This window comes from Motacilla alba, chromosome 3 (assembly GCF_015832195.1).
Source record: "Motacilla alba alba isolate MOTALB_02 chromosome 3, Motacilla_alba_V1.0_pri, whole genome shotgun sequence".
Taxonomy (NCBI): Eukaryota; Metazoa; Chordata; class Aves; order Passeriformes; family Motacillidae; genus Motacilla; species Motacilla alba.
In genome coordinates this window covers 20,206,235-20,350,413 of record NC_052018.1, presented here as the reverse complement: position 1 = coordinate 20,350,413, position 144,179 = coordinate 20,206,235, and the positions used below count along the sequence as shown (strand labels likewise).

Below are 144,179 nucleotides of genomic sequence, written 5' to 3'. Positions count from 1 at the left end.
ATCTCATTAGGAATTAGGGACTCACAGATTCTTGTCAACATTAATATCACAAAGGGAGAAGTAGCCTCTCCACAAAAAGCAGAAGAAATTACTGCAAAAGAAATATTTGAGGCCAAACTCTGCACCTAGTTACTCTTTGGTAATGTTATTGCAGATTCATGCTGAGGAATGATATGTGGAAAATGGCTCATCTTGGTTAAATAACAGTGGCCTGATTTTCAAGGCTGTGCAGTGGTTTTCAGCTACAGGAGTTTAATACTTCTGCAAAGGAATGCCCCAGTTCTCCATAGTATCCTTTCATTTGGAGTTGTATTTCTTTTCTTGTACATTTTCCCCCCAAATTATCTTTTCCTTTGAAGTTTTTTACATGGAAAAAAATAAAGCTGCTTAATGAAATTTTTCGTATGATATTGCCATTTGCATGGTGAATTTGGGACTGAAAGAATAATCGAATCTGTCAGTGTTGCAATCAGGTGTAAAGGCACTACATTGCTGTGTCTTTGATCCCAGATCATCTGCAGTCTCACAGTGGCATGGCTGACTTTGCCTATAAAAAGGCACTTAAGATTTGAGGATTTGTGAAGTGAAGCTGCAGCACTGGAAGGGCCACATGGTGAAACAGAGGAAAGGCAACAGTTGTAAGGGATAAGGTGTGGGGGCTTGCTTGAGGTTTGATAATTTTTTTAAATTATGGACTATATATAACACTCTAGTTTTTGCACAGTGTTTTGAAGTGGTGATTTAGTAAGGCCTTAGTAATATGGATGTCAAATTGAAAAGAAAAGCAGCCACTATAGATAGAAGCAACTGTAGTTAAGATCAATTTCCTTTGGATTGAAATATTTTTCTCTTTAAATATAGAGGTGGTGTCAAGTTATTATGAGATTTGTGGTGAAATGTGAAAACATTTTAAATTTACATTTATTTGACGTCATTAAAATTCAGAATCATAATTACTAGACTTGCAAGAGACTGGAGGAGGTCATCTAGTCTATCTACCTCTCCCCATGGATATTTCTGTCAAGCCACCTCTAATCATGCAGGCTTCACAAACCTCCACACAATCAGTCCTTCACTACTGTGATGATTAAGAAAAGAAATTCCTAATGGTAAATGTAATTTTTTCTTGCTACCTCTTCAGCACATTATAGAGTCATAAGCTCATATAATGGTTTGTGTTGGAAGGACCTTAAAGACCATCCAGCTCTGACCCCTCTGCCATGAGCAGGGACACCTTCCAGCAGATCAAGTTGCTCAAAGCCCCATCCAACCTGGCCTGGTGCACATCTAGGGATGGGGCATCCGTAACTACTCTGGGCAACCATTCAAGGGCCTCACCACCCTCACAGTAAAAAAATTCTCTCCAATATCTAGTCTAAACCTGCCTTCATTCACTTTGAAGCCATTCATTACATGCCCTTGTGAAAAGTCTCTCTCCAGCTCTCTTGTACCCTCTCTCCAGTACCCTTTGATACTGGAAGGTCCTCTAAGGTCTTCCCAGAGTCTTCTCCTTTCCAGGCTGAACAACCCCAAGTGTCTCAGCCTGTCTGCACAGGAGAGGTGCTCCAGCTCTGTGATCAACTTTAAAAACCTCCTCTGGTCTTTCTCTAACAGGTCCACATTATTTTATCATCTTCTGTGTTAGGGACCCCAAAGCTGGATGCAGTGCTCCAGGTGGGGTTTCACGAGAGCAGAGTAGAGGGACAGAATCACCTCCTTTGACCTAATGATTATGATTCTTCTTTACAATAATTTTTTGCATCTTCTTATCTCAAGTAGTCTATTTTTTTTTCACAGGGCAGAAGTTTCCATGATTTTTATCATTCTCATTGTTTTTCTCTCAACCATCTCCATTGAAGGCATATCTCCAAGTGCAGCAGTCAAAATTCTAGATGGGGCCTTAATGATTTTTTGGAGGTGAGTCCTTTGTTCAAACAGGAGTTTGAGCAGTTCTCCTGCAATAGCAAGACACCCCTGTCTCAGCCTGTGAGCTGCTGTACACCCTGTTCTGCTTTTTCTGGACTGCTGCACATTGCCCCATTTGTAGAGCTGGTTATTTCTGCCTCAGCTGAGGACCTAAAATTTGTCTTCAGGACTTACACAAACACTTTTCAGATGGTACAAGTCCCCAGGGTTGGATGCTTAGTTCACAGGTAGCATTATGCCCAAAGCCATAGAAATTTGGAAATTAGTTTTTGAAAAATGCTTATTGAATTTGTTGGTGAAGGGCAGAAGGGAGGCAATGCCAAAATGTGTAACAATAAGAGTTGTGTTTTTCCTTTATTCAGCTGAAATGTCAAAATTCCTCCTTGAAATACGACTTGTGTCCAGCAGTACCTCCTCCTCCTTGGTGGGTTTTCACACACACCACAGCACAGGGTATGTGGTATTTCACCTCGCTCTGACCATGCTTAAAGTGAAGTGTTTACTTTGATGTAAGGTAGGAAATAATGCTTGTGCTAAAATAAGGCAACATGGGCAGTACTTTGGCTTGTATGGGCAACCACTGCAAGCACCCTCTGCCATCGCTGCTTTTGTAAGCATGATGGGAAATGAGATGCCGCAGGAACTCCAAAAGTCAGAGGCCAAAATGACACAGGGCTTTCTGTGAGCAAACAGCCAGAAAACCAGTCTGTTTGCTGTATAGGTAAGAGCTACAATTTCCCCCATGTTGTGCTCATTTACTTTATCATTTTCACTTACATTTCATAGATTATGATAATTTTATATTGGTGTTCAAGATAAGGAAAAGTAGCTGACTTCATAGCTGTGCTCATGTGATTATTCTTATTTGCAGGTGCTAAAATACCATAAAGTTTCCTGAGACAAGGTTTTCTCTTCTAATAACACCCTATTAAAATAGCCCTTAATTTTGTAGATTTCTTTTCTTCTTTTTATGCTTCCTTTCATTAAATAACTATACAAAAACTGAATGCATCAATTTTTAATCAGTATATTATGTATGTTTTTAATGCCACAACTCTGCTGCATTGCTCACTATTTTTTCATTGCAACACCTATTTAAATACTAAATACAATTTTCTTAATGTACAACCAGGAAAACTTTTGGGATAAAATACTTGAATCATTTCATCCTGAATTATGTCCAGGAGATAAAAGTGTAAGACAGAATGAAAGAGCAAGGTGTGAACTTGTTCAATGTTTCAAAATAAGAACACTTTTTGATTAGTAAGTAGAAGACTGGGGAGTTCTGGGGAGGAGAAGAAACCCTCCAGCTGTCTTCAGGTGTCTTTGACTACCTGTTGCCAGAGTGACAACTGCAAATGCCTGGTGATCTTTTCAAACCACTCTCCAGGAGCTGGCAACAAAAAGTTGGTGAGTGCATCTCAGGCTTTTCACATAATCCCATTTTTACACTGGGTACACACAAATACTTTCCAGTAATCTCCCTCATTAACACAAATGTGCGTGTTGTTTGTTGGATGCACGTGTGTTGGAGACTTGAGAATTTCACTTCTCTGCTCTGGAATCTTTCATGACTGCCCAAACTCACAACTCAGGTCTTTTCATGTCTCCTGGGAATATATAGATGTTGAAATCAGTACAGCCCAACCCACACACTCCCCTGCATATGCATTCCACCATCTTCTCCCTCAGTGATTGGTAACTCAGCTTCCATATCAATCAGGCCCATAACTCTGGCTTTCTTTGACTACTTTGGATCCATGCATTCATACTGATTTTGTCCCTGAATTCTTGTGAGTCTGTCTGCATCTGTTAAGATAGAGCTTTTCTGTCCATCCAGCCAGACAAGATTTTCATTCAGGTTCCTACTGTCTTTTAGCAACTGCAACGTTGTCATCTCTAATGCATTAGTGACATGTTTCCATAGCCTTCCTCACTCAGCCAAAAATTATAGTCTTAATTATCTGCTCTTTGTATTTTAAACACTTTCTTTCTCCTGTGATGCCAGCAGAGCCCACCATATCAGGATTCCCTAGAAATACCCTCAAACATTCCCTGTTGCTCATTAAACACCTCCTGAGTGTTGCCCCAGGGACAAGCGGGTGACCTGCCAGTGTTACCAGCAGCAGAACATGCAGCTGTGGGGCTGACACCTTGAAGGCTTCAAAGGTTATTGGGTGAAACTGGCATTTTTTTCCTCTGTTTATAGAGCACTTAGAGCAGCTGGGTCCACTTTTGTGGTTGAGTTCTTATTTCTATTACAGCACAAAAAGTCACTACTATTATTAATTACAGTGTCCGAAGGTAATGGTGGCACAAGAGCTGTAGACCAGAGTCATGCTTTGTATATACTCTTGCAATATTTGTTGTTTACAGTAAATCTATGATGTTTACAGTAAATCCACACATATGGAAATGAGTAGCTTTGATTTCCTATGGTTCACCCCATGCCTGCTTCTTCCCACACATCTACTGTATTGTTTTGTTTCCATTTGATACATAAATAATACAAGAACTATATTAAATTGCTCTAGTTTTGTCTACCTAGACTTAAATTTGTCAGAGAAGAAGTAAAAGTTTTGCTCCAGGAGTGCTAAATAAGCACAAGCAATAATAGATAAATAAGCAATAGCTGAATTACCAGTGAAGGATAAGGAAGACAAGTTAAAAGGGAGCCAAACTTGTGCCATTCCAATAGACTGAACAGATCACTGAAGTAGTCAAGACAGTAACAGTTCAGGAATGAGTTAATGTATTCTGCAGAAAGTTCCCAGATTTCCTAACCTTGAAAATAAATCTTGAGATGCAGGTGTTTTTCTGGCAGAGAAGGCAGTGCTGGTGTAGCAGCAATAGCAGCACTTACCTGGATTTACTGGTGGAGCATGTTTGTGGTTTACAGCCTCTCTTCTGTAAGCACAAATCCTCTGAGACCTTTTTTGTTGTTGCTTTTCTTTCTTACTTCTTTCTTACTTTGTTCTCACTTTCATTTTTATATTGAACCTCTTTTCCATTTGGGAGGGCTTTAAAAGATTCCAAGTATTTTTCATTTTCATAGGGAAAAAGCAAGTTGACTAATACAGTCCATGCCAAAAAAGATCCCTCCTTTTAGTCTGTTTAGGGAGTCCAAGGAAACACTAGACACCAATGTGTAGATGATACCAGTTTTTATACAGCACAGTTTATATTATTGCACTATAAAGGCAGATGATCAAAATGGTGACCTGTCACATCTGCCTTTGAAAATCATCCCCACAGGCCTTCTGTTTGGCAAAGGCAGCATCTTAGCTGAAGCTCTTAGCTCATGCTGTGAGGGCAGTGCTCTGCTTTCTTCTAGGCCCTCTTTAGGTACTGGTAGGTGCCCTAAGGCCTCCTGGAACCTTCCCTTCTCCAGGCAAACCCTCCCAGCTCTCCCAGCCAGTCCTCACAGGGAATGCTGTATTATAGTGGTGGTATCATCAGGCAGCCATGGCACTGGAGCGGCTGTGCTGGTCTCACCTGGACTGGTTTCAGAAGGTAAGAACAGACCAGTTCCCACAGTCACCACCCCAAGAAACTTAGACAAAAGTCAGACTAGATTTAAAACTGGGCACAGCTGCTGGGCTGGTGGTCCTGGCTGCTGCTGCACCCTGTGCCCAGCCCTAGGGACTCCTATAGCACCAAGTGCCTTGGAGAAAGTAAAGAAGGGCATGAGGCAGGCAAGTTTCCGTGGAAAAGTAATTTCATACAAGAAATAGAAACTGAGAAATTTTCAGAGGGACTAAAGGAAAAGGAATTTTCCCTGTTAGTGGAGGAGCTGCTGGATGGGCCCTAAGTCACCTCCAAAGGGGGACACCAACCACCTGGCAGGTCTGATGGAGCTCTGGAGCAAACCTATTACTGGTGCCTGAGCAGCTCATTATGCTCCAAGTTTCCTAATTTTCAGTATGGAAAAATTTCACCTCTGAAATTGAAGGACTGAATGTATAAACACATTTTTGAAAGCCATAATTTTCTAGCTAGCAGAAATACACCATGTCTTTAGCATGAGGACTTGCCTGCTGTAAAATGTCTTGGTTTATATTTAAACCAGCCCTGGTGTTCAGTGACATCTAGGGACTGCCTTCGAGAATTGCATTGCCTGGGAACGACAGCATCCATGTGTCTCCTTCCGACTGCAGCTGGGAGTTTGAACCCTAGACCATCACCTCCAGCTGCAGTGGTCATTGCTCAAGTCTGCAGACAGACATTTCCATCTTCACAGTGACTGAGAAATGCAATAATCATAACCTGTGGAAACAGATAAATATGTCGGCTCTAGCCATGCTGAGGCACAACTTTATATTTTCAGTGAAACATTCTGAACTGCTTAAATATTGCAGGTTTTCATCTGAATATAAAGTTTGTGCTCACCCCTCCACTAGGCCCCATGACCAGCAGGAGATTTGTTTACTTAAAACACAGTAAATATAAGGGGGTGCCAGCAGTGTGTTCTTGGTCACATTTTAAAGTATCTAAGTTATGAACTGTTACAGTATTATTTGTTAAGAAACAAGATTCCTGTTGAATTTTTTTCCTATTTAACAACTGTAAGTAAATAAACATCAGTTAATTCATAAGCAGCATCCCTCTTCTTTCAATCCCACTTTTGAGAGTCAGGAAAGCTACTTTTAATTCAATTTACTTTTCAAGTTCTTGCTGTTGATATTTCTAGGCATTAGCCATGTGGGAAGCAACTGCTGACTTGGAGGAACAGGGTGCCATCTGTGCTTGGCATGGGAGTGCAGGAGCATCAGGGCATGGGCACCACAGGTTCTGGGGGCTGTCAGTGCCTTCCTGAAACAGGCTGCTGAGGGGGACAACAGGAACAGGGCACAGTATGTTCCAAACTAAAGCAAGTCTACTAAAAATTCCTCCCTTTCTTCCACCAAATCTCTTTGGGATTACAGAAAAAAAAACCCAGATACCAAAGGAGTCACACTGTTCTGCACAAAAAATACTCTGGAGGTTTAGTTCTCATGACAGGATTCATTCAAAATCAGGATCACTTTGTTAAGAAGCCAGTTGGTCTGTAAAGGCAAACAAGTCCATGCTTTTTGGACTGAACAGCAGCATGAGCCATTGTGGAATCATGGGACTTCACACTGTCACTGCAATTGTGCTGGCAGCACCTGCAAACCCTGGTAACAAACCCAAGGCTGTTCCTGCTAGGAAGTCTGCTAGTTAAATAGAGAGAAAGGCACAATAGGACCTTGTAGTCTAGGGTCCCAGAGCAGGCTCTGTGTAAGAGCACTAAGCCTGTTCTGGCTATTCCCCTTCCCAATTTATTGAGGAATGTCAGAGTATTCCAGTGGTTCTCAGCTACCTCAGCTGTGGAAGAGTCTCCTCCAGGATGTGACTTGGATGTGTTGTGGATGGTCTTTCCTCTGGTTGTCAAAGGAGCTCAGCTGAGATGATGTGTACGCTGGTACTTTGGGCTCCAAAAAAATGGGGGTGAACTTTGACCTACATTTCTGGTGTGGCAACCTCAATCAGTTCTGCTGAAAGTTCATTTCTCAGTAAGACACGCACTGAGGAGTGGTGGAGTGTGACATGCTTACTTGTTTATTTGCTTTATTTTTAAACTCAGATGTGTTTTTTTTTGATATTGTCTGTAACATTACGCTGTTGGGAGGGATCCCAGTGCCTTTCATTCCTTGAGGTTTTTGGATCTGTGATTACTCTGCTGGTTGCTGGAAAGCATTTACTGCACTTGCTTATGACAAGAAAGCAATTTGTGCTGTTACAAACATACTGCTAATGAAATAACCCTGTTGTGTTTTGAATTTCGTGTCGCACATCTTCACAGGAATGTCCCTGGTTTGAGTGTGCGCCAGGCAGACCTGGCAATGCTGCCCAGCCCTGAGCAGGGCTTACACCACAGGTCCATGTGTTGTCACCCCCTTTGTTGTCCTCCTGCTCCACTGACAGCCTCACTGAGACAGTGGCTCTCACACCAGCCCACGTTCCACACAGTCATGGCTCCTGCACCTTCCTGAGGGAAGCAGCATTTTCCTGATTGACCTTGGAATGGGGGGGGGAAGGGCATGAGGCTGCAGACACCAGTCCACGTGCCCTTGTCCTGCTGTTTGGTGGTCACTTGAGGTTCCATCTCTTCACCTTTCTGCCATCTGTTTCATATAGGCTTTTCTCATATTAATTACTAACCTACTTATTTGCTTATGAATAGGATAAATTAAGTTTCTCCCTGGAGAAATCAAATGCTTCCAATCTGTGGTTCCTTCAGAGAGGAACTTGTGCCCGGGCTCAACAGAAATAATTGCCTTTGCCCCAGCGTAATGACAAAGAGATAAGCAATCTCTGTGGCCCAGCAGTTTAGTGGATCCATCTTCCCTTCCTAACAGCTGGATTAGAGGCTTTGTGCTCCCAGGCTCTGCAATAGTTTCCATCTCTCAGAGAATACAAATAATTGCTAAGAACAAACCATGCTATCACAGTTGTCATATATTTCTTGGTTGAGTTATCAGCAAGAACTTATCTATTATCCAGGGCTTATTGTTTTGGCACCTTTGGGAGACTTACATGAAACACAATGAATATAAATCACATTGCATTTTGACAGTATCTTAAGATTTATGGAGAAACTAAAGAGAAAACAGAATCATTTTGTATGTGGAAAAGATGGGAAAATTGTTGATTCAAAACGCAGTTAGAATGGTTTCAGTCTGGTAGAACAATGAGAGATAAGTTTACCTTCAGATGCATGGAATACTGGCAGTCAGCTGAAAGTAGTAAAGGATTTTTAAGCAGCTTCACTGAAGTCAATGGGGGGGCAGGGATAGAAGCATTTTTTTACCTCCAAAGTCATGGGTAGACTCACAGAGAATGCTTTCGAAAATCCTGCCAATAATTTGTACTCTTCGTAAGAAGTTAACAGTCACAAGGATGTCTTTTCTGTTTGATTTTTGAGGAAAAATGTTTGCCACCATAACAGCAGGAACATATGAAATACAGGGCAGCCTTATTACAAGCACAAACCTCTGTTTGACCCAGAGAACCTGATGCTATAACACCACTGACATTTTCCATGAAAAATCCTTGATCTCTAATCTCTCTCGTATAGATTCTTCATGCCCTCCTAGGTTCTGTAATATGCCAATAACCATCAAGGTGATTCTCAGAGCATGGAAGTGAGTGACCTAAGCTTATAACTTTATTCAGCCCACCTGAGTCCTAGGCAAATCTTTCACCTTCAAATCAGATGGGAAATGCCTTGTGGCAGAAGATTCTACTTCTGTTGTCCCAACAGAAAAAGAACAAGTTGGCTGTCAGTCTTGCCCCTGGCTGCTCTCTCAGCTCCAGATGCTGGTCTCAGGAAAACCATCTCTGATGGCAGCACAAATCTGCACTCTCAGGAAGACACATCTTGTTCTTACATTGTTACTCCAGTAAGATGTCACCTAGAATACCAGGTTGATGCATTCTGATGAATTCAAATTTGATTCCCACTGAAAAAATGCCACTGTGATAAAACCTAGTTTGAAACAAATTGAATTGCCATGAGCTGGATTAATGCCTGGTTTGATCAAAATTGCCCTTAAAATAAAATGAAAATATTTCCGCCTCAAAATAGGTAATTTTATTAGGTCAGCCATAAACTTTCATTAACCCAAATTTTAGAGGTCAGCCACTAAACCAAGTTATTAATTATACATGTAGAAATAATTCCTAATTTTTAAAATAGTGGCAAAATAGAGTTCAATGTGAAAAGCAGAATGAACAGAGACTGATTAGGAAATTACTAGAAAAACAAAATCATTAGAAACAAATGTCTTAAAGAGGTGATTGTCACAGAAAAACACAGTGAAAAATGACAGGTCCCAAAGAAAGAAATGATACTGATAAAATTTTAAACATATATACTTTTATTTTCTGTCTTCAAGAATACTGATGATCAGCAATAGAAAAGGCAGCATTAGGGATTTCTGACTGAGCACACATGGAAGCACAGGCAGTACCAAGTACAGGACTTCAAGCCCCACTACAACAACTTGCTCAGAGGATTTTGTGCTGTGTGAAGCAAGTACTTTAGAAACACAAGACAAAAGTTCCTTCAAGAAGAGATGGCGACTGATGGTTCATTTAGTGTGCTATGCAACCAGATCTTTGATCATCATTAACAGAAGGCCTCTAAAGGATAGATTTGAACATCAAATATCACTTTGCCTACTTAATGGCAGTTCTATTTACAAGATTATTTCCATTATTTTCACTATTTTAAAATCTTAAGGTGTTATAGGAACTAAGATCTAGGCTTCTAGGCTTCCTTTTTCATGAAAGATGGGAAGATGGGACCAGATGAACTTTCAAGGTCTTTTCCAGCCTGGGCTGTTCTGTGATTCTGCTATTCTGTGAAAATATTTCTCTCTCTTTTTTTTTTTTTTTTTTTTTTTTTTTTTTTTTTTTTTTGGAGGTTCAGTTTATAGGTACTATTAAAATAATTAAATTCTTCCAAAATGATGTAAAGATCCTGGCTGTGTGTCTGCACAGGTGAAATCAACTTAGCATATGGGATAAATAACCCTTCTTTGTGTCTGAGGTAGAAGAAGCAAATGTGAAGTTAAGAAAGATCAACAAACTCAGATAGGCTGAGAACAGAACAACAGCTCTGAGTTTAATTTAATTTTTTAATGAATGAGACTATTTGAAAAAAAGGAGTAGAGTGGTAAAGGATTTAGAAGAGGACAGAGATCATTAGTCCTAGTGTAATAAAGAGAAAGACATTTGTGGAAGAGAAGATTAAGATGAAGTGTTTCTATTGTCTACAAAGCAAGTGGAATGCTGAATTTTAAAGTTCAGTTTTTAAAGGGGAACAGAGTTCAAAGCTCAAACTTTATGAAAAATATTCTCCCAATGCTAACCTGATCTTGATGTATTTTAGTGAGGATGTGTGCACACTGTTGAATGCAGCTTGGTTAGTTGTGTCCTGATAGCACTATTCTCCACTCGATGCCTGGGTGAGGCATAGTGCATTGAGAAGAGGACCAGTGAACTCTCTATCTCCTCCTTAGCTCTGTTGGCAAGGGACACTTACTGTGATGGCTGCAGAGTGGTGTTGACTTCAGATTTCAGCACTTAACAGGAATCATTTTGCATCTCAAAATACAGCATATTTTCCTACGGTTTTTGTCCTTCTCATGTCTCCAGTCTGCTAGGGCTGTAACAATACACAAAAAAAATCCCCTGAAACAAGCAAACAAACAAATCTCTTATCAACCAACCAAAACAACCAAATTATAGTAAGATCTTTAATGTTTTATCTTAAAGACAGTAAATGCAAATATTCAGATACAGCCACCAACTTCTGGTTCTTCTCAGGCACAATGAAATGTGATTTCTCCTATGTATGAGACTTCTTTAGCTTCTGGCACAGTTACATGAAATTTTGAGAGTTTTCTGGCGAGCTTTGCAGCTTTAAATGTGGGTACATGACCTTCTCCTCATAAATAACTTACATTTTTAGCAGCAGCAGAAGCCCAAGTGAGAAACTTGCTCTCAGAGGCTGCCACACTGTGCTGGTGGTCACTAAAGCTCTGCAAGATGTTTCAGCTGTGGTACAGTGGGGTAAAAACTGCTTCTTGCTTTGTGCTGACCTTCTGAAAAAAAATATTTTTGCTGTTTAGATCCATCTGATAGTCTTGTCTGGTGGAATCTACTGTGCACCATCTCTACTAAAGGCAATGATAGGCATCAATGTCTGAAAAGTGCCTGTGGTAAATACCTCTCATAGTCAGCCCTCACATCTTAAACTGAGGTCATTACACATTTCACCCCACAGATGTAGCTCCAGCTTTATGTGCTCCCTTTTCCTCTGCCCCTCACTGCACAAAGAGCTCAGGCACATGTGGGAATGTTGCCCTGGCAGGCAGGCACTGTTGTTACCCTGCATTGTCCCTGCAGCCCCAGTGCTGGAGAGTTGGCCTCAGGTGAGCATCTCCAGGCATTCAATCCCTCCTGTTCTTCACCCAAGTCAGCGTAGCCTTAGGCACCTTGGAGAAAAGGAAATGGATGTCAACCTTTGGCAGGTGTTGTCAGGATCATCAGCATCTCACTACATCGTTGAGGCATTGCAAAGAGGACACAGAAGGAACTTGGTTCTATCCTGACACATTTGGCTTGTGCCTAGAGAATAAAATAATTAAATTCCTTAAAAACAAACCTTAATCTAAGACACTCGTATGCATTTTTTTTAAGAGGAAAAGCATATTTCTAACCCTTTTTATTAACAGTGTTAGCTACAATGACTTCATGGCCATTTGTTAAACTCAGTGTAACTTATGCATCCTATAGAGACTGGGCACCTGTTTAAATAACCAAATCTTTCTTCTTTTCCACTACACAGCACTAAACACGATCTATGTAAAATTTGAGAGAAATAGAAACCAAAATTAAAACTTTTATTTTATTTTTAAAAGAAGAGTTTCTCAGAGGGCAAAAAACTCAATCAAACTTAAGTAACATGTTTTCAGGGTGAGCTATGCACTTCTGGGACAAACACAGCCCATTTGTTCATCACATCAGAAAATCTTCCTTGTGGTACAAACACCATAAATTTTAAGAAGCTGATGCCTTTTATTTACCCATGCCTACACTAAAGAGTTTTTTCAGTATTTTTCACACATTTACCTACATTAAACTGTGGTCGCAACTAATTCTCCTTAATTTTAGGGTATCAACTGAGTTAAGAACCTAATGGCTTAAGGTGCTGTGAGACCACTAAAACTGTTCTCTAGATATGTTCATTTCCTTGTGAGGCCATGGAGGGGTCAGACACAAGCACAAGCAAAGCTGGAGAGCTTTGGTTCAGTGTTGAAGCTTCCTTGGAGGAAGGGACGGGGGTTGAATGTTTTTGCTCTTCTACAATAAAGTTTTCCTTTGAGACTCCTGATTAACTCAGTCATTGACAGCAGAGAGTGTTTTCCTTCTTTTGCTGATTGGAGCAATCAATTTCATGTGGCCCTGGAGGAACAACCAATACATAAATATTTGTTTTCCTTCTTTACCTCCCTAAGAACCGGACTTCTCATATCTGCTGGAAAGGAATATGGAATGGGGAGAAAGGGGGGAAATTCAAGTGTATGCAGTATTCTAAAGATTTGTTATGTTCCTTGTAACTTGACTCTCTTCAGATTAAATAAAAGGCTACAATCTTTTGTTGAATGTGGTGCATACCAGCCTGGAAACTTGTAACCTTTATTCAGGCTATGAATCAGATTGCGAAAGCTGATGTTCACATAACTAAACATTTTCCAAGACAAATGCCATCCGTGGCTGCTGCCTGCCTCAGCTTGCTGTGCTGGAGGTGATATTCATAGCACTGAGCCCAGGAGGGGCTTGGAGGAAACATACTTCCCAGCAGCTGAGGATAGCAATAAGAGTATTTCATGTCATAAGCTGTAGTGTTGGAGCCTTAGCCCTCTAAAAGAAGGGAACTGTGGAGAATTTATGTGATATTTGGTCCACTACCTTCTTTCTCTGTGGCCTGCATTTCCTTCCAGTTATAAAAATTACCCAAGAATGGAATAGCAGTGGAGCATTACCAGAGCTTTCCATCTGGTGTGGGGAGGTTTGGGTCTCCTTGTCGACAGTCTCGTGTTCTGGGAGCAGTGTAAACTGTGCCTCAGGAGCTGTCGGCAAAGCCTCTCCAGATATATCTGTGATTCAGGCATGTGATACAAGATTGCAAATGCAGTCCTGATGCTTTGGTGCTTCTCTGTGTCCATCGTTCCTGCCTATTCCCAGATACTGGGACGCTCGTTCTTCACATTCCTTATTCTTGTTGAGGGGGCAGGATGCAAGTACTTGGGGTGCAGTTGTCTGCCTGAACCATGCTTTAAACTGAGGTCATTTGAGTTAGAGCTAGGTAAATAAACTGGCTGAGGCTGCTAAAATGTCCTTTAAATATTTGTTTACTTACTGCATTCCAGTGGTGTGGCTTACACACTATCACATCTACTTTTGTCAGTACAGGAAGAAAAGAAAACCATTCTTCTCTGCACTTAGAGTTTGGAAGCCAAGTATCTGTCTGGAACCATCTTGAGTGGCCGATTTATAGACATCCAGAAATACACATTTATAAAGAAGAGGCAGAAAGTCCCAACAACACACATTAAATTGGGGATTGCTGCAGTGCCTTAAAAAGCAGATACACAACACAAAACAAAATAATCTAGAAGATGTTAATAGTAAGTTTTTTATCTGTTCTCTTAGAAGTAATTGTTTTCCTTAACTAAAAAAGGGTAAGGACGATCCAGTATCTTACTAGGTATCAAGTTTACCTGTTTGAACACTATTTTTATGGTATTTATGTTAGAGTTTACATATCCTTCCAAGTACAACTATTTTTCTCCCAAAAATGCAGTCTTTTGGCAGCCATCTCACACAACTTCATGAGATGGTGTACGTGAACATAAATTCTACTCTTAAAATGAAGTGGCTCATCATCTTTCAATGGGAAGTTATGGTAGAAAACAGTAAGAACTGACCTATGGATATGAACATTACTGACTGCAAGATGGCAGACAGTCTTAAATAGTTCACCACAGTTCAGCCAGAGGCATTAGATGATCCCAGAACACTGAGAGAACTGGCACACGGAGCTAAAAGTCTGGTAGGAACCATTATAAATACACCCATCACATTGACTGTGGTAGCTTTTGACTAGAGAATAATAAACTTCCAAGCTATATTTAATGAAAGAAAAACATAAGTCAGGCATCTAAGGATCCATTTGTCAGTGTTGATGATTTCTGAACAATTTTGAAGAAAAACATAAGTAGAGATGTGGAAGAAATGCAACAATACTTACCAAATATGGATTCTGCAAGGCTTATCTGACAACTTTTGTGCTCAGCTATTCCTGGGTAAGGGGGGTGAACCAGACCCAAACCATTCGGACTTGTCTGAAGCACGCCTTTGGTCGTGGCCCACATGAGAACTGAACTGGGATGGAGAAGATGGGAAAAATGGAAAGCAATCATCAGGAAATACTTCATCAGGAAAAAATGAGGTGTTGCTTCAAGCGGGTATCCATGGAGTGGAAAAGTGTTTTTTTTCTTTTACAGAGGTTGTTGTGAGATGGGGCTAATTTAATATTTTAGTTGATAAGTCTTCCCACACCAAATGGGTACTCACAAAAATAGCTAAAACCAGCAGGGAGTAAAGGTAGAAGTGTTTTCAGAAGTAGCATGCTATAAGGATTAGGCACTGAGAGGTCCCCAGGGTTCTGATGGTAAAGTATATGACTTCGAAAAGTCCAAATGCATGTTTTCTTTCATGCCAAACTGTGCTTAAAAATGTAGTTTTGCTGAATGAATTTGAGTTCTATTATACATTTACCTGCTGTTCTGCTTTCCTTCTTCAGCACTGAGTTTTTCTCTTTTTCAGTTTCTGAGTGTTTTGAAGTGATTCTCTTGAAAATCATTGGAAAGGAAGACAAAAAAAACCACCCCAAAACCATAAAGAAATAAGAGGAAAAGCTCTTGTTTTAAGATAGCAGCAAAACCAGGTAACTGACTCATTGACTCTTCCTTTGCATTTTGGCAGGATTATGCAAACTGTTTTTAAGATTTAAGGCAGATTCATTCTGGAAAAGGTAGCTCCTACACAGGGTTTCAGACAGCTTGACAGGATAATGTATTTTCACTGATGCATTGCAAAAAAACCCTCAACATGGATCATTAGCCGAGTTTTGCAGGGTAAGGGCGCCAGCGAGCTCTGCTGCACACTTCCAGCTTGCACATGGGCTTAGCAGCAGCTTGTGCTTAATGGGAGCTTGCAGGGGGAGTGCTGCCACATCGTCCAGCTCTCATGGAACACAGTTCCTGGACCTCAGTTGTGGGAAAACCAGTTTTTGGGGGTACCCACAGGCAGTCAGGAGGATTACACTAATCAGTGCCAGTGCAGGGGACAAGATCTGAGTCTCTTATTGAAGAACGTGCCCGGGAAGAATCAAGGGGGTGTGTTTCCTGACGGGGATTTTTTTAAGGGCAACTCGCCAAGCATTTCAGCAGCTAATTATATTGGGAGTTTATTTTTTGAAGTGTTTATAAGTGATCCAAAAAGAGGGAGGTTTGATTCTTCCACTTGACATGTGCCAAATATAATTGGAATGATCACACACTGGTCAGTCTGTGAACAAATTGGATTTGCAATTTTGGCAATCACCCGTCTTTTGAAAAGCACTCTGGAAATCAAGATGGTTTGTTTCACGCAATGCTGACAGTTTGTGGACAAAAAAAAAAAAAAAAAAAGAGTAGAAAAATAAGCACTTTCTTGCTAAACAAATAAGATAGATCTAGGATGAAATTTGAATCTTTTGAAGTTGATGGCAAAATTCCCATTGGCCACAATTTCACCCCACATCTTTTAGCAGTGAACATAGTAGTTCCTAGATCTGAAAAAAAAAAAAAACAAAAAAAAAAAACTATGAAAAGTAATCTGGTAAGTTAGCTTCTCTCCTTGCAATGATTACCAACTGTGTATTATCAAACTGACATTGTTCTTCTATAAAACCTCTCATTACAGAAATTAGGAATTGAGGGGAGGGAAGTCAATATTTTCTTTAGGTCAATAACATAATGGCAAGGGAAATGTCTAAAAGTGCTTAAAACAAAGGCTGAGGACTTTTTCTGTTATATCTTCAATATTCTTGGCCATCTGGTCCCTTCACTTTGTCAGTCTGTCATTCTGAAAATCTGGTTTAAGGTCATTTTTTTCTAGCAATTTCCTTACTTTTATTCCTTGTATACTCTCCTAAATCATCTTTATGATTCCTTTTTAAAGTCTGTGGAGATTGCTATTTAAAAAACTAAGAGGAGAAATGAAGAAATAAGAAACAATTTCTTGTTTTAAATATTGATATTTTATTTGTTGCACTTATTTATGATTGAAATTAATATATTTTAATTTTTTATTATTTTAAATTTGATGATTCTTAAAATATATTAATTAGAAATTAAAAATTACAAGATTAAAAACTGGGGGGCGGATTAAACTATTTATTTTGGCCCCTAATTCAGCAAAGAAACCTAATTCCCCATTAAGCGTAAACTTTCATTGAAGCCCAATGTGACTTTAACCTCTTATATGTATTTCTCAATAAAAATTGAATATATCTATAGATTTTTCACCTGTAGAGCATCAGACTGTGAATTTTAAGATTGCCACTGCCCCTATCAAGTAACATTTACTCTAGGTTTTTCTGCTATCACCTCAGCTCTTTTGACTTTAGTGGCAGCAAAATAAATTGCTTTAGTTACTTCTCTCTGTGTTGGATTATTTTCTAATTCAGACTTTCAGTTTCAATGAGTATAAGAGTTTTTTTCAATGTGAAAGTGGATTAAAATTGCTTTCAAAACAGTTTATTAACCCAACTGGCTAAGCAGAACCTCCATCTATCAAAAGCCAAGTTTGCTTGCGATTGCTTGGTTGCTGCCACTGGCGAAGTTTAGCCCATCCGAGAGCAGGAATCCCACTGAAATGGACTGAGCCATCAGAGCTCTGCATTTTTGAAAGTCAGCCAAACTATACTCAAAATGTACTTCTTTCATGAATACTCTCCCTACTGTATATTATTTCCTCAGTAAATTTTATTCCATAATATGAGGTACAGATGCTCACTTAATGATCAGATAAACATAAAAATGTAGAAGCAGATTAAAATCTGTGGAACTCATACTAATAGTAGCATTTTAACATTTTATGAACTTGCAGAAAGGGCCGCCAGGTCATATAAATAAATGACTTATGTTGAATTTCTGTAGTCATAGAATCACCTGAGATGTCAAGATACTCTCTGCTTCTTTGCAAAAAAAAATCTGGGTAGCTTGGTGCAGCCCCTGTATCACAGTAGCGATGTGCACACAAATATCTAAGAACAAAAGTATTGATGACCATCTTTGTCCCCTTCTTGTCTGTACGCTGGATTTTGTATTGAGCTAAAAAGTGTATTTTTCTTTGATTCTGCTGAGTTGATGCCCAAAATCAAGGGGGAAAACAAACATTCCTGGACAGCAAATGAAAAGAAATAGGTGTTTTTACTTGCTTCTGGTGGATTTCAGAAATCACATGCATTGGGGATAGGTGTGCAGGGGCCAAAAGAAGAGCTGCTCCACTGAGTTTTGCATGGTCAATTGCTGCTCACTGCTGAATGCTTCTGACTGCTGCTGCCGCCATTCCTGCTGCACACTCACCCTGCCCAGCACTCGGGGTGGCTCTTAACAATCCACAGGAAGGAAAGAAAGTTCTTCTATCAAAAATCACAAACTGTTTTGCCTATGACAGCATTTTTCTTGAGAGGGCTTTCAATTTTTAACCATTTTTTCTGGCTTCACAGAACACCACAGGTTTCTGTGTGGGGGGCCTTGTCAATATTTGTGCTGTGCCAATTATAGGCTTAACTCAAAAGAACAACAGACATCTATTCCATTAATCCTTAGTTTATGGTAGCAAATGGATTATTCAGTTCTTCTGCCATCTTCCTCCAAAGTTGCTAAAGCTGACTCCCAAAATAAAATGAGGCTGACGCATGAACCACAAAACATTTCAATTAGTTAATTGGTGGTACCAGTATTCTGATATAAACATTTTTACACTCTCTATTCTACATCTTCTTCCCAAGGTCATGCCTTCCCTTAACTTGTCTAACCTCTCATTTTCTCACACGTTCTAGTGTTGTCTGGCAGTGCCACTGAAGCAGACTGATGGGACCATGTTAACTTGTTAGATGTTATTAACCCTCTTTATTTATCTGGAATCACAAGATCTTCTTCCAAGAGTGACTTATCCCTTATTCCTTTCTCTGTGTCTGGCAAAACCTGGGCTTTGACTCTTCCTGCTCTATGTGCATGAGAAACTGTCAGGGCAGTAATGTCTTTTATGTCTCACAGACACTTCCAAAGAAGCCTTGCTCAGCTTCTCATACTGCCCCAAGGACATTTATTTCATTTTGAATGTACACAGTTTTAGGAAAAAAAAAACAAAAAAACAAACAAAAACCCAAACATAAGAGGATGGTAAACACAGATCCCCTTGAGCTAGTACAGAGCCCATTGATACTCCTGCTGATATCAATGGTTTCTTTTAATCTGTGATTTTCTTGGGGCTGTGGCTGCTGTAAGCCTATGGCTGTTGACACATTAGCCAGTAGCTCTGTAATTCAAATATCCTTTACTTTATCCTAAACTCTTCAAATACATTCAATGAGGCAGCTAATTTCTTAACAGAAGAATGTCCCTAGGCATTCAATATAAAGCTCTCTAAAGTTAATTCCTATTGATTTCAAGAGCAATTGGATCAAACCTTTTTAGCATATAAGGTGTTTTAATATAGGTTTCTTTTTGGGTTGTTTTCATTTTAGTGTTTACTGAAGGACAACATTAAAAGCAGCAAAAATGAGACCTTTTTTATTGCCTTTTCTTTCTCTTGCCTTTTTTTTTTTCTGTTGGCAATGAGAACCTTCGATTTGGTATTTATTATTCATGTGATACTTCTTTCCACAGATGTTTCAAATTAGATAGGATAGGATATCTGTGTGTTCTCATCAGCAAACAGGCAGCACCCAAACTTGCCAAACGAGAAAGTGCATTTGCTTGGCCTGGTCTCCTGCTGGCTTTGCACCTAGTAAGAACAAACTGTGGCCATTTTTTAATGCCTCTAAGAGAGACCCATTTGCTGCCTGTTTGCTTTAGTGTAAGTCAGGCAGGTGCTTAGGCAACAGTGCCTTTCTGAAAAAAAAATGGCATGAAGGCAACAGAACCTTGCACAGAATTCTGCTCTGATGTGAAGGAGAGCTGCTGCTTTTACCACTCTTCCCCCACCATGTTCCCACAGAAAGGATGCTATTTTTTAACCTTTTTTTCCCCTTTCCCACGTTCTTACTGTTTTTTGATAACATACGTATAATTGTGAAAATATAAAGGGGTCAAAGGTTTGCTTTTGGAGTGGTAGATGCCCAGGACAGCTGGGGTTCATCCAAGACAGCAAGCTTTAGGATACAGCTTCAGTTATTGTGTGGGCACAAACCAATATAACAAATAATTTTCTTTGACTTTCTTTAATGCCATGGAGACCACAGGGAGCTCAGCTTGTCACCGTGCTGTCCCTTTAAGGAAGGCACCAGCCCAAACCCACTGCTCATAAGCGGTAAGCTGAGCAGGCTGCCAAGATACCAACACAGAGAGTCTAACAGGAGTGGCTAATAAATAGGTTTCCTTCTCTCAAACATGCCCATGTGCAATTCCTTCCATTTATTAGTCCTTGCAGTGTTTTGAACACGGGGTGTTCCTCACCTTGCACATGGGGAAAAGTGAGTGGCAAGGCTAGCTCAGCCAAGAAATTGTATCCAGCAAGTGGCAGACTGGGGAGCTGGATGGACACAAATGCGCAGCTTCTTTTCTCTCTGTCTGTTGCTTTGCCATTTTCCCAGCCTGGCAGCCTGGTCCTTGATAACTTATGTTTGCAAAAATGTGAGATCAAAACTTCATCTTCCTTTTTAATGAGATGGTGCTTGATTCCATGTTACATCTCTAATATGAAAGCTGCATAAAACATCTGAATTTGGGATCATAAAAGACAAGGTTTTCAGACTTAGAGAACAAACTTACCTCTGCGTAGAGAAGGCATAATTTTAATAGGGGTTACTTACATTTCTGCATTGACCTTAGAAAATCACTTTATTCTTACTCATGGGGAGAATTTTTCTCTGCTGGTTCACTCCTTGGCCTCCTTCTGAGTACACAAATCTGGAAATTTGTTACGGGTACAAAATATACTTTTACAATAGAAAGCAACATTATTTGGTTCGGTTCAGTTTTGGTCTTATGGGGTAACACCGGTGAAGGAAATATACCCAGGCACCCAAGTTAAATCAGTCCTACATCATATCTATACCCTGAGTTATATTTGGCAATGTACAAATATGTTAAAAGTCATGGGAAGTGAACAGACCTTGAAAAAATATGGACCCTCCAAATGTTGATATCATTGCTGTAAACTTTTTCATTGCTCTGGTATTTGGAGTACTCTACACTGTTTAATTTGAGCTATTAACATTCCAAATGAAAGTAGCAAGAACTCCACCATGAGTTTATCTTTCTTTGACTAATCTTAACATGCGCCCAAGTCTCTGTCTCGCTTTCCAAGAACCACATGGTACGGTTATATTTCAGAAGCATGTTATCTGTGCTGTCTGCTTTAGCTGTTTTACTGACACTGCCCAAGTGGCTCCCCTGGAAGCACTTACCTCTCTCCAGTGACTATGGAGTGAGTTTGCTCTTCTAATTTTTCTCTTCTGAATCAGAGCAAAATTAGATCTTACAGTAGACTAAACGAAAATATGCCTATAAGTCCACCAGTGTCAAGTTATAGTTTTGATCCTTTAAATCTTATTCATGCAAGAAAATCAGCTGTGCTGTTTGTAGAGTGGAAGAGTAGCAAAGCTGTGTTCTTAAAGGTCACAAGACCAGGGCTTTAGAACTTCTATGGCTTTTGCTCCACTCAGCCTTAAAATTCCCATGCTCAGCCCCCTCCCTCCATTGCTGTATTTAGCCAATTTTTAAGTAATATTCCCAGCACAATATAATCCTAAACTTCAAAGAGGGCTTTTTTTTTTTTTTTTTTACAGCTGTAGTAAAAGCACAGTTATGAAAATAAATGTCAGCTAATAATATAATGATGATGGAAAGGGCAAGACACAATATAATCCAATCAAAGAGGTTCACTCTGGCGTTACTTCTTCACCAAAGACCACATATGGATACACACACGTGCAGAGGCACTCACTGAACCTCTGCACAGGATCTACCCCTAGCTTACCCAGTCCCTCCACTTTATTACTGACTGATACAGTAAAGCCTTTTGGCATTAACCTAAAAAACTGCAGCAAGTATTTACGAAAAGATACTGAAGAACAGGATTTGAAAGAATCTTCTTTCTCTGCAACCACAGTTCCAGGTGGCTTCCATGTGTTTTCCTTTAACATTAAAATCTGACATGTCAGTGCATTTTCTTTACTACAGACAATTACTAGGCTGATGTATTGTTAGTGTTAGAAGAAATAATGCCAGGTGAAGAAAAAAGGGAAGTACTGTGATTATAGAGCACCCATTTACAGCTTATGGTATCTCTGCTGCACAATTATTCTTCAAGGATTTCTATCCCTTCTTATTACAATAGCTTGAAATAAGTTTGTTTTCTGTGAAAGGCCATGAAATCCACAAACACAAACATAAGGGAAATATGTATGAAAATTACAGATACACTGCAGGGTGAAAAACCATGGGGGACAGTAGAAGAAAAGTCTCAGGGGGCTGGAACACCTGAACAATACTTGAAGAAGAATTTTTTTTGTCAATCTAAACAGTTCCTATTTCAAAGACTTTTAAAAATGGGCAATTCTTGTGGAAGGGAGTGTTTTGTGGAAAAATTCCATTCTGTTGAAAAAATTACTTTTGGCAAAAACAAAATCCACAGCTGTGATTTAAAGAAGCAGAGGATACCACATATGAAGAAGAACAGCATTCCCCTTTCAGCACCCAGAAACTGGGACATTGGCCTCCATACACTTCTCAATATTATGCAAGGACAGTCCCTTGCTGTCATCATTTCATTTATGTAGGTTTGCACATGGTATGTGATAGCTGATTGTCTGGGGTGCTGCTCAGTAAAATGTCACACAGGGAAAGTTTTGCACCTCTGGAAGCATGTGTGGGGTGAAGACACATCTAGCTCAGGTACTCAGAGTGTCTGCTGGCCTCACCTGTTGAACTAAAAAACTGTTTAAAATATACCATCATTTCAAATAAAGTTAATTCTGACCCAAAAGAAAAATATGTAATATTCTCATAATATTTTATAATATTTTATAATATTTATTTATAATTCATTGATCTCAGAAGAAGTTGGTCATCAAATTCGTCTTAGCAGTAGAAAGTAGTGGGATGCTCACAGTATTTTACACAGTTAAGCAAATTGAAAGGTTTTGTAGTGAGAAAAAGATAAAGACAACTCTAGACAACTTTACAGAGTTAAGTACAAGTACTAGGTTTTAAAGGGAAGATGCCTTTTTTCAGGATGGCAGCCATGTTATACAGGTGTTTCCCCAAAATAAGAACACAAGGCTCAAGAGGACTGTACAAAATGCCCTGGGGAAGGTTGAAGTGAATGCTTCATGGCTGCTTGAGAGGACATGGGAAGTGCAGTGAAAGAAAGGACAAAGGAAAAAGAAAAACTGTAGCCAGGCAATCCGACAAGCACACAGACAGCACTACAGACAGGCTTTGCAGGACATACAAACAGAGAATAAAGATTCAGGTAGGAGAGAGGAATAAATATTTCTTGATTTTTTTAACCATTCACTGCATGTATCTCTGATAAGGGACTTGAAGAAAGTCAATTTTGCATGACTGGTCATAGGTTCTTGGATGAAGGGATATTTCTTTGTGTAAAATACATCTGAATTTATCTTGCCAAGTCATCTGGAAGAACCCATGGGATTCAGTTCATTAATTCATATTAAAATGTGATGATATTCTTTGCTAGGAAAGGGTGAGAATTCAGATTCACCATGGAACCCTGGTTGCTTTCAAAAGCTTTCATTTATCATGCATTGTTTCCTTTGATTTTTAGGTTTCAAGTAACACTCCAGAGGAAGAATTCCCTTTTCTTTCCTTCTTCCAAAAATTACTAAGGGATGTAATATCTATTGAGAAGCCAAGGCACCAGGAGGGATTAACCATGTTTTTCATGCTTTCTGTTGATTCTACTTATTGCACCATGTAAATTAGTATAAATAAGGGTCTGAAGGAATGATTCTATCATGAAAGGTAGGATCTATACTCAGTTCCCCATGCACAAAGAAAATACTTTAATTTTTAAACTTTAATAATAGGAAAAGATCTTGGCTGTTCAGTAAAGAGTGAAGTTCTCTAGTTTTTGAGCAGTGCACAGCACCATTACAGAAAGCAGGCAGGCACCCCTGATGAACTGTTTCCAGGAGGAAGTGTAGAAAATGGTCTTGAGAAGGACCTGGAAATTTCACTGTCTTCCAGGAAATCTGTTGGGAAAATCTTCAACAATTTTGGAAATAAATTCTGATGTGTTGCCCCGTCCAAAATCACCTCTGCATTAAAGACAGTGGCAATGCTCCTCTGGATGTCAGGGGCTATCAGGTAAAGGTGTGACTGTTGATACTGAAGATAGTGCTACATGATTAATTTTGTGCTAAGACAGGTCAGAGCAGATTTGTTAAGATGTTTTAATTGCTCAGCTGCCATTGAACTAAGTAGGGGCAGACAATGCAGTAATTCTCTTCTGAAATATCTGCATCAGATTAGTTGATCCTAAAGCTATTCTATAAATCCTGGTGATCAACTAATACTTTTGATCCCTTAAACTGATCATGTTTCTGTGTTTAATTGAAGCAGCAGCCTCTAACACACAATGATTTTTTCATCCAAGGTTACATGTTTGTCATCTGCTAACATTTGTGATTTTTGGTTTAACTTTTGCTACCTGCAGAAAACTTTTAAAAACAAGCATGCAGAATCTATGGAAATTATGCATTTATTTAGACATTTCAGAAATTCAAGGCTTATTACTCTGCTGACTCCATTAACCTTTACTTACTTCACAGACTACACAGTTCAGACACCTATTCTGGTTTTCAGGGCAGCTTATAAGATACTTTCACTAAAATCCAGAAGGGAACTCTCCATCTATCTTGGAGGTGCATGACTTGCTTTAAAAGCTGCCTGGGATTTGCAAGGGAAGAATGACTTTTTTATCTCTGTGACAGAAATCCCAGCTGACAGCCCTGTTTACGCTACAGAAAATAATGACTTCTGACAGCCTCAAGGACCACCCGGTGGGTTATTTACATTTGAAACATTTGAAATCAACTCTGTTTAGATAATGTTTCAGTTTTGAATCTGGCTTGCCTGCACATGTTGCTTGTAGGCTTTATTAAAGCTAGTACATCTCATTGGAACTGTAATCAATAATGTCCCAGTTTCATACTGCCAGCCAGGATCTATTAGTGTGGAACTGCTGAGTTACATGGTAAACAATTTGTTCATTTGGATTTCAGAGCCCAGTTGTTAAGGGCAAACTCTTCATGTTTAAGAAAACTGGCATTTTTAAAATATAAAAGAATTAATCTTTTTATTCTAACATCATCCTCAGGAGAAGTATATAAATACAATTTTTTTATGTTATAACATGTAAAAATAAAGATATTCCAGATTACCTGAGTTTCTTAGGCTTGGACTTTACACTGTTTTTAGATACCATCAACAAGTAATATTATTAAATTAAGATAACCTATTTAACAATATATGATTTAAACAGGTTTAATAAATAACAACTTTTCATGAGATGTGTATTTTCTTCAGTTTAGGAAGTTCTCTTTCCAGCTCTTTGTTTTGCCAAGAATATTTCAAAACTGATCAAAAAAGAATAACTTGAAGGGTGTTAAATTACTCTAACCCAGTTCTCTGAATACAAAGTTAGATAGATACATATTTTTAACCAGCATTTGTCTTAGTACCTAAAAAGGCAATGATGAAATAATCAGATAGCTTGAGTGTGCCAAAATGATCACATAAGATTAATGTCCCATATTAATTCATATTAACAAAGTAGATATGAACTTATATTGCTGTTAATTATATCTTTCCCTTTCTGAGATTTTTCATTCCTCATTCGCAGTATCAGTGATCCATAGCTTCAGTTCACATTCCAGTTTGCAAACATTGGTTAATAGGATATGAAATTGTGTCTCCTTCCTTAATTTAGCAGGTCATGGAGAAAAAATCGTACTTATTTTTAAAATGCAAGTATAAAGGATTTATAAACAGAGTTCATCCTGAGGGATTCACTACAAAATGACATTAGGAGGGCAGTCTCACGAAACAAGTTAATCTTCTGTGCTGCAGACTGCAGAAAGCACTCTAGAAGGCACTTCATTCAACCTACCTCTTTTAACTGACTGCTTTGGAAAAACAGACATCCAACCTGGGAGGACTCCTGAACATTTGTGAACAGGTACCTGGAAGCCAATGGCACAAACCTAGGTGTATGTTCAAAAAACAAAATTGCTCTTTGAATGATGTGTTGGTTGGTGCTGAATATGCTTTCCTTCTACTTCAGGGCTAAGTGCAAGATGCTGCACCTGGATCAGGGAAATTCCAAGCACAAGTACAGGTTGGGCAAAGAATGGCCTGAGAGCAGCCGCAGGGAAGAGGATTTGGGGGGTTGAGTAAAAAGCTCATTGTGGCCAAGCAATGTCACTAGCAGCCCAGGGAGACACAGGCATCCTGAGTTCATTCAAAAGCAGCATGGCCAGCAGTTTTTGAGAGGTGGTTCTACCCCTTTACTTGGCTCTTGTGAGACCCCACCTGGAGTCTGTGCCCACCTCTGGGGCCCCAACATATGAAAGACATGGATCTGCTGGAGTAAGTCCAAAGGAGGGCCGATAAAATTATCAGGGCTGGAGAATCTCTCCTAGAAAGACAGGCTTTGAGAGAGTTGGGGTTGTTCAGCCTGGAGAAGGCTCCAGGGAGATCTCAGAGCAGCTTCCAGTGCCGGCTCAAGGGAGCCTGCAAGAGAACTGGAGAGGAGCTTTTTACATGGGCACGCAGTGATAGAACGAAGAATAAGCTGAAGGAGAGTAGGTTTAAATTAGGTATTAGCAATAAATTCTTCACTGTGAGTGTGGCAAGGCACTGGAACAGGTTGCCCAGAGGAGTTTGGCTGCCGCATCCCTAGAAGTGTTCTAAGACAGATTGGATGGAGCTTTGAGCAACCTGGTCTAGTGGACAGTATCCCACCCTATGGCAGGGGTTTGGAACTAGATGATCTTCAAGGTCCCTTCCAACCCAACCCATTATATGATTCCACTTTTGTTTTTTAGAATTTATCATTCCACTTTTGTTTTATAGCATTTATAGCATGCAATGAATGCCATGCTATAGAAGGGTACCTCTGTCCATCAGAAGGTGAAGCCCTGCTACAAGAGGAAATTCTTCATGTCATGAAATACTCCAATTTAAGCTAAGGTAATGTTCCAAACCTTAAGAAGGCAAAGCAAGAAGTTAGCCGTAGAATTTTACTTTTTATATAGTAAATTTTTTTTTTTTTCTGCAATCAAAAGAGCAACTGTGACTGGAAATCTTGCAAATGAAACACAGTTTCCTTTGACTGCCATAATTATGACTAGACTCTAAGGGATCTATAGGAAAAGATGCTGCCACTCTGAGCAGGAAACTGCCAAGCTCAGGGCTGCTTCAGAGCTTAGGTTGTAACAGGCTTTAAATACGTGAGATTACTTTTTAAAGGACAGAAGCAACTGACCAGAAAAACACATAGATGGTACATAGCAAAAAACTCTTAGCATGGAATGATGCAAAGCAAGTATCCTTTCTGGTAAGAATGTGAGCTACTGGAAACCTACATAAAGAGAACGTATTGCTTGGGAGTGTGATGGCCACAGAGAAAACACTGATTGGATTGTTTTCAGAGGCTTATAAATAAAATTATAACAGAGATTATCAATAATCTCTGTTTTACACTGTAATTTGATCAGCAGTATGACTCCTAGTGAAGCCAGGAGAGTAATGTAGATTTTAAGTAAATGTAGCACCATTTAACATTTAGTATACCTCAAGCTACCAAAAGAATCCCACTGATGTAAAATCAGCTGGAACAGGCCCAAGTATTTTCAGCATTCCCAGAAGGAAATAAGGGAAATAAGTCTGAAAAGCATGAAATCAGATATGCAGAAGGAGTGATCCAAAACACATCAAATACAATCTTCAGCTGCAAAATCTTAAAACAGCTTGGCCTTGTTCACATTTGTAAGAATCTGATGGCTGACACGAAACCAATTACAATGAGAGATTGATGTTTTGAATTTCTGGCTTAACTGTGGCCTTAATTTTGACATCAGATATGACAGAAGGAAATTGGGAAAATTAAAATACAAGACACACTAAAGGGAATACAAGACTGAGAGCAAGTAATAGCCTGAGACAGGTTTTAGAAGGTAACGGGCAGATCTAGTTTCTACAAAAAATGAGAGCCACAGAAAGTTTGAGACAAATTGGACCCAGTATTTTAACAGACATCACCTCTGTTTCAAAATAGTTCATTTTGACCCAGATTTCTGCAGTTGATAAAATATTACACAATGGCACCTATTTAACTGACTTGATACTTTAGTAATCAAAAATGTCTCCCAACGAGCTGGAACTGTCAATCTGTGATAATACTTTTGCATCCAGGTGCTTTATTTATTTCCATCAAGAGCACCATCTAAATTTATTGTGAGGCATAAACTCACATTTAGTTGGCATGAAATTAGAATCTAAAAAATTTTAAACTCTTGGAGAAAATTATTTGGTTAGCATTTGCATTTGGAAAATAAAATTAAAATGTCTGAAAGCAGAAAAGGCACTGCAATATTGTGAAAACAGAATGTTCAGAAACTCAGAAGTCTAATAATGTTTGTTGTGGACCATATATCTGTTTTGACAGAACAACCATTTTCATTTACAGGAATGATGTGAGAATTCAGGCTGCTAAAACCAGGTAACTAGCCCTTTTTTTTTTTTTTCCTCCCAAATTGTCAGTGTGGTACCATGGTTAGCATTACTCAGATGCTTAGAGGGAGGCCGCAGAAAGGTTACATTTCATTTCCTTGGAAACTGTCAAACACAGTCCTCAGGCATTCAGCAGGTCAGATAGTAATTGGCCACACATAGCACAGGAATAGCACAAGACTGGAGAAGGATACACAGGTGGAAAAGAAGGAAGGAGAAGAAACTCTTTGCTTCAAAATGTCTTAAACCATAAAATTACTTTATTGCTTTTGTGAATGGAATTAATTGTATTCAGGTAGTCCATGGAAACACTTCATTTGGCTAGAACACCCTTCATGCTCATATTACCACTGCAGACAGTGTCCTCAGGCTGGACAAGCAAAGCAGCTCCTCAGTCTCCAGCAAGGCAGGTCTTCATGTGGCATTTGGCTCCCCCAGGCTCTGCCCAGGCTGCTTTCTGTGCTTGTAAGAGACACTCCTGTATAAAACAAATTCTCAAGCCAAAGGCTAGAAATGGGCATATAAGCATGTTAGGAGTATTTGCCTCTTTCAGAATGTCAAATGGAATGTGAATCTTCTCAGGTAAAAAGCTCAAGACCCGCTGGAGAGAACTCCAAAGTGGTGCTACCTACAAGATTTATAAAGGCAGATGCAAAGGCTCATCTTAGCAATGCAGATATCAGAATTCCTCTGCAGTCTGCAATTATCAGAATTTTTATTTTTACTGTCAAAAACCAGACACAGGTAAAGAATTACAGAATGGAAAGCCGATACAGAATATGTGAATATCAATCTAGCACAAGCATTACCACACATTAGTTTATACACTCCTGACATTTCAGGAACTATTTGCACTTAATATTGGATTAAATTAACTAAAAATCTTTTCCAAAGAATGAAGCTTACAATTTCTTTTTATTTGTTTTTCTTACATTAGTTATGGCATGGGAAAAGCCCAAGAGGTTTTCTTTGTAGTATTTCTAATTCAATTAAGAGCAAGAACCAATTAAAAAGTCAAATGATTTCCCATGAACTTTTAGACTGAAGTGTTGGATAAATTTAGATCCTCAATGAAACCTAATTTGATTTCAAAATGTTCTGGCCAAGTATTTCAGAAATGGATGCTTATAGGTAGGATGCTGTGTCTATGTTTTTAGGTAATAAAGAAGAAAGATGCAACTTTCAAAAGTTCTCTGCATCTAAGTACCCTTAATAAATCAACATGAACAGGTCACGTTTAGCTCCCTTTGCATCAGACAATGATTTTAAAGATAAATTGCAAACATAAACAACTTTTTTGTCTTTCTTATGATCCTAGGCACAGGCTATGTATAGAATTAACAGAAATGTATGCAGAATGGACTTGAGTCTCTGAAACTTGATTTGATCTGTAAAAATCTGACTTCATAATTTAACACAGCTCCAAAATAACCATCCTGTGTGGGGAAGCGGGGGGTGGGGATGTGGGTGTGTGGGTGTGCATACAGAAAGAGTGAAACAGAACACTTAATCAGGAAAGACCAGCTGAGAAGTTTTTCTGAAAGGTTCAGTAAAGAGGAGTGTTTGGCCTGATATGAGAAGGGAGATTGATTACATGTTCACTTGTTGCTGAAGACCTGGAGATATTAGCCATGATGGAACTTTACAGCTGCACATAACAGAAATATTTCTAGGTCTGCAATGGCCTCCAAGAAAAAAAACACAACAAATGGAGGTGAAAAGCTTTTCAATTATACTTATTATCAAAGTAACTTTTAAAATAATGAGTTAAAGTACTACTAAAAGAACAGTTTTTTGTTTGTTTTTTTTATTTTATGTATCATAAAGAATAGAATCTGAACACTGTCTGTGGTTTTGGCCACATATTTAAAGTATCACAAACAAACATAAAGGGATAAAATTACATAAGCTGCCAAAGGTATGTTAGGGATCACAGAATCTCAGACGGTCAGGTAGGAAGGAACCACAGTGAGTCCTCTGTTCAGTCTGGAAAACAGCAGACTGAGGGGAGACCTCACTAAAGTCTATGACTTCCTGATGAGGGGAAGAGGAGATCCTGATCTCTTCTCTGTGGTGACCAGTGACAGGACCCAAGGGAATGGCCTGAAGCTGTGTCAGGGAAGTTTGGGTTGAATATTAGAGATTCTTCACCCAGAGGGTGTTTGGGCACTGGAACAGCCTCCCCAGGGAATTGTTCACAACACCAAGCCTCACAGAGCTCAAGAAGCTTGAACAGAGTTTGGACACTGCTCTTGGGCAGTCTTGGGGATGGCGCTGTGCAGGCACAGGAGTTATTCTCGATGATCTTTGTGGGTCCCTTCCAACTAAACTGATTCTGTGATTCTGTGATCTGGCCCAAGTTCCCTTTTCAAGCAGGGTCATCCTAGAGCATATTACACAGGATTCCACAGCCTCTCTGGACAATCTGATCCAGTGCTCAGTCACCTGCACAGTAAAGAAATTCTTTCTGATGTTCAGGTGGAACTTCCTGTGCATCAGTTTCTGTCTCTTGTCCTATTGCTTGGCACCACTGAGCAGAGCCTGGAAACATCCTCTGAGACCCTCCCTTCAGATACTGACAGACATTGATGAGGTCCCCTCTCAGTCATCTCTTCTAGAGGCTGAACAGGCCCAGCTCCCTCAGCCTTTCCTCATAAAAGAGATGTTCCAGTCCCTTAATCATCTTTGTAGCCCTCCATTGGACCCGCTCCAGGTGCTCCATGTGTCTCTTGCCCTGAGGAGCCCAGAACTGGACACAGCATTCCAGATGTGCCTCACCAGGGCTGAGTAGAAGGACAGCATCACCTCCTGTGACTTGCTGGCAAAGCTCTTCCCAATGCACCCCAGGATACATTTGGCCTTCTTGGCCACACGGACACATTGCTGCTTCGTGAGCAGCTTGCTGTCCACCAGGACCCCCAGGTCCTTCTCCACGGAGCTGCTTCGAGCAGACCAGCCCCCAGCCTTGATGGTGCATGGGGTTGTTTCTCCCCAGCTAAAGAACCCTGCACTTGCCTTTGTTGAATTTCACAGTTCTCTCCAACCCATCAAGGTCCTTCTGAAGGGCTGCACAGCCCTCTGGGGTTCCAGCCACTCCTCACAGATTTGTGTTGTCAGTGATTTTGCTGAGGATGCATCTGCCCCTTCATCCAAGTCAGTAACAAATAAATTTTGGTAAATTAAAAAATTCTGAGCTCAGTATTGAAGCTTGGGGAACACCACTCATGACAGGCCTCCAACTAGTGGTGGCTCCAACTAGTGGTGGCTCCCCATGGCACTCATTACAACCCTTTGGGATTTGCTGTTTAGCCAGTTCTCAGTAAACTGAAAAAGACTTTAAAACAATTTTTTTAAATCTCTGAAACCATAAATACTATTTTAGATAGTTAATTAAAGTGGATGCAATAATTAAAATGGATGTGGAAGAAAGATCTTTTGATAATAGTTGCATAAAGTTTTTGTGTTGAACACAGAGCACATAGTCCAAACTATGACACTTCAGGAATCACCTTGCTCAAAATAAAGTCCATGAGGACTGACAGGAAACTGAGCTGCCATATATAAATATAATCACAAAATAAATATGGAAAGTACTTGTACTGTATGTAGAGAAATTACTGTTGTCTGATTAACTGTTTCAACAATAAAAATAGTTGTTTTAAATCCTGAAGGTAACTGCTTATAAAACTGCTTATCTAACCTGCTCAACACGCAGCAGAAGTGCTTCCCCTGCAATCTCTACCTTTTACTAAGTATTCTCTTGAGGGAATCCAATGGCTCCATAATTGATTTTTTCTCTTTCAGTACAGATTCCCATTGATTTGGTGCTGCAGACATCTATCCTCCCTACCCCCACTAACAGCTGAATACCAGGCACCTCATAACTCATTCAATACATTGTGCCAGATGCACCATCTTCTTCACTATCTATCTTCTGGATCTGGTCAGGCATCCTGTAGCAAAGAAACACAGACATGGATTTTCATTGATGGAAACCTCTCTTACCAGAACATGTGTCTCATGGGCGACTCTGTGTATCTCTAGGTTTTTGTTCCCAGACCTACTTGCAGAGAACATGAGATACAACCACTGTTCCTTACAGAGCTCTTCGTTTACAGAAATGTGCAGACTGCCTTTTACTGTAAAGAGTTTTTACTGGAAAAGCACTTTTGGAATTAGCCTGAGCCCACTGATATGAACTGATCCAGCCTGTGTCAATGACATTTGGAATCAGGCAGTAGAGTTCTGTAGTGATTCAAGGTCTGTTTTTGACAACCAATGACTTTTCTTGCATTAGGCTAATTTGCTGAATCTTCTCTTTCCTACGTTACATTTAAATGAAGTAAGACACATTCCAGTCATAAGATATCCTTTCCATTTAATATTTCCCCTTCAAATGCAGCTTGGATTTAGTAATTAATCAGTGATATCCTTCAGAGTCTACAGACTATCATGAACACTGAGATTAGACAATCCTCATTTTTCCCCAAACTCAGCTAAGACATCCAAGAAACTGAATTTACATAAACAATAGAAAGATTTTGCTGTGCAAGTTCATAAATTCTGACAGTTTCATGAAAGAAGACACTTGAGATGAGTTAAGAAGCTTTAACAACTCTACATAAAGGCAAGTATACTGGCTGAAAAAGCAGCCAGCATTCTGGAAATGACTAATGAAGTATTACAGCAAAATTCTGCTAGTGGATGCTTGAGCTTATGCTGTATAACTAAAGTGCAGCAACAGGATATCATGAACGCAGAAGTTATTCTTTGTGAATATGTGACAATATCTAGCTTCTGGGACTATCACACTATTATAAATCCTGATCACTGAGTCCTGATGGTGGCTTATTTGGTGTTTTCTGGCTTAAGAAGCAATAGATACTGTGGTTGTGGTATTTTATGAAAATCCCTTTGCTAGGATTTTCTTCTCCTGAGAAGCTGAAGGGCCTCAGCTTCAAGTGTAAACAATTTGTTATCTGCTGCTGTGGAATGCAGCAGGTGCTTCCTCGATTGGTCAATGTGGGATGTTTCTACTTGGTGGCCAATCGAGGAGGCAGCAGCTCTCGGACTCTCTGGGAGTCACAGCACTTTGTTATTCATTCCTTTCTATTCCTGTCTCGCCTTCTGATGAATCTCTCTCTCTGTTCTTTGTAGTATAGTTATAGTGTGGTCTTTTTTAATATAATATATATCATAATATAATAAACCAGCCTTCTGAAATGGAGTCAAGATCTCTCCTTCCCTTCACCAAGTCCTAACTGCCCAGAAGACCCATGGTAATAAATGGTGACCCCAGATGTGGCAATAAGATACAGTCTGTCAAAGACAGGTAAGCAGAGAACCTACTTTCTCACCTGAAATTGGCAGATGCTACAACAGTCCTTCTAAAGGCGTATATTAGCAGCATATATTTCCACTGCAGCTTTATGAGGCTGCATAACTCTTTCCCACTAGCTGGAAAATATTTACTAAAAAAACACATGCATGCAAGCAGTATGGATGTGTTTGGTGGTGGTATCTATTTGAAGACAGATTTCTGCCTAAATTATGAAGCAAAGCACTGAAAGGTTGGAAACACATTTGATTATGGTTTCAGTCTCTTCTGTGTCATTTTGAGGTTTTTTTATCAAAATGTCTTTTGGCCCAGTCTGAAAGAAATCCAGAAACTGTTGTCAATGAGTAGAAATAAAGAATGCCAAGTCTTCATCTACACTAGGCTTAGCCTTACCATTCTGATGGGACAACTTAAAGGTAAAGATTACCGGATAGCTTAGTGGATCATAACAGAGCAACTATAACTTGGTTGCTGGAAAGGTCACACATACTAAATTTCTGGTCCTCATAGAAGAAACAAGGACATTTTCAAGTGGGGAAAAGCTGAGACCGATGGAGGATAATTATCATCTTTCGTAATAACTCCAAATAAGAGGCAAATCCAGCAGATTCAGCATTGGGAAGGGAACTAATCTGGTTCTAAAAAACATAAAGTCTCCTTCTCACCTCTGCTCTGATTTGTCACATCAACTTTAAAGGCAGCATCTGTATCTTAAAATGAAGTTGATTTACAAATATATTCAAAACAAATTTGAAATCTGAGAATCATACTATCTCATTATATGAGGTACATAGTATAGTGCTATACATTACTATCACATCTATCCTTCTTAAATATCTTCCCTATCTTATTATTATAATTATACTCTAATTACTCTGTAGTTTAGTTTATGATGCTCTTTTCTTAAAGATTAAACATTCAAAAAGTTTTAAATTGGAAGAAGCAGGAAGAATTGAAGCTCACCTGTGAACAAGAAATTTCTCTATCTTGTGGAGAGAGAGATCTGTGGAACAAGTTCCTACAGGAATCAAGGATAAGCCTCTATGTTTTCTGAGGTACTAATCATGCATTTTACCAAACAAACTTTTAGAAGTGCTTAAATTCTCCAAAGGTGATGGCAATATAGGACAAGCTATCAGAGAAGCTGAACTGCTTAACTGTCACAGAGTTGTTTTCAAAAAGGTCTTTGTGTGTCTCACAATAAGAAAAATTACAGACCAGACCTAAAGTAGCTACTAAAAAACTGCAATATCTAGAGTGACTTTTAAAACCAAGTAGGAAGACGCTTTTAACTGCTGTACCTGTGGAAAAACATCTGTATTTACTAAGTAAAGAACTCAGACCTGGTTTGAAGCAAAGTTAAGAGCATTTATTAAGGAAAGAGACCATAAATTACAATTTAATAGAAATAAACTTCTTTTTTTTCAGTATATATAATTCTAAACTGTTTCAAATTTTTTTCCTCATGTAAAAAATTAATCCATATAGCAAGACAGAATTGAAATTATACACAAATTGGATTACTTTTTGGGGCAACTTGCTCAAAAATAAAACTCTCATAAATTGAGTATCACCTACTGTTTACTTAAGAAATAAATGTAGGGGAAAGTTATGGTCATACAAAGCACTTACTCTTTTTTGTTAGAATAGTATTGATCTAAAATCTCATTTTAATAAAATATGAAAAGTTAAAATATATTTTTCAGTGTAAATATATTACTGCCTCAACATTTTATTCTGTACAAATTTAGTTGTTACTTATGGCAACATAATTGGCTGGAAAGATGCCAGTTTTTCCTCCTATTCTTCCTTCCCACCAATCAAACTGGGAATTTGTTTTAGTTGTCACTGTGATTCTGTCTCCAGCTTTGAAAGTCAAGTCACCTGGCTGTTGTCCTTCAAATGAATAAAGTGCTGTCACTTCAACTGGATCACTCCGAGAGTCATCTGAAATTCAAGAAATTAAATAAAAAGGAAATTACTAAAAGGAGATTCCTAGTGTCAGCACACACACTAAGTTCTTAAATAGAATATTCTTAGATGACAGTAGAAAAGGGTGACAAAAACACTAAAATAATCTATATGGGCATATTAACCACTGATGAAAATCCCCTCCGTTTCCACTATAATCTTAGGTAAATGAAATTTGAATTCCATCCTATCAGTGCAGTCTATTTAATAAAATAATACTCTATACAAAGTAAAGATCAGCCAGTTTTCTGTATGTCTCATATGGTCAAAGACAGTGGGAACAAAGGTGATGTATTGAGGAAAGCACAAACATTTCCTGAATGGCTGCTATCAGAGCCACTGCTCAGGTTTGAGTTTTGGTTTGTGTTCTCTGCAACAGCTTCTTCATGGGAACTGCAAAACTCAAAGGAAAAAATTTGATTTTTTAATCAAAACTCAGGATATAGGATGGCAAAATACAAAATATCCACAGCACTTCCCCTCTTGTTCCATAGGTTTTGCAGTGCCTGGAATTTTGGTGTATCTCAGATGTTAAACAGAACACACAGAATGTGCCAGTGGAATGAACTGATTATGGTTTGATGTACTGGAAGTGACTTGGTTTGTATAGGGGTATTTTTGCCCACATATACAAATGGCTTTTATTCACTTTGCACCAGTCTCTTACATAACTCTTTCAGTCCTCAGCTGGGGTTGGAATCATGCCATGAGGCTTCTAAACTAATTTTAAAACTATCAAAATCTTGGATACTATTATCCACCCTCCATTCCTGTAGAAAATTTTTAGCCAATATTTATTATTTAGCCAATGTTTATTACCACTGAACTTTAAATCTGAGTATCTTCAATTTAACAATAATTATGTTTTCTCTCAATTCCTTTTACTGTCTGAGCTATAGGAGGTAGTTGCTTTAGATTAATGTTGATTTAGAAAACACTTAAATCTCTCACAAGAGTGAATCTAAAATTGAAAAATGGAAGCTGCAATGGAAAATTAGTTAAGAGGAAGTAATGTTTACACAGTCAGGTAGAGAGATTTCAGGATATATTGCTCATATGGACATGATGGCTGCATAAAGGTTCAAGCATGTTAGATTAAAGGCTTTTAGAATTAGCTGCACCTTCTTGCTGTCAAAACTGTTGCAAAAGGGGAAACCCAACCTCTCACTAGTTTACACAATGCAAGCAGAGAGCTAGAAAGTGTGGTGAGAGAAGCACTGATACAACTTTTTTTTGTTGTTTTTTTTGCAGTCTGTCTTCAGCAACTGGTCCCCACAGATTTTTTCCTTCTGGTTGCTTTTATAATTTCAAAAGGAAGAGGAAAAATTTTTTTCCCTAAGGCTCACAAACACAAACTGTAGCTGAACAGGACAGAGAAGAACAATGGACCACAAATGTATGCGTAAAGAGCACAGGGTTTTTCCCCCACATCTGTCAATATTCTGTTCATTCTACAGGTGAGTGCTTTCTCTTCATGATCTGCAGTTTTAGCAATCACAAAAGACTAATAGAAAATTATTTGTCCATGATCTGGGAGAGATTTGATTGCAGAGAAGTGTTTCTTGATCACACAGTATCTCTCTCCTGATATGTAAAGTCATGATTGAAAGTCATAAAACACTATTTCTTTTACTGTGAAAATAAACCCAAATTTATCGGGTTCATATCTCCACCAGTTACTCCTACCAAAAAGGCAGATTTCAGCTTTTCTAAATAGCTCTTTTACTGTCACATCTGAAACCCTGACAGACTGAATATTCAGCAATCACAAAATTTTCCTCCAAGAATTCAAGCATTTGATGCAGTTGGGAAGATATGATGGGCCCTCATGCACAGTGTAGTTAGAAGCCAGATACTTTTATTGAGGAAATCATAGAAAAAGTATGAAGTAAAACATCAATTTTTTACTCCTAGCGTTAACTGAAGAATAGTCAGAAAATACTGTGGCCCAGGACTCTTTAGGTGCTATGGCATGAAAACAGTTATGACTTAGTTCCATATAAAAAGGGGGAAGGGGTGTATTTTACCCCTGTAAAATACACATTCAGGGAGCACATATGGGTTAACTGCATTTATATGCTACAGTGAAGGCAAAAATTTCCTATGCTTTGAGTTCTTAAGCCTATGTGTTTTTATCATGTAAATGAATAATCATTCAAAGAGAATTGGAGTTTTTATATATTTAAAACTGCCCAAAATATATATGGAAAAAGTAGGTATTTGACAGAGCAAAAGAAGAGATTGAAAATGCTAAAAGTAAGGTGAGAGATTATTTTCATTCCATTCAAAAAAGAGCTGTCAAGACCACTATGATATGCTGAACTCATCACAATAGTAAGTTACCACCTCCATGGCTGAACCTGCATTAAGACTATAATTCCTCTTACACAAACTGCTGAGTATTCTGAAACTGGCTGTGTAAAAGTAGGAGGAAAAATGAAAGGAAACATGACACAAATTAGAGCTTGAAAAGGTGGAAAAAACCATCCATATGTGAGATATCAAAGGGTAGGAGTGTATTCAATGCACCACAACCATGCCTCCAATTATTGATTGCTCTCTCATATGAACAAAACTGTTTTATGCGTTTCTCTTCTCATTTTTGTCCCTATACATCTTGTCCCTTTTGTCCCTATGCATCTTTCCAAACATAAAGAGAACTCAATGCACTACAGATGAATATGTACACTCAGTTCTGTGTCCTTGCCCCTTTAGCTACCTGCAATCATTTAAAAGCATTTTGTAGCTTTATTCCTGTCAGCTCTTTCATAGCCATTTCTACTTAATTTTCCCTAGCAGCCTTTTCCCATACTATAGTTCTGTTTCATCTTATTTCTCATAAAAATTCCAATTCAGTAGTTTTGTAGCACAATGCAGACAGAATGCATATTTCTTGCCTCCAGAGAAATATGAGTTCAGCATCCCTTCATATTTATATGGATCATCCTAACAATAAGGTACCTTAAATGAATGCACTGTTACAAATCTACTACACAGATTATAAGGAGGATCTATTCTGTGTTCTTATTTCCCAATTTCAGTTTTCATAGAAGGATTTTAAATAAAATTGTTATATTCCACATGAAGATCACTGAATGCATAGAAAGAAATGACATTTGCAGCTCACACAAGATGGTGCTACAGTGCTACATACAGCATATGATACTAAGATCACTGAGATTCGTGAGTATGCACACTGCAAGAAAAACAAACTACATTGTGGAAAATCCTTATTTGTTATTGCTATTTGAATACACACTTCCACAAACACAGTGGTCAAAACAGAAATAGAGAAATTTTGGTTGAGGCCAATTATTACAGTAGCCAGCATTCAATACGCCAGCATACACAGGTATGGCATGTGTTTGATTATAAACGTCTCTGACCACAATATCCTTCCAGTTTATTTATCTTTACATGCCATAATGATTTGAAGATTTTGTGAAGGACCACTGCTACGGATAAAAGACTTAGTGGGGTATTAACTAGAGTGAATTTATTGCCTCTTGGGTATGCTACATTACAGCCCCACAGTGAATGTAAAAGCAATAAAACTATTTTTAATTATGGCACATTTATCGTGTAATAAAAGCATTTTATATGAAGCTGCTGTGGAACAGATACATTGCCTACACTTCTGTGACTCAGTTAAGGGTGCCAGTTTTTGGCTACAAGGCCTGCTGGCACAGACTGGCCACAGACATACCAGCAAACACTGACCAGAGAGATGAGCCACATGCAAACTGTCTGCTGGTTCCTATACTGGAGTAACAACTAAACCACATCTTGGAATTATTTGGGAAAGTGCAAGGTGAGAATAATGCCAAGGCATTTTCCAACAACACCACCACATAAGTAAATGAGCTACAGGGCTTGGGCCCATGCCTTCACGCTGTTTAATTTACTAGTAGATACAGTAGCCAGTAGTTTCACATTCTAATGTGAGCTTATAAAATATTAGTAAAGCCATAGGCTGTTTCTAACTCTTGTTTTTAGAGAAGAACAGGCATTTGTCATAATTTTGGTCTGAGCTTATGATACTTTCAAAACCCAGCTCTAAGTTGGAACACAGAATAGTTGGAACACAGTTCAGCTGTGGGCCCCAGATTTAATTTTACTGGCACAGATGCATATATCACCCAGCCATCAGCCTGATGCTGAATATCTTGCAGAAGATGTGCTGCTTTTGGCCATGGACACAGCAATAAAACCGAAATAAGTTTCATGTACTTGAGGTTAGTGGTGAGATTGCTAAACATCCACTTATCAAATTGCACTAATTGTCAGTAATTTGAGAGTAATTTGTCAATAATTTCACTCTCTGCCCCCTCAGTAGGATGTGAAAGAAAAAACTGTAGGGCTAAAAGTAAGAAAACTCATGGACTCACAAGTTGGGATAAAAACATTAAAATAATTTAAATAAAATAATATGTTAAATTAAAATGTAAGGAAAAGGAAAATAACAAGAAGAGAGAGAAATAAAACCCAAGAAAAGCAGGCGATGCAAATGAGCAGCAATTGCTCACCACTACCCAAATTATGCTCAGCCTGTTCCCAAGCAGTGGCCCCCTAGGCAGCTTTCCCCCAGTTTTATATACTGAGTGTCACTCTGTGGGATATCCCTTTACCCAGTTGAGGTCAGCTGTCCAAGCTGTAATAGAATTGTTATTGCTTAAATGGAGACCTAGAAAACTAAGCAACCACATGGACCTTGTTTGTGCAGAAGTAAGATAAAACCAACAAACAGACCAAATGATGGAAAACAACTAACAGATTAGGCAGATGCAAAAATCTATGCTTTTGAAAACAAACATATCAAGTATCAGAAAGGTTTAGTATACTAGTCCACTGTTCAGAGGCATTGAAAGGATCAGGCACTGCTCATAGGTTTAGTATGAGAGATGTAACAGTGAATAGAAAAATATTATTTCTTTACCCATTATGTGCTTTTGCTTGGAAAGGGTTAGTATTGAGTTTATAATCAGAGTACAGGAAAGAATCCAAAGTAGGATAAAGAACTACGTCAATTACTGGGCCCATTGCAAATCTGAGTAAAAAACGATAGTTAGTGCCATTAACAATGAAAACTTAACAGGAAATTTTAATGCCAACCTTAGAAAATGGTCTGAAAAATACCACCTGGTAAGACACCACTGTGAGTGTAAATACTATGTGGATCCATTTACTGGTTACACTAAAATAACTGGAAGGATGTTTGCCCCAAATATCATATTAAAAAGGAAGACTATTATCAGGCCCCAACCAAACACGTTAAAGTGGAAGACAACCATTGGTATAATTCAACAGCTATAGCTGAGCCTATGGAAAGAAGGCAAACTGTATCCTAAGCTGCATTAGGCAAAGTACTGACAACAGATCAAGGGAGATGATCTCCTTTATTCAGCAATGGCATGGGCCACACCTGGGGTGCAGTCTAATTCTGAGCTTCTCAGTACAAGAGAAACATGGACATGCAGGAGACAATCCAGCAAAGGGCCATATGGAAGCTGCTATTGGAGCATCTCTCCTATGCAGAAAGGCTGAGAGAGCCTAGGGAAGAAAAGGCTTATCAGTGTCTATAGATATCTGAAGGGACAGTAAAAACAGGGTGGAGCCAGGCTCTTGCCAGTGATGCCCAGAGACATGGGCAATGGGCATGTACTGAAACACAGGGAAGTGCTGACTGAACATCAGGAAACACTTTTTTACCCTAAGGGTGACTGAACAGATTTCCCAGAGAGGTGATGGAGTTTCATCCTTGGAGGTATTCAAAAGACATGGACCTGATCCTGCTTGAGCAAGGAGATTGGACCAGATGACATCTAGAGGCCCTTTTTAACCTCATCCATTACACAATTTGGTGAAAAACTTCAAAGAGACTTTTGAAATAAAGTTATCTGTAAGTATAAAAGCAGCATGAAAATTTGTAATTGTAGGGAGTTTGGACTGAAACTGCTGTAATCAAAACCCAATTTGATACTAATGAAACTCACACTGTTAGCATCATCTGATGATCAGGCCTGACAGAGCAGACTTCTTAACAGACACTGACTAGCCTGTATCCAGCCAGGGGAGTGCCAGCATGGAGCACACCTAGTAGAGACTCCCATCTCTCTGAGTATGTGACCCTGCAGAGCTTTCTTGTCAACATATGGATCAGTGTGTTGTAAGGAGCTGCAATGGCACACAAACAAATCAGTTTAGCCTAGAACTGACAGAGCAACTCCTAAATCAGAGTTTAGTAAAATAAAGGGCTGAAGAGAAAGATTCATTGGTGCATGAGCAATATGAGAAATGCGATGAGGCAGTAAAGGACAAGAGTAAGTATTATCTTATACAGGTATGCCAGCATTTGCTGTGTTCCTCAACTGACAGAGCTAGATGTAAAAACTAAAAGGTAACATCGGCTCCGTGGAGGACAAGTGAAGAACATAAAAGAGAAAAAATTACCTTATGGCTTATTCTGACCCATGTGAGTCACTGCATTACAGTCAAAGCCAGCTTTAAGGGAAGAACTAAACTCACAGTATTGTATCCAGAAAGTAATAGCTATTCAGCTTCTGCACTCACTGTTTCTAGAGGTCTTACAGTCTCTTCCTCCTTTATAATGCCTTCAATAAACCTTGAAATGAAGGGGGGATCTGTCAGGGAGTGCTTTTGGGTCTGTTTGAGCTCAACAAGCCTCAAGGTTTATTGAGTTTTATTTCAGGAAGGATTTGGGTAGGGACTACAAAACCCAGAGAGATACATTTTATGCTGGATGCAGCATATTATACATTAGAATAAGAAATGCAAGGGGTTGGCAAAGGAAATGGCATGCAGTACATGCTGAAGGCATCAGCGTAACTACTAATGACAAGGAGAGCTTTCTCAAGCAGTGTGAGGGCTCATGATAGGAGAAACTAAAGATCTAAATTTCTGACTTGAGAAATGCAGCAGCATTGTGCCCTGATGATGACTAAAGGCAGGCAAAGAAATGCTTAAAGTTCAACTTTGAAGTAGGTAGGTAAATCACTAAGTTAAATCTGTGATACTAACAAGATTGAGAGGAAAGCTAGATCTGTCGGAGGGTGCTTTAGGTTCTGTCTGAGCTCAAAGACATACTTAACATGAGAGCCAGTGGGGGAATGTAAAAGATGGACAAAATTATAGGGCAGGAAATTAACTTTGAAGCAAGAACTGAATCTAGATGAGAGCAAAGAAATATTGAATTTACAAAGGTCAGACAGAAGGATGTTGCAACAATTGAATCATAATTGGACAAAAACATGGACAAAAGCGGAGACAGAAAGAAAAGGTTGCTTCTCTAAAGTGGTATCCAGAGAACATCTAGAGGTCTCATTGCTCCTATAGTGAAAGTGGGAACTTCTAAAAAAATTCAAGTTGAAGAACACATGAGCTCTGCAGTGATCACCAAGACAAAGTTTAAGATTCTATTTGACAATTTCATCTTGAATTCTTAATTAGTTAACAAAAGAATATCTGAGTAAAGGAGAAACGGAAATAGTTCTTTGCAGAAAATATTATCTAGCAAATTAAAAGCAGCAAAGAACAGCTAGCTGGGAAAACTTAGCAGAAAAAGAGAGGGCTGAATAAGGAAGACTTCTCAGTGAGACACCCAAAATATAAATGTAAAGGTGATTACAGACATAGCCCAGCAACAGAATTCAGGGATCTCAAGTATTACCAAAGGAAACAGAAGATGAATATTAATCTATCAGAAGGATGGAATGCAATTTCTAAAAGGTGGTCGTACACAGGTCAGCAGAGACTTGGAAGTAACACTTACATTTACATCAGTGAATGGTTCCTTGCCATGTTATTGAACTTGATGACTGCAAATCAGAGTCCAGGTTCCAATGCCCAATCACACTGGCATTATTGATGCTGATAAATTAGCAAAGACTAATTTATCAGCATAGATAGAGCCAATGGCTTGAACAGGGAGCAAGAGAAACTCTTTTAAAGAAGGTGAAGCACACTACTGAAGAAGCCCAAAACAAGAAAAAAGAAGATTAGATAACAGCAATATGATCAACCTTGGACTTCATAAGATGAAGGATGAGAAAATACTGCAGAGAGATATTGTGAGCTGGAGGGTTAAAAAGAAGCAACTAGGGACAGAGATAGAGAGAGGGGAAATAAAACAGTAAGAATCTTCTACATCTGTGAGAGCTCTCAAGTTTAGAGAAGGTATGAACTGAGAATGAGTGAAACTATCATATCTGCATCAGTATCCTCCTGAAAGTAAACAGTATGAACTAGTAAAAGAAGACAGACACTGGCTAGGACCTGAAGCATGGTCTCGTAATGCAAGGCCTCCATACAGGTGAGACCAGCAGCTCATAAATGAAGCACATTCTCCGAGACCTAGGTCAGAGTCTGGTATGTTGCCAGACAATATACCACTTTTTTTGCCGCTTCTCTTTTTACCCCATTAGTTATCTGGGAAGATTATTTCACAGTGTATTTCCCTGGTTCCTAAGATAACTTTCTTAATGTCTAGCTCCAAGTGATTCAGTACTGGCATACTTTTTTTTTCCCCATCTTTTTGTTCAACATTGGCCTTTGGCTGAAACCTTTCTTGACAATTATATGCTTGACTTATGCTTTTATAGTCAAAACCCATTTTTTCACACCTTCAGACTGTTACACTAAAAATAAGATAGCTACCGCATCTCAGGGACTCCTTACTCCACTCATTCACTCATTGAACTTCTTTTCCACATCTATTCAGATTAACCTATTTCTTCTTGGAGATGAATAAATAGAATATTATCATTAGGTAAAGGGCCTGTAGTAACTGACCTTTCACATTACCATTAAAAAAAGAATTGTTTAAATGGAAGGTTGAAGGAACAGAAGGAACAGAGAACTTTGTGGAGATCATGGATTTATATATGAATGTGAAAACTGTAATTAGAAAAAAAAATTGTGATGAATCAGCACATGAGACTGTCAGAACAGTTTTTTCTAATGAGGAGATAACCATGAATGAAGAAATCAGCAAATGAAAAATAGAAGGGAAAGGAGAGCAGAGAACACTGGAGGAACTGGAAGCCACAGAAAGGTGAAGTACAAGAACAGAAGCAGTACTAGTGATGTAGCAAAGCCACTCTTGTAGCTGAAGGCTGAGCTAAGAGTAAAATATGTGATAAAGCTAGACAACACAGAGCTAAGGGGTCAAATCCATTCAGAAGAATCTTAGTGGAGCTACAGAAATTAATAACAAAGATCATGAAATCAAGGGAATGTGTACATAATTTAAAGAAACTTAAATATATAGAGATATTTTGAAAATTAATGGATGTATTCCATATCCCAGAACTCTAAACCCAGAGTAAAATTAGAATTCAACATAATACAGTACTGAATACAGATAATACCAACTAGTTTGACAATCATCAATTGAACAAAAAGTCATTGGTTCCATAAACTGCTTTAATATTAGTGGGTTTTCAAAGGAAAGAAGTCTATTTGTGCAATAATGGAATCTATTTTAAGGTTAAAAAAAAAGGAAAAAAAACCCCAAAACAAAACAAACAAACAAACAACAACAACAACAAAAAAAAAAAAGCAGCTAGCAAACAGAAGACTAGAGGGATGCAAAGTTTAAGAGGGAAGATAAAGATGTCTTTGTGATTAGTGCCTTGATCTGTTCCCTGGCCATAAGAAATACTAGTACATGAAGTAAATGGTGCAGCTGTTTCAAAGAGACGAAAACTGACCTGTCAATATTAATTTAGAAAATACTTAAGAACAGCATTAATCAGGTTAAAGTCAAAGCATTAATTATGTACCAGACCAGTGATAAAGAGAGAGAAATTGGATGGCGCGTTGCCTGATACAACACTAATTCTGTGTCGCTCTTTTCACCAAAAAGGTATGAAGCTGAAACTACCAAAGCCTCAGTGATACAGTACTTTTTTCAAGAATGAGACAAGTCCAACAGCTTGGCTGCCTATGATCAGTCATGGGAGCATCTACCTTTTACTGTATCCAAACTTACCCCCTTTTCTTTATACTTAAAGTGTATTTCTGAACTATTATGTAGAAGAGCAGCTGAACAAGAGATTTTATTTCTTAGGTGAATTGCATCAGGGACAGTCAAAGAAATATTGGAAGGGAACTGAGAAGGAGCTGGGGCAGAAAGATGTAGGGCTTAGTGCTGGGGTTTTGAGGAAACCACTAATTATTCTAACAAACCTGTTTCCTGAAAGCTGTTCAGTCCTTTAATGCTAAGGATTGCATACCTTATCTCACTATTACATTTTGTAATTGCTCTAAAAAAATTTAAAACAGGAAAGAATACTAGTTTACAGAATACTAGAATACTAGTTTTACTAGAATACTGGTTCAAAATATATGAATTATAGTAGTCTTGATCATAATAAATCTGATAAGTCGCACTCTGAATTATAAGAAAGAAAAAATTGAAGCTACTTTTTTGATATTCTAAAACCAATCTACATCTGTTGATAATCTGAAAGCAAAGTTGTGTCCGTTTCTGAAAGAATACATGTATGCAACTAAATTTGTCTCCTTAGAAACAAAGCAATGGAAACAATTTCATTAATGTTATAACAGTCAAATTTTCACAGAATAACTCTGAAAGCATTGAAAAAGATACTCTCATATGTAAAGAAATAAAGATTAAAAAGTACAGAACTGTACATTTATTACTACATGCACATATAAAAAATTAATCTCTTTTACAACTATTTTTTCCACTCATGACTTTAGAAAGCAATCAAAATGATCAAAACTGCAACTGAAAATAGTATTCACTTATTTAAATAGAAAATACATTGTTTGAAATGGGTGTGACTACCATTATCTTCTCAAATTTAAAAACCTCTTGCATATATTACATAATACTTTTATGAAAAAGGACTGGGTCATTTACTTCCTGGAATGTAAACAAAGAAAGAAAAATTCCAAAGGCATGAAATATTTAAACAACACTACCTCAAAATGTCCCCTTTATGACCACATACAATGATGAGAACATGACAAAGGCAGTATCTCATTCCATCTGACTTTTCGAAAATTGGCATTTTGAAGATTAAGACATCATTAAGTGTCGTTCACTGAATTTGTATACTTTTTAATATTTTATGGTTGAAGAAGTTTAATGCAAATAATAGTCCATGTTCTGCTGATGTCTGAATTTCAAAGTTTTACCATGTGTAAGTGGTTTCTAACAAACTTAGGTAGCATCAGCTTTGGCTCAAAGTTGCAGCTCAGAGCCACAAAGGTGATGTAGCAGCTCAGAGCCACAAAGGTGATGAATTCACGTTCACAGTTAGGATGCACTAAAGTTAAGTCAAATTACTGCATTATCTAAGTTACAATGTCATGATAAGCAGAAATAGAACACATTACAATGTTGAAATTCACTTATTGGGCCCTTATTGGGCAATGTCCATTCTCAGGCTTTACCATTCACTATGTCTAAAGGCCTGAATAGGCCTAAAACAGCAGCATCTTGGGAAAGTGGCAAATGATCTGTTTAAAAACTTATGAAGGAAAGGTGGTAACGAAAGTTAGAGAAAGGATGAAAGAAAGGGCCATATCAATTACTACACAGAGAATAAGAGGTCAGTAAATTAAAAGGTTTTATGGCTTTCTTCTATTGTGACAAGGCAAAACACCAGCCAGACAGGACTGGGTAAAATGGACTAAAGAAGAACCATACTGTAGTGTATTATACACTGTGACTCAGAAATTAACTTTTCAACTCCTCTATGGCAACAAAATATTATGCATTCTAAAGGCTACTTAGAAAAAGTGTTCAAGCAGCTCCCATTTAGTAAGAAAAATAGTAGCCCAACTGTATCCTAAAGACTAAAAGCCATTAAAATAATTTCAGTTCTTGAATCACACCAGGATACAGATAAACTCTTTTCTCTACCCAATGTGCTCATTTTCCATATTCTTAGCTCTCACCTCTCAGCTTTTAGCTTAAGAAAAAAAGGGGGTTATTTCAGCTTCTAGAGCAGAACAGATGTATACTTACTTACAAATTTAATTTTAGTTGTTTCCGGACAAATAACAAATCAAGTGTTTGTTCAACCAAGCCTTAAAAGTGAAATCTCAAATGTCCGATTCACATTAAACTACTAATTTCCTTAATGGCCTTTTTAATTTTGTTTTTTAAATGTAGTCTTACCTCAAAAAAAACCCTCTGCATATACAAAACAATAACCTCAGATCTCACTGAACAGATGTTTGGGAAGGCCTAAATATGCACAGTAGACTTGACATTTTACATCTACAGGTACTAATCTGCTATAATCAGATATATTCTGTACAGATACTTGAAGTATGTCATATGCCACCATTGATCCAAATAATCTCCAATAATACTCATCTGATCAAAAGTCAGGAGACATGATATGCAGCAAATCACTCTCAGAACAAATAATATCTTGCTTAGCTGTTTCTTTGCCAATAATTCTGGCTTGTTTTGGGCAAGTAAACAAAATCACCTTTCTCTACTTTCTGAAAAAAAGCTTCTTAAGATACTCAAGTATTTAAATTCAATATTGAAGCCTGCAAATAATCAGTTCTTCATGACTAAGAAAATGAGGGTGGACTTTTTGCATTAAGTGAGCTTCACTGTCCCTGGGGTAAAACTACTCTTTAAATGCCCCACAAATGCCAATTTGTGCCCAGTTAAACAAACCTGGTCTGAGGAGGGATAGAAGGCATAAGTTGCATTACTCTAGTCTACATTCACTTATGGGCAAAGAATTGTTTTATACGTAGAACACCTGAAGGCTGTTTTGTTACAGCAGCTATAGCTTTAAGGCAATTTCAAAATCAAAGAATGACTTGGCTTGGCTTGGACCTGAAATCCAGATAAATGGCATCTGTAACTCTTCCCTTGTCCACTCCATCACAGTCACTCCATCATGGAAGTTGGTTGAGTTGGTCAGGCAGGACTTGCCTCTGGTGGAGCCGGGCTGGCTGTCTCAAATCACCCCCCTGACTCCCTGTACTTTAGTTCAGCTTGTAGGAGGATCTGTTCCATGACCTTCCCAGGCACAGAGGTGAAGGTTGCAGTGTAGTTCCAGGGGCCCTCCTTTCCACCCTTTTTAAAGATGTGTACAATGTTTTCCTTTTCCTAGTAACCTAGGAAATGTATTCAAGGTACAATGATAATCTAAAGGAAGGCCTGTATCATTCCAGGAACTACTCTCTTTAATGTGTTTCAGTACTAAATGTACACCCAAGTTCTTGAAAGGAAAGCAAAACCAGATGTTAAGCCCTCTTCCACTTCCATGAGGACTGCCTCAGCAAACCCTATTTTTGGTTTAGTTGCAGTACTAGATGTTATGTATTACTGTAACTGGGTACTTTGTCCAGGTTTCCAGTGTTAAAAAGCCCTCCAGTTGATTTTCAGAATAACTTGTGGTTATTAATGGTTATTAACCACATTCTCCATTAACAAAGAAACGATGGCCAGAAAAAACTATTCAAGGCAAAGTTAGCCATAGAAGTTCCATATAAGATGCAAGACCCTCAGTTTTGCAGAAAAGCCTCAACAGATAAAAAGTTCATCATCAGCAGCAAATCTGTATGCACGGAATGAAGATATTATACCCAGCATAATAAGAGACTCACAAAACCCAGGAGAAGGCTTATGTATTTTTTGACCTCTTCTATATAAGCTAGGAATGGATCATTTCAAAGCAGATTCCATATCACCAACTTGAGTTGTTACTGAACAGTGTCATGTCTAGCAAACAAAACTGGTGATTGAAACAGACCTGACTATATTTAAAGTTTAAGTCACTGTGCAAATTTAGCTCACTCAGTATGAAACGTATTTCGCTGGTTTTGAGTTTCTGGCCTACTGGGGAACATGCTGGCTCATCATCTTCATCTGCTGATGGAATGTTTTCTATCTTTGTTTCAGCACACTCAGCTTTTGCATTAAAGAAGTGCCTTTTTTGTTAAGCATCTGTGGATGTATTTGATATTTAGGATACAAAAAAAGCCCTACCTCCTGCTTGCAAGAGTCAATTCCATCGCAGTACTTTTGCTGATTACTTTTTGGATTTTTCTGACATTTCCAAAAACAATTAGATTTTCATTCAAAGTGAAAAGGTCAAATAAACCAAAGCAATATCAAGGGCTTTATCGTGCTCAACATGACATTAATGCAAATAATGCCTGTGCTGAAATATACTGCAAAAGCTGAGCTGCAATCCTAAGCATAGCCTTCAAGCATGAAGCAAAGTAGAGTGACAAGAACTGAGCTCTGTTTTATTCAGGTCAAACTGATGATTTAGGAATGATCTGGGACTCTTTTATGTTGCCAAGCTTCTCCATGTTTCCTCTACTCATACCGAGTTAGTATCTCAATCTCAATACACTGTCTCTGCATTTTGATTCTCAAATCTCTGTATAGTCAGCTTCAAAATTTCTGCCAAGGGTATTATTGGCACATAATCTGGTTCACTTGATAGAAGTCTTAGCTTTTACAAAGGTCTGGGAAACAATCCACAGCCTCTAGAAAAAAAACCAAAGAGTAGTAAATGTATTCTATACAGTTTCTGCCAGTTTCTTAGGGTAATGCTTTGTGAAATACTGATTGAATTTTTTTTTTCTTTGCATGGAGAAATTCTTCTCTGCACTGGCTAGAAAAATGGTTAAAATACCAAAATTATATGAGACAAAGACTAGCTTATATGGAAACATACTAAATAATAATACTGTACAAGGCCCCATTTGAAGGTCTGTTACAATCCTTATCATCAGTGTTTAAAACTGGTTGAAAGCAAAGTGAATCAAGAACAGAAAGCCTGTTTTCAAGGCAAAATGGAAATGAGCTTTGCAGAATAAAACAAATTAAAGATGTGACTACTACTGTGCAAAGGAATCAGACAGAAAAGTAATTTTGCTAGAGAACTAGAAAGCATGAGAAAAGAATAATTAATCTTGATTAAAAAAATATATAGATGAAAATGAGAAGGAGTTTCAAGTCATGAAAGATTCAGAAACTGCTTTCTGTAAAGGGAACAACTGAGTATCTTCTGTTTTAACACAAAGTCTAGCACTTTCATGATAACATTTATATCATATGAACACCTGGAATATATAGAAACTTGTTAACTTTAGCTGCACTAAGGGACATAGGGGCTGTTGAAATCGATGTTGGGATTTCTTCTTGCCATAATTACTAATTCTCATTGCTTTTATGTTCCTTCAGCAGCAGTACAGCCATTATTAATTCTACCTACACCACAGGTTTAATCAACTTATAATTTCAAAAGGTATTCAATCAGTGTTCCCTTCCTGTGCCAAATGGTGACTCAAGTAATTGTACTTCCACTTACAGTATCCCATGGCACAATCCTGTAATCATTTCACCACAGTTTAAACTGGTAGGCGAAAGGCAGATTGCCCCATTCATTACAGAACAGCTTCAGCAAGAGCTAGAAATGGCACAGAGGCATAAACTAGAGCCTAAACTGATCAGAGCAAATTCTGCAACCTGCAACATCCACCATCACATGGATGAAGCATCTTGGACAACCATTATCATCCACAGTGTGCTGATATCAAACTCTGCAGCTAAGCACAACCAAACTTTGCAGAATACTCATTACATCAGCCTAGTCAATTTTGATAAAGTTCTTGAAATGAAAAAGCAAACAGTATCACAATTTTCAGTTCAAATTTAAGAGTGGTATTAACAGTATTCTTCATACATATGCTTTTAAGTCAAGTGAAATATTGGCTGTATAGATGTTTTTGAAAAGAAAACACTAACAGTAATCACATCCCTTGGTTCAAGCATGAGGAAATTCAGGCTTGTAGACGGGATTCAGCCACTGGCTCAAATTTGTCCAATGTACAACATATGTGAAGGCAGATTTTTCCCTCAACAGTATCTCCAAACTTACTCTGCTGTCTCAACCTCAGATTCTGTCTCATCCTTCTGTAGCTGCTGACAAAATGCAGAAATGTCAGGAGTAGAGAAGACACAGTCTAAACCTTATGGCAGAGACCAATACTTCAAATTGTGGACCAGAGTAAGCTTTCCCATTATATTTTTCTTACAGAGAAGTTTTCTATTTTCCTATTTTAATCCTCTTTTGACACCTTCCTTGCTACATAGCAAAGGAGCTGCTAAAAACACAAAAATGCAACACTTAGAGAAAAGGGGGAAGAGGGGTGCAAGTCTCACTGTGTATGAAAAAATTAACACTTCCTTTTCATAAGAGTAGAGGTCACTTCTAACTAAGCTTCTTCAAGAAAAAAACAACTGGAAAAAGAATATTTGAAGGTTACCTAATATGGCAAAAATTGTTAATGAGAAAGACAAACCAAATTAAATATAACCAGAGAAGTCTCAATGCAAACCTTGTCAGACCTCTCCATGAAAAGGTAAGATGTTCCTTGAAACCTTGTCTTTTTGTAGAAGTGAAAAGCATTATTACATCATTTCTAGAACAGTTTTTTGTTGTACTAGTTTAGCTTACATTTGTGTCTGGTTTATTTCTTTTTATTTTCTATGGCCTCCTGTTTTTTATTCAAGGACTGACAGTGTTTCTACAGAAGGTGAATGACCTTCTTGGTTCAATCAGAAATATCCAGCTGGCTGATCTGCATGATGTAACACTGAACCAGCACAGCCAGGGTAGATGCAGGACTCCAGGTCCCTCCATGACTGAGAATATATCACATTCTGGGGAACCATGATTTTACTACTCATGGGAAAATACATTTGAAGTGGGTGTTCCAACAGGGTGAAAAATAATAGTTTCCAAGAGAAAAGAAAGTCTTCCCTCAGAATTTAGTACAAAGTGGATGTTCTTGTCCCTACTATGAGGATGGATTTGTAAAGCATCAGCCCAGAGACCTGCATTTCTTACAGTAGTGTTAGCTTTTGTCTCAAGTCAGTAAAGCACAGGGCATTTCATCGCACTCTGGAGAGAAATCCTGTATATCTGTCACTTCCTTGAGGTAGTCAAAACTTCTGGTTGGCTTCAAGAACTATAAATGAAGCAGAAGTTCCCATACTCCCAAAGGCTTTTCTGGATAACAGACAGGAAAGCAATTTAAGCTTGCTTTAGTCCTACTGCTTGAACAACACAGAAGAAAATACTATCTAAAGCACTACACAGCTTTGAAACAACACTTGAAGGATGTATTCCAGATGATAAAGCATTAATCTGTATTTGTTACAATGCCTTCAGAAAAGACTTCAATCTATTCTGTTTAACATTTATATACTCCTGTGAATAATTTCATGTTTTAATTCTGTGAATCAGAATTATCACCTCAGTGGTGCTTTAAACTTAAAAAAATATGCATAGATTGCACTGAAATTTTTCTGTGCTTTAGCTCTAATTTCACAATTTTTATTCCAAGCCATTAAAAAATGCCAGGAAAAAAATATTTTTTACCCATGCCAGAGTAGCTGGTTCATACTTAGCACAACAGCTCTCTGCCCACGCATGCACACGTACATCAGAAAGACCCCAATTTCATTCTAGCATGTCTGACCTCAATCTCTCTGTGCCTTGTTGTATTTTGAGTTAGCAGATTATATGCATAAAGCTATTTGTTTCAGTATGACCAGTGAAGGCCTGCATGCTGCATATTTTCCTCTCAGCTTGCCACAATATAAGCCATAAGCAGCTTGATTATCTGACTTATCACATTCATAGTAGTAATAGTACAATCCTAGTAAAAGTGAATCAGGGATAAAAATAGTCTCAAAAATAATTTCCTGGGATTTCCTGGGTTTCGTTAGTATTAAGAAAGAGCTCATAATAGCAAGAAAATTAATACTGTGGGGGACCACCAGATGGATGTTTTACTTTTCTAGTAACTAAATATAAACATGTCACAAGTCTTGCCATGGAAAACACAAAAATAGACCAAGCTCAGCTAAAACTCTTAAAAAAACCAAAAACACCCATACTTTAGTTTACCAAATTAGTAGACAATGTTATGAAAGATTATGGTAGAAACATTATATGTGTCACTTTGTAAGATTTTTCTAAAACAAATACCTATTTGTCACACTGAGCTTATTGATTTTATAGTTTATAATCTGCTAAGAGTTTTTCATCAAATTATAGTATTGAAGGAACAGATTACTGCACAGCTTAATGAGGGTTCTTCCTTACTATAGTTCTACTTGATCCTTCAGCAAATCTCTTCCTTTCTTGGAAAAGGAGTAATTCATAAACTGAAGAATAAAAAGTGGCTTTTTTTCCAACGTCAGATACACAGTGCATATCCACAACATCTAAAGGAGTATGTACACATCTGATTTTATCGTGTTTTCATGAATGATTTAATTTCCAGTTCAAAAGTAAAATGCATTTTTCCCCTCACTGTGAACCACAGAGTCTTCCTCCATCCTTAAAAACAAGAGGTTCTGGACTCCTCCACTGCAGGTCTATGCAGATATCAGATACAAAAAAAAACCATTTTATTATCTTAAATAAAAGTTAAAAGCTTTTGATTCAATTTTACTACAGTTCAAGTTGGCAAATGAAAACCTCAGAACGATTAAACCATTTTAAATCATCTTGATCCGGAAAAGACAGAAAGAAGCACATAATGAAATATGTACAATATCCTAGGAAGGCAGACTCAACGTACATGTTTTCTAACAACAAAGGAAAAGCAAAAATTCACGTATTATACTGAGAAAAGGTTAGTCTGAGACCATAGAGATAGCTGATTTTGTTTGTTTGAAAACTCATGAAATATTTTAACTTTCCTGTGGTGGTGCTTAGTCTTAATTGAAATAAAAATGCCCAAGTCAAAAGTCACTCATCAAGAGGAGATTTGGGCACACTTACATTTCTCTTGCAGCACAGTTGTTAGATTTTTTTGTCAGTGGGCATATCTAAACATGGAACTGCACAGTGAATACAAACAGTTGCATGTTAGATTTCCAGTTAAATCTGAGTTCCAAAATAGTACTGGTTTTGTTAAACCTAAGTTGAGAAATACATATATTAAAAAATAAAGTGATTGCTTAAATACATATTTACCAAAGCAAGCCTATTTTAAAGTTGCAATAACATAGAGTGATGCTCTCTTTCAGCAGTTCTAACTAAAAATTCCATTTTTTCATTACACTGTGCTAAAAAAGCTCAGCACCACACATAAGTAGAGGTACTAATTAATGCAGAGACTGCTAGAATGGTGTCCATGTTCCAGCTTATATTTTCTTTTCCAAGCTTGATCAATATTATCCTAGAGAGCAGTACCTTTCAAAATAACAAGACAAGTCAGATGTAAACTGAACTGCAGAACAGGTATGCAAGTAAAACAAGTGAAACAGAAGCTGAAATCACAACAAAAAAAAAAAAAAAAAAAAGCTTTTTACCTCAGAAGAGGCCTATGAATTCTTAGTCCATACAATTATTTTGGCTTAGTTAAAACATTTGTAACTGGCCACAAAAAAATCCATAATGTACTAACAAAGGCAAATTCACATACAGACTCTCAATTTTCCTTGACAAAATACACTTCAGGAGGCATGAAAATCTGCCTTGGAATTCTCTTGGGAAGCAGATTTTCACAGACCTACTGAACCATCTGGCATTCATAGATTACCAAAAGAAACACTGAGATCATCCCTGAAATTACAGAGAAGTGGGCCAGGCCTGATTCCTGGAGAACTGTACCCATGAAAAGCAGCAGCTCTGATACATTTAGTTAACACAAACTGAATTTACCACCTCATGGTACTACCTAATCAAAAAGGGTTGATATTGCCTCAATTTTTTTTAAATATAGATAAGGAACACTCAAGAAAGTTTAAATAAATAAATAAATAAATAATAGAAAATATGACTGGAGTTTAGTGCAAATTCATTAGAGCTTTTAGGAGCCCAAATCTTACTGATCTCAGTGAGCTCACAGCTCAGAATTTGGTATTTTTATTATTACTTAAAATTTGAGAGGAAAGAGAAAATTACTTTTGACAAAGCTCATCAATCTGCTTGGCAATCAAAAGAAAGATGAAGGAAGACCAAAAAGTGATTTGATTACAGCACAAGGGTCTCAAAGAGAACAAGAGGGGAACAAAAAAAAAAAAGCTCCCCTGCGTAGCAAAGGGCTCTTTAATATAGTGAAGAAAGCCACAACAAATACTGTCTAAAAGCTTCAGACAAATTCATGTAGGAAGGCATGAATGTTTAATAATGAGGTTGACAAATCACTCAAATCATCATTGAAAAAGGGTTGTTTTTTTTTTAAAAACAGTGACAATTTCTCATCTGCCTCCATATCCCCATCAGTAGGTTTGATATAGCACTTCTTTCATATGCAAGAATATAAATATATGCCTATTGGGACAATATTATTGGGACAAAAATTTATTTTATTTTCAAAGTGAAAGGTTTCTGCTGAAAAAACCTAGTCAAAATTCATATTTTGGCTTTTTTTTTACTTTTACTGTAATCACGTTGGGGTGTGTTGATTTTATGCACAATAGGTAAAAAGTTCAATGGCTGCAGATAATTTACTGCATTCAAAAATCTAAAGAAGAGGGTAAATATTTTTCTCAAGGCAAAATTTTAAAATATTTAGTAATTCTGGAAGGTAAGAAAGACTGTTTCTGTAAGTAAACAAACAAAAAAAAAGCTTAAATATTCAGGCTTCACAGCTACAAGTTCCTATGAGTTTCTTAAGCAAGTCACCTGACCCCTTAAAAATGCAGACAGCATCATTACTTTCTCCAAATTATCATAAAATACTCACATTGTTATCAAAAAAAGCTGCTTTTGTGTTCAATATGAATATTTGGTCTTACAGTATTGTAAGAATTTAAATGCATGGTGAGATTTGATAATTGTGAAGAATAGTGAAAGCACACTGCTTGGAAGGAAGAAATTTCTTCCATTTTCATCCCCATTCCTGTCTCAAGTCTGTTTCCTGATTGTTTCAGCACCTTGGCAAGTTCAAGTGATTCTTTTCCAAACATGTGAAAGAACATTTTCTGATAAACTGAGCTCAAGAAAAAGCGAAAAATACCTGACTTCTGATTTCAACAACTGCCTGTTATTCTCACCAACATTCACCTCCTATTCTCACCAGTTCTCACCAACATTCACCTCAACCCAGGCACAACTTTACTCGCAGATCACTGCTCCTGCTGCTACCAGTTCAGCTGGGGAACCACATCACTGTAACATTTTCAGAATTGTATACTATTCAGCACACTGTTAGGAGGGTAGGCAGGAAGCAATAATTTAGTTACATTTTTGGTTACTTGCTGCTCCAGGGCAGAACTCCAAGCAGAAAATCTACAAATCAAAACACGAATGAAAATTTAATATCTAGGATTAGATATTCCAGTGTGACAAACTATGAACCTAATGTATCTAAAAAAATGGTCCTAATGAAATAAACTCCTGAGTCTACAATGTCCAAGTAGTCATCAAAGAATCGTGGGTTGTTTGTATTACAGACGTGGTAAAGACGTCCAAAGAATCATCCATCCAGAAAAAGAAAATGCTGTGGTAATAAATCTTGGAAGGGCCAGTAAGTCCTTTTAGTAGATTTTACAACAAAGAGGGGAGAAGTAGAAAAATGAAATGCAAATGCCTAATTCTAGTAAAGGAGAAGGCATGAAGTTTCATGCTCATAAGCAAATCAAATTTCTTTATTTAGTGAGTCTTCAGAAAAATGTCTACCAGTGTAGAAAATTCATACTTCACTGAATCACAATAACTGTAGCAGCTGCTAGTTTGTTGTGATTTTTTGTTGCGGTTGTTTTGGGGTTTTATTTCCCAAAATTGTATAAGTGCAATTTTTAACTGCATCTAAATAAAATGTGTGGTATTCCCAAGTTTCTGGAAACATTTAAAACACTGCTGAAGCTCATTTTACAACTAAATGCATTACCTTAAGCATTATTCAGTTACATGAAAACAATCTCCTTGCAACTGAGTACAAGTATCACGTTATCAGTTTAGAAAATAATGTTTTTCATTTATCATTTTCTTGCATTTGAGAAAGGTTATATTACATTACTTATCTATATAATTCAAGTACACAGAAAATAATTAAAAATGTTTCATCCACAAGTCTATCTCTTATCTAATGAGAAGAGTTAATATTTCAACCTTTCTACTACTTGTATAACTGCTGCAAAACCAAATGCTGGTAACACAATGCCAAGTTGCCCCTTCCCCAACTAAAGGCCTTGTTACTTGCAACCCAGATAAGCTTGTTGCTGAACATCAAAACCTACCTCCACCCATTAGCCATTATACCTAACACAAAGCTTCCTAAAGATAAGATTCGTTCACTCTTCTATTGCTTATCTATATGTATTTTTTTTAAACTAGAATGACACAAAAAATTTTGCATATGTCTTCTACAGATCACTGTAGAAGAACATCTGCTGCAGCAACTACTCCTGCAATAAAGATTGACATGTATGTGCTATAGCTGCTAGGCAGCTCTGTTGAAATAATTTGGACTATAAATAGGCAGAAACAGATCATTGACAGGAGATATGGCCTTATGGCTCTTTCTTTTTCATCCCCCAGCATTAATATACTCTTGTGAAAGGGACTGTGACTCTTGACTTCAACCTTAATTGCCCTCTGAGAGAAGAAAAAAAGCTTTAGCCTTTAGAAACATAGAGTATTTCTGTGGATTCAGAAAGCATTTGAACTGTTACCTATGGAAATGTAATCTGCATCAGAAAGCCAAATATACCATGCCATCACTTAAACAAGATCCTACTGCGCCCACCCCCTGCATTCCTAAAAAAAAAAAACTTGTATATTTTGAGAAACTGCTAGAAATTCCCAGTAGCAGACTGAGTCTATATCTTCAAAGAATCTTGAAAGCCATTTAACAGATGGCTCTGGAATATTTTTACCTTGTCACTTGCACCATAGAAGAACACTCCCTTGAATATAGCAAATGTATGCAAACTTTAGAAACCTGTTCTCAGTTGGTCAGGGCTTTGGTAAGACTGGGAAAGCTTAGTTTTAATGGCCAGAAGACCAGTTCTTCTCCCTTGGATGACAGCTATTGGGTACAGACCACTAGAGTCCTCCTTTTCCCTATACAAGTCATATAACACAGTAACAAATCTTGATTCTCAGGAAGTCTCTAATCTGCAGAAGTCACATCGACAGCTCAGCTTAAGATACTCCTATGTTGGCCCCTTCAACAGACACACATACCAAGAACATGAAGAGAAGATATAAAAAAGAATGTAAAGACAAAGATAGATAATTTGTCTTAATTTTTAGTGAAAAGCTCTATTTACACTTTGCCTGAAATAGACTTCTCATTGTGTTCTATTAACAAACTCAGTTTTAGCTCTATTTGCAGAAGTAAAAAAGAGGTATTTTGTTTAATTTGATTTTCAAGTGAGCATGCAATACATGAAAATATAAGTACATATACATTATATATATAGATATATATATAAAATATATATAATATATACATATATATACACATATAAAATATGGAATGCAAATAATGCTCCTGTTAAGAGTTGAAAGTGCTTTAAACATAAGAGAATCAATAGTAATATCTTTAGTGTCTTTAGTGTAAAACAGAATTATTTCAGTTCAAAAACCTGAAGAAGCCATGTAAATTGCTGTTTATGCCAGCATAATCAGGTATCATCTGTGGAAGCACTTAAAAAATTAAAACAGCAATTATAGTACATTGCATAAGGACTTGGACTGAAGCTTGTTATATCAGCTTCCCTCTTCATTGCAATTAGGTGGTAGCATAAAACAATTTTACTACTTCAAGTGCATTTTTCAAGCTCACAGAATAAAACAAAACTTGGGCTGCTCAGAAAGAGAATGTCATCGTTAGAATGTAAAGCCAGGGAATAAGATTAATGTTTATGAAATATTTTCAGGAGATCATACAAGACCTAATCTCTTTTTAACACATGGACAATAAAGAAAAATACCAGTGGCCAGATATTTTTGCATATCTTTCAAAGTACTTTTAAGACTTCTCAGATTCTACACTGTATTAATAGAATAAGTGTAAGCTTAGTACTTACCCCCAGATGCATAATCATTGGGAAGTTCAGGATAAAGTTTGTTTGTATTCTTTTTAGCTGAAAGAGAAAGAAAAAAATAGCAACTTATATGACATGTTAATGTATATTGTCATATTTTGTATACTGCTCTTCTGATACAAGTTCAATACTTATTAAGTGATTAGTTAACTAAGAATCAGTGCAGAAGGAAGAAATACAGACTATATCTCACATCCTTAACCAGAGAATTAAGTTAACAAGAGGAGCTGCACAGTAAAGCCTCACTTTAAATGAAAGCACTTTGTTAAGACAAACTGTTAAAGAGACAAAATTCTGCCTCTTCTGTTCTACTGTAACACTTCTAATGATTAAAAGATATTGACAACCTAAAGAGAAACTATGATTTCTAGAAGCCAGAAGTTTCTAGAACTTGGACCAGCAGTTTCTAGGTCTGTTATTTTTACTAAGAAATTTCATTGTACTGTGAGGCTCCTATGTATCCAGTAACTATGAATATTTCCTTTGAATTATTACATGATTCTGTAACTATAAAAACACTGTTTCTATAGCAAATCTGTCAGAGAGAAAAGGTTTGTTAATATAAAATAAAAAAACAAGTCCTTTAGTCCTTATCAGTCATGGCACTACATCAACATGCTTTTAGTGTTTGTCCAAGGAAGAGTATTTAATAAATGTTTTTATAGAGTCAGCTGCTATAATAACTGCATAGTATTAATTAGCTTTAATGCTCTAATTTTACAAAGATAATTAATTAGCCATTAAAAAAAGTTTTTACCCGGTGGTGTAGGTCTAACAGTGGGTTTAGGCGGCTCTGGTCTGGTTGATGGTCTAGCAGGTCGGTCATTTACCTAAAGTACATAAATATTTTAAAAACATAGCATCACATCTGGATATAGATTGTGACTTCAGAACCTAGAAGTATGTCAAGTTACACTGAAAAAAAAATTAAAAGTACTCTTACTCCACTGAACTTGTAAGAACTCAAAAAGCATACTAAACACTAATGACATTTACATGACACTGAAGTAAATCATCATGGGTTTGACAAAGCTGAAAGTAAATGCTTGTCTACCAGTAACATCAACATCTGTAAGAAATATCTTCTACAGTCCCAGTATTACATTAGAAATGTGATTGTTTGAATGGGAGACAGAAAAGTTAGAAAACTAAGAGTGTCCAATTTCAAATTAACTTGACTAAAAATACTTGATTAAACGTTCCTAATCATCACCTTGGATTTGATAATACACAATTACAAAACAAGGATACACTTTGTTATTCTGGAAGATGCAAAGTAAACCCAGCAACATTCTTGCCCCCAAGAGCCTAGCAGGGAAATACTTGAACAAATGTTCCATGTGCAGTAAATGACAAGTGTTATGCCTTCAGTCATCCAACAGAGAAGTTAAAAATGACACATGAACATCAGCACTGACACTGACTAGGAACAGCTTAGGAACAGGGAAAGCCTATGTGAAAAAGAAGCACACAAACCCTTCTTTGTTCCCTTACAGATTTTCCTGGATTATTTTTTTGTTCTTCATTTTCATACACTTCAGTGAAGGATGCTAGAATTTCATAAAGATCATCTGCTTGAGCAGGGAAAGGCACGTCACCAAGCAGGATGGCACTAGCCCGAATGTCCTGCCCATAAAACCTGGTACAAAAAAAAATCAAGATTGCAGGTATTTGATTATTATTACATTTCAACTTCTAGATTAATTAATTTTGTGTAAATGCTCCCTATCTCCATCCCTAGCCCTGCATTTTTCCTACTGATCATATACTGAGAAATGACAGAACTATTTCAAAGCTGTAAATTTGGAAAACTGACCACAGCCCCCATTTTCCTGCACCACTTGGGAGGAGGAGGTAGGGAAGCTGTGATTGAAGTGGAGCCCACTAAGATGGAAGGTGTGTGGGGAAAAGGTGCTGCTTTCCAGATTTGCTCTTATTTCTCATTATCCTATTCTCTTATTTATTGAAAATAAAATAAACTAATTTCCCCTTGATGAGGTTGGAGTTTTTTTGACTGAAATAGCAACTGGTAAGTGATCTCACTGCCTTTATGTCAACTTATGAGTTTATTATCATACTTCTCTCATTCTTTTGAGGAGGGGGAGTGACAAAGGAACTGGGCTGGCATGTGGTAGCTACCTAAGGTCAACTTGCCACAGATAAATAATCCCTAAACATTTAGCATCATCTCAATACCCATTTCAAGATGTCTAAATTGAAGAAACCCTTGTCCCTCAAATTCTAAACTAACATAGTGTGTTTTCACAAAAACCACTTTTCCCAAAGTGAACGTATCCTAGTTAATTCTGTCACTCTGCTTTCACTGAACCTTTTAGATACGAAGAGAGCTTACTTGCGATTTGTTTCTTTCCTTTCAATTAAACAGGTTCCTTCCAGAGATACGCCTGCGAACAGCCCTCGAGATTTGCAGTATGTATAGACAGCAGCAGAGCTTCTCAGGGCAACATCCCCTTCTAAGTTTCTAGAAGGAAAAGGTTTTGGCTGATATTCTTCAACACAGTTTTGTAGCATGAACAGCAATTGTCTTTTTCTTTTAATCCTTCATTTTATTTTTACCTTTTTTTCAGACAGAAGCACAGAAAAACTTTGCCTCATATGAATGCTCCCCATTAGGTCTGTGAGAGACTGGACTGTTCATGGTTTATTACTCAAAACAATCAAGGAGGCTCCAGGGCGATTTGTTGAGGCCGGGTTTACATCCTTGGAGGAGAGGTGAATTTGGGTGTGCAGTGAGATTCACACAAGACAGAGGGGGAGGCTGCAAGCCAGACTTTCAGGCTGACGAGGCAAATCCTGCAAGGCAGGATGGCACCATTTATCATGGTAATTGTTATCCCTGACACAACTCCCAACCCCTCACTGGGGGAAGGTCTGATGGGGCATCACTGACTCAATGCACTGACAAGAGAGGCAGCTGTCATGTCTGAGAAGGGATCATAAACCATCAAAGACCCCCAAAGCACCCTCAGACTGATTCCTGAGGCTTTGCACCAAAGGACAGAATGTGATGCAAAGGGATGCAATATATGAGAGCCTGTGGCAAGAGACACTGACAAACTTCACAACCAAGGGAGGTACCTGGGTGTTCCCAACTAGCCAACATATCCATTGAACAGGCATCCACTGAACTCTAAGCTTCATGGAACCCTCATCACCAAGCAGACCAGAAGAGATCAACAGGACACTGTTGGGATCCACAGAGAGGTGATATTTTCTACTCAATCTGTCTTTCTCTCACTTTTTCTCTCCCCTCTTCCTCTTTTTCTATTTTTTTTTCTCTCTCCCCCTCACTCACATTTACTGTTAAATAAAATCCATACTATTGACTTCAGCATATGGTCTCACTTGCATCTTATTTGGGCAGAGGCATCTCTCCAATAATTTTTATAACTGGATCTTAAAAGCCTCCTCTGAAAACTATTAAGCCACACTTTAATCACATTTTAAAATGATCTGATTATGTTTGGACTGGTGACTGAAACTCTTTGCAATATTTTCAAATCCTCCCAGACTTTATGGTCAGCCCAAACACTTCAAGTAAGGCCTTACTGAACCTCAACAGATTTGGAAGATTACAGTATTTGTCCTTCACAGGATCACATAATATTTTAGGTTTAAAGACAGTCATCTCAAAATGGATCAACGTCATCAAATTGAAAGAAGGTTGCTCTGGACTTTGTCCAGCCAGTTTTTGAAGAATTCTAAGGATATAACTCTACAGACACTCTAAGCAACTCAATTTTATTAATGTCAATTTTTTTTTTCTCATATCCAGTCAGAACCCTCCTTGTTTTGATATATGACTACTACCTCTCATTGTCTTGCCATGTACCCCTGTAAAGAACTGGGGTCTGTCTTCTTGGTGATGCTCTGTTGGGAATGCAGCCTCAGAAGGTCTTCTCTCATCCAGGTTCAATAAGCTGAGCTCCCCCAGCCTCATCATTCACATGCTGCATTTACCTGGCCATTTAGGTAGTGGTTCACTGCACACAGGTTTATAAACAACAGGGCTAAAACGCCACACAATATTTTAGGCACACTCTACAAAATGTCAAGTAAAGGGAAACAATCACTTCCCATGCCTACTGGTTACAGTCCTGTTGGTGCAACCCCCTACACTGTTCACTGCTCTTTCTGTCAGGAATCAACTGCTGGCTTAGCCCCACTGGCCACCAGGATCCCAGCACCTTCTCTGTAGGGAAGCTGCTCAGCCTGATAGGGGGTTCATCCAACCAGGAGTGCAGAACTTTGCACTCGTCCTTGATAATTTCACAGTGTTTCATGCAGGATCTTTACACTCTCTAGGTCCATTGCTCTGAATGGTGGCCCTAACCTGAAATGCATTGGCCACAAACGCTGGTTTGGAGTCATCCTCAAAATTAAAGGGGATATTTTGCAACTGCTCCTCCAGGTCACTGGTAAAAATACCAAGCAGGAGAAGTCCTAGAAGAGTCTTCTGAGGAGATTCTAAAGAAATCTGGCTTCAGACTTCAACATAAACCATTTACCACTGCTCTTCTAACACGATCATCCATTCTTCACCTGTTTGCTTGTCTTCCCACCCTGACACCTATGTCCCAGCTTGGACACAGAGATGTTGCAGGGCAGTGTACTGAATGGCTTTGTAGGGTAGATGATATTCAGTGCCCTTCCCTGATCCACAGATCTCTCTCTCTCTTCTGTGCAATAATTATCATCCTTTTATTTTGTTAGAAAAGATTAAAATCCAGCAGTAAAAACTTCATCATCAAAAAAAAGAGTAGCCATAAGGAGGCACATATTCCATAAGCAGTGTCTGAGGTAGCTGGGCTTGGTTATCCTGGAGAAGACTTAGGGAAAACCTAACAGCAGGCTTCAAATACCTAGAGAGAGGTAATCAAGAGTATGAAGCCAAGCTCTTAAAACCAGCGTATGGAGGAAGAATAAAATACTATTGACATAAATAGAATGAAGAAATACTTTGACTAGAGGTAAGGCAGGAGAGCTGAACAGTAGAGCAGGTTGCCCAGAGAACCAAGCAGTCTCCTTCATTGGGGATTTTCAACTGGAAAAAGGGACTGAGCAACCTGATCTGAAGCCCTAACAGACCTGGGTTTGAGCAGGAGGTTGGAGTAGCAGTCTTACAAGACTCATTTCCAAGCAAAATTATTCAGTGATTATTTTACCTCATCCTTCAAAGTAAACAGGCGTAACCACTTAAAGGTTTAAAAGCAATTATTTGGTGTAGTTTTCATTTACTGTTGGGCAGATCTGTGCTGACAGAAAGCACAGACCCATATGTTACTAAAAATCATAGTTCTATCAGGCACAGAAGCACCTGTGCTCTTCATTGAGCCTAGCCGAACAGTATCCTGCAAAAAGAGAGCAAATCTCAGAACACTTTCCTTCCACCAATAAATTACTTAATCAGGAAAGAAGATAAAAAGGAAAAAAAAAGTGATTGGCAAGAACAATATGGCCCAGTCAGCACACAGGTTGCCCAGGTTGTTCTGTAACATGTAAAAAAAATGCCACATCAATGTAGCCTTTAAAAATTATCTTCCATATATGCCTTATTAGGAAAACATATTACCCACCTCCCCAGAGGTCCAATTGCCACAGTAAGATTTCCTCCAAGTGTAAGATTTCCTCCTTTGGCAAAAGCTTCTACTGCTCTTTCATGATTCAGTATAATCACTAAGTCTGAGACCTATAAAATATCAAGTAAAAGCACTACACTTTTTAAGAAGAAAGAACAGTTGCACAGGAGATGAACTTCCTTTCTTGTAAAGGATTATTTTCAAACAGCTTCCATTACAAAGTTGATTCTTTTTCTGCAAGGTATTTTGAATGAAAAATCCTTTCAACTACTTTTTAAATCAAATTTGATTGATTTTTTTCAAAATGCTGATATGGTCAGTATGTGAGAAACAAAAGCTATAAGAGAAACTCTATGTTAATTCAAAATTCCTAATTGACAACTTCTTATTTTCCATGGCTTATACAATTATGAAGGCACATTTTCAGATGTGAATAATTTTGATCTTTCAATAATTAAACTAATAAAGGCAAGACAGAACTTACTAAACAAAAATTCCTATCCAAAGAATAAAAAGCAAAAAGGATACAGGTACGATTGACAGAACTTTTTTTTTCATGACAGGAGTTTTATATTTCTGTGTGCATATATATGAATTAGTAATTAACTTTTTAAGACTTGAACATGAGATGTAGTCAGTTGCTTCAAGAACCTATTAAACCTAATAATTGAAGAGATAGCAATATCCCCAAGGACTACTGCACCTGATCTTTCATCTGATGAACTTGACTGAAAGCCAGGTTCAAGAAAAAAACTTTCAACTTACCCCAAATTCCAAACTGTGACAGCAGGGAATACAAGAGGAAATACCAGATTATTTGCAAAACAAGGCTGGCCTAGAAGTATTACACACAGCATAAGAGAGGTCTTTTGTTATTAGCCCCCTGGTAACCTCCACCCCATCCCAAACAAAAGATGGCTACAGGAGCAGTTTGTGAATCATCCCGGGATGGAGGGAGAACATCTGTTAGGATACTGCTTCCTCCTCTTACCCATTAAGAGGATGAATCCATTGTTGAAGATAAACTAATCCATAGTGAGAAAGCCTTCAAGGAAAGCATTTATATAAATTTTAAAAATGGTCCTTAATTTGAAGTACCAAGTCACTCTGACTTCTGAAACGTGATCTCCATCTTGTTTTTTAAAAACTTCCATAAGCATCACTACAACTATGTCAAATATAATCTCTCCTACAGGAATAAATTTCACCTAGTTTCTAAAACATCTAAGTTAGTATAGGATTAGAAGAATGCTGAAATGGGACTGTAGACTCCTAAGTCACTAAGGTACTTCTGAGTAACATATATTTTCGAGAAGAAATAAAAAAGATTGTGTTATAATAACATCAGTAAGGGAACAGCATTTTGGAAGCTGACTAAAATTTCAAATGAAGGGCACAGTATTACTCAGAGAAAAAAACCCTCTCACAAATAGCTTCTGTATTGAAATTATTTGATTCAGTATCAATAGGAAATGTCTACATTATCTAAAATATCAGGTGGGGAGGATTAAAAGAAAATTTTCATAGATTAATCAAAACACATGAAGAGACTTAAAAGGAAAAAAAAAACCAAAAACAAATGAACCCCACAATGAAACTAACTCTGGGGCTCAAACTGAACACTTTTTAATGCATTCAGATCCTGTAGTCATGAAAACCAATGAAAATCCCTTATAAAAATTAATGATTTTGTATTCACATCGTCCTTTAAAAAGTGCATGCAATAATGCCTGAGATCACACAGTGAACAAGGAGGAGAGAATAAAATACTGATCTATTGCTCAGTATGTGAGTGCTAGCTGACTGCCTGCCAGGACAGGGATAGCTGGCTAGCTGTAGATGTACTGGGGGCTGCCATGGATCACCCAGATCATCTATACATGGATTCTCCTGAAGAGCAGAATGTCCATTGCAAGAGACCTTGTAGGCAGCGTATTATTACTCTGATTTTCTTTGGGAATCAGCAGAACAAAAGCTAAACAGAGAGAAGGATGAGTCTGGAGGCTAGCATGGGGAAATAGAGAAAAGATGAAAACATACAAGAGTGAAAGAGCTGTGAGGAAGAAGAAATGGGAAGCAGAGGCAGAATGCTGTTAGGGCTCAGCTCACCAGGGTTTCTCTGAATATGATGGGAGTCCTGTCCTTAAGCATTTCTGCTGCCTGGAACTGGCTCCTTTTCTGCAGTATTCCTTCAGGAGAGGTATCACCAGTTTTGGTGCTTTCAAACTGAAGGGCCATGTCAGTAACCACAAGTGTGAGAGGGAAATGTGTGGAATACAGTAACATTAAGTGGAGTCCATTCTACTCCAGTTCTTTACACTGTTTCTTGCCAGATGGAGTCCCTGTGCCCTTTAGCAAAGCATTTGACATACTATTAAGTATAGGATGTTTTTTCAATTAACTTCAATTGTCTTATATGGGAACACTGACAGGGAGCTCTCCGTAAGTGAAAAATTCAGTCTGCTAGAAGTGAGAAATCAAGGAAATTAGTGTCATGTCACTTTGTTTCGTCTAAATGTTTTCTAACAATTTGACTGATGGGATCAAAACCCCTCTTTTGTTTATCTTGCATAAATGGATTTCATAATAATATTTTTGTACATGAAAGTAGATTCTACTATCTCACTAACATTTAGATCTTTGTGAATGCATTTTAATTTCTTGCAAAAAAAGCTACCAACAAGTACTTCAAATGCAAATCCATACCTCAATTCCAATTTCAAATCCACCACCAAGACCAGCAATTCCTATTGCAGAGGGAGCAGACCAGGCTGTTGTGTAAAACAAGATAAATTTACAGAATTTTAACCATATATTACAAGAAATACTCACTTCATTATTACAGTTGAAAATGCTAACAAATTCTCTATTTAAAACTATGTTCAAAACCACTATAATAGAATCATAACTGTCATGCTTTATCCTACATGAAAGGATTTAAGAAATACAAACCCTCACAATCTAAACAATTCCTTCTTTAAAATTATTTATCATATACTTCTTCATAATATAATCAATTTTTCTAATGAATTTTATACTATGTACTTTTATATTTCATTATTTTCCACAAAGATACTGAAAGATATACATTTGGTCAAACAAAGGTACAAAGATTTGAAAACAGCTTTCACACCAAACACTGTCACCTACTTGCCTGACTCATCACACATCTCCTGTTTTATGCTGTGAAAAGAATAATGAAAAAAATATGTTTATCTTTTTTAATTAACTTCTCATGAAGTACAAAAGGAAAATATCCACTTACTTCCATTAGGAAGACGGGCTAATACAATTCCACTTCCACCTCGAGCGGTCACCAAAAATCCAGCTTTGATAACAGACAAAACTGCAAGGCCTTTGGCTTTAGCTATTACATGAGCTGAAACAGCAAAATCATTTATTCAAGACCTTGTAAGAGAAGTTCTAAGAGAAGGAGAAGACAAAACTCACTATTTAACAAATATGAACACAAGAGTCAAATAATTGAAGCAAAAGCTGAAACAAAACTGTTGAACTAACAGTTAGAAGTTCAACTGTTGAACTAACAAAACAAAAAAAGTTGAACTAATAATGATACCTCCACCACAGTGAACTGCAAACCCAGCTGCAGGTCACATTAGCCTGTGACAATCTATACACTGCCGAACTGCTCCACCTGTCCTGATTCGCTTGTACAGAATTAGTTTGTTTAGTGCCACACAGTTTATGTGTGAGTACCCTTGGCAAGATAAACCGAAAACAGGCAGTGAATAGCTGACAACCATGTCTCCACAAATTTTTGGAGGAGCCCAAATTTAAATTGCAGCAACACAGAGCAGCCTAACAAGCTTGTATCATTAGACAGTGTTAGTGGCAAATACTGATGTGTCATCATCCTGCAAATCTTATTGCAGACCTTCCAGAACATAACAGTAAAGGATTTAAAACCACAACAGCAACATCAGGTGGAGGAAGACACTAAGAGAAACACAGAGTAACAACTGCAAAAATGAAGAGGACTGCAGCAAATAAGAGTGCTGAACCAGTATCAAAAGGAAAAATCACCCTGATTTCTTTGCTTCAGCTTATTTTCATCTAGCTAGTTCTAATCAACACAGATATTCAAGAGCTAGAGCTACTAGTCCAGGTTCTCTCTTAAGAACATACATTTACAGGATTGAGCATAAGACAGTCCATCCATCCTGGGGGAAGCCTTCCAATGCAGGTACCTTGTAGCAGTAAACATTTAAAAGATTTTTCCCAGTAAGTAGCAGCTGCCAAGAATACAGCAAACTGAAACCCTTTACTTCCAAAATATTTTCAGAGAAGTTATGGCACCCAAAATTTTCATTCATCTCTAAGTCATGGTCAGTGGAAACAGAGGGAATTGGTAAAGACAGCATGACTGCAACACAGGGAGTGCTGAAGGTTTTAGCTGAATCAAAGCATTTTCTTTACTCACGTGGTATGATTTTATCTGGTCCATTTCTGGAAGTTATTTCTGTAAATTCTCGTAGTATTTTAGCTGCCTTTTTAGCTTCTGACTTCAGGTTGGAAGGTATAGGGTTGTTCACTGTAAAACATGAAAGAAATACATTATGGTCAGTTTAGGATATCTTGTATGAAAAAACCAGTATCATTTGTATGGGAAAAGTGATTCTCTACAAATAAAGAGTAAATCAAATCAAACAGGTGAATATAAGAAGTCATCTTCTGCATCAGATCCACATTTTGTTTCTGACAGTTTTAACTGAAGACTCCACTTAATAAAACACACAAGCCTGATTCTTTTATGTAATCTCTTTCTCTTGCACGTGTTCAGAATAAACACTAGTGTCGCCCTGGTTCTTCTAGATTCTCTAAGCCTTCTGATATTTACATTCTTGTAACAAACTTCTCACACAGTTTCTGTAAACAACTTATTGTTTTGCATTCTTTTATGGAAGAAGAGACATTTGATGGACTGTTGGTTTGTCCTGTGTCATTGGAGAGGTAGCATGTTCCCCCTCCAATCCAGTGTCACCTTTGGAAATCTATAAATCTTGCAGTCAGAAATTAAACTTCCCTTTTTTCTCACCTTGAGAACAATGGTGTGCACGTCATGTTGTTTTGTGCCCTATAGCAACACACTAGTCACAGCAAGGGTGTTTGAGACACATCCTTAGTTGTTCCTGTCACTATTTATTCATAAGTTTATTGCACACAAATTTGTCTAATGCCTTTTCAAATCTGCTGATACTCCTGTCCTTCAAACAGTAGAACAACAGGCAACTGCTGACTCATGAACCCTAAAAGTTTCACATCTCTTCAGGACGCTTCTCTTACAGAGCTAAACATGTGGCATGTTCTGAAAGTGAAGAAAATTCAGTTTCAGACCAAGAAATTTCCTTTGGAGATCTACTTCCCGTTGAAGTTCTTACCAGTATTTTCTTTCCAATGTGATCTAACATAAGCCCCTCATGTATTTCAACTGAGGAAAAAGCACAGATTACAGATAAGTTATGTTTACTTTATAAAGCTGCAGAGTACTGTAGCAAACACACAAAATCTTGAAATCTACCCTCCAAACTGACAAGATCGTAAAGTCTACAGAAGTGTGTTTATTCCATTTTGATCCACCAGATCTGTTGTCATTAGTCAATGACTAGACAGAATCAAGTATTATAAATTAGTATTCTCCAACATGATAAATACCATTTTATGTAGGAATAGTAATGTTTCACCTGTAGATTTGCAAAAAGAAGCCCTGGTGCAGTTAAAGAGATAAGAGTAAGTCTTGATTGTTACATCTACTAAAATCCCTCAGAGTTACCTAAATTATTCTTGTTTTCCTGTCTGAACATAACAATGCTATTTCCAAGTCTAGCAGAACCAAACTGTCCAACTAACACATAAATATATTACCAGATCAAAGATGCATCTAGTCTCATGTCATATCTCTGAAAAAATTAGTGACAGCTTTCCCATAAAATTCTACTGTTCCTAAATTCACAAACATTTAAAAAACACTCTGCATAGAGAAACAACATTCAGTCAAAAGTGGATTATTTTTTTTAATTGGCATTCCTTGAACATTCATTCAACTCTTTACTCCGGACAACATTCACACCTAAAACCAAGAAGGCGAGGACTAAATACATTTTGAGATTACATCAATGAAGCTTAGAGAGCAATTCAGCTCAGATCAAGTGAAGCACATAGCAGCAAGTCAGCCAGGTTTCTGTCCAGGCTCCCTTGGCTAGAATATGATACACCTCCATTTTTCAAAGAGAAGAATATTCCTCTGGCATGTTCTACAGGCAAGAAGGAAGATTCCAAGAACGAGAGAGATTTTGAAAGCTGAATGTCTGGATTAGTGTCCCCTGAGGCAGCTTGAAGAAACATTTTGCTTTGGTGAGGATGCGGCAGGTACAACCTTGGAGAGTTTGAAGGGACATCAGTCATCAGAAGACTGCAGAAATATCAGCCTCTCTGGGAACAAAAGAAAATGTATAGAATGTGACAGACTCTAAACCACACAGAGGTTATCAGAGTAGAAATATTAATTCTATCTCCGAATAATCTCCTCTCTTTTCAGAAAATTAAGATTATAGTCAAGACCCGGAGTGTAAAAGGATAGGAGAAGGTGAAGCTCTAAGGGCTCAGGATATTCTGAAAAGTTCTTGGCTTGTTAATTTTCTCTGACTGTTACAGTACTAAAATTGTCAAACTGCTTCAGGAGTTTTGAACATGCATTTCTTCTGTGGTTGGAAGGCTTCCCCAGGCTGGAACCTGGCTACATGGCAAGAGAGGAGGCCAGTGTAGCTCAAATAAAACATGAACTCACAACTGCTTTTGGTAGATTAACAAACTGGGGTGAAGCAAATGTCTCTTTTACTTCTGTTGCTTGTACTTCACACTGCATTTTCAAGGTCAGAGGGCAAACATAACCAGCATGTTGTAAGAGAAAAATAAGATTTCTGATTTTGTATGCAGATAAATTGAGGTAGTCCAAAAAAGCATATTGCAACACCATTCTGCTCAAGAAGGCACAAAGAATAAACCTAGCATATAATTTGTAACTAATAATTAACAGTAATACACAGTGCATGTCCATTTGCAAAATCAGGTGAACACTTCTATATGTAGGTTTTCACTTAAGATACTTTGCAAGTCTAGAGGTCTCAAGTTTGGGAAGGGTCACATACCCAGTCTACCCAAACCACACATTTAATGGTACTTAATTTTTCACATGGTTCAGTAAGATTAGACTGTGGTAAAATGGACAGTTATGTGCCTAACCATGCAGGACTTCTAGCAAAGTGATCAAGATAATGAAAATAAGACCTGTACACTGGAGATGAAAAACACTGGGGAGATGAAAACACTGGGGAGTTAAAAAACATTACTGATCAAAAGCAAGCATTATGCAGCTTCTAGATTAGAGAAATACAATAAACTTCTGTGCTCTTCTCTAACTCTTCTTCCTTGTTTACACATGCATTCCTTCCCTCCCTTTGCTTCTCTTTGGCTAATCTCAGAATTTGGAAAACATCTCCAATTATTCTTCCTACTACTAGGAAAAAAAAAACAACAAAACAGTTCATATTTCATACAGATTAGAAGAGAAATCCCTTAGCTAAATCCATTGAGAAAATGAGATGTTTTCAGACCTGAAAGTCTGCAAACAGGAATAACAGAGTGGGAAAAAATATAAAATCACAATACAGTTTTTGTGAGCATTTTCAGATTTCAGATTCAGAATTGCTTAGAAAGATTTGATGGTTACCAGAAAACACTGTGTGCATGCCACTGTGCACATAGGAGCTGCTATTTAATTGAAGACAATTCAAAGCTGAACTTCAGGAGTCAGCAAAAGTAATACTGTTACTACCTCACTGTTCCTTCAACTCTCAATACATAACTAGTTACTCTGAGCAACCTGCTCGAGTCAGAAGTGTTCCTGCCTATTGCAGGAGGGGTTGGATTAGTTGTCCTTTTTCCTTTCAGCCCAAACCATTCTATGACTTTCCTGCACTATGATTCCAAAAACTGTATTTTAAAATACAAATTTTGCACAGAAAAATAGCATTATTAAGCAAATTAAAAAATAGGTATTTCCACTCTAACTTTCTAGAAGGATTTTTTGGTTTTTTTTTTCTTTTTTTTGTGTGTGTGCGTGTTTTTGGTTTGTTTTTTGTTGTTTTTTGGGTTTTTTTTCCTGTAGTTTTTGGGTTTTGTTTGTGTTTTTTTGGCTTTTTGGGTGGGTTTTTTTTTTTTTTGGGCTGCATGGTGTGGAGTGGTGTGGGGTACCTTTATCACCAGGGAATGGAGAAACTGGAGAAACATCTAGCTGTTCTCTGCAACAGCAAGCACAGGAAAGCTTAACTTCCCATCCTCAAACCAACATCAGAAACTTCATTTTCTTTCTGTATTACTTGTTTCCCACATCATTATTTCTTCTGCATTCCTTGGGTAGCTATTTCTTCTGCATTCTTTAGGTAGTTACAGGAATTCACTCCTCCATTATCCCTTGCTTTTTCCCTTCCTGCCACAGACTAAAGTAATGCAGGATTATTTTTCTGAACTAGAAACAGCAGGTGGATTTGACAACAGCATTCTGCCAGTTACTTTGCATGTGGCTAGACTTGTGCACTTTCAGAGGCTAAGAAATGGGTGACATTTTGAAAGCAGAAGAGAAGTACAGAGAGGAGAAAAAAGGGAAGAAAAAAAGAAAGAGGCTGAACATGCTATCAACTGAAGAGCTCAAAGCTACATCTTGTAGAGAAGGACTGCAAGTAAGATTTTAATTTAGACAGTAGCAAGTATAAAAATTAAAGTAACATTAATTGGCAAGCAAAAATGGCACAGAGAAGTTTTAACAATGGGCAGGATGAATAAGCCACCTGATTAAACACTTTCATGCTGTAAACCAACACAGTTACTCAAAGTGGACCATACAATCCTTTCCCCAGTGGATCACTTTGAGTTGCTTTATTTACTTCCATAACTTCGTCTTGATACTAAGGAACTGGCAGGATGCCTACAGGAACCTTGAGGAACTGACAACCTGTTTAAAAAAAAACCAAACCCAAACAAATCCACACCCTGACCTCAATTATGTATAATATGATGCCTGATAAGGCCTGGGTGGACTCCCATTTTGGTGAATGCTAGAACCACAGCAGAAGAAATATGGTATTTTTATCACTGAGGAAAGGGGGAAGCTTGGCTCTCCCTCTTGGGTTATGTCACACTCAGGATTTTGTCAACAGAGTTCAGGATTGTGTAAGGGCAGAGTCAACAATCAACACTAAAAAGGCAGTTTAATGGTTCGATATATAGTGTATATATAGTATGGCTGAGGCCTGACTCATACCATTTAATTTTAGATCAATCAATTTCATAAAACTTTGCCCAAAGACAAAGAAAAAAACAAAACCAAACCTAGTAAATAAAAAATAGCACAAATATGTCAGACAATTTGAAACTATTCACTTAAAAAAAAAGAAAAGGACACAGAGGTTTGCACTGTGGTGCAATGGTGGCATCTGTCCCAAAATACAATAGAAATAAAAGAAATATTAGAGCGAAGGCAGAAGAGTAAATTCTTTCTTCTATTTATTTTAATCACTCTGTAAACAGACCAAATTGTAAGCGGGATTTCTGTGACCTCAAAAATTATTTCAGCTTCTGTTCATCTATCAAATTATCCTCTTCTCCCTCAAGCTTGCCTTAGGATTCAGTTTGTAAAATTAGTTCCTTAGAAATTAATTTAATATCACAAGTCTATTGAAAAAATCATATAGACACATCTGCTTTTTAACAAAAATACTGTATGAAATATTTAGACATAAGCAGAATTTCCGTGTTCTGTTTACCCCATCAATAACATACGTAATAACCCTGTAGCAGTGTCTTCACTATTAGCTTTTAAGTATGCATATCTAATTGTCTGGTTTGTATTCAAGCATTGCTCAGGAAAGAGGCAACCAGGAGCAATAAGACAATAATATCTATCAGGAGGATACACTGACTGATGGATTTGGAATGCCGTGACCAGAGAACGCTCAGCAGGGAGCAAGCTTCATTTGCACTTCTGCTTGTTGTTGAAAGGAGAAGATATTGAGCATATGTGAGTCAGCAACACAAACCCCATGGGGGAATATCACACCAAAATTGATTAACTGCTTAATTTGTAAGCTGATGAGGCAAGTGCGTCAGCCTTTAATTTACATTCTGACTAACAGTAATAATTTGCTGGCTGAACATTTGGTGAAATTATCTGAGCAAGGTGCATTAAAGAATAAATAAAGCCTTTTTACTTAAAAGCTATAACTAATTCTGATACAATCAAAATTATGCTGAATATGAACAGATGAAATAGAGCCTAGTGGCATTAAGAGAACCCAAACATCAAAAGTACAGTTTCAAAGAAGAGATGACAAAGGGGAGACAAAGACACACATGCAGATTTCACACATATGCTGCCCATGTATGTTTGAGTTTTGAAGTACTTGGTGAAAAGTGGTTTTTGTGGGTTTCTCTGGCTACAAAAAGAAGAAAAACAATGACAAATACCTCTATGAGCCTCATTCAGTCTTTGCTTTCACTTCACTAAAAAGTACAGAAACAGCACAAGAATACATTAAGGCACAGTGGATTTGCAAATACGCATGGTTACATCAGGAACATCGATGCTAAAAGGCTTGTATGAATAGAGAACGTTCAAAATTATGTACATCCATAAACATGAAAATTTGCATAGTTAAGAAAAGTTAAAGAACAACATTTTAATGGGAAGGAGAAACCTGAAAAACAAGACTGTGCAGCACTGGAAAAGGGCCTAAACAAGAAATTTCAATTTGGCACTACAATTAAAGAGATTAATGCAATTTTGGTTCCACATATGTGTAACAACACGATACTGTGGTAGCCAGCTCCAGCCTTGGCATTCATCTGGTACCTGGAATTCCTCGAACAGCATGCCAGATGTGCATCGTAAGCATTTTGCCCAGCCCAAGAAAATGTGATGCAATACAGAGATGTGGATGATGAGCAGCAGCCTACGCTAAACATGGCTCTGTGAGTCTCTCTCCATTTACGATCTCCAACACTTGAAGCCAGTGATTGAGAGCAAAGAATCCAGGTTAACGAAATGTCAAGAAAAGATCTGTGGAGTTCAAGGAAATAGAGGAATAAGTTAAAAAGAAACCTACAGGAAAAGGATGTTAAAAAATAAAGGCAGTAACGACCCCCTTTAGTTGAAATCCAGCTGACTACTATTGTTAGAGCCTGAGCTCCTTACTCCCGGTTTGGAACCAACAGCAACAAGCAGATGCTGTTTCCTCCGGATTCCATGGACCACGAACAAGGAAAGACTCAGACTGTACACTCTGAACATCCTGCTTATGGTATAGGCAAGGAGTCTATGAAAGCAATAGCAGGGAATGGGAAAGCATTACTGACACAATGGGCAAGGTTGTACAATTCTGACATACACACCTTGAGAACAGCAGGGGAGACAGGAGTGTAAGGCAATGGAAGTAGAGCTGAAAAGCAGAAAACAGGGTCTCTCTACAGTGGAGTTTTGTACTATGCTCATGTATTTCTACTATGATCTTTATCACTTGGATTCCTGAAGTTTTACCAGCTTCCATGCTTCACTGCTCATCAACAACACTGGTGTGCGAAATCAGTGATCTGTCAGTGACAGTACGAGTTATGGCAGGCTGCAAGTACTACAGCAAGCACTACACGGCCTGGCAGAGTGTCAGCTGAGCTGCACTGGAAGACTCTAATGTGTGCTTTCACAACCCTAATGGTTTTTATACTGTGAATAAATGTAACTACACTTTTCTCCTTCCCCACCCTGGATTACAAGTTGTTTACTGGATGGCATTGCATTAAACTGGTGCTGGTAGTGGTGAGAGAGGCAGAACAGACCAGGTCGGTCTGCAGAACCTGCAGCTGACAGCATAGAGAAATTAAGGAGTTGGAAGTATTTTAAGGTTTACATAAGACAGATGGAAATATATTCTGTCCAAACACTCTGGTGAGAGGAAGTAAAAAAGTGCTTGAAAATAAAGCTGAAAATGAAAAAAAAAACCAACCAAACCCACTCTTACCCATGTTAAAACCAGCCTGTTTTTCCTTGTTTTACCTGCAATAACCTGCTAAAGTTAGCTGCTGATGACAGCCTGTACCCAGGAAAAACCTCATGAGCATAGTGAAGTTACAACTAAATTCAGCCTTCAAGAACTCAAATATGCAAAAGGAATGACACATAACAGCAGATATCACCTTCTCTAAAAGGAAAACAACCCAAAAGTCTATATTTCAAAGAGGAGAATCTCACAGACATTGCTATCAATATAAAAAGCTGAGATATTTACAGTATTTTGAAGAGCTTCTTGATGAAGAACACTATAATTAGAAATTATAATAATATTTGTGATTATATTTCCACAATTATATTTCCACAATTACATATATTTATACATTTAAATCACAGCAATTTGTGTGGAGGGGGAAATAACAAATGCCATTAATACTTCCAAAAACCTTTACATAAACTTGCACTACATCTGTATGGTCACTGCAGGACAGCTAGGTCAGACAATGAGAAGTAACACAGACATCTGTGTTTGGACTTTGGCATGCAAATACACAATATGAAATCAACCCAAAAGACAAAGAATCACAAGTCTTTACTGGGAAAAGAGTAATTTCAAACACAGGAGGCCTTTCATTGATAGAAATGAAAGATAATGGAGATAGATTATTAGATTTCTTTTTTTTTTCTCATCTCTAGAAGTCTGTAGGTTTGAGTTTCTGAGTTTTTGTGTGTGTGTGTGTTCTTGGGGGGTTTTTAAATATATTACTATGAGTTATGAAAATTAAAATACTTCTGTTGTAACTCTAAACCTGGAGAGGCAAGCTGCCTCACCCCAACCTGCATGAGCACTATGTTTACCATTAGCTAATACTCTGAGTAACTCTTCACAGCCTTTATTAGATAGTCATTGAATGGTTTCTGTTGGAAAGGACCTGAAAGATCATCCAGTTCCAGCCCCCTGTAATGGGCAGGGACACTTTCTCCTAGACCGGGCTGCTCAAAGCCCCACCCGATGTGGCTGCGGACACTTCCACAGAGCAGGCATCCACAGCTCCTCTGGGCAACCTGTTTCCAGTGCCACACCACCCTCACAGTAAAGAATATCCTAACATCCAATTTAAATCTTCCTTCTTTTAATTTAAAATTGCTACCCCTTGTTCTGTCACTATCTGTCTGTGTAAAAAGTCACCTTTTAGGCATCACCTCTCTCCCTGGAGTTGTCTCTTCTCCGTGCTGAACAAACCCAGCTTTCTCAGCCTGTCTCTACAGGAGAGAGGCTTCATCCCTTTGATCGTCTCTGTTGCCCTCCTCTGAATGTGCTCCAACAGGTCCACATTTGCTTTGTGCTAAGAACTCCAGAGCTGGAAGCAGCACTCCAGGTAGGGTCAGGTCACATGAGAGCAGAGCAGAGGTGCAGAATCCTGTCCCTTGCCCTGCTGCCCATGCTGCTCTGGATGCATACCCAGGGTGCAGCTGGGTTTTCTGGACTGCAGGAGCACATTGCCACATTGCCAACTCCTGTCCAGCATTTGTCTGCCAGAACCTCCAAGTCGTTCTCAGCAGTGCTGCTCTCAATGAGTTTCTCTCCCAGTCTGTTTTTGTATCTGGGATTGCCTTGACCCAAGTGCAGCACCTTGTACTTGGACTTATTGAACTTGATGAGGTTCTCATTGTAGCACTTCTCCAGCTTGTCGAGGTCCCTCTCGATGGCATCCCATCCTTCTGCTGTATCAATGGCACTGCTCAGCTTCATGTCATCAGCAAACTTGCTGAGGATTAACACTGAATGTAGGTTTAAGGCTTTGTGCTATGACTTTCTTAAAGGAGTAAGTAAACTTCATAGTTAAGTTTTTAGGCTGTTGTCCTCTAGGCACAAGTATTTTGTAAACTCAGGCTTACAGAGATATGAATTGAGATGTTAGCTGATGACCTTTTGGAAAGCAAAGCAAAATTTATTTGAAATGCCATAATTATATAAAATAACACATCCAAAATAAGCTTAGGCTTTGCACAGGCTATCTGATATAAATTATATGGTATGGAATGTGATAAAAGTAATAATCCTTGTTAGCTATATCAGTGTGACTCTTGTCATGTATAGTGTCCAAAAGCATAAAAGATTTTTTGTCAGCTCTAGTGTTTACAAGCTGCCTTTTCAAATCTTGCAACCAATTATGCATGCACTTCTAGATCATGGGAGCTCAATATTTTTCACATGAAATATTCATTTTGTTAATGGTAAAATAATCCTACAACGTGTAAAAAATCCATGCCCCATTTCCTCATAGCACTATTTTTGTAACTTTTCTCCACTGAGAGGAGAGAACTTAACTCATTCAAACACAAATTTGATCACTTTGTAACTTTATGTGGTATCAGACCTCAGTCCCATGTTGAATTAACCATTTCCTTGAGAAAAGTCAAGGCAAAAAAGCCCTGTAACACAGTCTCCTGCATTGTCAAAAGCACTTGATGAGTTGGGTTCCCAGCAGATTTTGTACTGAAGTCAGCTTGCAGAAAATTCTAATTAGGGATGTAGAATTTCCTCTCATCTCCTATTCTGATGAAAGCTGGAATACATGAGGGTAAAATGAAAGTGACAAAGCTGAAAAATGTACTTTAAAGAAAAATGTGTTTCCCTTGTAGATGCAAGATGTTTCAACTAGGTGATGTTCCTTATTTCTAAGGAACTGTGGCATGTGAAGACAGCTGATACCTGCCTGAGGCACAGAGGATTTGTTCCAAAAAGTACATTAGACACCTGTTCAGCTGCACAGGAGGCAGAGTAGTGGAATACCTGTAGCTAAAAGTCTTCAAAAATTCTTATAACTTTTAGCAATTGCAAGAATACTAAAATCCCAAGCTCACAGTTCTACAACCAAGCTGTAGCCTTTGCACTAGAAGAAAGGATAAACCCAAGTGGCATGAGGAAGAAATCACTTCATTTGTGCAAAAAGAATCATAAAACATCACCTTCAAGAATATAGAGATGACAGTGATGTGCTCTAAATCACGCGCAAAAGGCAGAGCTGTGCTGGGGGTTGTCTGAGACTCACATGTGAACTCAAGCAAGAATTTGTGCTACAAGAGGCAGGCTTTGGCTCAAAACATGCCACCACACCCATCCACCTACACCCATGCTCCAGGATGCTGTCCACTTGAAACCCTTTTAGCAAGTCTTTCATATACGCTTATAATACGTTGGATGTATAAACAAATGGCACCAAAGAGGTCCTACCCAACAAGTAAGATAAGTAGCATGACTGAAGCTAACTAAGACAGAGCTACAAATTCAGTTCTACCTGTCTTGTGTCATCTTCATACAGGAGTTGGTATGATTTGTAAGATTTAGACAGCAAAGTAAGAGGAAAATCCAAAAGGGAATCTTAATTTTGACTTGTTAACTTTATTTTAATAATGAAGAATAAACTTCAAGGCAACCCAAGCAGATTAACATTATTACCCTTTGCACATGAAAGCTTTAACTAAAACAAGGCTATTTTTATACAAAAATCCAAGACAAACATCTTGTTTATCTTCTCACCAAGGACCAAAGTACAGAGAGAATAAAAATGTAAAATGAAACCCAGATGTACAGTACACAATAGCCCTCTATGCTACCATGAAAAAATACTAAACAAAATACAGACTCTGCAAATTTCCCAATGAATACTTGACACTTCTGTCAAGAAAACTGTCACCATCATTCTTCTTTTCTCATTTCCACACTTCATAGATGTCCTAATTCACTAAGTGCATGAATCAAATCTAAGTCACCAATTCTCACAACTAGTTAATTCCTACATTTAATCACACAAGAAACATTTCTTCAAGCTAAAAGAACTAAACCTTTAAAAACTGAAGGTGCTTGATATTTATTAATCAAGAATTAGAAGAACCCTAGTTCTTCCTAAGTTTTTTAATTATCTTGTTCACAAGAGAGTTTCTTCTCCACTAAGTCATACAGGTTATCCTTCATAACAGCCCTGCATTACAGGATCTTTTACAAAAATGCAATAACTGTTTCAAAAGCTCCCAAAATATGGAGAGCTTATTACACCAGAAAGAGTAATTCTTAATGGTGAGAAACCATGACACAATGGACAACAGTGAATTCTGTCACAGTCCATTTCAAAGGTATGAAGTTGCCATTAGATGAAGAAGGTAAAATTTGTGTCTCTCTTCCACTGCTGAGGGCTGAAAATGGCAGAATCATTTAGGTTGGAAAACACCTCTGAGATCATCAAGTCCAACCTCAGACCAACCACCACTTTGTCAGCTAGACCACAGCCATAAGTGTCACGTCCAGTTTTTCCTTGAACACCTTTAGGGATGGTGACTCCACCACCTCCTTGGGCAGCCTGTTCCAATGCTTGGCAATCCCTTCAATTAAGACTGTGGAATAATGCTTAAGGATGCTCCCCAGTCCCCTCCCAAAGACAGGGAAACATAAAAGACTTTGTCTCAAAATTACAGCTAGGCATGTGCCTACATGTGACGTACACAGCTACAAACATGGGGTTTTATAGGAACTCCAGGACGCCCTTTCAAAGCACTCGCTTCTACACAGAGCCTCACCCTGCCCAACCCACAAACACAGCAACGGGGTTGGAGGGGCTAATCCGCTTCCAATGTTGACACCACGAGGGTCTGCATGTGACAGAAAGCAGGACTGAAGGCATTCTGCACTGCTCAGCTACATGATATAGTAGAGCCACATGTGAGAATGCCACAACTGACTCATCTCGCCCTCCTCTGCCAAGGCCGTGTCTGACAAGTAAGCAGAGCCCTGGCCCCTGCCTGGATCCACCACCTCACACCCCAACACCTGGGAGATGGCCTGACACCAGCAGCATGCTGCAGGCACCGGGGACAAAAACCACGTTGCTGATTACCAATCACTTCCACTGCAAAGTCAAATAACTAGATAATTTTTAAAATCACGGTGGTACAATTGTATTTACAAAATAAGCAGTGGATGCAGGATAGCATTTCAAGCTGCATAAAAGGAAATGTGCAGTTTGCTTCATTCCACAGAAAACATTACATAAGCTTTTCAGCTTTCATTTGCAAGTCACAGATTTGGCACAAAATTAAGAATCTGGCACTTTTTATTTAACCTCCAAGCTGCTGCATTTTGACCAGAAGACCAGCCAAGCAAGTTTTTAAAAAGCAGCAGAGGAATCCAGTCCTGGCCACACCCTGCCGTGGCGGGGCTGCATCTGCTGGTGTTACAAAACCCAGCCAGGTACATGGATACAATGTACAAGACAGCCTAGCAGAAAAAATAGAAATAAATACGCACAAAAGCTTAAAACATTATATAATTAAAAATATAAATATCAAAATTTATGTGCATATACATTCATATAGATATATCTTACAATACATAGTAGGGATACATAACCTATCTATATTAAACATAGATATAAAATACAACTAAATAAAACGAACTAAAAGCCAGACGCTCGAGCTGCCCTAGAAAGCGAAGCACCCCTGTGCTCACTTTCACCAGCAACCTGGCGAGGCCAGAGCCGCATTCGACGCTTCTTAGATTTTTACGTGGAGGACGCAGCACATGCTGCGACCCCAAGCGAGAGGGGGCCGCGATGTGCCAGCGCTGCCCTGCCCGCGGTGGACGAGCGCGTTCGCTCCGCCCGCGGGGTGCGGGGGCGGCTCCGTGCCCGCCGCGGCCGCCCCGCTGAGGAGCCCCCCCGGGCCCGCGGGCCCCTCACTCCGACCCCGCTCAGGAGCCAGCCCACCGGGCCCGCGGGATCCTCACTCCGGCCCCGCGGGATCCTCACTCCTGCCCCCGCGGATACTCACTCCTGCCCGGGCCGGGGCTCCCCCGCTCCCCCTCGCTTCCTCTGCTCCTGCCGCCGCTGCCGCCGCAGCCTCACTGGGCGGCGCAGAGGCGGCCCCGCCGAGCCGCGCACCTGCCGCAGGTGAGGCGGGCGGGGCAGGGGCGGTTGCGAGGCGCCCGCTCCCCTTCCCGGCAACGGCTCCTCGGCGGCACCGGCACGGCACGGCACGGCACGGCACGGCACTGCACTGCACTGCACTGCACTGCACTGCACTGCACTGCACTGCACTGCCCGGCCCGGTCCCATCCCTCCCTCCCCGCTGTCCCGGGCACGTTCCATACTTCGCTCCTTCCCCCCCCCCCCCCCCCCCCCCCTCAAAACAGGCAAGTCCCACGGCCGCCTATAACAGGTGATGCCGTAAAGTGAGGCGCGGGCGGTGCGACAGCCGCGAGGTCCTCGGAGCGAAGATGGCGGCGGGAGAGGCGAAGTCGGTGCTGTTCGTGTGCCTGGGTGAGCGGGGCGAGGGACACCGCTCCCCCGCCGCTCCCGCGCCGCTCCCGCCCTTCCTCGGCCCAGGGCACCGGCGGGGCGGGGTGGGGTGGGGTGGGGTGGGGTGGGGCGGGAGCGCGGTGAGGCGAGGGCCGGCACCGGCGGAAGTGCGGGACCTGCCGCGGTGCTGCAGGCGTGCCGCCCTCGGACGGTTCCGCGGGTTTGCCGTGTTGGGGAGGGCCGGAGTAGTCGCCAGGAAGGGAGACAGAATGGGGAATACACCTGCGACCTTTTTGTGATAGGAACCACGAGGGAGGGCTTAACGTTGAGGGCGGCAGAGCCCTGGAACAGGTTACCCGGGGTGGTCGTGGAATCTCGTTCTCTGAAGACGTTCCAAAGCCACATGGGCGCGTTCCTGTGTAACCTGCTCCAGGCGACCCTGCTTCGACAGGGGCATTGGACTAGATAATGTCCAGAGGTCCCTTCTAACCCTAATGGTTCTGTGATTCTATGAAATCAGTAGGAAATAGTGAAGGAAGTGAAATGCAGTGTTGACAAACGTGAAGCTTGTGTGTGTGGGAAGGCAGCCCTTAAATATGCGCAAACCAGCTCTGACCTAAGGCTGCTGCTTGGGGCAGCACGGAGAGGTGGCTTTGAACAGCTTTCTGAGATGGGTTGTGCAGCACTTGGCTTTGGGAACAGCAGGATGGGAACAGGGAGCCTGCCCACAGGCTTGCTGTTGGGAGCACCTGACCCAGGAAAGGGAGAGAAAACCACAGTGAGAACCACTGAAGTTAATGTAAGAGCTGCTGTAAAGAGAAGGAAAAGAAGGGTAGGACTTTAAGTACAAAAAAGAACTTAGTGGAGGCTGATCTGTTGTGATCTAAAAATGAAATTCTTGATCTGGTATGGAATGAGAATGAAAAGAATAAGATTTTTTGAAAGGCTATCAAAATGAAGAAATAAGAAACTTTATTTTATTGATATTTTGTATGGTTAAGTTGTAAATCTTGTCATGCAAAGTCCCAGAAAACAGAGGTGTAGATGGGATCAGAAATCACCTGAATGCTTTTCTGGAGTTTAGGACAATCAATTACTGGTATACAAGGTAATCACAAATAAAGCTGACCTGACTACATAGATTACAGAGCCATGCCCCATTTTGTACATGCTTTCTCTAAACTTCTGCCTTCTTCAGGCCATAACAAGCTGGCTGGCTCTCTGCTCTGGTCTAGGAGGGCTGTTAACATTATCTGCTTCCTAGCCCCTCTAATCTTACCTATGTGCTGTGAACCCCTGGCAGTTTGCCAGGTTTGTTGCAAAACCCTTAGTTAATGTTTGGGCTTTTTGCTGACTGTTTTTTTTGTTGTTGTTGTAATAGGAGATGTGCTGATTAGTTGAATAGCAAAATAAGAGTTTAGTTTTCTGAAATATGTTCTGATGTTTACCTTTGAGTAAAATCAACCCCTAATAATAATCCAGAGAAAACATCCTTTAGTAAGGGATTATCAGTTGGTGTGTGTTTAGAAGCTAGTGGTCTCTACAGATGTTTTTGTATAAAAATCTTAATTAATACGAATCCTCCTTCCCAAACATGATGTTCTAAGGACAGTGGTAATCACCATCCCTATGTGCTGAAGGGTGAGCCAGTGGAGAAGAAGACTGGTCTGGCTAAACAGGCAGTTCTGGCTGGAACTGAAGGAAGAAAAGAGCTTTGGAAAAAGGGACAGGCAACTCAGGAGGACTAAAGGATGTCATGGAGTTACGCAGGGAGAAAAATTAGAAGGTCCAAAACCCAGCTAGAACTTAAAGTGTTTACTGCCATAAAAGACACAAGAAAATATTTTTATAAATACATCAGCAGCAAAAGGAGGGCTAAGTAGAATCTCCGTCTTTATTGGATGCAGGAAGAAACAGTGACAAAGGATGAGGAAGAGGCTGAGGTGTTTAATGCCTTCTTTGCCTCAGTCTTGAACACAGACCAGTTGTCTCTGTGTACCAGCTCCCTGAGGTGGAAAACAGGGATGGGCAGTAGTATGGCAGATTCACAGAACAGAATCACAGATTCACTAAGCTTGGAAAAGACTTCCAAGATCATCAAGTCCAATCTTTGACCAAACACCAATCTGTCAACTAAACCATAGCACTAAGTGCCATATCCAGTTGGTTCTTGAGCACTTCAGGGGCAAGGACTCCCTCACCCTGCTGGGCAGCTCCTTTCAATTCTTAACCACGCTTTCAGTGAAAAATTTCCTCCTGCTGTCCAACCCAAACCTCCCCTGGTGCAGCCTGAGTCCGTTTCCTCTTCTTCTCTTACGAGTGGCCTGGGAAGAGACCAACTCCTGCCTGTCTGCAGTCTCCTTTCAGGTATTGTAGAGAGCAGTAAGGTCTCCCTGAGCCTCCTTTCCTCCAGCTTAAACAACCCTGCCTCCCTCAGCTGCTTCTCACAGGACTTGTGTTCCAGACCCTTCAGCAGCCTTGGTGCCCTTCTCTGCACACACTGCAGCACCTCAGTGTCTTGTAGTGAGGGGCCAGAGCTGAAGGTAAGATGGGGTTTGGCCTCACCAGTACTGAGTACAGGGGGACAATCGCTGTTCAATCTCTGGTCCTGCTGGCCCCATTCTGTTCTATTGCTGATACAGGCCAGCATGTCACTGGTCTGCTCGGCCGCGTGGGCACACTGCTCTCAGCTGGGTGTCAGCCAGCACCTCCAGGCCTTTTCTGCCAGGCTGCTTTCCAGCCATGTTTCCTGCACTGAGGGAGCTGCTGGCAGTGCTCACTGAGCCACTTTCAATCATTTACCATCAGTCCTGGTCAGCTGGGAAGGTTGTGGTTGGCTGGAGGTTGGCAAATGTGACACTCATCTACAAGAATGTTTGAAAGAATGACCTGGGGAACTGCAGGCCTGCCTGCCTGCCTGGTGTTTGTGCCAGGAAAGGTCATAGAGCAGATGATCATGAGTGCCATCATGTGGCACAGGACAACCAGGACATCAGGCCCAACCAGGATGGGTTTAGGAAAGGCTTGAACAACCTGATCTTCTATGACCAGGTGACCTGCCTTGTGGATGAGAAAAAGAGGTAGGTTGTCTACCTGGACTTCACTATAACCTTTAACACCATTTCCCACAGCACTCTCCTGGAAAAACTGGCTACTTAGGGCTTGGATGGGTGCACTGTTTCCTGGGTAAAAAACTGGATGTGTGAGCCCAAAGTAGTGGTGAATGGATTTACACCCAGCTGACAGCTGGTCATGAGTAGTGGTTCCCCAGGGCTCAGTGTTGGGATCAGTCCTGTTTAATATCTTAATCAGTAATCTGGACGAGGGGATTGAGGGCTGCTGTAGTCAGTTCACAGACACCACCAAGCTGAGTGGGAGTGTTGATCTGGAGAGTAGAAAGGCTCTGCAGAGTGAGCTTTACAGGCTGGGTCGAATCCAACAATACGAGATTCAACCATACCAAGTGCTGGGTCCTGCCCTTGGATCACACCACCCCCTGCAGTGCTGCAGGCTGAGGGCAGAGTGGCTGGAAAGCTGCCCTGTGGAAAAGGAGCTGGGGGTGCTCCTTGACCACAGCTGAATGTGAGCCAGCTGTGTGCCCAGGTGGCCAGGAAGGCCAATGTCATCCTGGACTGTGTCAGCAATAGTGTGGCCAGCAGGACCAGGGCAGGGATTGTCCCCCTATGCTCAGCATTGGTGAGACTGCATCTCAAGTGTTGTGTCCAGTTCTGAGCCCCTCAATCAAGAAAAACATTGAAGTGCTGGCGTGTGTCCAGAGAAGGGCACCAAAGCTGGTGAAAGGTCTGGAGCACAAGTCTGAAGGACACCTGTGGGAGCTGGGGTTGTTTAGTCTTGAGAGAAGTTGGTTTAGGAGAGACCTTACCACTCTCTACAATACCTAAAATAAGTTAACAGAGACAAGATGAGAGAAAATGGCCCTAAGTTGTTCCAGGCAAGGTTTAAATTGGTTATTAGGAAAAATTTCATCACAAAGGGGTTGTCAAGCATTGGAAGGCACCGCCCAGAGAAGTAGTTGAGGCTGCATGGGTATTTAACAGATGCGTAGACGTGGTGCTTAAGAACATGAGTTAGTGGGGCTCTTGGCAGTGCTAAGTTAACAGTCAGATGTGATCTTCAGGGTCTTTTCCAACCTAAACTGTTCCGTGATTTTGTGAAACAATTCATACGTGTGGTTGTGTAAGCCCACAGTGGTGATTTGCACTATAACCATGTTCTAATGCTGGATCTCTTTCTAGTGTAACATAATTGTTTATATTAATTAATTATTAGGCCTGAGGAAAGAGTGCACAAGTACCAATCAGTACCAATGTTAATAGGATGGATTATGTTAATAAAATGTTGTAAATAGCTTTTAAATTTCCTCTTCTGTGTTAGTGGGTTATGAAAAAAACCTTAGTGATATGCGGTGTGAAAAGCTAATTGACATGATAAGCACTTCTTTATTTTTTTTTCCAGTGAAATATACTCTTCTCAGTTAAATTTTGTAGGCAGCTTGTTTCTTGTTCCTGCTTTAAGATTGCTTAATTTTTTTTGGTTATTTTTCAAGAGTGATACTTTTTTCCTCCTAAATTTTACGAGGAATAATAGCTGAGATTATTGCTGAAAAGAGTACTAAACAGATTTCTAGAACTGCATTTAACTGTAGTGTTGGTTAATGCAGTACATTAATTTTAAAGTTTGCCACACCTACTGAGAGTGGATTCCAGAAAGGTCACTTCTTCGTGAAAAACTACATTTTCTTTCTACATTGTTTTGAAAGAAACCTATTATTTAAATATGTATTGATTGTGTTCTTTGTTTGTAATGAAATAAGCAGATAGTCATTACACAACAAAACACAATCTAGTTAATGTGCATAACTACATTAATGATAAGGGTTCCTTATCACGGAGAAATAATTGAAATACCCAGCAACATATGTAATTACAGCATATGAAAAGGCACCAGAAGATATTATTTTTTCATTTAAGCAAAGAAAGAATTAAAAGTGTAGGTGAATCAAAATGCAGTTTGCTCATTTTACACTTACATAGCTCATGTAATTAATAGTTGAGCTCCAGAAATGGGCTTAATATGTTGCTATGTTATGTAAGTCTGCCTCTTTCTCTCTGATGATTTCTCCACTATAACACAGCAAGTTGACTGGGCATCTTAGACCAGGCACTGGCTTTCTGATCTCCTCCAGACATGGAGGAGCAGTTGCAAGATGGGTGTACTGTTGGGCAAAGTGGATTTGGCTAGATCTTCAGATGATTAATGCTTGTTGTGAATCTCTGAGTATGACTATTGTCCCTGGGCATCTAGACTGCATAAAATCACTTTTGAAATGGCAACTAACTTAGTGGGTATGAGGGCATTAGATGACAGTTACAGAGAGATTTGAGTTTCTTGGTTCAGGTGTCACAATTCATTGTGTGGGTTTGGATATAGCCAAATACTAGGTTTCATGGGACAAAATGCTATTTATAGCTGCAGAACAGGAAAGCAATAGGTTGGGTAATACATTGAAGAAGTGATGAAAAACAGTTGCTGTGATGAGGATTCTTGGCATGTTGACAAAAAGAAATGTCTTGTTTTAATAAAGAGAATGCTAGATAAATATAAGGAAAATGACTTTTCTTCTATGTGGTATTGGTAATATAGCTGTAAGAATACAGTGTTTTATTTAATCTGAGTTTCAAAATGATGCAGAAGTATTAGGGGGTTGAAAGCATGGTTGTAAAAGTAATCTTGGAATTGAAAAACAAGATCTGTGCTTAAAATATGTTAAGGGTCTGATTGTTGTAACTAGGTGCTTATGTGCTGAAAACTTCTGTTTTCCTTATAAATCTTTGGGTTTATTAGAAAAACATGATGTACCAGCAGTTGAATAATTATTCTCGCTGCAGGGAAGGTTTTTTGAGACACGCGCATACATGCACATGAATGCAAAAACCAGGGAATCTGAACTGAAATCTGTGCCTTGAATGTTTCCTCACAAAAGTAATTGAATGCTGAGTGTGACAAGATGGGAAGAACTAGGACTTGTGATGAAGTTCTGACAGGAATTTGAGTACAGAACATAATAAAGTGACCAGTCCGTTTTAAACACTTATGAAGGGGACCTGATGAGTGGTGTAAAGGATGGGAAGCATCATTCCAGTGGCTTGGATTAAGTGACCATTCATGGAAACATAAGTAGAATAAAAATCAGGTTTTTGCATGTGAGAGGATGAAAACTTGTAAAACTTTTGTTACTAACAGCAGACAGCAAAAGAAAGGAACAAAGGAAAAGCATTTGTTTGCATTTGGGAAAACTCTGAAAGAAGTAGAGAGCTGAATAAGGAACATTTAAGATACAAAACCACTTTAGAGACTAAGTGATTGGATCAGCATAGTCAGAGATGGGCAATGGAACTGAGCATGAAATGGAGTCAAGTTCTCTCTCCTGCCAGTAGAAGCAGAGCTTCCATTTCTGTCTGGGGTGGGTCAACGATTAGTGCAGAGATGGGAGTAAGAACTCAAAAAATTAGATGTTGGCTTAGGTCACTGTCACTGGAAGCCTTGTGCTTAGAAAATGAATGTGAAAACATGACTTCTTAAAAGTGATTGACAAATGGTTCCAGTACTGATTCTGTGATTGAAATCTCTTGTCCTTGAATCACTGTATGTGGAGATGTTTTGTAGGATTAATTTCAGTAGGTGGACTCTGGCTACCTTGGGCGCTAGTTTTCTATGATTGAAAATGTCACTACAACTTAAAGAACTTGATATGCAAAACATGAAGGGAGGAGATGGAGATTTTGAGAACTTGAATACTGCTGCCTTCTACATAAAGCCAGCATGATCAGATCAGTTGGAAATACAACAAAGAAGGGAACACTAGAGGAGGATAGGTAGTGAAGGTAATATGTGATAACATTTAAGGAAAATGGTTCAAGTCCAAGGAGGAAGGTAACTGCCCTATGATTATTTTTGTGAAATTTCTCCATTCTCCTAATACATCTGTCAGTCCATAACTTAGGAAATACTGTAAATCTGGGAAGATGCAGAGCCTGGAAAGACCAATATGGGATGTACAACTGTATCTAAAATGGATGGAAATTAGTGAGGAAAGTGACTGGAAAACAGGGATTAAGTTTGCATATGTTAGTGGGATAAGGTAGAGCTTTACATGAGTCTTGAGATGAGTGATAACAGTTGCAAGGAGTAGCATGGGTAAAAGTTGTTTAAGATGAAAATAATATTGCAGAGTATGTGGGGAAAAGAGCTTCTGTTAAGTCAGTTCTGTGATTCTGTCCATAGTTCCCCAGAATAGATTTAAATGCTGCTTTAAGTTCCCTAACAGTGTTAATACCTCTGCTAATATCTGGAGCGTGTCATCAGGGAAGATGTGAATTTTTAAGTCACAAACTGGGTTAAGTGTTGGTTTCAAAAGTGATACAACTGAAGTTTCTAGGTACTGCTAGAAGTGGTAGTTAATATGTTTAATCAAGGGTGATCATGGTGCTGTTCATTATGGCATTTTATATGATATCATTAAAGATTATATTTATGGCATTTATTTTAAGAAGTGAGCAAACTGTAGAAGAGTGAAAATTTGGAACAAGTTCAATCTATGTGAGCAGAAGGCTAAAGAAATGAAAAAAGCCATGAGGGATTTATTTCAAAACCACCATTTTGAAATTTTGGGAGTTAGTTAATGAATTACAAGGTCCAAGAATATTAATCATTGCTTTTTACTGAAATGTTGAGTGTGGTAATGAAGGTTACTGTTCATGCACAATTGTGTGGGATCATTCATACAGAGAGAAAATTTTGTTCAGGGAGAAATGGATGGCCTCCACAGCTGGTGTAATGGAAGCAGAATGTTTAGAAAAAAAGACTTAAAGACCACCTATTTGAAGTAACAAAGAAAGAGAGGGAATGGACAAATTAGGAGAAGGGGGTTATAATCATAAATTTGATACTCGTGAATGAGTCAGAGGTGACTGTAGAAGTTCTCAGGTTATTTTCAAAAACATTAAGTACATATTACAGACCCTTTTTTTTATTTACAAAAGAAATGGGAACAAACTTTTCCCGTAGTCTAATCTGTCGTTTTGTTTGTCAGTATTCAAGAAAAGTAAATTCAAATTAGAAGAAGTGCAGATCTGACTTAACTGGAGTGATTAGATAAGGTCAGTTAATTTCACGAAGAGACTGAGAGCTCTGTTTGTTTAGTTTAGCACAGCTATGCTTGGCAAGGGTTTTGAATCTGTTGAAGGAAAGACAGACTGATGTTAACCAAGATCAGATGAGCAGAGAGTTCCAGGAATACATACTAAGTTGAAACTGGAAGATCTTATGGTGCCACAGGAAATTAGTATCTGGAATAGCCTTTTAAGATAGATGATGCTTTTTAAAATGGAGCTTGATGTGATTGTAAGAGGAGTGATGCTGTATAGGCTTGCAATATCAAAGAATTTAGTTCATTGATATGAAGTTTATTTTCTGCCTTGTGCTGTATGTTACCATGTTTTGAAATTGTACTGTTTAATGCTTAACTCACTCAAAAACTGAGATTATTTTTTTTATTTTATTACCTTATTTTAACCATTTACATAATTAATAGTATTAACTTATTTTCTCACTTAACCACATAGGGAGCCCCAAAATTTTCCTGTTTTATTTTTCTTCTGAGACTGATTTCATTTCTGTGCATGAAATAAACTAATTCAACAATAGAATTAGTATATTTTCTCCTGGAATAAAATCTGATGACATCAGAACTCAGTTAATCTTTTGGCAAGGTCAGTTTTTCAGTGGTTAGCCTGTTCCTTTTGCCATTTAGTTGATTTGATATTCTCTAAATCTTTGATAGTCAATTTGTGTTGCTTCAGACCTTCACTTCCCTCTTTGTGATTTTTTTAGTTGATGAGTGACAACAAGTTATTAAATGCCCAGGTCATAGCAGCTTCTCTCTAGCAATGAAGTATCTACCTTGCTGTTTTGTTTAAAAATGAGATTAAGTGAAAATGTGAAAATTTCTTTTTGCTGATGGAAATTTAGCCTTGTTCATTGCTCTTTTTTTTTTTTTTTTTTGGTTTGGTTTTTTTCTTTGTTTTGTTTTGGTTTTTTTTGTTTTGGTTTTTTTTTACAGTTTGAGATTTGGAAAGAATTTAATCAGTAGTAGGAGAGTGATTAATTTAAGGGTACAAAGATGAGTTTTGCCATTTCTGGTGTTTTATACTTACCTGCTCAAAAATCAGAGATGAGCAAAGTTACACATTATGTTGATGGGAATGGAAGATTTTTGTGTATGAGTTACTGCAATCTGCATGACAAATCAAACATTATCAATATCCATCTAGTTACTGAAAGTTTCTCCAGGATGAAAAGGTAGAAAGAGCTAAAGTAATAGTTGAAAAGGCTTTTTCTTTTTGTTGAGACACGTCATTCTTTTCAAATACAAATTTCTGCATGCATTTTTAAGAGGTCTGCCATAGATTGTTACAGTTGTGGTTACAGTTTCAGAACAAATAAGCTGCAGATCCATTATTTTTAATTTTTTAATAGAGCTGTAATTCATTGATGAAATAGGTTCTTTTTGAAAATAAGGTCATCTCCAGTGGCTAGGGCAGTTGGAGGCCATTGGAAGGGAAGATTGTTAAGGTATTTTAAGAAATATCCTAACTGTTGGCTGGTTGACAGCATTTTAGCTTTGCCATGTGTTAGATTTTGTTCTTAATCCTCTGTATTTTGGGCAAAAAAAGTTCAGATTTTTTTTCTTGCTGTGATGTTTTTAGAGCTTGTATACTTGAATTCAGTTTTGGGGATTAGAATTGGTTTCTGGATGCTGCTGTTGATGAGGGCTCAGTTTGACCTGTAGTGACTTGACTTCAGTTAACAAGAGTGTTTTTACTGCAGGTTGTTCAGCCATTTCACTACATTTTCACAATGATGGTGGCTGTGTTTTGGACTTGTTCAGTACACCGGTGGATAGTACAGAATCCTGGAATGATTTGGGTGGGAGAAGATCATCAGCTAGGTCATCTCATCTGTTGCAATGTCTTGCCATAAGCAGAGATGCTTTCCACTAGACCAAGTTGCTCAAAACCCCATCCAGCCTGGTCTTGAACGTTTCCAGGGATGGAGCACCACAGTTTCTCTAGGCAGCCTGTTCCAATGTCTCACCACCCTCACTGTAAAAAAAAAAAAAAAAATCAGTTCTTGTTTATTCTTGTTCTCTGTTTCTGTTTAAAACTGTTGTCCCTTGTCCTATCACTACAGCCCCCTTTATATATAGAAAGCTTGAAGTAAGGTCAGATCTCCCCAGTCCTTTTCTTCAGATTGCACATCCTCAGTTCTCTCTCAGAGGTGCTCAGTCCTCAGATCATCTTTGTGGCCTTCGTTTGGACCCACTCCAAGAGCTCCATGTCTTTCTTGTGCTGGGTGCCCCAGAACTGGATGCGTTAGTCCAGGTGGGGTCTCATGAGAGCTGAGTAGAGGGGCAGAATCCCCTCCCTCCACCTGCTGGCCGTGCTGCTTCAGATACAGCCAAGGATATGATTGGCTTTCTGGGCTGCAGCTGCGCTCTGCTGGCTCCTGTCCAGCTTTTCACCCACCAGTGTCCCCAAGTCCTCCACTGGGCTCCTCTTACTCCCTTCATGCCACAGTCTCTACTGATATTGGAGATTGCCCCAACCCAGGCGCAGGATTCAGGGTTCTCACATACTCAATTTGCATTCTATTTCAGTAAATAAAAATCTTTAATCTGATCTGGGCTGAAAAAAACACACAATTACTGCTTTTTTGTTTTCAATAGTCTGAAAATTCACTTGAATCTCTTGTTTCTGTAGGAAACATCTGTCGCTCTCCAATAGCTGAAGCAGTTTTCAGAAAACTTGTAACTGATGAGAAGCTTGAACATAAGGTAAGCTATTGATTTCTGTTTCAAGAAATAACTGTCTCACAGTCAGTCAGAATATAAGCAGTGAGGAAAGAAAAATAAAAATATGAATTTGTTTTTCTGTAGTGGAGGATAGACAGTGCAGCGACATCTGCCTATGAAATAGGAAGCTCTCCTGACTATCGAGGACAGAATTGCATGAAGAAGCATGGCATTACCATGAATCATATTGCCAGGCAGGTACTGTACCTTAATTTTCTTTAAATCTGTATATGTATTTGTTTTGTTGTTACAGTGGAGGACAGACAGTGCCGCTGTTTCAGACTGGAACGTGGGGCGCTTCCCAGATTCAAGGGCTTTAAGTTGTCTAAGAAATCATGGCATTGAGACAGCACATAAAGCACGACAGGTAGAAGAGAGTATATTTTCTTCCTTATTCATACCCCTAACCATTGCAATCACAGAAGTCATTTGACCAATGCATGGTTAAGCATCAAGTAGTAAATAAATAGTCTGAGCATTTTTTTAAATGACTCCAGAGTGGCTTAACTCTTCTAATTGAGCTTAATGAGTTTTTTGTTATTAAGGTTCATTGGAAGTGTAAGTGGAAAGCATTGAACCAGTTTCTGCATTATAGAAAACTCCTGCCTCCAAATGTTTAGTATTTTGAGCATTTTAAAATGCTTTTTAAAAATGGACTTACTTTAGTAATCTGTGATGCATCCTTCAGCAAGGAATTGTGTATTTATTTAGCAGGTCCAAAAAGAAGTAGAATACCTCTTAATCCATTACAAAAAGCTTCTGCGCTTGCCTGTAGATGTTTTAAAAATATCTGGAGTGCAAAATTAGAATGAAAGCACTCAAATCCAAGATTAGTAGCACAGTTGGTGGTAACTTCAGAGCAAAACATACCCTTGAAGCATTCTAAAGTCAAAGGCAGGTTTGCCACTTAGTGAAGTCCTCTAAGTTTTACCTAAACTTATATGTTTTCATTAACAAAAGAACATGTATTTCCATACTGAATTCCAGAGAGATTGGAAGTAAATGTGTCTGCATCTATTTAAATCATTCAGACACTCATATAAATGCACATAATTTACTTCAGTTAACTATTCTCTGGATATAAGATATTCCTTTAGGGCTTGACCTTTACTTAGTTTGAGTTTACACCACTAGTTTTTGTATTGACCAAAAGATCAAGTAGTCTTGTTATTATCTTACATTTCTGTTCCCTTCAGAATTTTTCTAGACCTCACTGAGGTCATATTTACTTTCTTCACTTTTCAAAGACTACATGTTTAGATTTTTGACTTTGAAAAATAAATTCTCTCAATTAGTCAATTGCCCTCTGCTGACCTCTCCTGATGTTAATCTCTGTTTATGTGAAACAGAATTAAGCACAGCACCATTTCAGATTTTTCAATAATTTACTATTCTAATAATCACTGCAAAAGTCTGTTGAGATCTTTTCCTGTTACAACATCTGCATTTACTGTTTATCAGTTCTTACAAACATCATTATTTGTCAATATACAAGCTAAATGGTACTGAAATCATTCAGTCAGTGTTTCGGTCATCACAGTAGTGTGACATGTTTGTCTTCCTAGAAGATGCACCTTGGAAAGTTGAGAGCTGTTCATCTAGGTATTCCTAGAGTGGTTTATGAGCAGTTAAATTAAAACAAAGGACCCAAACCAAGTTGATCCTCTGTCTTGAAGCAAATCTTTGTATCTTCCTTTAGGAGAGAAGGAATGAAAACATTTTAATGAAGGCATTTGCTTATACGTTCTGGCAAACGAAAGAGATTTTTCAATCAGAAGTTCTTAAAATGTTACATATACAGGGAAAGAAAATTTTAAAAATGAGACAATAAAATGAAAGACTTAACAGGATGAAAATTTGTCTAAATCATTCCAGTACACATAGTTTCCTTTGTAAGGAAAATCTTCAAATCCCTGAACTGCAGGTAACTGTTTATTTTGCACTGATGTTAACAACGTAACTCCAAATTTATTTTTTTTTGTTTTCCTAAACTTCTGTCAGATGGTTGCTGTTGATTCTCTGAACTGCGGACCTGATATGGTCTTTTGGTACTTCTGAAAAAAGAGGTACTTGACAGTGTAGAACAGGACTTTTCAGAGTGGTCAGGTTAGTAAAAATGGAAGTGTATTTGCTTCACTTTTAGAGACAAACTTAAGGATAGAATTTTGTGTGACACTTGTTTCAGAACAGATTAAGGAAGATTTAATAACAGAAGCTGCAGAAATAGAGAGTAGGGATTTATCTTCTGTTGCCTTCGAAGTACTGTACAATTATCCTCTTCAGTCCTGTGGAAAATTGTTACCCACCCAATGAAAGGCACCTTCTGTCATGTAATTTTTTGCATAATTATGATAATCATGGATTTTAGCTTTTTTTAAAATTCAGTACTACAAGAATGGTTTATGTAAAAGAGAATATTAAATTGGTCGTGTCCTACCATCATGTACAGTGATATTCTAAGTTAAAAGTGAAGTATAAAAACAAATATATATATTTATATATAAAATAAAGTTGTTATCATTTTAGCTAATGGCAGGTTGCTGTATGAAATTCTCTAAGGTCTTATTCTTCATGCACAAGCCAGAAAGGTTTTAATAATTTTCACTTTTCTTCATGCTGAGGCAAAAATTGATTTTGATATGACTCATACCATGCATTTGCTTTAAATATGAAATTGAGATTAGAAGAAGGTTGTATTAAATACTGTTTCACAACTGGGTAAACTTGAGGTTTATTACCTCTCCATGGGTTTCAGCAGAAAATGAGATTTTCCTTCTGTAAATAAAGGGAAATGTTTCACTAATAATTTAATAATTGTTACATGCATTTTTAAAATGTAAAATTATTGTTATCTGCGTAGTTTCATCCAAAGTTGACTACTCTCCACTACACTTCTCAAAATGTATCTAAATTTTACATTCTCAATTTAATCCCCCAAAGTGCTAGTTTTAGTAGTTTTGAGGAGTACCTTCAGTTCACTGGAGATTGCTCAGTTAAAGCTTTTTTTTTTTTTTTTTAAGTGACTGTGTTATGGCTTAAAAGCACAAGCCAAAGGGTAACCTTGGTTTTAGGGCTGCATTTGCAACTGTATTAGTGGTGGTCATAGGGTAATAACTGTCACATTGTCAAGTGTTCTTAGTTTATTCTTCCATTTGTCTGTACAGCAAAGAAATGGTGCCCTCTTATTTTCACAGGGGCAAGTGTTCAGCTGTGTAGAGCAATCAGAAGCAGCTTGTAGAAGTCCTGATTAGATTTGCCAGGAAAACACAGCTATTTCCACTGCAAAATATTTTCATAGGTCAGAGGCACTGCATGAATACAGCAAATATTTTTACAGTGAAAATAAACAAGTCTGCATTAGTTTTCATCATTAACCCTTTCTTTTCATGTGCATTCCTGACATTTCCGTGTCAGTTTTCTTTGTGTGTAATGTTTCGTTTATGGCTTTATTCTGATGATAACTTCTGTCTGTCTTTTCTTGCTGCCTGTTATGGGAGCTTAATCAGTATCTATTTGCTGTTCGCACAAAAAAAATGTGGCTGTTTTTCCAGCTAAACCTTTTTTTTTAATACATAAATATTTTTTATAGGTTAAAACTTTGACTTACAGGATAATGTATTTTGCCTTTTGGCTGTTTCCTTGCTTACTCACTTCTCTAGCCCAACCTTTGTAGGGATGCCTGCCAGAAAACCTGTTCTGAACAACCTTCCCAAGTTTCTTGGTTATGATGCTTCACACAGGATTATACATGAAAGACAGTCTTAAAGTGAACTCTTAATGTTAAAAATTTTATTCCATTTCTTCATCGTCATTATGGACACCTGGTTCAGATATCTTATACCAGCACTGGGGGCATGGTCTGGGAAGATTTTGCCCTAAACTGAGGCTTACATGTAAACTGAAATAAAATGACAACTGGCAAACATCTCCAGCCATCCTTAAAACAAGAAGATGACATTAGTGTTTAAGTCAGTGGTTTATCTGGTGTGTTTGCCTACATGACTTGAACTCAGGTCTCTGAACTTAATTGGTACTCATGTTTAAAAGTCAATAAATTACAAGAAAGAAAAAGAACAGATAATACGATGGTAGGAAGATGTACAATAGATCCCAGATTTTTCACATCATACTACAAATGTTGTGAATTTACATGGTCTAAGACCCTGTGGATGCATTTGTTTTATTTAAGAGATGGTAACTCATGCCATCATACTTCAGCTTTAAGTTTCACTTGGTATATGCTCTTGTGCATTGGCAGATTTCTAGATTTGAAGTACTGCAGTGATTCCAGGTTACCTTCATTTTTGTTGTCCTATCAAGAAAGTAATTTTTCTGTTTTATTTTTAACCATTTTATTGCAGGGTTTCCATAATTGGAAATTGCTTTAGTTTTATTGGTTGAAAAGTACTAGAAATGTTGTTTTTAATGATGTTCTAAGTTGATGCATGAAATGTAAAAGAAGAAAAATACAGAAGGTTGGTTAAGTAGCTGACTTGGGTTTGTTTTTTTGTGGAATACTTGCAGAAATGGATAAATAATCATGGTGGAATATATTTAAAATGTTGTAAGTTATTGTAAAATTGTATAAAGGTTCAGTTCTATTCTTTCCACCTGTGTCTTTTATTAATAAATTATAGCTACAGAATTTGAAAACACTTTTTTTCCCCCCTTCATTAATCAAATGCAGTTTGTAGGCTAAAGCACCTGTTTTTACTTCTAGATTACTAAAGAGGATTTCCAGACCTTTGATCATATACTTTGTATGGATGAGAGCAATCTAAGGTAATGTATGAAGAAATGGAACAGATTCATATGGATTACTTGTAGTGATGTCTCATAAGTCACTTTGAAGACAGATGTCACATTTTACTGCTTAGCTTATGTTGGGGTTTTTTTGTTTAGGTTTTTTTTTTTTTTTTTCTTTTTTACATGTATGTGAATAATGTGCTAATGGATGGATTCTTCACTTTTAATAAGTTTATTGAGCCAGTACTCAGTGGTTTATTTATGTGATACATGCCACTCAAGGATGAAGGACATGGAAATTTAGTTACTTTGTGCTGTATACAGCTGATGCCTGTATAATTAAGAATGAAGATGTACTTACTGTCTTGATTGAAGTGATCAGTTTTTCTAATTGCATGGCAATTAAAAGACAAACTGGGAACTTGGAAGGGATTAAATATGATGTGGGTTTTTTTGGTTTTTGGTTGTTTTTTTTCTCTTTTATATAGAAAAAGAGAGGGAACTCTGAAATTAGCAAGGTTGTTAGCTTGGGGAAGTCTTGTTTTATTGTTAGCTGTGCTCTAGCTAAGTGTCCTTAAGAAAGATCTTGTTAAGTAGCTGCCTAGTGTAAAATTTTGGATATCACTAGCAAAATTTCTGCTCAATTGCATACATAATGAGGATTAAGGAGCTGAATTTAATAAACTACAAGTGTCAAAGTGCTTGTAAGGGCTATTGTCAAGTTAGTTTAAAAAGGCCCAAACCACCAGAACCAACGACAAAACCTAAATAAAGACCCTATTAGTAGCACATAAAGTCTTCTAGAAGCAGCACCACTTAATTGAAATAAGTATGATTTTGTTGAATTTTCTAGAATGTCTTGAATAAGCTCTCTTCCACAGCCTTCATGAATGAGGGGCATGTAACACTTGGCTTGATTGCAGTGTCTCAGGCAATGACGTGACAAGGCTTCCTTCAATTTTCACTTGAATTCTTAAACAGAAATTTGAATTAACAATTTATATGATATGAGCTCTAGAGCAGAAGAAATGTCAGAACTATAACAGGGATATTGCTGCTGCTGTGATAAAGTTTTGCCTTTAGCTTGCACTGAGTTCAGCTGTCTTGCCTAGGAATGCTTATTTGTAGCTCTCAGAGGGCAAGCTGATTCCAGGTGTTGATGGAATGCCTGTCAGAAAAAGAAGTTTTGGGACATGTTTTTTCTTTAGTACCAGAGCCATCTGACCCTCTCCTGTTCATTAAGAGTTATGCCAAAAACCTTTAAGAAGGTGGTCTGACATTTTTTTAATAGTAGAAGGTTAGAGAATTTATTGAAAAATCTGCAAATTCAAGCAATAGCTTGATAGAGGATCTCTGATTTTTCTTCAAGCAAAACCAGTACCGTGGTCTCACTGCTGTTTCTAAACTATCTGAAATTCATTTCTTCATCAGAATTAATAATTTAAATTTAATTTCTTAAAACTGATATGGTTATGGCTAAATATTCACAAGGGATTTCTTTGCCTTTTGTAATAGTGAGTAAGTAAAATTATGATTTGGTATGGAGATGTGTAATATAAAAATTATTTAGTATGTTTTGGAAGTACATTGTGAAGATGATAGTACTGAGCTGTCTTTAATCTGAAGGTGATGAGAGGTCCATTTTAAGTATAGATAACAGATGGCCATTTTTAAGCAAATAGGGAAAATGCCATCTCAAAACTAGAATGTTTAATCAATGAAAAGCAATTTAGAAAGAAGAGCATGTGACAGCTGGTAAAATGCTACAGTATATCAAAAGGAAAACAGGTGTAGCTCACTGATTTACCAATTTCTGTTAATATGGTAGGATTTCACATGAGCTAGAGCATAGCAATGTAAAACAGTGGCTTTGAGCAGATCTTACTTGAGAATCTTACTCATACATCTGGAAAAATACCTGGATAATTTCCATTGTTTTTTGTTCAATACAAGCTAAGGGTGAGTGTTGAAAGTACTAATGATTGATTTAAGAATGAACTTGATGAACTTACTGGAAAAAAGTTTTTTTAACCTATCGGTATAGTGCCTGACTGCTTATTTATGCAATGAATTCAGTTCATGTCTTCCATACTCAATTAAAAAAGACCTCACATAACAAGAAAAACAAAAAACAAGGAGCAGCATAAAGTCCACAGGATTGATGGAGTCCAGACACGTTATTTTCCTGTGTTGTCTGGAAATGGTCATGAACATCTCTTACTGATGCCAAAATTCTGAAGGAAAATTCAGATGACAATTTTATTTTCTCTTCTACAGAGATTTGAACAGGAAAAGCAACCAGGTTAAGGACTGCAAGGCCAAAATTGAGCTACTTGGAACTTATGATCCACAGAAACAGCTTATCATTGAAGATCCATACTATGTATGTGTAAGAAATTCTTTGGGTGGCTTGATTAAAAATTGTATGTGTGTAGTATAATCTTCCCAGATCCCATAGTTAGCATATGATACTTAATCTGATGGTACACAAAGTGAAGTGTGACCTTTTTTTTAAATGACTTAAGAAAACTATTTATTACTGTGATGGGAAAGGAAAATGTTACTATGTTTATTAAATTTATTTAAATTAAAATAATGCAGTGCACCTATATTTTCAATATTGGGTGATACCCTGTTGGATCAGCCTCGTTACAAAGAGGATATGATCAGGAAAGTTAGAGACATAACCATTGACACAGGTGGTCAAAAAAGTTGAATAATGCCAGCCAAGAGCAAACAGTTAGACTTAAATTCTTCAGTTTAGGAAACAGAAGTGGATGAAGATGCAGTAGGGATCTGTAAAATCTTGATATCATGGGGAAAGCGGAATAAGAAATTGCTATTCATTACCCAGGAAGTAGAGAATATGGTATCGTGGTAAGCAAATGGTATTAGCGAGATGCAGGTTCAAAACAAAAAGGGGTTTTAGGCTTTTTGTTTCCACACAGTGCTTCATTAAACTCTGAAATTCAACATGACAGGTTAGTGTGAACCTAAAAAGGAAAAGACTTAAAAGGCTCAAAAGTGAGTGGAAGAAATACCTGAAGGAAAGTCTTGCAGGACTATTGAATACAAAGTCATAGAGTTTGTCTGTAGAAATTCCTGAGCTCAAATTAGAGAGAAATATGCCAAAGCTATTACCAAGTATTTGCACAGTTTTTATTTTTTCCTAATGTCTGTTGTTTGCCATTACTGACAGCAGAGAAACCAGTCTGCAATTTGTATTTGCTCTTCAGCCACTATTGTTATTCTTACAGTCTTTTTCCTCTCTTCTTTTCTAGGGGAGCGAAAAGGACTTTGAAACTGTTTACGAGCAGTGTCTTAGATGCTGTAAAGCATTTTTGGAGAAGTATCATTAATGCTTAATCATATAATTTCTAAAAGAAAATAATTAGCTTCTTCTGAAATATGTAAAGTTTACTTGATTGATGTATTTAAATTGTAAAATTATGCCTCTACATTCAGTACTTACTTGTATTTTAGCTGGTCTGTCATCTAATGAAAAAATATGGAACGGTTTTAATTGGATTACATGGTTAACCATTTTGTCACACATCAGTGTAGTTATAAAGTATATAATTCAGTATAAATTTTCTGTAAACTCTTACAGTGCTTTCTCACAAACACTACAAAAGTAACACCTTGCTTCTTTATATGTAAGGCTAACTAAACTGAGGTTCTTGTCCTCAGTTGATTTCAGTCAACTTTCGATAGAAGTCTGTGAGATAATAATTGATGTGTACCTTAGGTGTGTCATCCAAGTATCATTAGGTAGCCTTTGGATGGAAGCTGTTTGACATGGAGCCTGCTAGACTAAAAGATCTGCTGCCTGATCGAACTGGCTAAGTCTTCCTTTAGTCTTCTGGTCAGTTCCTAGCACACTGACACAAGCACATGTAACACAGCATTTACTTTGAGAAGAAAACATACCAGCCTCAAAGCTGAAATGTGAAATCACATTTTGTATCTCACGGTAGTAAAATATTCAAGTCCATGCAATACAATGGATGAGAAATTTGCTGTAATCCCAGTTCCTACATGAGGGTCAGACAGTATTTCCAGATTTACTCAGGAGGACATACAGCCTGTCAAAAGTGTTCTTTGAGAGTATAGTTCAGTGCAAAGACAGTCCATCTGTAATACAATACTAAATTAGCAGAAGGCCAGTAAGTAGACAGTTCTGCTCTTGGACAAAATTTGAATACTTTGTAAAAGTCTATGCCTGCTTTTCTGAATATCACCCTTTCTGTCTGCCTTAGACATGTAAATGTACTGAGATCAGTAATATGAGTGATACCATGATGATTTTCCTGTTTTGTATATTCTCAGCATTGGTATGAACTAGCATTACCACACCATCTATAAAACTGGATCTATAAAATTTGTTTTCTTATTTAGCCTTGTTTTTGTCTCTTGCTGCCTTCCAAACTTGTAGTCTCTGTACTTGTCACCTGTTCAACGTTCTGGGAGAGAGATGGATTTCAACAGAAGATCATGTTATTCTTGGGGAGGTTGGAATCCTGGTGTCACTCTGTTTGTTGCAGACTTCACAATGGGGATTAAGTTTCTTGGGACTTTTGCTGTAGAATAGATGAATTTGTGTTAATGAGGTTTCTCATTAATTTCAATAAGATAATTTCAATCAGACATAAAACTTCAAAACTTGCTTAGTAAAGGCAGATGGTAGAAGGAATACTTAAATACAGAAATCAGAATCTTTGTGCTTTATTGCATTACCATCAGTTTTGACTTCTAAAAACAGGCTAGGAATTGCAAGCTAATAGCTGTTTCACTTTTCAGGGACAAAGAGTTATACATTATTTCAGATCCAATTAAGTACTGACTCTGGAAAAATTATTTTTGATTTCTTTATTAATGTTTTGACAAAGTAAATGGAGGAAAATGATGGGCAGTTACGGACAAAACATCCTAAATGTGGTTTGATGCACTAACCTCAAAGGTGGAAGTATTTAGGCATAATCTAGTGTTATTCCCTCCCAGAATGACCATTTCAAATATTCCAGTGAAAGTAAAATAACTCATAAGAATGAGAACATGATGGTTTGTGCTTTCCCATTCATGGCTATGTAGGAATTCAGCCTGTAGTTTCCTGCATATTAAGGCTAAGATTGAAAGGTCTTAAATCTTTATCTTTGAGCTGCTAGGGTAACAAAGGAAATAAGAGGATAAGGTTGTTTACCTTCACTGGGCTTAGGAATCTTCCTGTAAAGTGATACTAAGTCGAAACTCGTGTTAAATTCAGTTCACATTTTGAAAGTTTCAGCCTTGAGACAGACTTTCAGCAAGCAATCTAGTGACTTAATAATTCACCACCTCTACTAGGAAGAATAAGCTGGTTGGTTTATTTTTATAATTAGTAGGGTTTTTTTAATGGAAGAGGGGAAGCAGTACTATGATATTTTATACAAATTTGTAGAAGCCCAGAATAAAGAACAGGGATTGCCTTCAGGAAGGACAGTTACACAGAATCATGATTTGGGTTCAAGGAAAAACAGTGAAAACAGGATTAAGAGACAAGTCATGTATCATACAGATGACTAAGCGCTCACACATCCAAAATACCACTCATGAAAAATGTAATTTTGAATGAAAAAATACAGAACTGACTCCTGTTTCTCCCTCCCTGCCCCCACAGCTTGTTATAAGTGGTAAAGTTAAGACTAAAAAAAAGTCTGCTATAGTCTAGTATAGGTGTGTTTTCTGTCAAAGCATGATGACTTCTGCTAAATCTAGAGAAAACTTTTAGGGGATTAATTTATATTAATTGATTAAATATTAAGTTGTTATTTCCCTTTTACAAGGAGATTTTTGAGAAGGTTTTTGTTTAGCCAGTTTTGGGTATTCTACTAGGAGAAGAAAGCTTCACAATATTTTAAACTCCCATGTTAAGTATTAGCCTGTGGTCTGGTCAGTGGAACCACAGCAAAGGACAGAGTTCCACCCACGTTTATTGCAGATGAGCAGCTTAAGTGAATCCCATACAAGTTGATTCCTTTAACAACCATGTTTTCTGCAGGCATGTATTGCCTTCACTGAGACATGGAACTTAGCATTTAGTCATCACTGAAAGCAAATAAAAATATGTACTTCTCCCCTGCTAAATACAGCCACGTTCCAGGATGGGATTTTGTCTTCTGACATCTTTTCTTCTGAAGAGTTGGATGCTGAAGGCTCTGAAGTGTCAGTTTCCAGAATCTCAGCTCCTGTCATTCTCAGGGTGGGGAGGGTCATGTTTGGTTTTGGTTTTACATCTTGTGGTTCAAACTGAGGACAGAATGGAACCTGTAAATGCCAGTATTAGATAAGAGTGGTTCATTGTAGTAGGTTGGCCCTGGCTGAAGGCCAGGCACCCACCAGAGCCTCTCTCTTGCTCCCTTCTACAACTGGACAGGGGACAGAAAATAAAATGAAGAGTTCATGGAGTGAGATAAGAACTGGGAGAGGTCACTCACCAAATAGTGTCATGGGCAAAACAGACTCATGCTGGGGATCTTAACTGAAATTACTACTAACAAATTCAGAGCAGGGTGATGAGAAGTAAAATAAGACTTTAAAAATACCTTTCCTCTGCTCCTCCTTCTAGCTCTTCTTTCTCCCCCAGCAGTGCAGGGAGATGAGAATGGGAGTTATGGGTTGTTTCTGCTGCTGCTCAGGGAGAGGAGTCCTTCCCCTACTCCAACATGGGGTCATCCCCCCCCCACTGGAAATAGTTCTTTATGAACTTCTCCAACTTCTGTATCCCACAGGCACCAGTCCCCCCCAAACTGCTGCAGCGTGGATCACTCTTGCACAGAGAGCAGTCTCTCAGGAACAGGCTGCTCCAGCCTGGGTCCCCCACAGGGTCACAAGTCCCACCAGCAAACCTGCTCCAGCGTGGGCTCCTCTCTCCACAGCCCTGCAGGTCCCTGCCAGGACCCTGCTCCAGCACGGGCCTCCCACAGGGTCACAGCCTCCTCTCAGGCATCCACCTGCTCTGGTGTGGGTCTCCTCCAGGGGCTGCAGGTGAATCTCTGCATCCCTGTGGATCCCCATGGGCTGCAGGGGCACAGCTGCCTCACCATGGGCTGAACCATGAGCTGCAGGGGAATCCCAGCTCCAGAGCCTGGAGCACTTCCTGCACTGACCCTGGTGTCATGTTCTCACCCTGCTCTTCTCTGGCTGCAATTACAACTGTACTGCAATTATAACTGTGCAATAACTTTTCCCTTTTCAACTGTGTTGTCCCATAGGTATTACCATTTCTGATTGGCCCAGCATGTTCATCCTGGAGCTGTCTGACATTGGCTCTGCTGGACATGGAGGAAGCTTCTGGCATATGGTCCCAGAAGCCACCCCTGTAGCCCCTCTACTACCAAAACCTGGCCATGCAAATCCAATACATGGATTTATAGGTTGCACATAAAATTTTTCTTCTGTTCAAGTCATTTTACTGTGACAACTGGATTTAATATCTGATTCAAGGAAGAAAGGAAAATGTATGTCAAAGTTTTTGGAGTACACACTAACTCCTTAAAAATTCTACACGACTAAAATCATTTCCTGGATATCTTCTGATTAGATTGCCTTGCAGTATCATGAACAGACTGCACATTATTAAAAAACAAACAAAAAGCCCCTCCCCAAACCAAAGCCAAAACCCAAACAAAAACCTCAGAACACCTGTTAGTCTTAACAATATTCCATTTTATAATGCTTTAGAGAATTTGAGCAGCCTTGTAGTCTGGGTATTCTGTGGGTTTGAAACACACAGATCTGTCCATCCTCATAAATCCAGGATGTCCAGGTTACTGAACTCTGAAGTGAGTACACCCTTCCTCCTTACACAAGTGAACTCTTTGTGGAAAGAGATGTAAGATAAATGTGTGGATAAATGATAGTAGCTGCCAGAAGGTAGTTTGTTTATATAGATTCAGTGACCAGAAAGCAAACAGAACAACTTAATACCAAACACTTTATTACTTATGCTTGTTATTTACAGTATTTACATATTGCACGTTCGCTGGAATGTTTTATACATTTATTATATAAAGTAAATTAATGGCAGCTTGTGTTTGTGTACAAAATCCATGCTCCACTGTCTCAAAAAGTATGTCTACTTGGAATAACATTCCTGTTTGTCATGCAGTTTGTACTCCAGGGTACAATGTGACCCCAATGCAAGTCTGTTTTAACCAAACTTTTAAAAAATTGCATAAGCATGAAGGATATCAAGTGACCACAACTACTGTGGAGCAGATCTTTAGTAGTTCTAGATATACAAACAAACATTCCTTAAAACTGTAGAATTAAGCAACAGAACATGAATTTTCTTGGTGAAATACTTGTGTTTACATAATTTTTGGCAGCATTACACATCCACTGTAGTGTGTTTTTAGGTATGGAGCATTAAGTACTACTGGCAGTTACGCTACTGTAAAGAATGTCAATCTGCAAACTGTCGATGACATACAAAATGCCTGTTAAAAGAATTATGGGAAGTAGTCTGTCAATCTGCAAAAATAAATCTCTTGTTCACAATGGAATTCGCTAAAAGGTAGTAAGTTCTGTTTCCCTGTTGGATTCCAAGGCACTTCTCTTGGTTCTTGGTGTTCCTTGTTGTGGTAATAACATCTGGTGGATTAAACGAAAGAAGAAAATTGCCTTTCAACATTTTTATACTCACATACATGTGTTTGAGAATGTATTTATCATTGTGAAAATAGTAAATAAAACTGGAGAATTCAGTAATAACTTTGGAAAAATCACTAGTGAATTCTAGATTTATCTCAGTTCATATCAGCCTGACTGTAACATTAATGCTTTCTTTGATAATCACGGCTAAAATTCAGGAAAGTGTAATTTTTTTGGATGCTTCATTTTTGACAGACACTAGGGAAATCCAGTTCTACTTATTAAAAATGTGCTCATAGTTAATATTTTCCAATGACTGCATCTGTGAAGTCAAGAAGTGAATAAACCTCAGGAATAGCATTAGCAGTTTGCTCAATGCAGTCTAAATACCTTGGTGTCAGGAGCTATTCATGGTGTGTCCAGTTTGAAGGATCTAGGAAGGATTTGATGTTTCATTGGGCCCTTTTGTGAAAAAACTTGGATTCATATAAACAAGAACAAATAGAAGTAACTTTTAAAAAGTTGGTTGTATAACTATAGCCCCTGAACTAAGCAGGAGCTGCAGTGGTTCAATTTGCTGCCTGAAGTCTTCCAGAAGAGTGTCTTGGAATGAAATCACAGTCATGCCTATGACACTGATATCAAAATCACCAATACAAATTTACAGGTTTCCATGTTGCTTATGTATGTATTTTGTCTCTATTCTAGAAATGTTACTTCAAAACTTGAGCAGTGAAGGTTTTCACGACCTTACTCCCCCACACCTTTAAAGCTTGTAAGAAAATGCAGTGTAACTGCACATACACATATCTAGAAGTCTATCCTCTTCTAGACAGGTGAGCACTGAACCTTGCAAGTCTGTCCACCCAGTTCCAAGTGTTTCTATGCCTGTTGTTATTTAGAAATAAAAATGTATAATGTTTTTCTCAGTCAGCAGGAACTACACAGCTGAAAGAGTCTTACACGCAAACAGACCCAGATGAAGCTTTGCTGTCTTACAGCCATCAAAAATCAGTGGCAGAGATAAAAAACAGTGATAATCTGACACTAGAATTCTGCTGATGATATTTTTCACAGTTAAAACTTTCATATTGTCTGTCTGAACATAGGTAACTGTCTTCCCCATGATCAGTGTGAATTCTCTGATACTCTGAGCTTCTCTACATTTTCTACTGCTTAAGTTTAATTTGTAATGGAATCATTTGTATGCAAAGTCAGTTGGACATGACATAATCCATTGAAAATCAAGCTATTGGTGCATACAGAAATACTTGTTAGTAGTATTTAAACATTCGGTTTTGCAATTTTTGAAAGCTATTTAGGAAATGTAATAATGTTACAGAAAATCTTAATGTAATCTAGGGGTTTTTTTCTGGCTTTGTGGATAGGACAATTACTTCTATTTTTTTAATATCCTTCCTTAGAGGGGGAAACTGATGTAAATTTTCCTTGTTTTGCATTTTCATCTAGCTTATTTTCTGTATGTATGCTCCTACTGTACCCTATTTAAACTATGATGTTAAAAAGTGATGTTTAGAAGAAATTACCATGCTTTTGGTTTGATCAGTGTGTGGTACAATCTACAAATTAAACACTGAAAATGTAATAAAAACTTTTTTCATTACTAATGGGAATATGCAGCTCACTGGGGGTAAAAAACAGTGGTTAGGATGCTCATTTGTCATCTCATCTACACCTGCTTTTGTATGGGTAACTTGATAGTTTTGCATCACCTAACTCACAGTTTTCTAAACCCCTGGCGTTTTCAGAAATCCTTGAACAGACCCCAGGTTTTTAGCATTGATAAATCTGTTTTTCTTCCTATTTTTTTTTAATTTCATATAGTCTGTTGTATGCATCAGTCTAGGAATATTAGGCTGGAACTTAGCTGAAGGATGATGGATAATCTTACTGGAGATCCTGAATGCAATCTGACTGCAGCCTCTTTTGAGAACATAGGTAACTATACAACTCCCCAGCCAACTGTGCTGATTTTTAAAAGCACAAATTAAAGCTATTGTAAAGGTACATTATAGCTTTCCAAATTTGATTCTGGTTATAACCTGTGCATGATGATAAACTCTGTAAAAAAAAGCTAATCTATATGAGAAGAATTTAGTGGTTTAAATATCAATGTAGACTTTAAAGTACAGTGCCAGTAGGATTTTGTAGCAGAACCTCCTCATATTTGTATATAAAAAGTTCTTTTCCCAAGTGTGCACACCCAGGTGGAATTCTGCTGTAATGTGATCACGGTGATCCATGCACTGATGATTATGAAGCTCTGAATGTTCCATCTAGTGCTAGCCACAGACATCTCACAGCAAGGAAAACTGTGAACTGCCTTTTAATAACCTGGATGATGCCATACTAGTAACCATGCAGACTGGCTGCCTTTTTAACTCAAAGCAGTAGTTCTGAGAAAAGTCCTGAACTAGTTAACTTGGGAACCAATTCCTGGCATTATGAAGAGGACATTGAACATGCCCTGAGCAGCTGTATAAAACAGATCAAGTTATACCTTCTAGAAAAAAACCCAGGCCTTCACTGAATAATACACAATCCTCTCATCCTAATTTCACCTTCACTTTTATGGAATTCAAGTGTCTGACATTTCAATGCACTAGATGTTGCTCTGAGAAAGCAGCAGTCTAAGGCAGAATGCAATTAAGGGCTGTTGCTTCCATTGTTACAAAATATTTGAAGTAAAATTCAAGTGCCCAAATATCTTGGTTTAAGAATAATTTGAAAAAATGCATATATGATATAGTGTGTTGGAATGGGATATTTAGTGGAGTATTTTAAGTTTCCAACTTCATCTTGTATTTTCAGCATTTGTCCCATACATTACTAGTATGGTCAATACATCTTGAGGAGTTTACACAGATTTTTTCAGAGTTCCAAAGTAAATTTCACTTTTAAGCTTATTATGAATTTTGCAATGGGTATTTGACCTGTATGTACAAATATTAATTATTTGCATCTGCATCTTAAGGGAACAAGCAACTGGTATATTTCTGTAGTACACTTTTTATAATATATAAACCTCATTTTCTCTGCATAGCCTGAGACTACTTGCACCAGTCTTGTATTTGTTAGTGAAAAAAATGTGTCATTAGCATTACTTTGTTTATTTGAAAGAACTGTAGATGCTTTAAGAGTTTTTAAGACCCCATTAATATTAGTCAGTACAGAAATTAGAAGAAATCATCAAAACAGAAGTATGTAATAAGATGTGATAATGCAGTCCTTTGTCCCTGAACTTCTTATCACAGTGCAAGGAGTTTTCAAAGTAAGTTATGAGATCAGTGTTGGCCTCTAGCAAACACGTATAGATCAAGTAATGGAAAAGGGATGGAGCACCAACAGTAGCACCTGAAGTTTTCAAACAGAAGCAGTAAAACCTGTATGACTGTAGCCAAAGTGGCTGTGACAAATGCTGTCAGAGGGGTTTTCAGATTCATCACTGTCTGTCACCAAAACTGCTCATGATCTGAATTGTGAACTTTATTTAGGTGAAGACTTTGGGAATCGTGTTCCTGGCATCTCTTACCTACTGCAAATATGGACAACCTAACAGTTGGGGGATGTATCTGCATGGAGTGGAGCAAAGCAAGCATGGAACATGGGAACTATTAGGAAGCTGGCAGAAGAAAGAGGCTGAAGAGCAAAACAAAAAAAAGAAGCATCAAGGACAGGACTCTAGCATAGCTGTATTGACCATGAAAAGGGGTTACAGAATAAAATTACTTAGAGATGGTGCTGGTGGCAGCCAGGGAAGACAGCCTGGGAGGTTGACTGGAAAAAAAAAAAGGACTACTGAGAGATATGATAATACAAATCTGCTGCTCTGACTTCACTTATGCAATCTCAACAAGTTGAAGGGCTGTTACTGGGTGCCTGCATCGCTCATGTCTGTAGACAGGCAGAAAGGGAACATACACTCTAAAAAAAAGAGAAGATGGAGCTCAGTTACGTATGTATAGGATACATGAGAATAAGTTAAGGCTCCACAAGAAACGTCACACCATAAACACACGTGCCACATAGGAATGTGTTGTGACAGTAATATGTCTAACTCCTGCTTTCACATATTATTTTCTTGTTTGATCTTAGCTCTGAGTTTCAATTTCTTGTGTGCTTTAAAGCTGTGCTAGTCCAAAATGCACTATAAGTACAAATAAAAATAAATTTGTATTTTTTCTTCTCTCCAAATTGATCTCTAAACATGGATAGATGTCCACAGATCTGAAAAATACAACAAAACTCCTAGTTTGCCAATGTAATAGTCCAACTATAGCCCAGCCCACTTATAAACCTGCAATGAAACAAAAATAAGATACTGAACAAAACAGGAAACCTAATTTGTTTTACACAAATTTAACTGATGCAATGGGAAAGCCTTGAGGAGAAAAGAGGCTTAATCTTACAGAGACACCCTGTGCTCTGTAAGATGCATATGGCAGAGGATAGTCTTTGCGTTCTGCTAAGTGAGGCTGCTTAAGGAGTCTACCACCACTGATTTATGTCTGTGTGAATAAAAGAAGTGGACAGTTGTTGCTGACATTATGTTGATCAAAGGTTGTTTGAGAAAAGGGTATTTTTAAATAGACTCCCAGCTTGAGATGTGAACTACTTTAGTTGGTATTCCTTCATTATTACAATTCCATGTTTACATGGCAGGTTATTAAAATAAAATAGATAATAATACAGATAAAATAATACAGATAAAATTTTCTAAGAAAGGGAGAAAAGAATTTCACACTCTGATGTATCTGCTTATTAGTATTGGTAATAATATTATTCACCTATTTGGAAAGTTAAACAAATTAAGTCTCATTTATTCAGACTAGATAGAGAGAATGACTTGTAGAAACCTTTCATGAAATTCAATAGCTCCATCAGGTTTTCCTGCAGTCATGTTTTCTTCAGATTAAATAATCCTAATTCCTGTAACTGTTCTTGGATACTGAGTTTTCTAAGCCTTTGGTCATCCATGCTGCTCTTCTTCAGACTCATACAAGAAGAACCTGTATGTCGTCAACTGTGGTGCCCTTAATTAAATACAGTATACCAGTAACAGTAATTGTGTCAGGGGTTTCATAAACAATGATTCTACTTATACATCCCAGTATTGTTTGATTTTCTTCAAGTGTAACACTGCTGACTTGCTTAGTTTGCAGTCCACAACAATCTCTGTTTTGAACAGCACTGTCTAACTGTTCACCAAATTCCATGTATTTCTGAATAATCCTGCAGGACTTCATTATCTGTTATCCTGGATTTAGACTATTTGGCTTATTTTTCAAGATTATTTTTAATTTGAAGGTTGTACTGTATCATGGTTGCTTGTCCTGTAATACTGAGATACATGAATACAGTATTCTACTACCCAAGTAATTAATGAAAATACTGAACATTATACTGAACAATATCAAACCCATAATGAAGCTGTGTGACATTAGTCACTACATTTTTCCAGTTTTGACAGTGAAGCACTAACAACTTCCTTATGTATTTTTTCCAGTCATTTTTACATTTACCTTGATCCTATTTACCCAGCTTGCTTGTGAGAGTGAAGTGCAAAACAGTGTCAATGATTAAAATAAAATAAAATAAAAGTCTTAATATTTATTACTTTTCTTACAGATTCCTTCCACAAGATGTGTATTATGTCACAGAGTTAAAGCATCTTGGTTTGACAGCATTTGTTACTGAAAAATCTATATGGTTATTATTTATCCCTTTGTCCAAGATCACATATTGTCTCAGGTAAAGGTTGAAAACAGAATGTAAATTAGTCCTTCTGTATTCTTATGTTACAGTTCTCTACAGATAGTTTTGGAGTAATTTTTGGTTTGGTTGATTGGCTTTTGTTTTTATTTTGGTGCATGATGAAATTTCCCAAGTATTTGTGGAAAATAGAGGCCCATCCAGGCAAAGAAAGAGGGAATTTACCTCTAGACATGAGAGGTATACACAAGGAAATCCCAAAAAATCCAAATAGCTTGAAGATAGTTTATCAATGCTACTATCAATACATTTTTAACTGAATTACTGTAAAAGCACCTGTGACCTATCTGCATTTATGAAGCTTTGATGTGTATAGCTATGTATATATTAACTCATACTACTGAGTACAGCACAGATCTACAGCTGCACACATAAAAGGGTGGCTGCTGCTGCCGATACCGGCAATTGTGTACTGAGTAAACTCTTGAAAAATAAGCCACAGCTGCTGTGTTTTATTCTGTAACAACAAATTCACTATCTGCTAACTGTATGCTGCTATAAATAATTCACAGATGATGTACATGGACGTTTATGTAATGACTTCCAGTAGGGGGTACCCTTTCCTTAATGGCAAAATTTGCCAGATTAAGCCAGTTACTTCAAGTCTTCTGGGATAGGAATACCTTACCTAAAGGACAATTGTTATTATACTCCCATGAATTTTCATGTGCGAAACACAACATCTGCTGCTTTGCTATGCAGTGGAATGTCATTTCTGCTAAGAAAAAGCTTACCTTTATCCTTCCATGCACATAGGGCTTACTGCCAATCGAGTAAGAAGCCTGGCACATCTTTTATAGTCTATGTGGAAAAAAAAAAGCATGACTAGATTACCAAAGTCATCAAATTTGCCTTTAAAAATCAAAATTGTTTTCAGTGTGCAAATTAGTGTCATAGCAAAGTTCAATGAATACCTTAGTTTGCAACAGAATAAAAATCAACTCCTTTGACTTAAAAGAAGAATGTGTAAAAATTGGGTAATAACTAAAAGCCATGTCTAATGGCACGTCTAACTATGCAACTGACTTCTGCACATGTTCTATCTGTAAACAAACAGCATGAAAGTGCTTGGAGGCTCTCCAAGTGTATGTATGTATGTATAAAAATTTATACATCTGTGCCTGTGCTTCCGTGAAGGATCTAAACATGTGACTCTAGTATTTCCATATTAGAGAAAGAATAAATAGTGCTCATCCACCTTTGAAATCCAGCCTTCAATGAGCAAGTCTGTACACTTAATATTAAGTAATGCCACTCTCCAATAGATTTTCTTCCTGGGAACACTGATAAATTAGACAAATAACATCTTCTGTTCATACAAATCTTAAGTCCAGCCCAAGGAGATGACCACATCATAAACATTCATAGGAGCATGAAGTTTCATCTTAAGACTAGTAAAAATGTTTTTTCCATGGAAGTCCTATTGGTAGTTGTTCATATTTTAGGTACCTTCAACTTTTTGATGCATTCATAGCAAGACACAGAACCAATGCAAAACTAAATAAATTATTCAAGAGGGGTTTTTTTCATTTACATGAAAAACTGAAAGCAAATATTGTGAAAGTTGGTTATGGACAGACAGAAAAGTAAATTATTTTTCAGGTACCAATGCTACTACACTGTACAAAGTACTAGAAAGTATGCCAACACAATGCTTTTGTACAGGCTACCACCACATTGCAGCATCAGAGACGCTTTTAGTTTCTTTGCTGTTTGGCCTTAAGAACGGTATAATTTGAAGTCAGGATAGGAACGGTATAATTTGAAGTCAGGATATTATCAAAAAGTAACATCATTCTGTGCATGAAGAATTAAAGCAGGCTGTTCATCTCATTTTCCTAGAAGAAAGTTACTTTAAAGAGATGCTAGTCAGTCCAGCCCAGTAGGTGATGTTCACTTCTGTTAGGCATTATTTCATTAATGAGTAACTACATCTAATGTTCTCTGGAGATAAAATGTTAACAATCCCAACTCACAGCATAGTTATGGTATAATAGCCACTCATACAAATGATCCTCCATTATCCAGACATTGTGTTGGTGGATATGTCACCTGTCAGGAGGAAAAGGCTAATTTAGAGCCTTTAAGGCCAACTAGTTTTTAGCTTCACAGCTTGGAGTACTCATTAGTGCTGAGCCAAATGATGTTTGTGTTGTGATCCTTATGAAAAAAGGTAATACAACCATTGCTTGTTCAGAACAGACAAGTTATGAACAACTTACATCTCCACCCATGTAAACAGAGGGTCATCTGGTTACCTGTCATCTAGAAATCCTTGTCTTTCCAAGGAATTCCTGATCTGAAGCCTTACAAATAGAGAAAATGTCCACAACTCTTACCAAATATGCCTTTAAAATGCACTGGGCTGAAATATTTATTAATACTAGAAACTTGGAATCTGTAACTCTTGTTTCTATTCCCAGCTCTGCTACTGACCCAACTGGTTGACCTCAGAGAAGTAAAATAAAGTGTGCTTCCATTCTGAAAAGGCTGTACTAAAATAGCATCTGCTTACTCAACAGGTCCACCTCAGCATGAATCTGGAGTCATATCTACTGACTGATAAATGACAATGTTTGATTTTTATTTAATTCTCTGTGCTGCCAAAAGTGATGAGATATCATAAGTGGCTTTTGCTTAGTTGTGTCCATCAGCATTTTTTTTCTCTAAGTTAACAAGTCATACTTTTATAATTCACTGAAGACAAGTATTGCAAAGATTCATTGTCAACATCACTGGTAGATTGGTAGCTGAATAGTCAAAATAGAAAATGTCTATAAAATGTGTCCTACATAAATAATCAATGAAAAGTAAAATAACCCCACCTGGATTTGTGATCCTGTCTTGAATTTACAGCACTAAAACTTAAATATGAGGTATTTGTGAGAGAAGTCATGTTCCTATGAAAAGCAAACACATGGTATGGAACCCATGAGGCAAATACATCAGTACCTAAGGATGCAGTGTTTACAGCCATTCTACACAGAGTATTTGCAATGAAAAAGTTTTATTTCCATTTTCCTCTATGTAATGCTGATGCTGTTTTAGCAAAGCTGTAGAGAATACTTAGTACATTTTAGAGAAGATCAAATTTTTCTTTGCAGGGAATGCATTCTGACATTGTATCACTACTGATACTTGACAGAACTCAAAAATTTTATAGTTTCCTCTTGTTTTAGGGAAGTGCCTGCTTTTGTTACTTACATGCTGGGATGGTACAATCCCTCGTATTGTGATAAAGCCGATGAAAGTGTTTGCTACATTTTGGACTAAAGTAGAGTGGACCTGAAAGATAAAGTAAGTTATGAATCAGCACAGCTCACAAGCAGAGCAGTGTAGCTTATGGTATGTATGTGAAATACGGATACCAATGCAAAATTAAAACATACCTGTTAAATGCTTCAAGAACTTGTCTTTCATCCTCAGATCCCTGGGAACTATTTCTGTGGGACAGAAAAAAGAATAGTGTTACTCTGCTGCACTGGACCTACGCTTGCCAAGCATAGTATGAAGACAGTCTGTCCAGCAACATCACCAGTATGTCTTGACAGGTGCATGGAAGGCAAAAGTCCTTCGCATACAGCAGGCCAAATTGCAAGCAGTCACTTTACACAGGGAGACCTTGTAAAATGCTCTGTGAAAGACAGTACTGATGGAACAATGTCTGTTAGGTGAGAAATCATTAATGACGATGGCTATTAACTAAGAGTCAGATTTTAGCTCTCTATGCACTACATTATCAAGTTTACCTAGATTTAAATTCTTTCGTATTACACAAGTGATAAAGACTCAACGATATATTCTAGTCTGGGATTGTGTCTTCTAATTCTCTTATGCAAATGTAACCACTATTCTGTCCCAGGTATGTCTGTAGAAACACTGCTCTACTGTAATCATGAAACTGGATTGATCTACTTACAGGAATCTTCCCTCCCTCCCCCAGCAGTAAATAAAATTCACAGGAAATTATTCCAAGCAAATAGCTCTCTTCTGGCTCCCTATGTTTGTGGTTTACCGCCTTGTGTTTTGTGTTCAGCAGATGGCAAAATGAAACTAGTTTACTGAAATCCATTTTAGCCCTAACCCCTGTTTGTGACTTCCTGATTTACAGCTATCTTTGATTGCTTTCCGTTACAAACTCTATGCTGATGGCTTAGTGCTGATTGTGTATGATACACTATATGGTGCTTTATTTACTTGACCATGAATGCCTGAGCAGCCTTTTTCATTCCCCTGGCACCTCTTATCAGATATAAAGCAGAGAGCATTTCCATCCAGATCCGATTCACTTGTGAATTTAGACACTTCTCGAAAGTCATTCTTCATTTACTTCTAACTTTAGTCGGTATAAGTAAAATTGACCTTATCCTATTTGACCTAATTATGTCATGAAGAGCATTAAAAACACACATGCTTCACTCAGAAACTTCCCATGGGACAAGCTCTCTAGGAAAGTGATGCCGAAACTGAAATGAAAGACTCTAACTAGTAGTTCCTTTTCAGAGTTGCTGGGAAAAACTACATCATAATAACAGAATGAAAAATCCTGCTTTGAAATCAGTAACAACACTACCAACTAATCTGCTCTGAAGCAGGATTATTAATTTTGTAGATAACTGTTCAACACAAGCCAGATGTTTTGCACCAACAGGGTGATCAAAACTATGCCCATGTTCCAACATGAGATTAGAGTTGTGCACATCACAGTTTCCTGCTTAATCTGGCCTCTTTGACTCCTCAACATTTGTAAAACAAAATGTTCTCTCCTGTGTTGACCTTAAGGAGAACAGAACTGTCTTCCTCTGTGCATTCATTAATCATCCAAATAGAGAAGCAACATCTTCATGACAACCACCAATAAATGCAAATTAAGAGGATTTTTGAGTATGAATGAGAATGGTAAAAGGGTACAATGAAGCTTCAAAAGATCAATAAAGACAAAATAAATAGCATATTATCAAAATGAAAGCCAGCTTGGGAAAAGTTGAGTAGATATTTGCTGGAAAATACTCAGAAAGTCACTTTCAGTTGGAGGGGTCAGATGAGCAGCAGTAACACTACAGGGGCTTGGGAGTGACAGGGAACACTAAATTAGACATGGCAGCAGGAGGAACTAAATCAAGTTTCAACTGAGTGCACAGAAGTACATCACCAAACTAAGCAGGTTAGAGAGGAGCCAATCAAACAGAAGCAGAAGGATGGCTGCAGGAGTGTCCCAAACTGGTCACAGCCTGCACAGTGACAGAGGAGTACTGTCTCAGTTCCCTAGTATTTCAAAGGTGCTACCTCTGAAGTACAAAAGGAACTACAAGCAGGGTGAACAACTCAGTTCAGTGAAGCTGAGCTGCAGGGAAGACTTCTATACATAAGGTCTTTAAGGACATACTACAGTCCTGCAGGAGAATTCTTGCTAGGGTCATTTCCAAGAAACACTTAAACCAAGCACACGATAATAAGTGGAAACCTTCCAGGAAAAAGCGTTTCCATCCCTTGTTTCTTTGATCTCAGCCCATTTAAGTATTTTCCCATATCACCAGGTTTTTTTCAAAGCCACAGGAAGCTGGACTTTCAGTTGAGTTCACTATCCAGAGAGTAAAAGACTCTGAGAGGTGAACAGAGGTTTTCTATTCCAAATTTGCCATCTTTGGCTGCTTCTGATACCAAAGGGAATCTGCAGGTATTTCTAGTGGTGAATTCTTAATACAAAATTAGTAACCTGATGCACTATCTCATTCACCGAGGCACCCTAGGGAAAAAGAAATGGACTGTGACTTACCAACTCTCTGCTCATCCTGGTACCCTCCATAGTCAGCCACTTCCCTTCGATCCAAGTTATAGTCATGCTTGGAGAAGTACTGCATCCCACTGTCCTTCTCCAGGTGGTACCTTTTCAGCTCCTGAATGATCTCCATGATGAGATTTAAGAGACTTTGCTTGTCCTTCAGATCTGTGGAGTCTGTTTTTTCTTTGCAGTATCCTGCTGAGAGCATTAAGAGTACAAGCCCCAGCAGCCCAGATGACCTCAGTCCACTCATTGCAGTCCGACCTGAAGAGTGCATGAGGGGATGAAGAGGAAGGATCCGCTGCTATGTGATGTCTCCTGTTTCACTGGGAAGAGAAAACTGGGGGTGGGTCGAAAGTGGGGACACTCGTGGGGGTGAAATCGGAAACACTAGCGGAGTAAAAAGCGGCGACCGCTTGGCAGGTTGCTCAAGGCGGGGCACAGACCGCTCCGGGCTGCGGGGGCTGGCGGAGCGGGACGGGGATTCGCGGGGCTCCGCCGCTGCCCCGCGCCCCACAGCGCCCGCCCCGCGCCCCGCAGCGCCCGCCCCGCGGGCTGAGCCGCCCGGGGCTGCGGGCAGAGCGGCTCGGCCTCCCCACAGCCCGCGCCGGGCCCCGCGGGAGGGCGGGGGCGCAGCCCCGGAGCGGGGCCAGGCTGGGGGTGCCCCGGCGGAGCAGATCCCCGGCGGGACGGGCGTTCCGCCCCGCCTCTCCCCGCCTCGCCGCGGAGCGGAGGAGCACGGGCGAGGGGCCACAACTTTCCCCGAAGTTTCTGCCGGAGAGCCGCGACAGCTGTCCCCACTCTCGCTGCGGGCCTCCGCGCCCGGGCTGCGCGCAGGAGCGGCGGGACGGGAGGTGCGCGGCTGGGGGCAACCGGCCGGGGCAGGGGACAGCACCGCCAGTCTCCCCATTTTCTGTCGCTTTCCCCACTCCCCTTCCCTGCAGGAGCAGCGGCCAGCATCATGCCGGAGCCGCTCGCCTTCGGACGACTGATCGCCCCTCACACGCGGCCGCTCCGCGCGGCGGCTCTGCGCTGCCAGCCCTGGCGGGGTCCGGCGGCGGCCGCTCCCGCCCGCGGGCTGTCACCGGTCCCGCCGCACGCAGCGCTTCGGCCCGGCGGGGCGGGAGGGATGGGGGCGTGGGGAGGGAGACAGAGGGGAAGGAGGCTGCTGGCGCTCGCCGGCCGCTTTACCTGTGTCTCCGTCCCAGACGCCGAGGTGTCTTCCCCCCGGGAGCCGCTCCCCGGACGGCAGCAGCCCGCGAACGGCAGGGAGTCCGAGTATTCCGCGGCTGGCCCGCCCGCCCCCCTCCCGTCCCTGCGCTCCCGCCGTATCCACAAACTACTCCATCGCCGCCAGCCCCAGCGCAGCCGCTTATATAGGCTATAGGATGGACATGAGACGGCAGATAGTATCGACTTGGAAGTGGGTGGAAAACAATAAAAGTCCACTTGGCAACCTCGGGAGCGTCGCTGCTTGCACAAGCCCCCCCTTTCCGCCCTCTCTCCCCTCCCGCCCCGGTCCCCCCCGTCCCTCCCCCTGCTCGGTTCTCCCGGGCAGGGCTCAGTCACTCCTTCGCTGCTCTCCGACGTAAGGAGACGGTCCCAAGTGTGTGTGTTTGGAGTGGGAGGGGGCGGCGGCGGGAAGATGGGGACGAGGGGGGCGCGCATCGCCCGAGCCTTTAATTAGAACCGCGCTGAGGATCCACTGAAATATTGATGTCCCTGGCGCGGCTCTCGTCAGGCGGGTCCCCGGCCCGCGGCCGCAGCCACGCGGGGGGCGGGCGGGGAAGCCGCCTGTTTACCGGGAACTCCCGGCCCGGCGGTGGCGGGGAAGGGGAGGTGTTGGGGCGGGGGCGAGCTGCCGGGGAAAGGGAAGGCTATTTCTGCTCCCGCCGGCCGGGAAGCCCGCGGAGAGGCGGCTGGAGTGTGTCTCGGCAGAGGGAGAGAGCGGGCGTGCCGCCTCTTTCGCCGATTCTTGGCACGGGCGGTCCCGGGTGGCGAGGCGGCTTCCTGGGCTCCCGGCGCGCTGCTGCCTGGAAGCGCTCCCAGAGGGGCCGGGAGAGGAGGAGGAGGAAGAGGAGGACGACGACGAAGGCAATGCCATTGCCGGGAGCGCCCTGTCCGCTCCCACAGCTGCCCTCGGCAGAGGTGACAGCCTGAGCGAAGGGCACTGGTAGCGCGGGACAGGCTGCGGAGAGCGCCGAGCCCCCTCCAACGAGCGCCCTTCCCCGGAGCACTCACAGGGCTGCCGGCCTCCCCGCGTAGCCCCTCGGGGAGCGGCGGGGGGAGGCTGAAACCCGATCCGGCGGAACTCTGGGTGTTTACTCTCCTGTGTGGATGAACCTGTCCCTCGGCAGCCGCGGACGCGGAGCTCCCCCCGTGCCGGGCGCGCTCCCGACCCCCGCGGGCGCCTCTCCGGGGCCGCGCGCCGCGGGCTGCCCGCGCGCAGCGGGAACAGCGACCCCCGGCGGCCGCCGCCCCGCGCGCGCCCCGCGCTGCCGCCGCCCGCCGCCAGGCGGCGCTGAGCGCCCCGGAGCGGTGAGGGCAGGCCCGGGTCGGCCCACAGAGCTGCCGTGCGCTGATCGCCGCCGGAGTACTTTATCATTTTAATCGATTTGTCTTCAAAACCAGTACATGAATGGCACGGGTCTCTAACTACAAAAATCTCAACCTGTGCTGTCACAGTGAAGGTACAAAAACATTTAAAAAAATACACACCCCATGATGAAGAAAGAGAGCCAGAGGCAAGACTGAGCAAGACGGCTTTGTCAGGTTTCCAAAATCCTTCCTCCCTTTGGCTTCATGGTTTGTTTCCAGTCACCTTAAGACTCAGGGGGAAAAAGAAATTGAACAATCAGTTCCACAGTGAGAAAGAATGTCCCTTTGCATGACATAACTTGGTATGGCTGTATTTACATGTTAGTCATTCCAAATATTGACACATTGAGGTCACCAATTGCAGACAGGGAAGATGGAAAACGAGGCAGGCAGAATGCAGCCTGGTGTTCTGTTCTAAGATTACATTGCAGGTGTTCCTTCACCCAAAGTAATCTCTTTGGAAAAAGGTAGATAAAACTGCAGAACTGAAAGAGCTAAACACATGGATGGATTCTCCCCTTCCTTACAGCCACAATTTCCATGTCAGTTTTGGTCACCATTGTGTAAGGAAGGATCAGACCATGTTTTGAGTACACATCAAGTCAGGAATACTAAGCTGCATCTTTTCTACTGTCTTAGATGTACCCAGACATGCCTGTTAGTCTGGCATGGAGACCAGCTGCCAAGGAACAACCAGCAAATTGTTGAATAATACGGTTTATATAGCTGTCTTCCTTCTGAAAAGACAGTGGACATTAGCAGAAACTGCATTAATCCCTCTTACGAGATAACTCTACTGTGACTCTGACAATGGGATAGCTGGAACTGCCCTAAGACACACCAAGGAGAAATTTATGAAGTCATAAACAATAGAATTCCAATGGTCAGGAATACTCCTTTTAAATTTACTAACGTAACATAGACTCAAAGTACAATGAAGGCATTAGCAGAGATATGAGGTAGATGAAGAGTTTGTTGTCTTTTTCTGCATACAGACTCTGAGGCAAGGGTCTATTCTAATTTGTTTACATTGAATTGTACAAGGATATATAACAGCTCCCATGACTTCAATAGAACTAAATTGAAATTCCCACTGATAGGTTTAGGATGGTAATTTAATATTCCAACAAGTTATATTTTATTAAGTATATTTGCTTAGGGCTTCATCTAAGCTAGCCATCTAGATGATAACTGCCTATACGCTACCAAGCTCCTGCTCTGCATAAATATTGTCAAAACTACAATCCCCAAGCCTTCTATCCACCCTGATTTTGACTCCTGAGGCTTCTAAACTGAATAGGTACACTGTTTGCCGTGGCTGCTCACAGGTTCTTGGACTTCTTCCCTGGATGCCGGGAATCGCCTGACTCTTGTCAACACTAAACAGCCAGGATAGTGAAGAAAGCATTCTTCCAGGAATTACAAGATGTAAGTTTTAATCCCTTCAGGCAGAGTTGAAAGATGAACACACCTTCCCTGCCAGGACAAAAACTTGCTTGCTTTCCTTGAAAGAAGGTGGAGAGGGACGTATGAAACTCAGTCTCAAGGAGCAACATGTACCTGAGAGAGCAGATCCCTAGAGTAAATGCTATGCAATTAGGGTTTTTTTGGCTTTTCCTGGAGGAGTGGTTTTCATTTAAAAGTGATAGGATGTTTTTTGTCCTATTTTTACATCAAGTTAACTCTTCCACAATCAAAATCTGTGCATAGCTTGATCTACGTTGTTATTAAAAATGTGCTGTCTTTAAACTGAACACTGTGATCCTCAGGATAAGGACCTCATGGAGTAAACATTCACCAATGAGATCAAATGCAGCATTTGGTGGATAGTTTTAGCCAGTGTATTCTTCCTTGTTCCCTTGGTTATGAAACAAAGGCACTACATTTGGGATTTGGAATAAGTGCCAGGCAGAATTTCTAGTTTTGTTAAATAGCACACATTAGTCACTGTTTTTACCAATTCCATTCTAGTATTCCTTTCTCGTATGCCCTGCTAAGACAGAAAAGGAAAGATGTCTTGACTTCCTTTACTTACATGGTGTACATGAAAACAAGAAAATGTGTTCTCTTTGGTTCTGTTGTCTAAGACTGGTGAAATTTTCATGCTAAGAGCCCTACAGTTTTAAGCGTGCTCTTGTTTCAGCTGATTATAACAGACATAAGGGTTCCTATCTATATTTAATAAAAGCAAGTGCAACATTTTCTGAAGTGATTGCAGAGCAGAGCTGATTGTCTAAATCAGGCTCATAACCAATACATGAACTGAGTGTACACCTAGAAGAAAATTCCGATGGACATTTATATGACTAGGCTAAAGAAATGCTTCTTGCATTGCTCTTCATTGACCTCAGAACCTCAAAAATATTTTGAAATTAATTTTTTCTCGTAAACATCACATCAACTTACAAAACTCTTGGTTTAGAAACCAGACTTTTCACTCCTCACAATAGAAAAGCAGTATTTAATCTTCAGGTTACGCACCAATCCCGGTAGAGGTTATTATTATGGGATGAGATGGGGGTGGTAATTCTGCTGGGTTGAGTGGGTAGCAGTTGGTTGACATGGCAGTTCAACTAACAAAATGTTGACCACACACATGGAATCTGCATGTGTGATAGTTACTTTTAAAATCTGTATAGAAAAATGCATACACTGCATCCAACAGATGATACTTCCCAAAATCTCTGTTCCAAGTTAATGAAAATGCAGAATGTTTTCAATATAATGTATTGTACATAAGTATAAAATAATATTTATCCACCTGGTTCAGTCATCTCTGTGAGCCTCCAAGTCTCAGAGGCAATGCCCAATGACAGCTGCTGGGGAGACTAAAGATGAGGTAGTAAGAATTCCTATAGCACTGAAATCAGCCAGAGAACATATATAACTAGAACAAAAACTTCAACAGATGTTAGGGGTATTAAAGCCAATTGAGCATTTTAAGGGCTTTCCCCACTTCCTACCTGATGCAAATGCCAACAGGATTAAAATCCCATTAATCATCACTGCAACGAAAACTGAAGAACTTTGAAACAGTTCCCAAATGTTTCATCAGAACTGCAGCCAGGGCCAGCTTGATGTTTGGTAGTAAGTTAAAAAAAGAAACCACAACAAAAATTTCCAACCAGATTTTTGGCTAGAACTTTTCTCTGCCTGTAAATTCAAGGCTAAAGACAGCTCTGAGTTGGTGAATGCATCAGGTTTTGAGCCAGTTTTAAAGTTATGTTCAATCAGCTTTGCAGTGCTGCAGCAGGGCAACAGTGCTACACCAAAACAAAGCTCTTTTGGGAATCCTACTGAACCAGCAGGAGGAAATTTAAGTCCGGAGAGGATAGTCTCACTTTCTTAGATGCTTTTCATGGTCTTTAGGGTACCTCCTGAAATCTTCAGAGACCATCCCTCTGAATTGTTCTGTATTTAGATTTTCAGAGATACTTTCTTTTACGCAGTAAAGATAAATGCCCCAGTGAAGCAAGTCAACCTTTCCAACTGTAGAGTATTGCTTACAGGGATACACTGATATAGACCAGACCCCAAACTTATCAGCAGGTAAGTGAGAGTAGGGGTTAATGCCATTTTTGAAACTACCTTCCATAGCAACTGTGCAGCTCTGGGCCTGCTACATGTGGGTTCACTATGGACTCCTATCTGTTCACTTAGAGTTACATAGCTGCAGCCGCAGAAACTCTTTCTACATCAAATTAAGATTACAAGTAAAAGCTCTAGCTGATGTCTCATTAGCTGATAGAATGCATTACATTTTCTGGCCTACTCTGGTCTTTCTGTGCCAAAGGAAAGAGGATTGCTCTACTGTATGTAAGAACTTAGTAATTTTAGAAGCAGAGTAGCTTCGTCTTTTATCACAGCCATGGTTCTTAGCTTGAAGAGACAAGTGGATCATATGTGTTTTTAGAGCCATGTCTGATAAATGATGACATGTTTTGATAGTGTACTCTAAATCTGAGAATTTTATCTCACATTGTCTTTGCACAACATAAAAAATTAATGCTGAAAAACAAATGCCATCTCAGGCAACATAAGGATATCCCATATGACTCACCATCAGCATATGAATGCTAAGCACAAACATTGAGAACTATAAAAAGCCGAGGTACTTTTTTCCTCCTGCAGGTCATCAGTAGGCAGGCGCACTGCTGGTGTGGTGAGCAGGCCTCATGACTATCCAGTGGAGAGCTGGATGACTTTTTAAAGCTCAGATGTAGAGCAGGCCCGTTGGCCAGACTCTATTCCAGAGATCTCTTGTAGGCAAGCTCACCCTTTGGAAGATCATGTGCCTACAAAAGCTGCTGGGGAAGGAAGGGAGGTTAATCCTCTTCTAGGCAGATATTTTTCAGGCCATAACAGTTCCACAGCTACTGTGCAGCACTGAGCCCCCCTACACATGTTCACTGTTGATCAGAGGTTTCTTCCTTCCAGAAACCAGCACTGCAGTCCCAAACTGTACCCAGGCAGCCTCCTCGTGACCAGCTTCATAATAGGATTGTCTTCACAGTAAAGACAGAAAGTTTATTCAACAGCAGCAAAAGAATATTAAGAGCTGTCTCTAGATTTCAGAGTCCAGCTTGTAGGTTTTCTTGAGTCTGCACTTGAAATGATGCAAGAGATATTAAAGATATTAAAGTGTAAACTGTATATTCAATATGCTGTATTGTACATCCACAAGTGGAGGGTTGTGAATGTTGTCTCTTTTTGTATGGAAATTTGCTGTCCTTTTAGAGGAGACAGAACATCGTGGTTCAGCTTGACTGCGGGAAGCTAAGGACCTGGAATACAGAGGATACATATGCAGGAATAAATATAATGCGCCCAAGAGCACTGATAAAGTCTGTGGCACTTAAGCCAGCTGGCACAGGATAGGCCACATCCATTCTATCCATCCCTCCTACTGCCAGCAAGAGGACAGCCTTACGCAAACCACTCATTAGGAACACTTCCTGGGCAGCCTCGCTTCCCAACAGTACACAGGGATCGATCAGGAGAGTTGTCACAGACTAACCACGTTCCAGGGACTGCCCTAACAATTTAACAGTATTGACGGCTGGGTTCCAGTGCCAGGAAACCTCCCTGGCAGTTTTCACATTTGTCTTCTGGTATAGTCACAACCTGTGGGTCCCACTTGTGTTGCAAGGGGTAGAGGCAAAAGCTTTGGGGACCCTTACTTGTCACTTGGTAGAACTGACGAGCTTTTTTGCATCGTGTCCTAAATTGGAATAAAATAAGCACCAGAATCTGGGAACTGCAGCAGCTTTGAAAAGCAGCCTCAAGACTTGAAATCACTTTTAAAAAACAGTACAATCTTTATGGTCAGGCAGCTGTACATAGCTTCCAGAGGAGGCAGCAAAGAATCAATGCAAGTTGGGCAGAACCACAGTGAACTCAACTTACACAACTTCATAAAACCTTTTTTTTTCTTTTCCCCTCAATCTACTATTTTTATAAATGCAAGGTCTTTTAGATCTTGTATGGCAATGGGCCAAAATTATCAATATCTTTAGTTTTAGTCCAAAGAAAAAGAAAAAATTAAAAAATAATTTTATATGACCATTACAATCTGGTCTTTCTCTTAAGACAGAAAATGACTTAATGACTTTAAAAGCTCTAGGTTTTTAAAATAGGTTTTGCATGGCCTGGTTTTTGGTAGTGGGGCGGAGGGGGGGGGCAGGCACGGAGGTGGCTTCTGTGAGAAGCTGCTGGAAGCTTCCATCATGTCCGGCAGAGCCTGATGGCTCTGAGGATGGACATGCTGCTGGCCAAAGCTGGGCCAGTTAAAGAGGTTGGTAATGCCTCTGGGATAACATAGTAAAGAAGAAAATCACAACAAAGCCATACAGTTTTTTCTATCTGGAGAGGAGGAGGAGGTGAGAACATGTGAAGGAAACAACATGGAGACATCAATGTCAGTGGAGAAGGAAGGGGAGGTGCTCCAGGTGCTGAAGCCGTGATTCCTCTGCAGGCTGTGGTGGTGAACATGGTGAAGCAGCTGTGCCCCTGCAGCCCTGGGGCTCCAGGGGGAATGCAGAGGTCCACCCTCGGCCCATGGGGGAGGTGCCCATGCTGGAGAGGACACCTGGAGGAGGCTGTGATCCAGTGGGGGACCCTGTGGAGGGAGAGGGCCCTTGATTCCAGGCTGGAGCAGCCTGTCCTTGGAGGACTGCACCCTGTGGAAGAGTGACCCATGCCACCTCAGTTTTGGAAGGGCTGTGTGCCGAGGGGAGAATTCACGTTGCAGCAGTTTTGGGAGGACTGCTTGCTGCTCATGGAAATGGACCTACATTAGAGAAGTTCACAGAGGACTGTTTCTTGTGGGAGGGACCCCATGGTCTTACAGGGGAAGGATTCCTCTCCTGGAGCTGCAGAAGAAAATCTCAGTGATGAACTGACCAAAACCCCCATGCCTTGTCTACCTGTGCTGTTGGTGGAAAGGAAGGAGGGGCTGGGGGGGAGGGGGGAAAGGTGTTTTTAAGGGCTTACTTTACTTCTCATTATCCTCCTCTAATTCTGTTTGCAGTACATTCACTTTACTACTTTTAGTTGAGCCTGTTTTGCCGTTGAAGTGTTTTCTCTTGGTCCTTACCTCGACTCCTGAACTCTTCTTTAATTTTTTTTCTCTCCTCTGCTCAGCTGTGGCTGGGGAGGGTGAGTGAGCAGCTTTCATGGGTGCCTGGTGTTGCACCAGTGTAAAACCATGACACATACCTGCTGAATGCTTTGCTATTATGACTGCTCTTTCAGCCTCTTTCCTGACATCATCCCCTCCTCAGTCCCCACCAAAATGAATCATATATTCTTTAATGGAGAAATTTTCACACATGAAAGAATACCACCATTTTGAGGCCAGTCAAAACATTTGATTAATTTGAGAGGTCATTTAATAGTAGTACTAGTATAGTAGTAGTAGTAGTCGTAGAGTGGTAGTGGCAATAATAGTAGTATTCACTTCTGGTTTTGTCTTATTCTAAGCTTAAATTTCAGGTGTGTTCCAGTTTGTCTCAGAACATTAATGCCAAGTGGTTCTGAAGCTGGAAATTGACTCGGATGTGACATTCATGCCAAAATGGGACCAATCTTTATGGGTTGCTTTATTGTTGGTGTTGCAGTGTCATATTGAAAAATCACATTATAAAAGTATTTTCGAAACTCTTCACTCTATTTAGCAAAGAACAACAACAGATACAAGTATGAGAAGATCTTGTATTGCTGAATTATTCCCTATGTAGTTAACATAAAATATAAAAATTGAATTGACGATTCACTGTTTTATGTAATTGATTCAAATTTTACATTGAGCTCAGCCTGAATAAGAGAAGCAGTGCAATATTTTTCCCTCTTTTCCAGTTCGTATACTCATCTGAGGAAGTCTTCATCCATTAATTTTAAAGATTTAGTGGCAAATACCACAAGAGAACAGTTTCTGTCTTAAAATGCTAACTTTAAGATATCTTAACTAACTGGTTAAGGTATTAATTTTCTTATATGCAAATTTTGTATGATGTTCTTCTGATATACCAAAGAATTTGTCTCTGTGATTAAAGGAATGCAGATGGACTTCTGTCACAGCCATCAGGTACTGCACATAGATATCAATATTTATGCCTATCTTAGTTTGCAGTGCTAGTTTAGTTGAAATACCACTTTGGTAGTGTCAGTGAATTAACAAATTGCAGGCAGATGTTTCTGTTAGAGGCTGTCATAGAATGAGAATGTCCCCTGGGCAGTGTTGCCCAATGCAACTGTGAGCTCGGCAATTATTCTATTTGAAAATGTGAGATTTGCAAAAAAAAAAGAAAAAAACTTTTTTTCAGATGGAGCTATTTGTATCACCTTTTCTTTGTCCATTTCTACCACGTTAGAGGAGCAAAAGGACAATACTCAAAGGAAAAGGATTTATGACCACAGTAATATTGATTAGAAGCTAGATAAAATATGGAACTTCCATCATCTGAAAAAGTCCAACATTTCAAAATATTTTAGTTTTGATCTGAGACAATCTCACAAACAAATAAAAAAACCTTCAAAGATACTGACAGTGGAAAATAAATATTAAAATAATTTCAGGAAATCAGAATATCCTATGATTTTTTTTCCAGAATTAAACAGTGCACACCTCTTATTCAGAAGTAGGATCATTCTTGAGAATTCTCCAGAATTAAGACTAGCACAACAAACATGTAGAACAGGATGCCTTGAAGATGTTTCCAGGTTCTTTAAAGCTTGAATATAGGTGTCCCAAGGCTACTGTGCTCCTGGCTGCATAACGTTCTGCAACTCCTGACTGTGCCAAGAACCTTGAGATTGGCTGTTCCATCTGTTAAGTGCCCAGCTGCCGGACTCTGAAGCAATCTGTGTAGCACAGCCTACGAGGAAGCAGCATTTGTGATTCATCAGAGGTTGATAGAAAGCAAAATATTTCTGCAGCACTTTAACAAAGAGGTGTTCCTCAAATTAAATATTGCCATGTTTGAAAACTTCTTACTAGCTGTCTTCATGTAGTAGGAAGCTCTCAGTCTGAGAAACTGGGTAAAGGAAAAAAATTAAATTAACATGTTCCATTTAGGGTGCTTCTTAGTAGCAGAACACTAAGTATTGCCACTGTTTGTTTGTTTGGGTTTTTTTTTTTTGTGTTGTTCTGTAGACAAGGTAAAACTCATTGTATTGAACAAGCAAGTCCTTGTGTAGGTAAGCAGATACATATTGAACAGAAAAATATGAAGAAAAATCAGAAAAAGTTCTGGGGTCTTATATTCATGAAAAAAATCAGTATTTTTATTGTATTCATCTTAATCTATATTCAAGGTGAAATGACCCTGTCACCAGTGTATCCCACAAGAATATAGTAAATAGGGCAACCCCAGCAAGGGGAGAAATGATGCATCTGACTCCACTGATATCAGAAGGCTAAATAATTTCTTTATTATACTATCTCATTCTATACTAGATTACTCTACATCTAAACTGAATCTGTGAAAGCACTCAACTCCACTCAACTGCACAAAGTCTTGTGACTGTCTGCTGACCGACAGTCTGGACACGTGCTTGCCCTGATAGGCCAAGGAAACAAAACACCGTCACTTTGGGTAAACAGTCTCCATATTGCATTCTACTTTTGCACAAACATGGGCACAGCAAATGAGATAAGAATTGTTTTTTCTTTCTCTGAGGGTCCTCGCTGTGATTCCCAGAAAGACCCTTGGGAAGTTGTGCCTTGCTTTTCTCTGTGAAGAGAAATGCAGCCGCACAAGAATGGCAAGCAGTTTTACATGGCATTATTTGGAAAAGAAACATTATTCCAATATTGATAATATATGTCTGGAACAAATGGATGCTTTGGTTACTTGCTCCAGATAATATGGAGAATGGGTACATTTTTGTTTCCATAAGAGTGAAGTTGTATGATTCCTTCTTATCTTACCCAAAGGAATGCATAGAGAAAGTCCATCTCAGGTGATATTTAGCTCAGTAAAACCACATTAAGCTGGATCCTAATTCTCGCAGTTGGTGAAGTAGCCATATACTTTATGACTCCAGAAAAGGTCTTAATGAAGCCAGCCCAATTAACTATTCAAACATCAGTGGATCAATCATGGGTTAATGGAAGATTACAGAAATAAGTTACTGGGTTTGCCTATTTTCACAGATTTTATTTGAGGCAAGAGCACCTGACTAATGTTCCAGTTTATGTGGAATGTTTCTTCTCACATTTTCTTTTTTTTTTATTATTTTTTATTTATTTAATTATTTTTATGTTCCCTCTTTTGTGGGACTTCCATGTTTTCCCGTACAACCTTTTGTAAAAGGAAACATCAAGAAGTCATGGTATGACAGTAACAGCTTCACCGCTGCTGTATCTGGATTTCCAGTTGTGTATCTCTTGTTAGTAAACTCAAATGCAAATTCATTCAGTCATTTTGCTGCAGGATGGCATTGAGTTATGATGTTAATAGCACATATTTAATTCCTTAATGATACAGTATCCATTTGGTTAACAGACTTTTTTAAACAAAAATGCACTATCTAAAATATGATCTAAAAATATATATATTCTTTAAATTATCAATATTATCTATAGATCTATATTATTTTAAAAAATCCATCCCATGTTGTTTGAAAAAATGTATTTTAAAAAAAATATATGTTGACTAAGATTAACGAAAATTCTGTCTTTTAATTCTTTATTTATTGATTCTGAAATAATTTTTGATTAATTTACTTCTGACGGGAATCAGACTAATCAATTAACACTCCATTTCCTCATCCGGAGTGGATATATAATCAGTGAAATAATCAGTGTTTTCAGTCTTCTGCAGTTTTATTGTCACTGTAATAAATAAATAAAATTCAAATTAGGAGGGCAGATATTTCCTCAGCAAACAATTAAGTGTTACTGGAAACGTCTTATGCACCTGTAAGATGCTTATTTGGTTGTAATGTTGTCTAATATCTTTCTCAGTTGCTAGTGAATTAAGACTCTTTCCTTTATTCCTACGTGACCCATGTATCTTATCTGGCTTTCTTTTAAAGACAGAACAAAAGTATTAATTGAATAAATGTTCCTTTTCTGCACTATTAATAATTTAACAATCCATGTCTAGTTAAAAGGCCGTTTCATTGCTATGATTCATTTCTTTTTCAGTGCATTAGAATTCCTCACTCTTAGCTGTGCTGCAGATGGATTTTTTTTCATTGTTGTTAGCTTTCCTATGGTCCAGGTGGTTGTAGTTCAGGTTTGTGTTGCAATATTATTAACACAAAATTTGCAGAAGGGAGTCATACCTTACTATTATATAATACCTGTTTGTTTGAGAAATAAGCAGACATCAGGGAAATCTGACTGATACTGTCAACAAGCTATCTCAAAAGCCTCCTACATAAATAAAGCATCCACTGAATAAGAGCAAAAGTTGTTACAAATGTAGATGTGTAGACAACAGAAAATGGAAACTGGAGTAAGCAGTAAAATTTCACAGTGCAATAAATTGGAGTAAGCAGTAAATTTTCACTTTCTACAACTCCCTGAAAGGAGGTTGTAGTCAGGTGGGGGTTGGTCTCCTCTCCCACACAACCAGCAACAGGATGAGAGGACACAGTCTTAAGCTGTGCCAGGGGAAGTTTAGGCTAGACATTAAAAAATCCTTTATAGAAAGAGTTGTTGGGCATTGGAATGGGCTACCCAGGAAGGTAGTGGACTCACCATCCCTGGAGGTGTTTTTAAAAAGACAGGATATGGCACTTAGTGCCATGGTTTTAGTTGATAAGGTGGTGTTAGGTCGTACATTGGACTTGATGACCCTCAAGGTCTTTTCCAACCTTGTTAATTCTGTGATTCTGTAAAATTACCAATAAAGCCCTTCAGGAATTTGTGCTAAGATCGAAGTGTGACAGTGTTTACTGATATTAAGGTATTCAGGAAAGCTTGACCATGAAAAAAGTAGGAAAGAGCAACGTAAGACTGCATGGTCACTGCAGTGGCAGGTGAAACTCAGTACAGATAGATCTGATGTTCAGCAAAATATATAGGGAAAATAATACAGATTTTACAGAGAAAGGAGATTGAATTAATTACTATTCTGAATGTTGTCTCTGAATTAAAATTGATTGTTCTGTTAAAAAATGTCATCCTGTTGCTCAAAATCAAGTCAATATTAAGAACTATTTAAAAAAGAACAGACAAACATGGTGGAAATCACGACTTCCCTCTCCATGGAGCATGGTGATCTGTCTGCAGTTGTGTTCCCCCCTCCCTACCCACTGCAGAAATATATTAGCACTGGAAGAGGCTCTGAAAAGTTTGACAGAGGTGATCAGATACTTGAAATATCTTCTATACAGGGAGCAGGTAAATGCATTAGGACTTTCAACATGGAAATTATGATTGATGGCATGTGGTAAAGACTTATGAAATCAAGAGTGCTATTGGTAGAGTAGTAAACGGGGAATGCTTGTGCCTTCCGATGAAAGGTTTGGGGGCCTTAGATTCAAACAGGTGATAGGTGATTAACCTGTGGTTATCTGCAAAACACCTTGACTCAAGATGATCCTTGTGGTAAAAGTTTAAATAGAAGTGAAGTGAAGACATTCTAGACCATGCCATTCTTGCCAATGCTGTTTTTGATATTTGATTACAGCTCAGAGCTCACAAGACCAGCAGGAGAGGGTATTGGATAAAGAGGAGAAGGCAAATCTGTTCTTGCAGCATCTGGAGAAGGTGCTTGTTTTACTGTGGAATTACTCTTGAAGTGGTCATTCAGGAGCCTGGAATAATGTAACCAAACACGGCCATTTGCAAAATGGACTGGCAGCACATTCATAACATGGCAAAGATTTTTCCACGTGAAGATACTGAGGAGTCTGCAAGTGGTTTCAATGTCATAATGAATTTGATGAGAACTGTGGTGTTGCTAAATATGCTGTAAGCTGATTTTGATTCTAACACATCCAGTTTCAAGGCAATCCCATATTTGGTGAATAAAAGGGCAGCCTCTGCTGGGTACTGAAAGACATTTCCAGCCTTGTGGGTCATTGCATCAGCTTTGTGCTTCAGCCTCTTGGTCTTTTCTAAGTAGTATCTTTTTAAATGCTGTTTTTCAGAATTAATTAGAGGCCTCCTTGACTTGAAGGTACCATTTGGTAAAGAAAGCACTGAGAAATTATTTCGGATATCTCCTGCAGATCCTTTGACACCCTTTGACAGTTCTGTGTGATTTCTTTTCACTTTCTTCTTCATGGTGAGCAAAGAATCCTTGTGGTTGTTCTTGCTCATGACAGTGTTATCCATGGGAGGAATCTTATCAATCTCAGTTATGTGTCTCTTTGGGCTTTGTTGGTTGACTTTGGTGCAGACTGCAATAGACATGTGACAGTGGCAGGAGCAGCAGATCTTTTTTCTGGGTTTCAAATGAAGTTTTTGATGCTTTCAGTTTATTGGAGTCTGTTAGCTGAACACTGTAATGATTTTGATTCTTTTGCTGATTTAATTTTCTATAATTCTCCTCCTTCTTTTCTCTCTTCCTCTTTCAAAGAGACTCCTCAGGAGGGTCTGTGGCATTCCTTTTCAACTCCTGCATCCTTGCACCAGGTAGTTCCTTGGTCTCTGCTCTCTTCTGGCATCTGTCTTTCCTGGAGGACCCAGGGACTTTTGACAGGTGATGCACCATGAGGTAATCACAGGTGGTGGGTCCTTCATTGGAAAGAGCAACCAATAGACAAGGGCAGTTTTTCCATGTGGAAGTCCTGACACCTGTGGCCTCACATTGGGCACCAAAAAAGACCAAAACTCCATTCTTGTTAAATCCAGCTTTTACCCTATTCAACCAAATATTTGAATTGTACAGCACTTGTCCCAGATCTTTAAAGTCCCAAACCCAAGTCCATTTCTAGATAAAACTGTTTGCTTAATAGTAATCCAGGATGCCATCACGTGCACTAAAATCTATGTTGAGTTGTTGAAAACCAACTATATTTCTTGTATGATATGATCATTCTCGTTTCAGAAATAAAGGTCATAGCTCCAGACCTACAGGCATACCTGGAGATCTTGAAAATCCCTCTTAAAAAAATTCAGCTGTTTCTATTGAGAAACCTTAATTGGAAGCATAACTAACTCTAGATTGAAGACCCATAACAATTATGACCTCTGACCTTCATTATTTTCTTGTAGATGACTATGCTTTGCTCTTCAGTTCTGGTAGCCTTATAAACCACTTATCAATACTTGCTAGAAAATAAAATAAAACTCATATAATGCGTACTGGTCCTGGTTTTATCTTAGCCATGTGAGCTTTGCAGGGTTCAAATTTAATCAATCTATTCTTCCTGTTCTGAATATTTTCACTTTACCAGCAATACAGTGATGAGTCACGAGAACTAATTTTGCTAGTTCCCTCAAATGGAGTTCATGTGGATTTTTTTAAATCTAGCAAATTGAATGTATTCAATAATAAAATGATATACACATGCTTGTCAATTCCTACCCCAGTGAAGGAGCAGAAAAGCTTGCATACCAATTTTTCAAGTATTTCTGGATTTTAAAAGTGTGGGACTGCCACAAGTGTGTGTCCTGATTCTTCTGTAAGAAGTGCAAAAACGATGTCAAGGAAGAGGGACTTTGTTGTTGTTGTTCCCTGAGTAGCCTTGCTGCATTTGCTTTGTGTTGAAACACTGATCAACAGTTGTTCAGTGGAGTGATACCAGCGATCCTGTGATGACCATAGGCAAAGGCAGACCACCTGAGAGGAAGGATGTCTGCAGCAAGGATGTTTCTAGTAGAAAATGCAGAGTGCCTTGGTAAGAAAACCAAGAGGTAGCAGCACATCACCAGCAACAGTTGCAGCAAATGTACCTACAGGTGCAGGTAAAGGTGGCAGCAGCAGACCCAGCAGAAGCTTTGAGAACCTGTGAGCACTTGCAAGAACTTATGGCACAGTAAGATCAATTGCTAGAAGAGGAACATTAAAAACAAGAAGCTCTAGAACTAAGGAAAAGGGTTAAAAGCTTTTGCTCTGATCAGAAGACCACAGTAAAAAGGAAAGCAGTGCACAGGATAAGTACAATGATGTTGAAACTCACAGGGATGGTTGTCTCCCAATAAAATCAGCCTGGGGGTAACCTGGAAGCATTTGTAGAGCTTTCAGGTGGCTTGATGTGATCCAGATACCTTTAGGTTGTCAAACCATCCAGTTTGTGGAAGACAGTTTGGAAAATCCCAAGTCTGCTGCAGGAATTCGGACAGGGAAAGTAAGGTCACATGTCAAATGTGATCTAACACTGACTAAAAGTGAAGGCTAGATCTTACTAGTTACTTGATCTGAACATGGACAGCATTCTCAGAAGCTATTGGAATATCCATGGACCAACACTGTATTTTACTTCTTTAAGAGAGATTAAATTGTTGATCTTCATGGAATTCTGTGACATATTGTAAAGGATGACTATAATATACCGGGCCTGGATCTGTTATGGTTGTGAAATTGTTGATGCTTTAACTGGCACCTGATTTTCAGGAATGAGGCACAATAACAGACATGAAGATTCAGTCCTTGGGATGAGAGAAAAGATAAGCAGCTGGCTCTGAATTTTTTAGAAACATTTGTTTTGTGATTAAGGACATGATATGTTTTTGGACATTTCTGTGCAAGTGTTTGTGTGTGGAACTTCTGAATATAGAAAACCTGCAGCATAGAGTAAAATAATAGCAGAAGATAGGTGTTAAGAACATTGAAGAGTTATATCTGGAATAGATTAGATCAACCATACTAGTTACAAGGAGTGACAGGAGATCTGACTGTGTATTGACTGTGCCACAATTATCTTTTGTGTATATTGGAACTTTTCAATGTCTTTATCTTAGATGAATTATCAGCAGACTAACCTGTGGGTTTCACTTTTGCATGGACTGCAACAATGTTGACAGCAAATAACAACTGAGAAATTAGTTGTGAGGCTGGCTGATCTTCTTTCTTAGATGCCTCTTTTCTGTTAGCATTCATTTCATTCATTCAGCTATCATGGTATGAGTTTATTGCTAAAAAACTGGATAAGTGTTCCCCATCCAGTCTTGTTGTCAAGGCCCTGAGTGCCAACAGCAGCCCCTTCATTCCTTTCCCCTCTCTGAGATGTTTGACCACCCGTGGTCAAGGCCAGCTTAGATACAGTGCAGCTGTGTAACTTGGGGTCAGATTGCTGCAAAAGGATTTGTGAAAGAGCTGCAAGAAGCTGTGTTGGAGGCCTCAGCTGGGTGAGGAGCTGAATTCCAGTTCTAGTCTTTATCCAAGAGACCCTTGCCTCTTTACCATACCAAAGGATACTTCTAGTAGGTAGATGAACAGTTCTAAAACATTTCTGTGTATCACATCCAGCACATCACATCCAGCACATTTAATTTTGAATTTATATCTGTTATGCTTTTCAGCAGAACCTTTACTAAAACCATAAAGAGATTTTTCAATAAATCAGTAACACTGATAATCTAACAGGTGGGAATTATAGACTGGAAATTACTCAATGGAACCCATCCACCTCTGTCATTTCAAGTTTTGCTTTTTCGGCCCTTGAGAGCTCAGGAAAAGTTTTTACTGTGTCTTATTTGAGAACCGTACAGCTTTTCCAAAAGCATAGACATAGCTGGAGATTTCATTCTTCCCTAAAACTTTAGATAAGATAATAGTGCCCACCACATTATGAAGTGTTAGAAAGTAGGACCAAATAGTTAATAATACAGTATTAGAAAAAAGGCTCATAGTCTTGGAATGAAAGCTGGTGCCAACAGGAGTGGGGGAGTCATGGCTCATTCTCTGGCAGTTGTGACTAATAGATGCAAAGTGAGACCGAAGATTAGGAACAGTGATGCAATTAATGCAGGCAGCAGAGATACTGAAAAAGTTGATTCTGAAGACATCTTGCAAGTCAGGCAGACCTAAGATTGAAGCACCTTGGTTTTGGTTAAAAGTAGGTATATGCTTTGATATCACATTAAGAAGAAAAAGGACACAGTCGTTCCAGACGTAGCCTTCATCAATTTTTTGCATGTTTATCAAGATCCAGCAATAAACTCAAGAAATCAATCACCCCTCTTAAATTTAATTCTAAAACTGGGGGACAGAAGGAGGGGGGTGGAGGGACATAGAGGGGCCAGGAGAGCAGGTGAAAGCACTGTGGCTATATCCCAAAATCTCTATGATCTCAGCTCCCCAATAGTACTACCAACACCAAAGTCAAATCTTATTCTTAGACTTGACATCAGCCTACAATAACCTAGGACTTAACTGTAAGATACAAGACTTTGCCCATGCCAGCCCAAGTCCCAGTTTGACAAGTAGCATTCCTTGACAATAGAATGAATTTTGCCATGACCACTATCTTTTCCTTTGTCTTAACTGCACAGTAGCAGGCTGGGGTAGCCACAGAGCTATCTCCTAGAAGGTATTCTATAGAGACTCCTTCCTATGGAACACACTACTGTTAACAAGTTTAAAAATAAGAAGAAGGATTGTAGTAACAATCACTACGGAGTTGGGATAATGCATTTATCTTTTATGAGAAATTTGTAGGAGCAGACAAATTATAGCTGAGTTTGGTCTGAATGAGAAGTTTAGTTGTGCAAGGGAAGGCAGCATGGTTCTCTCTAAAAGGTAACATCTGGGGCTAGTATTATGGGATGAGATAGTACTAAGAACAGAAGTCTTTCAAGACATAACTTGAAGAGGCAGAATGAGAGTGAGTGTTGTGAATTACTTCTTTTGAGTCTTTATGATGATTGTATTGGATAATTTACTCTTCTAGTGAGGTTTAGGAATAGAAATAGGTGAGAGGATCAGAGAAAGAAATTAAGCCTATTGTGAGACTGAACAGAGCACACAGGAACAAGAGGTTCTGTAGAGGAGTTTATGGGTCATTAAAGCATACCTGAGAAAAGAGCTACAATTGAAAGCAAAATGTAGGTTCTGTGCAAGAGGTGCTGAAAATCTTTGGGAATTTTGTGTGTTTAATTCTTGCAGAATTAGGGTGTTCCCACAAGTGGCCTGGATAAATGGTTTTATTTCTTGTTCAAATGTGCTTCACATAAATTTAGGATGGGTGTATGATTGTAAGGGAGTATAACAGTTCATCATCAGCTGAAAAAAGTTGATTAGCCCAGTCTATACAGACTAAAACAGCTGGTGTTTAAAGAAAATTGTGTTTAAGGCTAGAGTAAGGGTGAATGTCTCAGGAACTAGAAGATATGATATCCAAAATCTGTGTTTATACTCGAACTATACTAGGTCTGGAATAAATGTTTAGCAATAGGGGCAAGTGAGTTTTCTTTAGGTTTGAAGCATATTTAGGTTGTATATCATATATAAAGCTATATTTCTGCTTGTTTCATGGTGCTGTAAAGCAAGTGCTCAAGATCTAAACTGGATGAGGGATGGCCTTGGAAAGCCTGTGTAATAGTGATGTGGGCATTGATCGTTGGTAAACGGAGGTTATTTATTATAGTTAGGATTTTTAAAGACAGGAGGTCAACCAAAAAAATTTGTTTCTACAGATTTCAGATCTTGTTTTCTGCCTTTGTGCTTCTTCCAAAAATCATCTTAGCAATTTAACCCTTCTGTCCCTGACTCTGTGAGCCTTAGGGGTTACATGTAGCCCACATTTTCAGTTTGTCTTGGTCTGAATCTCTGAAGTGAAATGAAATATAAACCAAAAAAATAGACTAGTTAGCCAGGTCCATCTCATTCTGACCAATTTGACTCACTAAGGTATCATCCTAGGCTGTAAGTCACACATAACAAACAGAAAAAATTAGTTTCTGCTTTCAAAGTTAAACTGCTACACAAAATATAAATTTTATTTGTACTCTACTGTTGTGCACTGCACTATATTGTGTGCATGACCCACTTCAAGCCTCTGATATTGTGCCTTCAAGAGTGCAGAGCTGCAGGAACCTGAAAACAAGATCTTTTTCACTTCTTCATGTTCTTAACGTTCGATCAAAGCTTTCTTCAGATACACCTAATTCATACTCGTCACATATAGCATTACTGGTAAACCCTTCACATGCTGGTGAATTCTGCTCATATTCTCAGAGCTAAATTTTATCTTTTTGATAACTGAACCCAGAACCCAGTAACATCTAGACAATTAACCAAAACCAATTTGCTGCTCTAGCACCAAGTCTTTCACAGCCCATTGTGCTTTTCAAGCACTGCCAATAACACTATGCTCCTGCATCTCTCCTGGGGTGATCTTACAGCTTTTCTTAAACTAGCAGTTCACATCTGCCTCCAAAGTAAGCAAAAGCCATTGTCTGTTTATATACCCCTGGATTAGCTCTCTAGGCACTGACGAATCCAGAAATTAACCGAGATCTTCAGTCTTCTCTTCTGAGATGCTAAATCTATTTCTAATCAAGCCTTAGCCTCACTAAGAGGCTGAATTCCCTTCTCTAATTCATTTAATGCTATTTTCTCATGTTCTCTGGTATCTGTGTTCAGAATCCAAAAATAAAACTAGATCTTCAGTCCAACTATAACTGTAACTCCAAATTTAGGCAAATATCTCAAAAAGATAAGGAACTAGCTAGAATTATTGTTGGCCTTCACTGTTGTACCAACTTTATAGGCCTTGCAAATGCAAGTAAATTAGCTTTTCAGATTCTTTTCTCTAGGACCTGGAAATGTGTAATAGTAAAGATTTTCCATGTCTAATGAAAAATTTATTTTAAATGCACTTTATGCATTTTTTGGTGCTAGCATAAATCTCTGCTGGTACCAAACCTGGCATCAGTGTCAGGAGTTTGCCAGTGCTACTCCAGGGAGAGCAGCTCTAAGCCTGCTCTCAGCCACAGGACTTGCCTGATATGTGACCTATGGTAAGTTTACTTCTGAAGTGCATTGTGAGGTTCCCTCCCAGCTGCAGTCTATTTAAGAAAAGAAATGTGTGAAGCAGGAGTTATCTTATATTTATGTTCTTATCATAGATGTGTATATATCCTCATTACAAAACACACAAATCTCTTTTTCCTAATAATAAGATTGTTTTAAAATATTCCATGTTCAGAAGTCAAAACTTCTCACATGCATTAAATAGTAGACTTTGCCTGCCCAATTCACTGTTTAAACAAGGTTACTGCTCACCATTAGAATAAAAATTCAGTACTGAGTAGACAAACTTAATTAAAATTGTGTTGTTTTCTGTATCAGAGTTAAGTTTTTTATCTTTTCACAGATGCTTCCTTGTGTTTTCTATTCATGAGTGAGTTATTAAGTAACATAACATGCCCAAGAGACTTCAGAATACAGAATAAACCCTTACTAAAAATACTTACATTCTTTTGCTTGCCTATTAAAAAAACAAAAATAAAAAGTAACACAAATCTCAGAATTATTGGACAAATAAGGATGTGGGTGTGACTTTTTTTCTTTCTTTTCTGTGTGAACTTTGTGAAAATGCTTACTAGATAAAATGTCAAGATGAAACGCTACCTTTCACTTCACTATGGTGGAGTAAATACAAAAACATTATGTGCTATGATAAAATACCGTGTTTTAAAATAATTTCTTCATTACCCTAGATTGTGTAACTAAACCAATTTTGGATTTATTATCTGACAGTTCAAAAACCTCATTGTTTTTGAATAATTTAGGAGTAGAGCTTTAGATTCTGAGATCTTAATTTATGTTACCAATATATGTTACATATAATAAAATGACTTACTGGTGTGTTAAATTAAATACAAAGTTGCTTGTAGACCTTAAAGAAATATGACAACATATTTATTAACATTTAATTTTCTTTGTCATTTTTTTTGTTTAATATTATTTCAATTTTAGTGTTTCTCTACCTACCTTCCCTAAAAATTACCCTAAACAACAGAACACAGATCTAAGAATGACTTATTTAATATATGAAATCAGTCCTAGCATACTAATAGGTGCTGAAAGTCTTCTCAAAACTCTTAATCCACACACAATTTCAGTGTCAATAAACAAATAAATGTTAGTACAAATATCTATTAATTCTGTACTTAAAAATAGTTGCATGTATCATTGCATGCTTTGCTTACAACTGAATAAGTTTAGGAAAAAATGATCATATAATAAACATAAAGAATTAAACTGAGAGAACACAGGAAATTTTAATGTAGCTATTTTTAGGTTTTTGATTGTGTGACTTTGAAACCAAAGTAGGGTTATTTTTTCTGTAGTTCTTTTTAGGTATCTGAAAGTAAGTTATTCATTTGTATTAGATCTTTCTGAGTGTTTAAGTAGAACCAATAGAACTAATCTTGGGGAGATCTGAGTCCTGTTTCTATATTTACTTTAGACCCCTAAAGCACAATGGGTGTTTCTTATGTCTTTTTGCCTCTGAGCATGATGAAGTTTAATTATAGTTGGAGTCTCTTTAATTGTCCCTTAGCTACAAACTCTGGATTTGAGACCATTTATTAAGACATGTAGCTCTCATAAGATAAAAATGCTCTTTTCCTTTCACAACTTATTAAAAAATTCCTTTCAACCTTCAAAACCCCCCTAGACCTGAGTTTTCTTTAAAAATATAAGGATAAAAAAATGCTTATTTTTAATATTTCCTCCACACTTGTTTCAATAAATACTTGTGCTTTTTTAAATGCAGATGAGTTGAAGTAATTAAAGTCATCACAGTTTAAATGTTCAGAGCTCTCTGCTAGCAGTAACAGCTATCATAATTAGTCCTTACATGTAAAATACTTGTATTAGGTCTACCAACTGCCCAACCTCTATGTAGATAATTTTACTTCTCAGATTGACCCCATCAACTTTTTTGTATTTAAATTCACATCTGCTCGCAGTTTTATGTTCAGTAGTCTGGTGCTGAAACTTTTTTTTTAATTTAGTTATTTTCAAATATTTTCATGCATTCATATATTTCTTCATTTAGGCAGACAAAATTTAACAGCTTAAATGCTTAATTAACATGCAGTCTTCCTTTCCCTGCTCTTTTCCCATTTTGTACATGCTTAAAACATTTAGATGAATTTAGAGAACTCTGAGCATAAACCTTTACTTGTGTTCCATTGTGGGGCTTAGGTAGGTGCTGAGCATGTGCAAGGTGCTCTGTACAAATAGAAGCCTTTGCAAACATGAGCAGTTTTGTGCCAAGCTTAACCAAGCTCAGTCCAATCATTCTTCCCTTCTGTATAGCGGCACATAGTTACAGTTTCCATCAAGAAAGCAGAGAACCTGAATTGCCTGCCACATTCTATTAAAGGGAAATCATGTGGTCCAGGAGATTAAATTTCCATCACAATATTATTTTAAGGCTGCT

General features: G+C 38.8%; 3 protein-coding genes across 8 annotated transcripts; 1 reads left to right on the top strand and 2 right to left on the bottom strand.

Moving 5' to 3' along the window:
- Positions 1–35,244: 35,244 nt before the first annotated feature.
- SH3YL1 (SH3 and SYLF domain containing 1) lies at positions 35,245–83,559 on the bottom strand. 4 transcript variants are annotated; one of them, XM_038131767.1, is made up of 10 exons: positions 83,429–83,559; positions 69,968–70,078; positions 68,792–68,905; positions 68,233–68,297; positions 65,524–65,636; positions 62,280–62,408; positions 61,403–61,565; positions 60,684–60,756; positions 59,909–59,965; positions 35,245–35,844 (listed from the first exon to the last, which is right to left on the bottom strand). In XM_038131767.1, coding segments are annotated over exons 1-10 (1,026 nt in total). In that variant the 5' UTR covers positions 83,430–83,559; the 3' UTR covers positions 35,245–35,644. The 4 variants fall into 4 exon arrangements, with proteins under 4 accessions (XP_037987695.1, XP_037987696.1, XP_037987697.1 ...); XM_038131768.1 differs by having other exon boundaries at positions 61,421–61,565; XM_038131769.1 differs by lacking the exon at positions 35,245–35,844 and adding an exon at positions 46,684–50,388.
- Positions 83,406–103,971, top strand: ACP1 (acid phosphatase 1). Of its 2 annotated transcripts, none has more exons than XM_038131772.1 (7): positions 83,406–83,547; positions 83,790–83,916; positions 94,737–94,810; positions 95,082–95,195; positions 99,549–99,610; positions 101,852–101,957; positions 102,856–103,971. In XM_038131772.1, exons 2-7 carry the CDS (start codon positions 83,874–83,876, stop codon positions 102,931–102,933), a joined length of 477 nt encoding a protein of 158 aa, XP_037987700.1. In that variant the 5' UTR covers positions 83,406–83,547; positions 83,790–83,873; the 3' UTR covers positions 102,934–103,971. The 2 variants fall into 2 exon arrangements, with proteins under 2 accessions (XP_037987700.1, XP_037987699.1); XM_038131771.1 differs by lacking the exon at positions 95,082–95,195 and adding an exon at positions 94,913–95,026 and having other exon boundaries at positions 83,433–83,547.
- A 3,561-nt stretch (positions 103,972–107,532) lies between these two features.
- ALKAL2 (ALK and LTK ligand 2) lies at positions 107,533–121,214 on the bottom strand. Of its 2 annotated transcripts, none has more exons than XM_038133718.1 (6): positions 120,972–121,214; positions 119,775–120,106; positions 117,388–117,441; positions 117,203–117,283; positions 114,733–114,799; positions 107,533–108,205 (listed from the first exon to the last, which is right to left on the bottom strand). In XM_038133718.1, the coding sequence occupies exons 2-5, from the start codon at positions 120,055–120,057 to the stop codon at positions 114,735–114,737; spliced, it is 483 nt and encodes a 160-aa protein (XP_037989646.1). In that variant the 5' UTR covers positions 120,058–120,106; positions 120,972–121,214; the 3' UTR covers positions 107,533–108,205; positions 114,733–114,734. The 2 variants fall into 2 exon arrangements, with proteins under 2 accessions (XP_037989646.1, XP_037989647.1); XM_038133719.1 differs by lacking the exon at positions 107,533–108,205 and adding an exon at positions 110,060–112,453.
- Between the last annotated feature and the right edge of the window lie 22,965 nt (positions 121,215–144,179).

Coding starts and splice junctions, on each gene's coding strand:
- SH3YL1 (XM_038131767.1), bottom strand. Junction 68,906..69,967: donor ACCAGATAAAATCATACCAC/GTGAGTAAAGAA, acceptor TTGCTGTTTCAG/CTCATGTAATAGCTAAAGCC. Junction 62,409..65,523: donor GCAATTGGACCTCTGGGGAG/GTGGGTAATATG, acceptor TTTTCCTTCTAG/AAACTTAGAAGGGGATGTTG.
- ACP1 (XM_038131772.1), top strand. CDS start 83,874: ATGGCGGCGGGAGAGGCGAAGTCGGTGCTGTTCGTGTGCCTGG. Junction 95,196..99,548: donor CAGCACATAAAGCACGACAG/GTAGAAGAGAGT, acceptor TTTTACTTCTAG/ATTACTAAAGAGGATTTCCA. Junction 101,958..102,855: donor TCATTGAAGATCCATACTAT/GTATGTGTAAGA, acceptor CTTCTTTTCTAG/GGGAGCGAAAAGGACTTTGA.
- ALKAL2 (XM_038133718.1), bottom strand. CDS start 120,057: ATGCACTCTTCAGGTCGGACTGCAATGAGTGGACTGAGGTCATCTGGG. Junction 117,442..119,774: donor CCAGGATGAGCAGAGAGTTG/GTAAGTCACAGT, acceptor TCTGTCCCACAG/AAATAGTTCCCAGGGATCTG. Junction 117,284..117,387: donor GTTCTTGAAGCATTTAACAG/GTATGTTTTAAT, acceptor TTTATCTTTCAG/GTCCACTCTACTTTAGTCCA.